Below are 105,673 nucleotides of genomic sequence, written 5' to 3' on the forward strand. Positions count from 1 at the left end.
TTAACCCGGCCACATGTGATCTGAGAATCCTCACTAACCATGCTCCACTCGAAGCATGTCAGGAGCTCAGAGACATCCTGCAAGTTTATATTTATGTGCAGGGGAGCTAAAATGTAACTAAACACAAATACCTGGAATTAGTTAATAGTTTTAAAAAAAAATGCACACGAGCTAAAATGTGAAGTTTACTGCAGCATACTGCAACATTTGTATGATTTCAGGAAGCCAAAGGCACATGTGGCAAGATTTACCAAGTTTGAATAACACACACAGCTCTCCCACTTCAGTACGATTCTCACAGTCATATCCTGGGATACCAGATAGCCTCTGCACAAGGACAGATGTGAGAAAGAGTCCCTACATCCACAGAGAGAAACCATCAGAGGCACTCTTTAGTGTGTGGTTTTACAGATCAGGCAAGTGGTGACTGTGGCTTCAGAAAGGGAAAAAAAAGCCTTAATTAGCCTTCACTCCCAGCAGATTGCCAACCTAAGAATAGGGGATAGATTAACAACGAGAACTGAACACTTTTAATCAACTCTCAAAGCCTCTTTTTCCTTGTACCCACCCCCACCTTAATGTCAACAATCTACAAACACATAATTACAAAGAGTAGAGGAAATGGATGTTTCATAGGTGATGAGGTTTTATACATTTTAAAATACAAAGGTGTGAAGTGACAATTCACAGTCTCAGAATAAACTGCTGGAAAATGGGCATTAATCAAATGGGGAGTATTTGAAGGAGCAAATGGAAGTAGATGGAAAAAACAGAAAAGAAGTGCACTTTTATTGAAATGCATGAAGTTCTGGTTTGAACAATGATTTAAAAAAGAACAATGTAAACACATATTTTAAGGCACAAAACCCTTGGGACATTTATATGAAACCATACTCTACAAATCATTACCAGAATCAACAGAAACAGTACTTTGCATTTTTTATTTTCCCCAGATTTGGGAAACATTTGTCCAGAATCTGTGACACAGGTATGCTAACAGGCTTTAAGCACCGCTGGTTTTCATACAACAAGGTGTGGGAAAAGAAGGAACTGCTCAACCCATTCCTCAAGGTAAAGATGAAGGTCACACACAACACATTCATCCAAAAACAGATTTCAAGAAAGATGCAATAGCAATATGTTTACAGCTTTCGTGTAAAAACTATTTAGGACCTATTTCAGATTTTCTAGGCATTTTCAGAACTCATAATGCTATAGCATGCTTCTAAAAAGTACAGTACATCTGAACATGTTTGGACCTGTGCCTTGTATTTTCATCTTTACATATAATCTTCCATTTAAATCAGTAAAACATGAAGTGAATGAATGAATTTTTTGTGTTTATTAATTTAAATAAGACTTCTGGCCTGTGCTCTGTGTTGCTATAGGAACCATAAAGCTCAATAGAAAGTCTGCATAAAAAACAACTGACATGGACATCTTGACACCAATCATTGTCCTGTTTTAAGGCCTGTAATTCACCATTATGGCTACTAGAGTTTGTTATTTTTTGGAGCCAAAAACGACAATATTTGGGTGAAAGACTAAAGTGTTAAGTTGACATTCAAATCCATAGATTATGGATATCGATAAATTAATAAACTACTAGATTTTACTCACCAAAAGTGAAATACACTTCTCTGCCACAGACCAGGCTGTGAAATTTGTCAGATAAATGCATTCAAATACTCAAAACAGCACCAACACCACAAATATGGTCAGAATCTAGTTTAGTGGCTCCATTTAGCTAAACAATTTTAGCCGAGGCCTGCAGTTTTTGTCACTTGGCTGGCTTTTTTTTTCTGCCCTTGAGACCCATGCTTTGTTTTGCCTCCTGAACAAAAGGGTTTAGCCTCCAACAGGAAAATATGTAGAAAGTGTACGGATAAAACTAAAGTGCACAGAAAAGTTTTTGGTCACAACTTGTCTTTATCATTTGGCAACTGGCCACAACTGTACAGTAAGGTATTCAGAGAACAGTGGAATGGGTCATGTTGTGGCAGTATGTACAGTAACACTGGTTAGAGTTCAGAAAGACCGGAGCAGACACAGAGGCTCCGGAGGCAGATCAAACATATCTGGGATTCTGTTTGTTCAGATCTCCAAAAACAATATGGAAACAGTATGACCGAAAGAAAGTACAAATACACAGTCAATGTTTCAATTTTGAAATACTCGCCTTAATCTTTTCCATGTCCTACATGCATGTATCATTATTAGCAACATTTCTGCTATCTTTCTATCTGCATATCATCTTAGAGCACAAGACTTAAGTTTATCTGAAGAATAAGATCTCGTTTTTAGCCAGTGCTTCCTTAATTGGCTCTAACTCTCCGTTTCCCCGTGGACATTCTCCATATGGACTTTGAGGTAGTCGTTCCTGGTGAACTTCTTGTGGCACAGCTGGCACTCTGCCATCGGTCGGTTGGGGTTGTGCGTCAGCTTGTGCCTGCTGAGCATCTTCTTCAAGCTGAATGAAAGGTCGCAGACCTACAGAAAACAACAAATAGAGGATTATAGGAGTCATAATTACACTATTTAAACACACTTTATTTAAATCTGGCAATATCTGCTCACTGTAGAGCCTCGGTGCAACAAAAATGGGACACGCACTTGGCAACAGAAACGTCTCTTTTCTCCACACTGGTAGCAGGGGGAGGGGGGATGCACGCAACTTAACATCCATCTTAAATGAGGCATTTTACACTGTACAAATGACTTCAGGGCCCTCTATCAATCAGGATAATCCGCCAATGGCTGGCGTTCAGCTGCAGTTTAACATACAGCTTGGAGAATCGCAGCATGTGTCCTCCTCGCTCCATCTGCGAAGAACGTCAGCGCTATGAATTACATTCAGAAAATCTCACAGACAGCTTACATCTGTGGGTGAACGGCAAATATAGAAGCTATGAATGAAAACAGCAGAACCATCACATGATACCATTCCAATAGTTTATCAGGTGGACTTCCACATTTTCATTGATGCGCTATCACGTTGTCGTTTATGTTGCTCCGGCAATCTATAAATCTGCTGCTGTGTCAGGAAAAATATTTTCAATTTCGCAAAGTGAAAGAAGGACAGCAGCTGATGAGAGCGCGAGAGAGAGAGGGGCCTCCACTTCTCATGGTATCCCAGATGTTGCTTGATGCTTCGACAACATTTTAATGCTGGTTTGACAGACGCTGCATTCAGAACCCCTCCAGCTCGTCTGGAAAATGTTCCTGGGACTGTGTGATCTCTTTGTCTGACTCAAAATCCACCCCAAAATAAAATCCACATGTTATTTCTATTATTTCTAATAGTTTATATGTTGAATTATTTCTTCCAAAGCTGGGAAAAAGGATCCAGATGAACGCTTGATGTTGCCGAGAGACACGTTCCAGTGATGCTTCACCGGAGATGAATGGGATACTGATTGTGTGTCCTCAAACGACAACTGTAGATGATTCTCAGTGAATATGGGCGCATATGCTGTTTTAGAATTCAACGATGTTGTGGATAGAGGATTAGTGGCGTGTTAAAGCTCAAATGATAATTTAGGAATCCAGACTGGTGCTTTAAGCTTTGTTTGAATAAGACATGCTTGGAATCTACAGTTACGAGCTTAAAGTACTCTGCGTGACTTCAGCGTCCACATCAAAAGTCAACAAAAACGGGATAACAGAAGTTGCATCAGTTTGAAATCTTCTGAGCTTTTGCCTTGAAGACTTTCAGCACAGGGAAAATCCATGCGAGTCGTATTATTATCATAGTTTTGGTTTTGTAGCAGTTTTAGTCAGTGTCTCTTTTTAGTTAGATCACTCACCTTATTTCTTAGTGTTGAGCTTTTTCCTGTATTTCCTGTGATTGTGTTGTTTTATTTTCTTTATACATAGCATAAGTTTGCTCAATATTTGCTTCAACTTGAGCCCAGTGGTAGCATTTTTAGGGTCTACTGTAACAGGCCATGTTTTTGTTGAACTTTAGGCTAAAATAAATTTGCATAAGAAATAAACATTCATATTTCACAAGACTAGAATGATTTAAATATGCATTATCAACTCCACATGGCAAACTAGTGTAAGCAACATGAAAACATGCCATGGTTTATCTTTATTATATAATACAGGTTACTAATTCTTACTGTTTCTCATTTCATATCCCTGTAGCCATTTTTGGCAGGTGGGGGTCAGACAGGCCTCTGCCGCTGACCACCACCAAATTCACCCAGGATACAGCCAGCTTAAATGACTTAGTGGACAAATATCCAACCAAAATTCTGCCAGAAGTTTGTTAATGGCTAACAAAACTGTCTTGCTAAAGGGCATTTAACCAAATATTAGGGGGGATGTATGTATATATTGCAGTCTGTATCTATACTTTTGACCCTGTGTGGATTAATTAAAATCCCCAATAAATTCAAATTTGTTTTTTAGTAATTAAAAATATATGCTGTATAATCATTCCACCCTGGAGAAAGCACAGTTCAAAGAAGTCATTAAAAGCCCCAAATTAACATGACATTCAGGCTCGTGATGAGTGTATGGAAACTTCAGACCACAACTGTGGATGGATGGATGAATGATTTGCTGACGCTTGCTGAAGCAGTGACGCAACCCTTTTGTTTCTCTGCCGTGGCTGTCACATGATCCTACTGATATGTCTCTGTCACCTAATCCTCTTACTCTTTTATGTATGTTTATATTTATGTACCAAGTTGTTGCACTTTTTAATACATCAATGTCATATTGATGGCTCCATTGTGAAGGTAATGTGAAGGTAATGAAAGCAAAGAAAATAGGGAGTTAAGGGAGTTGTCACATGGGAAAATGGACCTGCTTGATGAGTCGGTGAAGATTTGTGTCATGATTTCGCTTACAGAGTTACATTCCTAATTTTGAAAAAAGGCATTTTCAGCTCCCGTTTGTTGTGTACTGACGAATAAACAAGAAACAGTAACTGCTTTTCATACTGAAATCCCTTGAAAACCTCACAATTATTAGGCAAGTTTTAAATAACATCTCTTTTTCTGTGATTTCAAAGAGACTTATGTATATTTATTCACGATAGACATGAGAGATAATGATGTTCTTGGAAAGTGTTAGTCACACTAAACCAAAAAAATATGTGTAGCATCTGTGTGTACAGATTGGACTGTTATGACTAGCAGAAGCGGCTTACATGAATGAGTGTCTCTGTGACCAGGTCAAATCAACAGAAAAAGCTCCAACAAAATAACTTTCTTTTCAAAGTCTGTAAACCGTTGCTTGGGAATAAAAAAGCAATCGCAATGTTAATAATGTTTAAAGGTGTCCTGCAACCCAGACCCCTGTATTGTTTAGCCAGCACCATAGTTCGGCGAGTTCAACTTCCAGGACAGTTGTGGCTTTATAAATGAAAAACAGAAAACACAAAATTGGACAAAAACAAAAGCAGGGAGAAAATCTTTCCAAACACTAAAAACAAATTCTGTCGCGTGTTCTCTCCTCAATCTCTGAGAATAATTATTACTCCTGCAGCATTATAAGCAGAGAGTAATTTCTCCCTCTGATCCTCTAAATGTGTTTATGTGAATCAGCCCACTGGGCCCCTCTAAAGAAGAAAGATCGCTATCTGCCTCTAAGTGAGCCCCAACTCTTCCACACATCTGGCCCTATGCCAGCAAAACAAGAAAGAACAGACAGTGGTTGATGGTACGGAGGACCAAAACCGCCAAAATTTTTTTAAAAAGACCAATAAATTGTTTAAAATGTAATTAAATTAAGAATTAGATATGACGTAAATTGATATTTCTGCTTTAACTTGTTTTTTGGGAAAATAAATGTTGTAATAACTCCCCCATTTATTTTCTTTTTGAGTAAATTTCCTTTCCATTTCTGTTGTGATGCTCGCATCAGGCAACCAACAGACACAAAGTTGAAATAAATGATGAATAATTAGTTGAATTTATTTTTCTTTTAATTCTTTAGGCACATTTATAGCTATAATTAATTTACTGAGTCAATTTATTGGGTCAATTTGTATATTTTAGGCAGTTGCAGTGTTCCACAGAGCTGCGCACTCACATCACATTGAAAAGGCTTCTCTCCTGTGTGAGTCCTCATGTGCTCGTCCAGTCCTCGTTTCTGACTGAAGGCCTTGTTGCACTCGCTGCATTTATACGGCTTCTCCTGCAGTGAAAAACACACAAAGGCACAAATTTAAAGAGGGCACTTTGTCTGTCAGTGTACAGCAGAAAAATACATTAAACAATAATTCACCAGCTTTGGTCACATATGGACAAAATCTGGAGGGAAAAGTGTAATGACAGACATATGTACAAACGGGCATGCACAGCACAGTGGAAAACACAATAAGATGTGGAAACACATACATTCACCTTCACGCACTGATGTTTTCTCACTTCACACCACAGCGGTCTCCCTGTGCGTTTATGAAGATATGAAATGAAAGATTGTACAGTGCCTGCAGTAGAGAGGAAATGAGCACCATAGAGGCCATCAAAAACACATGGATTCCTCAAAAGAGAAAGGAAAACAAAGGAGAGAAAATCTCTTTGAACGCGTATCAGTGCACTGGCACTCTGGGGCTGTAGAATATCACTCCTGCGTCTCCACACCTCATCGGTTTACCGAAGAACATTTCCTCTACGCCTTTCGGAGGCCTGTCTCACTGTCAGTCAAAGCTGCTATATCACAGTGGGTGTGTTCACAAAAATCTCCCAAGTATGCCTGTGTGTGTATGTACAGTCGAACGGTAGGCGTGTGCTCCCCACTTCGAGGGGAAACGGCGGTGACACCTAAAAGACTTGAAGAGAAGTAAGACGCATGTAGATAGCGAGGAGCTGTTTCCCAGTGTCACTCTTTGGAAAGCTGTTTTTGACGAGTCTGGCTGATAGCAGCGACTCTACCCATTTAAAGCTTAGTTGTCATGGGAACAGGGTGAATGCAGGAAGTTAGGGTCCTGGGAAAGGCACTATCATGTGGGCGGGGCAAGGAGCGCCCAATGACACAGGACACAAAAGGAGGTAAAGATCAGGTCCACTGCATGAGCGGCTTTAAGTATGCAACAGTTTGTGTGAATGTGACTGAATAAAAGGGACGATAAAGCTGGGTCTGTGTGTGTGTGTGTGTGTGTGTGTGTGTGTGGGCGAGAGACCGCCGTCTCAAGGAAACAAACTCTGTCTTGATCAGTGTGATGCAAATTTCCACTTAAACCTGCAGCCATAACAAGTTCACTTCTTTTTCCATCAGGGGAGGAGGGTTCTTCTATGAAAGACTGAAAAGGTCAGTGTTCAAAGGTCCCGAAACACATGGATGGACTTAGGTGATGTGGTGTACCCAGAATGCATCACTACGACCCCGGTAACATTGAACATCTGTACCTGGTGGCCTTCACTGTTCAGCAGCTGTTCCCCCTTTGACATCTGACCTGGCCATTCTTCTGGATCTGACCACTCTCCAAAAATGTGCACATCTATACATGCAAGGATGGAGTCTCGTTTAATTACTCCGACAGAGCACATCTTCTCGCATGACATTTGAAAAGCTGGTATTTGTAAAGCAGCATTCCAACGGCACGTTGTTGTACTCTATTAGGCTTCAGGCTCTAACCAGATATCAACAAACAGCCCATTGTAGGTTTGAATGGTTTTCAGACATGCTAGCAGCACGGCTCCAGGCTGTGTCAGTCTGCCAGTCTGTCTGCTTGGTTGTTTTTTTCCTCTCCTTTGATCGAGAACGGAATATCTTAACAAATACTGGATGGAGTGCCGTGTTCTTTTGTGCAAACATGCGCTGTCCTTTTTTGTCTAGAACCACAACAAGATTGCATTATTGTGGTTCACAGTGAAATGCCAAAAACAAGAAATCTCACCCAGGTCTTTATGATATTATGGCTTTAATCAATATTAGTCGGTCCAAAAAATTTGCAAAGGTGCAGTGTCAGCTTTGAGTTAATGTGCAAAAACTGACTTGATTAAGATGTTGCCCAGAAAACAAGGAGAAACTGAATGTATTCAACATCGTTCATTTTGTGGTTTAACTTAAAATTGTTTCAATTATAAAGGTGGTGACATTATCAAAATGACAAGCATAGCTCTAGCTTTTTCTTGATCTCTACTAGAGTAGCTTTGCATGATTAATTATTAAAGTTATTCTTTATTTATCTTTTGAATGGAAGATGAATCCGAAAGATAAATAATTCAGAACCAGGACACGCTGGAGAAATTATATCTCTTAGCTGGCTTGAGAGTGCCTGAGTGTAGCTCCTGGATGAGCTGGAGGAGATGTCCAAGGAGAGATAGGTTGAGACCGGCACTGTTAGTGGATGGATGAATGCGTGTATGAATGAATGACTAATTGAGCTTGATGCACCCACTCAGGTCACCCGCTATCTTAAACAAACAGTTTTAACTCAACTCCATTTAATTTTATACATTTTTAATTCTATCTATTTTTTTAATGTACTGTATTTTTCAGACCATAAGGCACACTGGATTATAAAGCAATTAAATGAAACAAAACAGTCAGATAAGTCAAACTTTACTCAACTCATTCTTCTCGCTTCCTCCATTTCCGTACCATTGATTCATTAATGTTGAATTCTCTCGCAGCTGCTCTATTCCCATGTTCTTGCAGTATATTAATGACTAACCTCGTATTGTGTATGGATGATCTCAGTTGTTGTCCTGACTGAAGTTTGGTCCGTTTACAGCATACTCCGCGAGGCTCCTGACTACGGTAGCTGTAATGCTCCGACAACCCATCAAGTGGTGCGGCTTCATAGCTTACCAAAGTCGTACCAAAACATTTTTTGACAGATTTTTGAGTGTTGTGTACCACATAAAATCGGCAACCAGAATTCATACATAAGGCTCACCGGATTATAAAGCGCACTGTCGATTTTTGAGAAAATGAAAGGATTTTAAGTGCGCCTTACAGTGCGGAAAATACGGTATAGAACGCCTAATCACAACAGCAGGTACTTCGAGGCACTTTATATTATAAGATAATAATATGAGATTATATTATAACAATAATGTTAGTTGCATTATTATTTACTATGTATTTATTATTAAGTAATAATAAATTAATTAGAGCTATCCTTTTTCCTTTAACATCATACAGAGCCAGAAAAAGCCGTCTAAAACCGAGAGCTTGTCTCACATTAATTAACTGTACATTTACAGACCTCACTTTTTGAAACTTGGCCATGTTTAGTATGAGCATCCACACTGGCACAATACATATTAACAGAAACTAAAGAAAGGCATAATAGATCACCTCTGAGACTCACGCATGAATCAGGTAAAGCTTTTGCCTTTTGGGAAAAAGTGAAAGGGGCTAATTTCATGAGTAAACCTTAGTGTGACACATTAGTCTTATTAAACTTACATATAAAGCATTAGCATTTAGAAAATAGGAAACTGGGGAATTGGAAATTCTATTCCATATGGCTGAAAGATGACTGGCTAGTGTTTCTGTAACCACAGAACAAACAGCCATATCAGTTTTCATTGAAGATCAAAATTGTTTTAAAAATCCTTTAACTTCCAAAATATCGTCATCAGACGTGTTCCATTTTGGTTTGCAGATGATGTGGTTTGCGGTATAAACACAAATCACACAATCTCCAGTCACATCCATCTCACATCATCTGTACATTAACAGTGAGCTGCAGCTCTTTCAGCCAAATGACATTAATTTTTCTCAACAGTGACTTCATCTGCCTCTGCTGTGTGTAACTGTTCAGCCCATTTCTCCGAGCGCTGTGAGCGAAGGCAGATCTGGGACGCTGGGAACAAAACATCAGTCAGTTTAATCAGCTGCACGCTACAAAATCATACCTGCATGTTCTTACGGAGTCACAGCAACCTGGGCAGGTTACCTTCATTATCGGCACAGTGTAACAGAACGATGTGCTCTGGACAGCATTAAAGAAGAACAAATCTTTGAAATTAACTATGCTGACAGGCTTCGATTGTCACAGTCAGAGTTGTATAAACTGATGATGGAAGTCTATGATGAAACGCATATTAGGTCTCATTCGTCAAAAGTGACACTAACGCACACATCCAGATGGTTACAAAGAGCGCATGGAAAGTGTCGCTTTGGCAGAGAACTTTAGTGGGTTGAGAAATGACGCAGGAAAATGAGCCGTGTCCCAGCACAGGAAATGACCTCATGACATTTAGAGGGAAGCCTACCTTTTCTTTTCTCCATCCCAAACATGGCCTCATTTTGCAATTACATGTTCACACCATAAAACAAATGCTTGTTATGAATTTTCTACATCCTCAAACAGCTGTGTCTGTTTATAATGAAGTAAAAAAAAAATCTCTGAATGTGTTCAAAGCAAAGTGCAAGCATTATTTTTCCAATTCTCTCCCCTGTCTTCACTACACCACTGCTGCCTTTTTATCCATAGGCCTTACTGGACAAATTATGAAACTGGTGGTTATTGCCTTATAATTAAATTTACTGGGAAAGTCACATATGTTAGACACGGAGTTCTCACACTATCTTGCATTAGGCAAGGTGTGTGAGAGTTAATTCATTCTTCACACAAACGCTGCACTTTACACAGTGGTACACAAAAGAAAAACCCAAAGTGTGCGCTCAAGGTAACCGTGGAACAGAGCCGGCATCCCATTCACTCTTTCTGTGTCTGCACCTATTCACTGTCTTATCATCCTTTATCTAATCCGTCTGAATTATGCATGGCAGGTCAAATGTCTATTAAGCAGACATCACATATGCTGATCTATTTACTTTTTGAGGTCAAAAAGAATAGTACCAGCCACCTGGTTGGCTTGTTAATAATATCAGTGAACCTAAAAAAACCTCACAGACAGACAAGCAAAGACAGTCTCTAGACTCATTATGTCTTCTGGAGAATGGCGAACCACTGACAGAGGTGTAATTATGCGTTAACTGGCAGCAGACAATGGCCTGACAAAGGCTACGTTCACACTGCAGGCGAAAGCGCATCAAATCCGATTTTTTTGATCCTATGCGACTCATATCCGATCATGGTGTGACAGTGTGAACGGCACAAATCCGATATTTTCAAATCCGATCTGGGTCACTTTCGTATGCGGTACTGAATCCGATACATATCCGATGTTTTAGAAAGCGACCGCTGTTTGAATGGTCATGTCGCATTAAATCAGTCTTTTACGTCACTGACACAAGACAGACGCTAATTATCAGCGCCGGAGAAGACATCGCGAACGCTTCCTGGCCATCCCGTGTAGATGTTAGTGAAACTGTTGGGAAGACAACGTGAACATTTTATTTGTACTGTATAATCTGCAGATTCTGACAGAAATCTGCAACTATCCTTTGAAGCACCGCTCCTCTCTAAAACAGCAATAAGGATAATTATTAGGTTATTTACATTATTATGTAAATAACAAAATAACTTAAAGCAAAAATTGGGAAACGTAAAGTCCAAAGTCTTTATATTAAGGGCCATCAGTTAAATAATACTGTTTGCTCTGGGTCTAAACAGAGCGCGTTGTGAGTGACGTCTTCTTTTGCGCATGCGGGCCGCTTTGAGCGTTCACACTAGAGAGCGTTTGCTGTCGCATTTTATTTGTAGTGTGAACAAGCAGACAAAAAAAATCGGATTTGATCAAAAAATCGGAATTGAGCATTAAGACCTGCAGTGTGAACGTAGCCAAAATCTAGCAAAGAAAGAATGTTAAGGTGTCTGATGGCCGGACGTGGAGCCACACAACTCTGAAGTTGGGCAAAAGATTTGCTCTGGGATGTAGCACTAAAATATACAGCAAGTGCTAACTAGGCCAACCAAGTGCAGCTTTTTCATGGAAATTTTTCTCTGGCCAACTTTGAGACAAACGACCACTGTTTCAAAACTACAGTGGAACCCCGACTTACAAAATTAATTCGTTCCCGAGGGTCTTTTGTAAGTCGAAGCACCCATCGCTCCTTTTGAGTGAACGATAGGCTATAGGCTAATTGCTAACTGCAACAACAATACTTCGTTCAAGTGGAACAGCGAAGCGCAAGTACGAAAGCCAAGGGGTTGTCACATGATTCGGAAGGCATTCTGGGCATTCTGGGCTCAGCCAATCAGAGCCAGCGGATTTCGTTACGTGGGCATTTTGCCGTAACACGGGCAGAAATATTGCTGTTAAGTGCCTTCGTAACTTGAATTTTTCATTAAATGGGGTATTCGTAAGTCGGGGTTCCACTGTATCACTAAATATAGACGGTATAAAAGGTAGGCATAGAGATGGTGGCTTCTCAGAATTAACATTCGGTTGCTGCCATGTTGGTTTTATTTTGTTTTGGACTTAAGTTACCTTATAGGCTAGAATGCTAATTTATCATTTACCGCTAGCTAACTTGGTTAGCAAGCTGCATTCATCAACTATGCAGGTACAACTCACACGCACACATATCAACTACTTGATAACAGGCTGATAAAACTGCACAATCTAGGGTGACCAGATCCTACAAACTAAAATGTTCGTCAAACACTGTTTGTGTGGGACAAAGTTGGACACGTCAACAAGGCTGAAAGAGTCTGAAATGTTCATATCTAACCTAAAAAACCCAATAAATTGTCCATTTTACCAGACAGTCCAAATATATTATTGCTGCTTTTCTGTTTAATAACACTTTTGGGTTTCAGTTTGAAAGTATCCATAGACTGATGCACCTTTTTTGAGCCATATCTAAGAATTTTATCCAATTATGACACACATATGCCGAGTCTCCTCACACAGTGCTTTCCCTTGTGTAAAACTGAAAAATAACTTGTTGTTTCCATGATATTCAACAAAATCTGCACAGCTTTTTTGGTTATTTGGACATTTCCTTGGTGGCATTAGACAGACTAACTTTCTGACTATAATAAAAGTACTGGCAGTCTGTAGTACCCCTCAGCCTCCTAGTAGATGCACCTATAGTATAAACTTCCAAATTCAAGGTCACTTCCTTCTCGAGATGCTGCATTCACAAGATTTTGAGGAAACTTTGTATCTGACCTTAAAGTTGAGTTCATTGAGATTCAAACATGTCTAACATTTTTAGCTGATACACCTAAGGTATCAATTTAAAACTTCTATGTTGTTTTTTGCCCAACAGGGTGACAGCTGAGGGGTAAAAAGCTTTCCCTTTATAGGTAAAAGCCAGACTTTAGAAAAGTGCATGTGCTGTAGAATGTCCCACATTTGAGAAAATTGGGGGGGGGGATTGTCTCAAAATGTGGGATGGGACACTAGGAATAAAGATGCTGTGTGATCCCATATAAAGAAGGACATCTTTTGTTTGTGCCAGCCATAAATTAGTCATAAAAATACTACAAAAGGCAAAACAATACACGCAAACAAGGTAAAGGTCTGGAAACCGCTCTTTGGGCTTCGCCATAATTCATCCACAACAGTCAGCTTTTGTCTGTGACAGCCAAGAGTATAACAGCTTCATTTCGTGTACATTGGTTAGTATTAACGAACAATACAAAACTAGGAAAGACAGGAAAGAAAAATTCAGTAAGAAATGGAAAAACTTACACGAGTGTGTGTGCGGATGTGCATCTTCAGGCCATCGTTCTTGCTAAATGCTTTGTCACAGTAAGGACACTGATATGGGCGCTCACCTAGGAAAGGAACACCATAATACATCATATATGTATATGAATTTGATATGGCATCACAGAGGAGTAAACAGTTTTTGAAACTCGTACGTATATCAGTAAGGCATCACTTGTAAAGAACCTCACAAAGAAAATATGAAAGAACACGTATGCTGCTCACTTTAAGGCTAGCGCTAGCAGCACAGAGGTCGGGAGATACAGGTACCATCAGTGCAAGAACTAGTGCAGTTAGTTCTTGCACATGCAAATAAATGGCATGAAAATAACTACTTTGTGTACAGCCTTTAATTGGGACCATCAAACATGTGACTAATCTGGCCCAGTGGATGGCTTTGGAAACTGTGAAAACTACAGTGGAGTCATCAGATATCGACAGGTTCATTTGCCTAACTTGTGATTGATTTTAGCTGACAGGAGTAGAGTAGCACCAGGTGTTGTCTTCTCATGCTGTAGCCCATGTGCATCTAGGTTAAATATGCTGTTTATTTGAAGCTCTTCTGCATACCTTGATTGTAACATGTGGTTATTTCAGTTGCTGTTGCCTGGCTATTAGCTAAAAGCAGTCTAACCATTCTTCCTCTGACCTCTGACATCAAGAAGGCATTTTCACCCAGAGATTTAGTCTTTTTTAGACTATTCTCTGTAAACCCTAAAGATGATTTACAGTAAAATTTGTAGTAGATCAGCAGATTCTGAAATACTCAGACACCAAACAGCCATGTCATGTTTAACCTCCTAAGACCCCAACTCTTACATGGCATGCATTTTTAAATTCCCTTTGCTATTTGGGCTGTTTGGGACCTGATGAATGTAAAAACAAAGAATTTCCAGATTTTTTTTTTTACCTGATTTTTGTCTCTGAGAAAAATGAGATCCACATAAGAGGACATTCATTTGAAATTTCAATAGAACAGTGGCAGTAAAATGTCCTCGTAAGTGGATATCAGGCCGTTGTAGAGCAAAATTTAGTATTTTGTAAAGTAGTAAATCTACTTTACAGCCAGCCTCAACGGCTCCTGCAGTGATCGAGGTGATCGATGCCAGGTCCTAGGAGGTTAAAATCATTTAAATCACTTTTTCCCATTCTGACTATTTCTCGACGCTGGGTTTGATGTCTAAAACTACCCCTGCTTATTCATATATTCTGCTGCCTTTGTCCTATTCAGTAAACTGTGTTTTTGTCCTGCCCCAATACAAATTTGACCTGGTTACTGGTGAAGAACTTCTCATTCATTGTGATGCACACTGTCTTTCCACTGCAGAGCTAAAGCTTGTGTTGGCTCGCTATCTTAGCTTCAACTGGCCAACCATTTAGGAGCACATCACAGGCAATGTGGCTTCTCTTGGTTGGATCAAAAACATTCAAGCCAACCTCCTGCAGATCCTATCTGAGCACACACCGCTGATGACAAAGAGAAAGTGACAAGCTGTCAGTCAAACGGTTCACTGACACATGGATCTGTTTACCTTGCACTGATCGACGGGCCAGATAAGAGTCACAGAATGGATTTCTAATCTATAGAAGGGATATGAGGTAACCTATAGGACTGTGCTGAAATTAAAGATTCTGACAGGATAATACAGTACAAAAACTAACAAAAAATGCAGGTTCCATTATTGCCTAATTTAATTCATACTCTGCAAACTAAACATTAAATTCACCCCTATGTCTAGAAAACAGATACATCAGGAAATCACAGTGATCAGGATTTTTTTTCTCCATGTGAAACTTGGCTGAATTCATATATATATATATATATATATATACACATATATTTCTGCCCGCAAGTGCTCACAGTACTATTTAATGAAATGCTATCAAAAACAGATACCTAAAGCTACACATTTGTTGTTCATTTCTTCACTACAAGCATCTAATTTCTTATCAGCTTCACAGTAATCTCTCTTTAGTGAATAATTGTTGAACAGGCAAGCAAGGAATTTTATTGATGGGGGAGATGTTTTACCCCTTTAAGTAATAAGGTTAATTAGCCGTGTTTCCGTGGGATTCAAAATGCAGAGATGCTTATTAAATCAGAAAATCCATCTCGGGAATAGACGAGTAATATTATCCTACCGCTATAAACAGGACTGTGTTGGGGTGATTTTGTGCTTCTGTTTCTAGCATTAGGTCCATCTCTGTTTCAACAATGAAAGCTTGGGCAAGGTATTGCAATTTTTTTATATTATTTTCTAAAGACTAAGTTACAAAAACAGAAGGTCGAGGGCTTTATTCTTAACACATCCTACAAAGCCTGCATCTTTCAACATTAAAGCTATAGCAGCTGTCATGTGCAAAACATACAAATTGGGCTCTAAACACACCATAACCCCACCCACCCATCCGCAAGAGAGCTTTAAAGAGGCATGAGGAAGAGCGCTCTAGTAATACAACGTGTAACCTCAGGTTGGTGTGCAAAGGATTTACGTGACATATGTGAACTGATTACACGTACTGAAACATGTGCACGAGGGCAGCTCAGCATTCTGTCCCAAAATCCCCTTCTGAGCAATTTCAGCCTCTAGGAGGCCTTTTGTTGACAAACAGGAAAATCTGAATCCCAGATGTGTTTTCAGACAAACCCTATGTCTTATGTAGCATGTGTGGTATCAGGTTAAGGCCCAGCACTAGCCTTGGGGAGTCCTGGGGAAGGCATTAGTGTGCTAATAGCACCAGAGCACAGAGTGCTAGTGTACTCTGCAGCTTGGATCACATCCCTCCCAGGAGCTGGCTATTGTCAGCAAATATACAGCACAGACAACCACACCCTGCTAACACTGAGCGTTGCTACAAGTGCATACCAATTCACCTACTTAACCTATACACTGTTTGGTTCTGAACATGTGTGTTTCATCAAGAAACTACAAACAGATTAATTGATGGTATCCAATATTTTAAAAAGAGGTCAGTAATAAATATGGTCTCTTCAAACACCCTACTCAAAATCAGTTCTGTTCAACAGTCAAGGCTTTTCCAGGGTTTCAGTCTGATTGGACTAAAACAAGAACCCCTCAATCTCTTAGCGGAACAGGAAATAAACAAATGCTACTTGGAAACCAAAGCAGTAACTTTGGAACATTGGTCTCTATTATTCAGCGTCTGTTCTGCCGAGTGTTACTGTAACTAGAAACCCTCCACTTATTCTCCAGATTGAGCCAGATTGTTTGGGGATTATGAGGGGTGGCTGCAGCACTGAGCCAGGGCTTTATGTGTGTGGAGATGGTAACTGATTTAGCATGTGCTGAAACAGTACACCATCTCTTTGACCCTGGGTGTCTCCCCCAGCCCCCTGCTGTGGCCCTCACACTCCTTGTCTGCTAATCGATCCGTTTGGCACCCCTCGTGCGTTGTATATGTGTGCGCATACGGCCGTGTATCTGGTTAGCAGATGGTCGGCTTTGTCGTTTTGCCTGCCGCACGGCGTTCGTGTTATGGAGAATGCTTTGTAGCTTCGGGGCTCCAGTCTGAAAGACATTAGCGCTGTCCATCAGAAATTAATTCCTGGCTTCCTCCAGTTTGGGGGAGACAGTGGCCCTCCGCTGTCCTTCTCTCCGCTCTGTGCCACATGCCGACAGGGGCCAGGGAGGTAACGTGATATCAGTGTGTTAAAGATGATAAGAGATTGCCTTTGATGAGCCATAGGAACGTCCAACAACTTTTACACTTGACCTTTCCATTATAGCAAAGTTTTCACCACTTCCTCAAACAATTCGCTCAAAGTACCATACCAAGGTACCTCTATCGAGACGAGTCCGTGCCCGAGCCTCGCCACAGATGGTGCAGATCTGATCCAGACGTACCTCAAAACCAAGCCCTCAATCCAAATTAACCATCTCAACACCCATGCAACAGTGACGTACTATTCATCATCGAGACAAACAATAATTCACTACATGGTGATTTGGCTTTACAAGATTGTAACCATGACCACAGTCAAGACAAACAAAGTCATCTGTACGTAAATAGGTTCAGTGATTCCAGAGTTCTGCCAGATGTCAGTTCAGGGGCAGCTGTTCTGGCGTGAGACCGCTACAAGCTGAAACGTGTAGCTTTAAAAAGATCAAAATATGGGCTGCATATAATTACTATAAAAAATGATACCATGATCAAGACAATTAGTAACCTCCAAGCTGTGCCAGCAGTATGGATAGTATAAGTTAAAACATTATAGTACTACTATGTGTATTGCTTCTAATATAATTTGTGGTCTCGCTGAGAAACTTATTTGTACAAAGAACAGAGCCTTTCTTATCTTGTGCCAGGGGGAAATCTCTATTACAGCAACCCAGTGTTTAAAAAAAGCACATTGAATATTAGTTTTCTGGCACGGCCATCTGTGTAATTATACAAATGTTACAAAACTCAGGTGGCAATGATTTACCAACGTTATACAGAGCACACAACTGCAGCGCACGCCTCTGAGTAAATGCTAGCATTTACTGGCCCTTGCTCTACATCTGTGGAAACCATATACAGAGAGCTCTATTTACATTATCTACTGTATACAACCTGTTAATATTAGAATGCAGGGTTTGGCACTAATGATTATCTGGTGGCCTGCATGGCTGAGATCTCAGGCTTTTCAAATTGTCGGCGTGGCAGGGTTCATCAAGCTGTTAAACATGATGACATTAACAGGTTATTTGTATGTAAATGTGCTTAATGAAAAGAGTAATCTCCATAAGCAGATACACGCCTGTGAATACAAAGTATCTATTTGTAGCCTGTAGTGTGAGTTCTACTGACCAATCACGATTAAGTTGCATGGAGACGCACAATATGTGCGGTGAGCAAAAGAGGGACTGTGATTGTCAAAATGTAACCTCACACTGATTGGTTATTATCTGGCAATGATTTAAATATAACAATACAGCAACATTTATAACAACAGGTCAAACAGGAAGCTTTGACCACTGATATCAAAAACCTAAAAGTTGTCCCCAGAGACTAAGTTAGCAGACTAGATTACTGGCTCCCAGATTGTGGAAATAGATGTAAGTCATACAGTAGAAAAGCTACAGTAAGCTGAAAAAATGTAATGGTTATTGATGTTTTGCCACTTAAGCCTTAATTAATATCTATTATCAGCATGAGGGGCTAAAGTCAAGCTTCTGTTTAGCGAATCATTTTCATATTTTTAATGTGGATTATTAAAACATACACAAATGCATATAACCAGACGATGCGCACACAAAGCCTGGCAGTGATTTAATCTATTTAGATCTAATTTATCCAACCAGATGACACAAATTAAAGCTAAAACTACAAAGATGAAGACAGCTATGGTGGTTTGATGCTTTTCTTAGTTCTGTGAACCGAGCTACACCACAACCAGAAAATATTTTTTTTTAAGAAAAGGAGCTCTAAGAAAGATCCCTCTCTTACAAATAACTTGACTATTTGTTTTCTTTAAGCCGTACAAGATGATGCTTAAATTAGAAATCTGATTAGAGTAATCTTCTCTCCAATGTCTCTCTGTGTGCTTAACCTTGTTCTGTTCCAGTACTTGATTAATCTAAGGGTATTTAGGGCTAATGTGTTCCTTTTAACCCAATCGTGCTAGGTGACACATAGTGGTGTTGATGCATCCCATCTCATTTAAACAGGACTTATTGTGCTCACTTATAGCTCCAACAACAAGAGTAGTTTTACATGATTTTCAGTTCAAATTAATCCTTATTTATCTTCTGCTGTTCCCTGGCGTGCTGCAGCCACCCTTTAAATCCTTGTTTGTGGTCACCACATTAGTTGTTGCATGTGAAAACTATAATGTCTGTAACTAAGATAAAGATCTCTGCATCAGCAGTGGTATAGGAAAAGAGAAAGATGAAACAGGAAGCAAGATGATTCCATGTTTGCTCCAAGTTTTTTTTCCTCCTCACATTCTCAGGATGTTTCCAACTATGTAATCTGGGAATCTCTAGGCACCTACACTGATAGATAATTGAAACTGCGATAAATAACAAACTGGCTGCAGCATTTGTAAGGGTGACAACAGCGTTTTTGGTCAAGGAAAACTGAGCTTTTTGAAAAAGTGGATACATTTGAAAGCTGTTTTCGTGTTGCAGTGTGGATTGTGAAAAACGGAGGCTTTCAAAAACGATGACGCATTTTAGTCATATGATACAGTCATGTGACCAATTCAACTAAGATGGCGGACGGCATTGTACGGCAGTTGTTTTGTTTTTTCCCATTTTTCTCAGCCCTATTAAAGATTAATATCAGTTGTACATGCTCCTCATAGCTTTTCTTCAAAGAAGACGGAATGTTAATTTCGGTGTATTTGGTACGTTTGCCAGTCTATATTCTCACTCACTTTTGCAACTTTGTACTCTTGTGTTACTCGCAGCAACAACTCCACCTCATTGTCAGTCCATTTAAAAAACTTCGTGCTTTTCCTCGACATTTTGCCGTGACATTTCAAAGAGCCGGAAAGTAAATAAACGCCAGACCGAAATGAGGCAGGTCGAATCATCTTACGTTTCACGCATCCGCGGGGAAAGTAAGTGTTTTCAGTCGTTTCAGTGTGGATGGAAAAACTCTTCGGAAACGACTGAAAACGATAGTGTGGACGTGGTGCATTTTTAGACGAAAACACCTTTTTCAAATTTATCCAGATTAGTTTAGGCGTAGCCTAGGTCATCTTTCTTTGGATGGGCTACCTCTATCGCATGGCTTCTGCAAGCAGAACATCATTCCTCACTCTTAATTGGGAATGGAAACTTCTGAAATCTTGTACATATTCAAGCCAAAATCTTACGCAGAACCTTGAGCACAGGGGCGCTGTTTAAAATGTACCCCAAAAATCCCACTAATTGACATCAAATAGAGCAAAACGGCAAGCATTTAGAGCACCTGAAGGCTCGTGTTTTAGCTCACAGGGGATCCTTTGCACATAAGCTGACATCACTATTTAAAACTGGCCATTTTTACTGAGCACACACTATGTATGACAGAAAATGTGGAAAAGTCAGGTCAGCTTTAAAGCTCATGTTTTGTTGTCTTCTTTCTTCTTGTTAAATTTAATTAAAAATGTGCTTGTAATTAGTTGGTTATGTGGGTGATTATGAACTTAATTTTACAACACAATTTCCTTTATGGTCAAAAAGGAATGGTACACTGGAGACCAGTGCACGTGTCAAAAGTCTGACTGTCTGACGGAGTGTCATTTTTAAAGGGTTAAAAATGACACTCCAATTAGTTGTTACGCAGCTCATGGGCTTACACTGCTCGTTGCCAACTTGAAATGTCCTATGATGTCAGTATAACAGCAAGTCACTGGGCTCTGTCAACATTTTCCCTTGGCACAAATAATTTTCATGACCCCACTATGGTTATTCACCACTTCATGGCACACGTGGTGGGAAAATCTGCTCTCACTGAGCTGTGATGTGGATTAGAACATATTCGCTCCATCACAGGGCCAAACAGAATAATTTAGAAAATGATAGAAACATCCATCATGACTACAGACTTCTACAGCGTCCTCATCCAGCTTTTTGACAGCTCGCATTTTATGGGTGATCTCATAAAGGGTGCTCTGTGAGAAGATGCCTGTCTTTGTGGCACTAAAACTAATTTGCCCAACATGATGTTCTAACAAAATTAAACTAAAACTAAATCCAAGTCACATATGCGCTACATCTCTTCCAAAACATTTTTATGCTCTCAGGTTGATTTTCTTTCAATTTTCCCTTTAATCCATTTCACACTTTTTCTATCCTCGTTATTCGCCTGTTTCTCTCATAATGCTCCGTAGTGTTTGATGGTAAAGTGATACGGGACGGAAACCTCCAAGGAATCCTTACAAAGTCCTCTGTGTTTAGCAGGTAAATAATCAATGCTGTCTTGTTCCTGTGAAGCAGGAAAGACAAACAAGATCAAGCTTTCCCGCCTTCCATCCAGGGGAGCTGCCGATTTACAGGCATCTAACTCAGCTAGTGGCCTTCTTAGGAGATCACCCATGGAACAGAAAGCGGTTGTGGAGATCTGTACTTACACTAACAGGCTCATTTTATCTACATATTCACAGATGAGCTACATGAGCTGTGTGAAATCACTCTTCACTGTGTGAGAACAAGATGATTCTTGTTAGGGTTGTCGCTCAGGGAACGACTCACGCTGTTCACCAGAGCTTATTTTTTTCCCTTTTGCCCAAAAACACAACAAATAACAACAACAACAACAAAAAACCCAACCTATAGAATGAGGGGACAGATTTACAGCTAGTCGGGGTCAAGGGTCATCCGGCTAGATGCTTTCTTGGAGTGGTCTTTTCTCTCTTTCCTCCTTTCTTTCTTTTAGGTGTCCCCTAGGCTCCCACCCCTCCCCCAGCATTCCTCTCTTTTGTTTATTCTATATAAATACGATCAGACTGGGCTGCAGACCACACTGGTATACATTCACCCTTTCTGTTGGTTTGTCCTTCGCACATACACATGTACGCAAACACACAAACACAGCGCACGCACACACAGATACAAAGGGGGCTGTTGACAAAGCGTGGTACGCTTGTCTGTGGATGGCAATTCAAACATACATCAGGTGGACAGAAAGTCTAACAGGCTTCCACAAATATTCCTGAAATTATTTTTAATTTGAGGAGCTAACGCTACAAGGAAGATGAAGCTTTAATGGGTTTAAACATTGATTACATTAGGTAGGCTTCATAAAAAACTGCATTTACTGAGTTTAAGAGGCTTACTACAGGTAAGGCTCAAATAGACAGACAACAATAAGAGGACACGGCTGAGAAAAAATAGCAGGGGATGAAGTTTAAGTTGGAGTGAGGAAAAGAAGATTTCCAGAGACAGACAGAAAGAAGAAGAGGGAGTGAAGCCAAGAAGTGTGTGTGTGGCCGTGCCAGGTCTCTGCACCAGTCTGTTGGTAAGGAAACGCACAGGAATGTGTAGCTTTCCAGTTTAAGGCAGTTTAATGAACATGCAGGGCTTTATATTTGTGGTGGTGCAAAGGATAGCGCAACCAGCGCTCCAACGCGTTGCCATTTTCTAACGTTAAAATGCACTCCGTCTCACTGCTTAGATGTAACATGTGCAGAGCGAAGGTGGGAGGACAGGAGCGTTTGGATCTACAGGATCTACGGATACTACGAAGAACAAACGAGGAACGGGTCTGTTTGTGAGACAACATCTATCTCGTGTGGGTGCATTCGATATAAAGCCACAGCAAGCAGATTATAAGACATGTCATTTGTTAATTGTGCACAAAAATAACTACAAGTAGTGGTTTTATGAGAATGTATGTGCTAGACTAATTCTTGGCTGTGAACATGGATAACATAAACAAAACATGTTCAGTTGGTGAACTTTGCAGGTGCTTATTGTTGGATTTTGTTACCATGAGACGGTGCCAGGCTGTTTGTCCTTAACTCCAGGGTTTATGTATGCTCAGCTTAGCTACCCAGCTGTTGGTTGTAGCTTCACATTTAACTACAAACACGAGAGTGGTTTTGATCTTCTCATCTAACTTTGCGCTCAGAAAGTAAAACCATAAAATATGTGCATGATGTAATGCTTTTTTGCTATTTTCTGCTTTTTTTAATTACTTCACATACGAGTGACCTAGAAGATGGATTCATTTGCAGAAATCCTGACACCAAGTCATGCATGTGAAGATAATAAACAGCTACAGTGTGAACTCTGTTTTCACAATCTGACTTTAAAGCACATTTATATGATCTCCCAGGACATGCAACTCTATGGAGCAAGTTCTGCAAGGTTACATTTCCCACCTTCTTCCCAAATGGTATCACGTATGCCCAGTAATCAAAACTCTATGGACTCTCCTGCTTGCATTTGCTCCCTACCAGACTGCCTTTGTACTTCACAGGAATTTGCTTGTGGTTTCCTTCCTCTCTTGATTTTTATTCTAGTTTTTTCCTTGTGTATTTTTCCCACACAGTTCCCTGTTTCATCTCATTCTGCATGTGTATGACTTTCACCTGATTTCTGGATTTAACCTTTTGCCTGCTCTTCGCTTGGATTCCTTGCTATGCTAGCTGTCAACCTGCGTATGACTTCAGCCTGTTGATTAAGCATTTGAGTTCTGAACAAGCACACACTTGCCTCTGATGTCCTGCTTTAAGGCGCTCGCCTCTTCTTCCAACCAATTCAGGAATAACGTTGGTAACAAATTTCCAACCAAACACTTTAAATCAACTAATATATTATATTAAAAACTAACCTTTTTAATATAATCATAAATAAAGTAAATGAAACAAAGTTCAGTGAAATGAAAGCACTGCAAATTAATCAGTTTGTACTAATCTGAACTGATATGTTACTCTGCAACTTCCAATGCAGGTGCAGCAGCTGTAAAGTCGATTTAACAAAGCACTGAACCACGGAGGGCCGCTGACCTGTATGGCTGCGGATGTGGACCCTTAGCGTGCCGTTGCTGGCGAACTTTTGCCCGCAGTATGGGCAGATCTTCTCCTTCTCCCCCGTGTGTGTCTGGCAGAGAAATGATAAAAGAGACATATGGTGGATGTTAAGGAAAAAATTTAGAAAATTCACATTTTAACATCTTTGCTACATTACAAAGTAAAATGTGATCAATGGTAATAACTGGATTTCAAAGCCAGAACATGTGTCCATAACCCAAGTTATCAAAAAAGATAATTAAGGGGCTTTTTTTCATACTCGGGTCTTAGAATACATCTGTTCAACCAAACATTCTCAGATTTTAGTGCTTTTTTCATTTTGTAAAAGCAACTCCAGAACTATATGACTGTGTCCAGAATAAACAAGTTCTCATAATGCAAGTAAATTGAGATGCTCATGTTCACATGACAGTTGATTCTGCAAGCTTGCTGGATCAAAGAATTCAGACGATACACATTTGCCAGGGTCCAAAACCCAAGAGACCTTTTCTTCTCCCTCTTCTTCCTCTCCCTTCACCTCCCAGCTGTCCACCGTGGTGAGTTCCATGGACCCATAAGGGCCGCACATGCAAACAGAGAAGAAGAACATGTGGCAAGAGTGCACTAGCTCCTCTACCTTTCCCCACCCTACCCCCCTCACTCCGCTCCTTGCTGAAAAGTACACTCTAAATTCTTCCTGCTGGCCTGTTGTAAATTCCCGAGAATAATCGTGAGTATGAAAGGCTCAAACTCAGAGCGACAGTTTCAACAGCAGTACAACAATGCAGGAACACCTCCTCTCTGCCCCCATCCTTTCCTCCGTCACCCCACTGTGTCCCTCTGACACCTCTGGTGTTTCGTTACAAAGGCTCCATCAACACACACACACACACACACACACACACACACACACACACACTCAGTCTCGCACAAACACGCACAAACAAATCCATTTATATGAACACATGCATCCCAGATGGAGCAATGTTGCATTATTTAATACAAACAGAGAAAATACAATTCATATTCTACCTTTATAAACAGACAGCCCGCAGTGACGTCTGCGATTTCACATGGGAACATCACGTCTCAGATCACACAAACGTGCAATTGGCTGGGGATTTCTTTTATGACAATGATTTTTATGTCTGTATCTATTCAGAGTAACCCGGCAATTTTCATTCATCTGTACATTCCTCCAGCATGCCACTAAAAGAGATAAGACTTGCAAAACACACATTGTGTGCACATACATGCTTTCACGCACACACACAAGCGCACACACCCCCTATGTAGAACCTAAATTCAGGCTCACTGAGGATAAAGTATTTACTGTAATACAAGAGAGCTCAGTGAATCCGCTGTCCTGTTCTGCCAGATATGTACATTACTGTTCATTTACATAAGCTACCATTACACACACACACACACACAGTAGTGCTTGAGTCACCCTTCATTTCTTTATATTCTGCTTCAGAAAATGGTGAACTAGGGGCAGCAATGTATTGAAACATATAAAAACATCAAAGGAAATAAGGCAAAAATTCTAATGAGCTTCAAAGTCAATCTTTCTGTGACCACTTTCATTTTTTAACGCAGCCCAAACTCTCTTAGGCAAGCCTTTAAGTAGTCATCAGGAATAGTTTTCCAGGTTTCCCGGAGGACATTCAAAGCTTTTCTTTAGATTTTGGGTGGTTTTTATTCCATTTTCTGTCACTGCTTCAGTAATGGGGAGGCCAGTCCATGACTTATAATGTTCCATTGTGTGTTCCAAGGTATGTTTTTACTGCACTGGCACTTTGTTTGGGATCGTTGTCACACTGATAAATGAAGCTGTTGCCAAACAGATGCTTTCCTCATGGATAAAAATCTGATTTTGGCAAGATTCCCAAACCACTGGCTTAAAAGCAGCCCCAAAACTATTTCTCTATTTCTTAAGAACCTAAACATACCGTTTATCTGCTGCAAATAGCTTTTTAGGCCTGCCGCTTCCACTCGGTAAGTTTCCTTGGATTTTTAAGCAAAGCCTGGAGAACTATGGCTCAAGACCACTTTAAAATAGGATAAGAAAGTCTTACTGCTTGGAAGTACAATATCAAGAAAGAAGAGGTTGCTCGAGACATTTGCACTGTACAATATAAAATGAAATTCATGCCATCCATTCAGTTTTGCTTGAACAAGCAAAGAAGAAAAGAAAGCAAAAACTGTTTGTTTCAGCAAATCAGTGTCACTTTCAACCTTGAAATATTTAATTTTTCCTCCTTCTTGTAACATAAAATCTTGGTTCAGGTGAGATGACAGCATTTGTCAAACGAAATGTTTCCATAACGATTGCGCCGACTAAATAAACTCACACTGATTAACCCTCGAGGGTCAAGCACTCAACTCATACTTTCCCTTGTTTCCTGTGGTTTTTGGCTACATGTGTTAAAGAAACCAAACACACACATTTCTTGTGCTTATTTAACTATTTCTGATACTAAGTAGAACTACAGCAATGCTGAATTCACTGAATTTAAAAAAAACTACTCACTGAATCTAGTGAGTAGGGATGCACTGATTTAGAAATTAACAGAAACTTTCAACATGGGCAGCACGGTGGCATGGTGGTTCACAGCAAGAAGATCCTGAGTTCTGTGTGGAGTTTACATGTTCTCCCCCTGTCATCCGGCTTCCTCCCAAAGACATGCACTTATTGGGCGTCCTGTCCAGGGTTTACCTTGCCTCTTGAAATAAGTGGTTATATTCTTCCTCATCTTTGAATATTTAGCACAACTAATGTGTCACAACAGATAAACACTGTAAAAACAGGACTTTATTTGGCATTATAACCTGATATATCAGTTTATATCTAATAGAAAGAATTGAAGCAACTACCAAATGACAACAGAGTTCAGGGTGTGGTGTTTGCTGTTTATGGCAAATTCTGGCCCTGCTGTCCAAATATTGCATCAGAAATTGAGACTCATAATATGTGCGGGCTGTAGCCTCAGTTTCCTGTTCTTCACCTGAACGATAGACAACAGGTGTGGTCTCCTGCTGCTGTGGCCCATCTCCTTTAAGGTCTGACATGTTGTGCGTTCATAGCCTGTCATCTGCACACCTTAATTGTAACCAGTGGTTATTTAAGTTATAGTTCCTTTGCAGTCAGCTTTAAGATGACAGGGAAGCCAATCGCCTCTGATATCAACAAGGCATTTTCACTCAGAAAACTGCCTCTCGTGGGATATTTTCACATCTACATGCCTAAATGCATCGAGTTGCTGCCACGCTGATTAGATGTTTGTGTTAACGAGCAGCTGAGCATGGGTACCTAATGACGCGGACAATGAGTGAAACTGATTCATTCACTTGATGAACTAAATCAAATTATTCCAGTTCAATGGCTGCTTCTGTTTCTGTTCTAAAAGACGTCAGATGGTGGCCAGCTTACAAAAACATAACCGGCAACTAGTTTTAATAAACAAGCGATTATTTTTGTGTGTGTGTGTTTTTAAGTTTAACAGTTTCTTTTTTTTCAAAAACTCCAACTGAACGACAGTAATTGAAAAATATCTGTTCTAATCAACCTGCAGCTGCAGCCCTGCATAAACGCCTCATGACCTTGGTAGTTAAAAAAGGGAAGTAAGCTCTTACTGTGATCATAAGAAGTCTGACTCACGCGTTTCCTGAGGTTAAGAAAGATTCGTATCCTTCACCATATATTTTAGATTCTCGTCATATGTTCCGAATTGTGAGCGGCGCTCCAGTTAGAGCGTGGGTGTGATAATTATTTGTGAAGCCAGGTTTGCAGAGACAAACAGTTGCATAGTATCAAAGTGCATATTAAAAACAACTTCAACAATAACGCGGCCAAAAGTGGGGTTGCTCCACACGTGTAAACACAGTCGGCAAGTTGTCATCTCCTCGACAACCTGACTTTGATCAACGCCAGATTTCTCAGCAGCCTCCAGACACCCCCGAGCACTGAGACAGTTCAACATGCCTGTCTTCAGCCCTACTGTTCTGAGACAACCTCCAAGACATTTTCTTTTGCCGTGTGCCAAGAAACTGCTTGGTTTCAATCTTGATCCATAACTGCACCGGACGTTGTCAGATTTAGGGCTCGCAATCTGCAGCGAGATCCGTTCGGGGCTCTGAAAGCCTGCGGAGCTAATGGACTAACTGCCATTTCTAATCAACATATGAACTGATTTCCAAGCCTGCTTAGGCAACAACGGTCAAGATGGATGTTTCCAGCAGATTCAATAGTCTGAAATATTAGTATAGTTAGAGAAATCAGTGTCAAGAGGCAAGGAGCAGGACAGAATGTGAAACAATGGAAATATTTTGTTAGAATAGATGTTCACCATGCCATTGATTTTATTACAATTTAGTTTGATAGCAGAGTGATGATGATGGAAAATCAGCTTTAAGCTGCAATTTAGCAAAGTTCTTCCATTACTTCAACTTTTATCTCAAAATGGCATATAATCTTAGTAACTGTCTAAATATTACTTTGCAAAGTTTCACAACTTATTTTCTAACTGTTATGTCTGTGCGCATTTCAAATAAATGCAACTACAATTGTGTTTGAACTCAATTTCAGGACAAAGCCCCAGCAGACGTGCAATCACCGCGTATGATTGAGGTCGTCTGGCTCCAGCTCTTTTCACCCACCTTCTTGTGGCTCTTGAGGACAGAAGGAGTGACAAAAGCCTTCTCGCACAGGTCGCACTTGTACTTCTTGTGGCCGTCGTGCACCACCTGGATGTGGACGTTGAGCGTGTCCTTCCTCTTGAAGGTGGCGTCACACTGGTCACACTTGAATGTTCTCTCACCTGCAGCAAGGAAAAGATGAACATTTGCAAGAGCCATTTCAACTCAGCTATTGTTAAACGTCTGAACACAGAGTCATCACGCACAACAAGAGGGGACCCAATTTCACCAGGGCTATTGTGTGGGCAGATAACTACAAAGAAAACCCAGACAACCATCTTTTAAAAAGCTCTGGTTGCCTTTTATTGTGTATGTGTAGCTGAACACACGCCAAAGTAAACAATAAAATAAAATACTCTGCCATATGTTTGGCCTGTACGTCAAAAAGTTAAAAAACATGCCCTATTTTATTAATCATTTCCCTGAACAGGCCTAAAACTCCAGACAGACAGCTTTTAGACAGTTATGTCAGCTGCTGGGATAGCGAAGCCTGATGTTTTCCTTCACGCCTCGGCTCTCTGCCTCCACACAACAGCTTCTATTGTTCAAGAAAAGATGTTTCAATTATATGGAGATCATTCAATTTCCACAGAGTAGTTTAGATGGAGGGAGCAAGTGGTTACAAGCTTGCATTCATTCTCCTATTACCAAGGCAGATGATGGTCAGCTCAGTGAAAAGGAACACCAGCGAAAGCTGAGGCTCGCTTTGTTTTTTAATTTAGATGGAAACACTCTCGTGATGGTAATTAACGTCAACGGCACACTCGCAAAGTGATTCCATGAAAACACAGAGCAAGGCTTCAGTCTGATAATAAGGTACTCACGCTCCTACATAAGCATGCACAAACTTTAATTTAGATGCAAACACACACACGCAGGGGTTATGCCAAAGGTCTACAAATGGGGTCTAAACACATAAATGTGCCCTACCCAAAGCAAGAACTACATACTGATTTGTTACGTTGTTACAAATACACTGCAACTTTAAAGTCGTGTACAGAAAAGGGCTAAAGAATGTGGGATTTAAGAATTATGATGACATAATATGAAAGAACCAAAGGTTTAAATAGAGCGAAGCCTGTGAGCCAGTTCAGGCAGGTAGCTTCAACTGCACTGCTTCACACACACTCTCATGTCAGGCACGTCATATGCCAGACACACCCTCTCAATTTGATGGTCCACATATGCTGCAAAATGTATAAGTATACATTTATAAATATGCTGCTGCTTTCTCTTCTAACCCCTCCACCACCCCAACATCTACCTATAATCTCTGGAATTGCATTTTTAAGATCTAATAAATAATTTCATATCTATAAAACAACTGAAAAATACTGAAACACATTTTGTTATTCTATCACAATAATAACCCCAAAATATGGCCTTTTTTGTTTCTTTTGGCACATTTACACAATAGTTCTGCAGTTTTGAGCAAAATGTGAGAAATGGGTGGTTTTTACACTTGGTTTTAAAGCGCGCGTGTACATGTCTTTTGTTATGTTAAATTTTACATCCTCAGCTAGAAAAGCAGGAAAATATACCATCAATGCAGGACTTACAAAGTCAAGTCCAAAAATGGGCAAACTCCCCGAAACATTTTCTCCTCTTTGCTCAAAAATCTGCCACTTCACTGGTGAACACAGAGACCTCGAGGAAAGACTTTTGACCTTCTTATGGAAGCGATACTGATAGTAACACATATTAGATTCAGGTGTAAACACTTGAGTGTCTTGGTTCTCTGTCTGTGATCCAACTGACCAAGAAGCACTTAAAAAAAAGTCTTTGAAAATTACTCATTGGCCAATTACTGGATAGCTTTACTGGTACATTATTTCTGTTTTCTCGCCTAGAGCACAATGAAATCACACATCCAATCCTCAAGCCCTATATCCCATTGATACATAATAAAAGTCCTGATATTATATTGCTTCTTGCCGCCTGAGACAGCAGCAGGAAATGCCTTGAGCTTTACAATCCTTTTGTTATCTGGCACAGTTTGAGGACGACTAATGCATCCTGCCAAGACTCATCTGCAGCTCAACTGTCCAGGGAGAAAGTTTCTGTCAAAGCAAAGCATTCAGGGGGGACCAGACAATCAGACAACTGATGTCTTAACAGGGAGACTTTTGATGGGGTTACAGCGTCTGGAAATATCCACAGTGGTAGGGATGAGACGGCAATAAAAACAGTAAAAATACAGGACTATAGCCTGTAAAACTTAGTAGGCTGGTTTTAACGGGGCAATTTTATTTTAAAATGTTGTGAAAGAATGTGGCGAACTCGTCACTTTAAGATCAAAGATGTCTATGTTTTGTAAGGAGATATCTACTTACAGCTTCTGAGGCATTATAAGGAGAACACATGGAGCTCGAAGAATCCTGAACAGAAACCTGTGGGAGTAACTGTAAATATGGTGGTTCCACTGCAGCTGATCACAATTAGCCAGGAAATGTATGAGCTGGTCATATTGCTGTACTCGTGTATGTGCACAGGAGCAGTTTTCAGCAGTTTCAACTGGATAGTAGCAGATTTATCTACTACTATCATCCCAGATAGGAGGTTTCTATGTCAACAGTGTTTGAGGAGTCTGATGGACACATAAATGGTTATACTTACTATTGTGGATGAGAAGATGACGCTGTAAAGAGAAGGGGGTGCGGAACAGCGCTTTGCATTCCTCACACTGGAAAGGCCTTTCCTCAGAGTGCGTCTGCAAAGAGAATCGAGCAGCATGTTTATAAAGTGTAACACAAGCCGCCTCCCGCCTCGACGTGGACGTCGGGGAGGCTTCGTAAATTGATGCAGGAGGATTTTGCTTAAGGCTCCGTAGCCAATTAAGTTTGTTGACTTGATGAAGACAAGCAGCTTGAGGGGCTTTAGATTCAAAGTGCTTCTGTTTTTGCGACACCCGTCTGTCCCCCCCCCCACATATCTGTCTGAGTGACAGCTCAATCCCAAAAGTAAACACAGGGAACCTCAAGGGTGGAAATGCCCAGAGACCCCACAGATAACAGCAACCAACGAGACCCTGATTGATCACAGCTTCACTAATAATTCTAGCTTTGAAGTGACACTGACTTTTAAGGAGTATCTCCTCTTTGAAAGCACCAATCGTCTGGATACAGTGGTATAGTTAACATAATTTACTTAATTATAGAACATAAAAATCTAAAGTGGATCTTCACATCTTATACACTTGCTCACCTTCTTGTGATTCTTGTAGACATTGCGGTGTGCAAACTCCTTCCCACACAGCTTACATTTGTACGGTTTGTCCTCGCTGTGGATGATCTTATGAGCCGTCACCTGGTCCAAACGCTTGAATGACCGACTGCAGATCTCACAGGTGTACGGTCGCTTCTCTGATCAGTGACAGATTAACAGAGATTATCTCCGAGAAGCAGAGAGAACGCATGAAGCAAAAAGGTCAGCTCATCGTTGCAGCGTCATCGTCTTACCCGAGTGTGTTATCATGTGGCGTTTCAGTTGATTCGTAGAGATGAACTTTTTGTCACAAGCGTGGCATTCAAATATTTCATGTATCTACGGTACAAGAGCAAAAAACAGAGCGAGAGCATTTGAAGTTTTGTTCTTGCTGACCACTGAAAAAATTCAGGGGAAATGAGCTGCGAAAGTTCAAGGATCTCAGTGTGCGATGGTCAACTGAAACTAAATCTTGTCCGCTTTCATTAGACTGATGTCTACAGACGGAAAAGCAATTAAAGTGATGAAAACTTTCAATGCCTTTTCTGCTTCACAGCACAGTTCCAGTAATTGCATATTCAATAGCTCCCCGGCGTACAGCTACAATAGCATATGCTAATGTAACGCAGCTCCTCTTGTCAGCTGCTTCTGCAAAACCTTGTTCAGCTAAATGATGATAAAGGCAGTTTTTAAGCTGCTTTGGAGCCAAATTATCAGTATGGAAAGTTTGATTTCTCTTCTGTAAGAATAATACTAAATGCCCATTGGCTTTGATTGAAGCTATAAGAACATGTCAGATTTTTGTCAGAAATGTGACATATTTAAAATAACACTTTTAATGGGACTCAAATCTGCATTATACTCGATTCTTACTGTAAAAAAAAATAGGTAATTTATATAAACCCCATGTGGTTGTGGCCTAAATTTATAGAAACATCTTTACTTTACTTTCAGACAACAGTGTGCGATTAGAAAACACTTTTACTATAATAGAAGATGTAAAACTGGTACACAGACAGATCCGGAGGCCACACAGGAATATCACACACTCCTATTTTAAAACCCCTTGGAGATCTGAAACTGGAGAATACCGATGCATAGACAGGTGAAGTAGGTTAAATGATTCTCTGCAGAACTGTGTCACTTCCAGGTGACTTTACAACAGTTGCACGGTTTGGAAGAAGCTTGCTGATGAATGAGTGGACAGGGATGGAACAATGTCAGCTGATTAATCTGGATGATAGATGTTGACAGCAGAAAATTACATTTCACAATCACCAACTGGGATAATTAATGAATGACTTCTAATAAGACAAATTATTTGAGACAACTTGCAAACTAATTTATTAACCAACATCACTGAAAAGTGCTGTACAAAATAGGTTCTCAAGACTAAAATGAAGGGATAATTAGCACAAAAAACAGTAGACTAAGATATTATAGTTTTTCCTTAACACCTTTGACTTACTATTATATATAAAATGCGTACAACTGGATAGAGAGCAGTTTGCCTAGTCATACAACATGACCCTTACACAAAAAAAGCACATGGTCTTCAACTGAAAATATTAAAGCAGCTTGATATTGCTGACAGCAGCAGGCTTATTTTATGCCTCAGACTTTTCTCTGCAAATCAAGATCTGGCTTGACCGGCTTGTAAAGAATGAAAAAAAAAGGCATCTTTTTCTTCAATTGAATATGACTGAGCTCAGCAAAGATGCTTAAACAGGCTCAACTTGTGCTGGCGTATAAGACCATCTGGTAAGAGATTGTTTTGAGCAGTTGAGATTGTTTTGTTTTGAGTTTTCTTGCAGTCCGAGGCTGGTTCACATTATGCTAATGCAGAAGGGACACAAACTAGAACAGTCATAGATTCCCATGTTAACATGGCCAGCATGAGTATAACCTTTTTGGTCTCAACTGATAGTTTCCCCAAATTGATATTTGCATATATGCATTTTAATCTGCTATGATACATCGCAGCAGATCTCACTATCATCTTGTAAACAAAGGGGTGATGTAACAAATGACCCCTGGCACTCGTTTCCACCTGCTGCACCTCGGCTGGACACTCTTCTCCCTCGTGCGCTGACCATTGCTGTGGATGGTTGACCCCAGGTATTTGACTCATCCACATTCACTATGTCTGCTCCTTGCAACTTCACCATTCAAACTGTCTCTCTCTCATTCACACACATTTATTCTGTCTCACTTCTACTGACTTTCCTTCTTCTTTTCTCCAGTGCATACCACCACCTCAATTCAATTCAATTCAATTTTTTTCAGTTTTATTTTTATAGTGCTAAATCACAACAACAGTCACCTCAAGGCACTTCATATTGTAAGGTAGACATACAGAGAAAAATCCAACAATCATGCAACCCCCTATGAGCAAGAACTTTGGCGATAGTGGGAAGGAAAAACTCCCTTTTAACAGGAAGAAACCTCCAGCAGAACCAGGCTCAGGGAGGGGCGGGGCCATCTGCCGCAGGCTCTCTTCCACATGGTCCATACTCTCACTACAGATCACTATGTCGTCAGCAAACATCACAAACTATGTGATCCTGAACGCGTTTGTCTAATTATACTAAGTACCAGGGATCACTTTAATAACCAGACATGCTAGCATTAGCTAATAATTTAACACATCACCATCTGGTTAAAATATGTTCACAAAAAACAAGAACAGCATAGAAGAACCCAAAGTGCCAAAATCAAAGTTTCAAAACAGAGCTTCACAGCTAATGGGTAATGTCACAGTGGCTGTGTCCATTTTTTATATACAGTCTATAGTTTGACGATAAAAATGTTTAAAAATGTAGCAAAACAGGCTGGAATAAAAAATAAAATGATAATATCTAATGTCTTTACAAATATTGTGCACCATGTTTTACATGCCTTAAAGCCCATCTGGCAAATCAAGACATTCAGCCACATCTGCTCTTACTGCAGCATTTACACATAAATAGAAGAGAATATAAGCGAAAGCCAAATAGCTGTAGTGTGACCACGCATTTACTTTTTTTACATAAATACCATTCTCTAGTGTTTATCTTGGCATTGTCATAGCAAACGTTAACCCCTCAATCATGTCAGCTACATTATTAATAACTAGTTAATGCAATTAATTTAATAGAATGTAATTGCAAAGAAAATACATCTTTGGATGACCCATTAGCCTACTCAACAGAGGAATGTAGCTTGGAAAAACTTGCCTAATCGCACGTGTTAGACATAGAAAAATCATGTACTGAAAAAGGGTTTATATACACAGCAATAAAATTAATTTTAGCTGTATAAAAATGTTTTAAAGAACTATTTAAACAGCTAAATTCAAATCTGTAATCCATCAGTGAGAAAGGGGACCCTGTTAAAACCTTGTGCTCGGCAAGCAGAGCCTCGTCAATTTCAACAGACCTGTGGGATGAGCTAGTGAAAAAGAAACCGCCGTCCTCTCTCTGCTCTGTCATCCCAAATAAGTTTAAACCTGATCGTAAAGAGGGAATAAATGAACCCTAAAGCATGTGAAGCAGACGCAAGATTAAGAGGTTAGACTGGGTTACAGAAACAGTGGAGATTGACGGATACCACTGTAGAGCGAGAAACGGCACCAAAGAGACATCGCTGTAAAAATGGATCATGCAAAACTGCGTAAGCTGAGCAAATCCTCTCAGATCCAATGCAAAGTATCCGCCTGGGATAAACTGAGCTGTACAGAAGATGTTAGAGAAGCTCACCTTCCTGTGTTCTTGTAAATTCAGGGAAGAGGAGCATTTTCTGTTGCATATGGTGCATGTGAGTTTCCGTCGTGCACTCCCTACAAAGAAACAAACAAAGTGCATTACAAAACTCCACGTACAGAGCTGTTAGCAATGAACAACAATTTTGGTACACTAACACATCATTACGTGGTTAAAGAAAAACACCAAATGTTTTATTTGTCATTGAACTCCCTTACTCATAGCCCCAGTGATCCCACCATTTTGGGACCAGTGACACCCTCCCTTTATCCCCGTCTGAATTACATGACCCACATCTGTTGCGTCTGATCCACTTCCCCCTTCGCCCACACATTCACACACACACACACACACACCACTTAGTTCTGACTGCACTGGGAAAAAACATAAAGGCGCAGATCTCAGCTCCATCAGCCTCTCAGATTAATGTCTTAATCTCGGGTTGATATGTAAGGCTGCACAGATTCCCACTGCCCTACATCCCATCATAAATAGCTATGGAAGTCCAATTATCTGAAAGAGTGAGCTGCCCCAGCACACACAGGTCAGCAATTATGGAACACAAGTAATTAGAGATGTGTCTTAACATCGCAGAGATTTTAACTGATCGAGGTCATGCACTCTAACTGCAGTTCCTTGAGTGCTGAGGCTGCTAATGGACGATTATCTTTATTACATGAAAGTGCTACGCATGTGTACAACAGAGAGAACGAGGCAGTGAACATCACAGAGAAACACTGCGAAACAGAGAGAGACAGAGGTGCCAACCTGTGTGAACATTTCCTTTATGCTTCTTCAGAGCGTCTTTGCTCTTAAATCTTTTGCCGCAGCTCTCGGCTTTACATATAAACCTGGCATCTCCTTTACAGGCTTCCTTATGTTGTTCAAAACTGCACACACAAGAGGTATCGAAGACGAAAGGAGAAGAGGAAGAGTTATGAGTTACAGAGTAACAGTGGTGCAACTGCATGCTTTACACTGTCCTGTACTATGGTTTGGATGATGCATGTTACCTGGACTCTGAGCCGAATGTGTAATGGCACAGGGAGCACTGATGGGCTTTGGAGTCAGCTGATGGGTCTAGTGACTCAGAACAATGCAAAACACTGGGGGAGGATTGAAAATAAAAACAAGTCCAGGATGACTACCACAAATAATCAAGAGCAGAAAAACATCAGCGTAACATTATTAAAAGATTTTCCACTGAAAAAAGTCAAATTATTTTCTTCTTTTAAGTAAATTTAAAAAAAAACTGAATTTAAACATTTTTTGAAACAGACTCTTCATTCAAATACTGCAAAATAAAGCTAAAGCTAGCACCCATTTAGCTTAAATTAGCATTAAGAGTTAAAAGAAGGGAGAGCAGTTAGCATATCTATGTCGAAAGGTAAAACTAGAATGAATGCCTCCACTAACCACTCACGTTCAAGCCTCTAGGTCTCTATGCCTGCCCAGACTAATGTTAAATATTTTGACTTGTAATAGCCAGGCACCAAAGACTGTTGCTAATTCAGTTTTGGGCCAAAGATGAAATATGACATTAATTTTACCTGATTATGGCTTTAAATATTGGCCAGTGTTTTGTGCAATGTGATCAAATGTATTTACTTGATGTTATTGTATGTTTGTGTTAGATTGTGTCAAATCATAGCATATAAACTGTTGCTTTATGCTATATTAATGTTTTTGAGGGGTCAAAGTGATACACGTACTTCATCATTGACTCCAAACTTTTATCTATCTAACACATAATCTAATCAGTTCCCTGAATTGATTTAACATCTCTTCAAACTTCAGACTTCTCAGAGATCAGAGAAACATTGAGCATGAAATAAAACTACACTAGAAGTAATGAAAGAGTAAACCCACTGGCGCTGCAGAGCCTGTTTGATGGGAAACTTTTTGCCACAGTTCCTGCATTTGAACTCCTTCTCCTCTGTGCTGGGCCTCTGGTGCAGACTCTGGAGGTGGGCAGCCAGGATCTCTTCACTCGGAAAACTGCTCTCACACAGCAAGCAGGGGTGGTCCTCCTTCTTTATTACTAGTTCTATTAAGGTTAATGAACACAGTACGACAGGTAGGGCAAGTTTTTTTTTTTTTTATGTGTGTGCTATAAACTGATCACCTGTAAATGTGTATACATAAGAAGGCAAACTAAAACATTCCACTGTACCCATTTCTACAAGGTGCTTGGCCTCTTTACTGTTCTCATCTTCATCTTTAATATCCTCTTCCTCTTCTTCTTCCTCCTCTTCCATATCACTGTCCAGGTAGCCTATCAGGAGCTCCGTGTCTGTCTCTATGTCATCCACAGCCAGGTAGAAGATGTTCTCCCCGTCCTAAAAAAAACACAAACACAGCCTGAACATTGGCTGAACGTGACTCGATATATTTAACAATGTAAAAATAAAAAATTAAGCCTGGCTGCCCCTGGGGGGGTCCGGGACGGGCGTGGAGGCTTGGGGGTCTGGGGGTGCTCCGCCCCCTGGTCTGGGGTGCTGGCCGGGCCTTGGGGGCTTGGGTCCTGGCTGTTGTGTCACCGGAGCAGTGGGCGGGTGGGTGCAGGGGGGCTCAGCCCCAGTGCAGGGGACCTCTGGTGCATCGGCCCAACTAGGGGGCTCTCTAACTGGTGGGGAGGTTGTTATATCTTTGCAGGTGGTCTCCTCACTACAGGAGCTCACTCTGCAGGTGGGGGGAGAGATATAGGAGAGGTGGAGAATGAACTCAACCTGGGTGTCTATTGTCTCGTGTAGTTTGGGAGATGATTGGATGATGGGGTGGGTGCAGTTTTCTCTGGGGTGGAGTCAGGTGGGCTGCCCCGGACTCTGTGGGGCTGGGCGGTGCTGCTGCTGCGGGCCCCGGTCCGGATGGGCCTGGGCCCCCTTGCCCTGGTGGGTTCCAGAGTGTGGGGGTGCCTACTGGGGTCAGCGGGGGAGCTTCATACCCTGGTGGACGGGGCTATGGCTCCCCACACTCCCTAGCAGATCGTTACATGGAGAAACCTTTGGAATACAAGCATGCTGATCCACACAGGTGTGCACACAGGTGTACAGACGGGTGTTCACAGACGCGGACTACACCTTTCTTGGCTGCTGCCTCAAAGCACATTGTGCGCTGTCTATCTTGCGTGCTGCATGATATCGTTTAATATTTAGTATCTACTGTTATCTACTGCTAGCTAGTTTATTGTGATGGTGCTGTTTTTTTTTTTATTATGTTGCTCTTTTTTTGGTTTGCTTTCTCTTCTGTTTTTTTTTTCTCCATACAGGTGATCCAGGTGTTTTGTTTGGTTTTTTTCTTTCTTTCTTCCCCCCCTTTCTCACCGTCTCTTCTCCCCTTTGGTTTTCTTTCTCTCCCTCTCTTTCTTTCATTCTTTCTCCCCGTCCTATCCCCCAGTCATGTCTGTCCCGTTTGTAGCAACCGAAAATAAAATAAATTCATAATTATAATAAACGGTCAATCAAATGGACCAATATGGCAAGGCCATGATGATCCACTTGGTAAAATAAATCCGCTTGGCATCTTTCTTGGCCTTAAGACAACAATTCTGATGGCTAAAGATCCAAACGGGACACAAAAAAAATTAAAAATTAAAAATTAAAAATTAAAAATTAAAAAATTAAAAATTAAAGTCAGTTGCTAACAGTTTTAACCTTCTGCGGTAAGGCTAGCTGAACTTATTACACCCTGACAGCAGTCTGTTAATGCTTGATTGAGGCCATAGGTCAAACGGTGAAACTCTTAAAAATATTGTCATTCACTTCCCTGCCTTAAAGGTCATGTTAATAAAATCAAACTGTCAACTGGTTTTTAACTATGGGACCCTAAATATACATAAATAACGATTAAGAGGATGAAAGCTACACAATAAATGTCACCGTTGATGAAACACAGAGATTTAACTCACATGTGTGACCTTTAAAAGACCGATCACTCCGTGTATTCAACTATTAATGGCAGCAACTTGGCCCTCAGACCTCAAATGTTCATCTTCTCTTCCTTGGACTTTCATTTTTCTCCCAAGATGAGCGGATAACCTCTTTTTATCTTAACTTTCCCATATCCACTGTACTGTATTCACAAGACTGTGAAAATCGACATTGTGCGTTTGGAAAATTCTGCATATTTTCCGATTCTCATTTCCCACATAACTGTAGTTAACACATTATTTGTCAATATAATAACTTTATAAAAGCTGGTCTTGGAAATAAATTAAGAAAAGGAATTTTGCAGCTGCAAAATATTCCCTCAACAAAATCCAGAAAAATGTATAAATCCTAAGGACACCAAGGATAAAAACAGAGAAAAGAAACAAATACACTTCTCTCTTTCTCCAACTTAATGTCCTTTTTACGTTAATAACAGCCTTTAACAGTTTAAACATCTGGCAACAAAGAGACTTCGAGCCAAAGTAATTTGTTTTGCAATATAAATGAACTCTGAATTTTTTTGGCAGAAATTTCCCTTTTTGCCTTAAACCTTTAATCATTAGAAAAACAATCAATTTTCAAGCAGTATTCCATTTCAGTTCAGCTTGTAGGTCTCCAGACTTTTTTCTTACCCGTGCTTTTTCTACTAACGTTGCTCTTTTGCAACTGCTTTATCTCGCATGCACATCTGTGATTTTTCACACAACAAAAACAATAAATAGCTGCTGAAAAAAGCCTGTCATTTCGATCTTGTTTTCAAGGTTTTTTCCAGAAGAAAATAAGATTTCCGTATTTTCTGAGATCAAATTTGAAATAATTTACATAATTTCTAACTTCGGGTTTGGAGGTTTGACAGATGTCTGTAATATTTATCATTTTCTTTCTTTCAGGAAGGTCTGAGGGATTCATTGTCTGCAGAGTGGAAATGTACCTGAATGGCTGCCAAGTTCTTCTGCTCCTGTGAAGGCGCCTGATGGACAAACCGCAGCCAGTTGGCATAGCGGGGATTGCTCGCATCCAGAATATACAGAACATCTCCTTTACTGCCACGGACCTAGAGGGGGGAAAAAAAGAAACAGCAACGACATGAGCTGTCAGATGAGAACAACTGATGCTTTTTCTTCTTCTTCTGCTCTCATTGCCTTCTTTGAAGGTTCGTCTTCTGTACATCAAAGCGTGCTGGCCTTACATATGAACACCAGTGTGGCAGCTACAGATAACTACATCACAGCGTTTCTACACAAGACGAGATAAGACTCACTTTCAGTCAGGCATTATGGTTCATTTGTCTGCAGCGTAATTAAATGTTTCCTTTATCACAGAAAAAACAAGAATGTACTCAGACAGACCCACAAGCAGCTGCATCGTGTGATAAAGGACTGATCTGGGGCTTTTTTGCATTGAATTGTCATACAGGTTTTTATAAGAATATTTACTGTGTTTAGTTGTATTAATGCTACACAAAAACATGTTTCTTAAAGTTGTTATGTGTCTGTTTTCTCCGCTGCAGCTGTTTATGGTTAAACTGGTCTTAATACAGTTGACTAGCTGCTTCCACCAGAGCGGTTATTTGATTGGTTCAGTTTGTCTCCTTTTTTATACAGTACTGTGCAAAAAGTCTTGAGTCACCTTTCTGTAAATTTAGCTTCCAGTGATCCAGACTTTCTTGTAATTCTTTAAAGTGGTCTTGAGAAATAGTTCTCCAGACTTTCTGAACTTTTTATCTGAACATTGGCTGCTTTTTCACTCGTTTTCAGTCCAGTCCTTGTATGTGACCATTTTTAAAGGAATGTTTTGGTTTAGTTTGGTTTGGTCAGCATTAAAACACTGACTCATTCAAGCATAAACAGGCACCTAGCTTACAACATAACTAAAAGAAGCAAAGAACCAAGTTTAAATTACATCTTTAGGCGCTTTAGTTGAATCTATGCGGGAAAAGCCAAATATAACACAGTTTGAAAGACATAAAACTGTTTTTATGGACCAAATAATAGCTCTCAAAGAACTATTAGCTGAAAACTTGGCATGGGTTGCAGTGTTTCCTTAAAAAATATGTGGAAATAGGACAAGTGGAGAATAAAAGAAGACATGTTAGGCATCAGACAAGCAATATCTGAAAGTAATGTCTTTAAGAAATAGAAAAAAATCCAGCAAAGACCTGACAAAGGACCTGAGAGGTGCCTCTGGCCCTTCAGTTGATCCATCTACTGTTCACTGAAGCATCACCAGAAATGGTCACAGTGGAACCGTGGCTGTCAGGAAGCCATTCTTAGTAAAGGGAACCAGGGAGAAAAAACTGAGGTATGCCAAGTTACACAAGACCTGCATCCAAACCTGTAATTTTTGGTTCAAATCATCATCAGTATTTATGGAGGTCAGTAGAGAGGAACAACACTGAGCGTCTGCATCCATCTGTAAAACGGGATGGAGGCTGTCATGGTTTGGAGCTGCATTTCACCCAGTGGCATTGGGAATCTTGTCAAAATTGGATTTTGACACCATCAGTACCATCTGTTAAGTGTGATTGGCAACAGCTTGATTTTTTCACAATGATCCCAAACACACTTTCAATACAGTAAAAGCATACCTGGATTAAAAAGATGTGCAACACTATCAGTCATGAATCAGAGAGTGCTGACTGTGATGATGAATGAGGGCAGTCATAACAAATATTGACTTACAAAATGTATATATGCAATATATACTGTTATTTATACTGTATTTCCTTGTATGTTTGCACATGTTTCAATAAACTGTTACACCCATTTCCAAATTTCCTAGCAAAAGATAAGGAAATGAGGGCTGGCTATAGATGTTTGCACAGTACTGCAAGATTACTCATCCAGTTAGAAATGGATTTGAATGAAATTTTCACCAAAGACTGGTCTTGGCCCAATGTGGTTAACACTTGGAGTTGATCCCAATCCAGTGAAAGATTTTTTGGAATGATGCTTTGACATTGTGAGACTGCAGGATTGGGTACTATTTATTGTCAGGGGTGGTGACATTTTTTTGACAAATGTATCTCTTTGGACTTTGAACAGAAATTTAAATGAAACCATGTGACAAGACCAACACTGACTTCTTACAGACATTTTAAACATGACAACAAGACACCACAACACCCTGATTATTATGGTTAGAAATCACAGGCCAAAATGCAGAGAAATACCAGATTAATCTTGAACAGGGTATTGGATTGCGGTATCTGTTAAATTCTTATTAAACATAAGATTTTATTCTGAAATATAGCTTGTAGCTATAGCTGTCGTGTTATGCAGCATCACAGAAATAACACTGTTGTAGTGCTTCTTTTTAAGTAAAAAGAAGCATTAATTGGAAAGATTCGGGTACGTTACAGCATTTTACATGTTTGGTTTTTGCTTTCAGAGGTGCAGTCGTGGGAACTCTGGAGTTAAAACTACTTGGTCTGAAGGATGTCTGTCAAACTGGCTGAAGATTCAGCATTTCCATTCCCTGAGGTTTTAAATTTTTAAAAAAGAAGCGCATTCACCTCCCACATCAGCCTGGTGTCCGAGCTTTCATCCAACTCACTGGGCAGCTTTTTCTCACCAGCAAAGGGGCCAAACTTTTCTCCCTTTAACACAAACAGAGGGATCACTTGTCAAACACGATGCCTTTAAAGAAAACAGTGGCAGCCAAAAATGAATGACATTAAACCATAATAATACACCCCAGAGGACATGATTTCTGCACTGATGAGTGTTGGGTGGATGGTGGGCCCGCCTACTGTTTAATGTGACATGTACATGTGTCCCTCAGTACTGGACATTTTTCCTTTTGACTTCCCAGGGGGCGTGGTCAAATTGTGCGGCTCTTCTTGTTGTATTCATGTTCACACTCTGCAACTTTTACCACACATTTAAATGACCAAACATCCCCAGTAGAGACACTTCAACCCACTCATCCTCCGCAACATTTCCACCTCCTTTTCTGCATATATGGCAACAAAGGGTGGGGGGACATGAATGTGAATGTATAAGTTAATTGGCGTGAACAGTTAAAATCTTTACGTTGGATTTAACATGGATGTCTATCCGCGGAACGAGCCTTCTTTGCAGGCAGGAATACGTGAAGTGAACCCGGAGAAACAGCCGGAGTTACTGTAGCTACGTGGCACTTCACGTCACAGACGCCTTGGCTTCTGGCTGAGATTTTGACAGCGACTATCAGTGGGAAAAGGCGAACAGAAAAAAGTATCTACACCTCTAGGAGTCTCTTAAAAAGCAACACGAAACTTTTCCCGCGTGTAAACCTGGTTACAAAGTTGCCCGAGTCAGAAACTACAAACCTTTTTGACTCGCCTCGCCGTGTATAGACCGATTCCATCCTGGACCTTTGACGACTTCAGGGAAAATCTGTCTGGCACATACATGCCCAACATTGTCATCGCTCGGAAATGTTTCCTTCGGTGACAATTAGTTGGCTATCAGATATGTCAGCGGAAGTGAAAAGGCATTGTCAGTATGAATTTAGAGCAGATAGTTTCTTCGTGAAGGGGTCCAGGTTGAACTTCTGTTGCTCCTGCTGCAGGAAAGCGAAGCAGCGCCCTGATTGGTCCAAAGTTTGTAACCAGAAGCTACCTTTTCTGTCGAGCAACACGCTGCTGCCTGTTTCATTCAGCCTGCACTCCCAGCTTACCCAGTCTGACGATGGTTGTGCAGGAGTATCAGAGGAGCTACAGAAATGAAAGTAATGACATTATTTAATAAAGACAGCTCACTTAATGAAAGGCTTCATTAAGAGCTCATGGATTAGTTTAATGAATCTTTTAGCTTTAGGAATAGATAAAAGTTTCCATACTTTTATCTAATGTTCTGCAAATTTTTAACTCTAAGTGGACATCTTATGCTCATTTCCACATTTATATGTTTATTCTTATACATTACAACAGTAGTTTTTCATGATTCCCAGGTTAAAGTAATCGGTGGTTATCTGACACCAATACTTGGTGCAGTCCCTCAGATCGTACAAGCTGTTTTACCTTTGAGCCAACTTTGTTGATTGGCTATTACTAGCAAGAAAAAGGTTTGAAAAGCTGGTGGGTAGGACTCATGCGCCTAAATAATTTGAGTGATATCTACTCTCTTTGAGATCATCAGAGCTAAGACCAGAACAACCGCTGAAAGAGCAGACTGAAGCTTGAGCTTTGTGCTCTCAGGGATTACTTATACATACACTGACCTCATTATTTGAATCTTTGGCCATGACTAAATATGAGGTTGCAGCACTATCACTGTATTATATGGCAAGAATAAGGTAAAAAAAACAGATGTTACTGTTTGGTGGGAAATAATTCCCACCCCCCAAAAAAAAGAAGTAATATAAAACAGAAGTACTTCAGAGTCATTTTGTGTAGTTGAGTAAATGTACTTAGTTGTATTTTAGCGCTGAGTATTCTCTATATACAAATGCTGGATCTTAGTAACAATGTAACTACCATAAAGGGTAACTAGATGGATATGTTATTGAGCATCTGTTTGCCCATTTAAGTAAGACTGAAATGAATTCATACATACCATCCAATGAGAAACTATATTACACTAATGCAGTTGTTGTGTAGACTGTAGGAGCTTCATGTGCCAGTTTGATCATCACTAAAACTACTTACCGTTAGCTCGCAGAGATTAGTTATTACATAGAAAAATGTTGCAATACACTTCAATCCTGCACTTCACATAGCACAGAAATACAGCCCCCCTCAATTACTCCATTCTCCATTAACCCCAGAAACCTCACAATATTGTGATGTTCTGTGTGTTTTGGCTTGAACATATCTGTTCTGTAATTCAGAAACCACACTGTACCAACAAGCAGAAGACCAGAGGCCTGACAGACCCTTTCAGTCTAAAACAGTCCTAACAGCAGGCCAGAAACCACAGTTTACCAACAAACTGAGGCTGCTGGGACAGATTTCTAGATGTCTGTTATAGACTCAACCACAACCATGTGAACCAAACATTTATTTCAAAGTAGACAGTGTCCTGCAAGTGAGGATGATGGTTTTCCATTGTTGGTAAATGATGTCCAACATTTCATAATCTCAACGTCTTTGAACCTTTGTTTTATAATAATGAAATAAAACAAAATAATGGTACATATGTGTTTGGCCTGTTTAATTCACATCTTTCTGTTATATATAAATTAAAAATCAAACAGATTATATTTCTTTTGATATGTTTTTCATTCACCGGCCCGTTTTTAAATGCTCATTAATGCAAATATCTTATTAGCCAATTACGTGGCAGCAGTTGTGTGCATTTATGAATGTAGACATAGTCAAAACAACCCACTTAAGTTTAAACTGAGCATCAGAATTAAGAAGACGGGTTATTTAAGTGACGTTGAACGTCCTGTGGTTGAATGCACAACATGTCGAACCTTGAAGCAGATGTGGCTACAGCAGCAAAGACAAAGAAACTGAGGCTACAGTTCACATGGGCTCAGTAAAATTGGACAATAGAAAGAGGAAAAACATTGCCTTGTCTGCTGAGTGCCAATATCTGCTGTGACCTTCAGATGTTAGGGCCAGAATTTCATGTGAACCACATGAAAGCATGGATCCATCCTCCTTTGTATCAACAGTTTAGGCTGGCGGTGGTGTAATGGTGTGGGGAATCTTTTCTTGGCAAACTTTGGTTCCCTTAGTGTCAACTGAGCATCTACAGCTACAGCCCGTCTGTGTATTGTTGATGACCATGTCCGTCCGTTTATGACCACAGTGTACCAACTCCAGCAGCTCAAATCACCTAAAAATGGTTTCTTGTGCTTGACAATAAATTCAGTGTACTCAAATGGCTTCTAGTCACCAGATTTCAATCCAAAAACGGTACCTCTGTGATGTGGTGGAACGAGAGAGTCCTATTATGGATGTGCAACGCACAAATCTGCAGCAACTGTGTGATACTGTCACGTCAATTTGGATCAAAATGAATGTTTGCTGTAGTTCCAGGGAACAACCATATACTATCAGTGTGTACCTAATAAAGTGGCCGGTGAGTCATTATTCCTCAAAGGGAACATTGGATTATTATCTTATTGGTTCTGTTTTCCAGTAAAAGCAGCATTACTGTCCTATTAAAGTGCTGGTTTAACTATGTAATTGTAAAAATGCTCATTTAAAATGGACTGCAAGTCAAAACTTTACTTCTCAAAAAAGAAAACAACGTTGAATAGCATCATTATTAATTGAGGAGGCTGAGAAAATGGACTTCAGACTGGATCAGTGTAAAGCGAATACATGACATTTGAAATTAAAGCTCTTTAAAGTGATGCCAGATGACTTTTCTTTTGTTCTTTATCTGACAAACAGTTCAAGCAGCCAACACTGGATGTGGTTTCACAACAACCATAACTCTTGAATATGGTGCTGTGGAAACGCTGAAAGTAACAGACCTCACATTATCTCCATTATGTTCTTTTTTTTTTTATCTCCCCTCACCTTGATTTGTTGACTTTCGCCCTGCAGAGAGAGATTAGTATCATCTCTAATCACCGACTGTTTGTGTACATTCTTTTTCTGAACACCTCTTCAGCAAACGTTTCACCCTTTTAATCAGCAGCATGTCAGTGCTCTGTTGGTTTTGTTTACTGTGTTTATAGCCCGTGTTTATGCCACTTGCTTCCTGTTATGTTGTGGCTCTATGCCCAACTGCTCCATGATTGGTCCATATGACAAGCGTTGGTAGACGGCTACGAAGAAGACTGAATCATGATGTACGCGTTTACATCAGAGTCAATGAGCTGGTGCGCTTGAATGTCTCGACTGCTGTTTTTACAGGATTTGCGCTTCAAAACGGGGATAAACATGTCCTTCAATAGGGATTTTTTTCCTCCCAGGTCACTTTTGTATTCGAAATGTTTTCATCAGTGGCTTGGAGTCATATTCCCAGTGTATTCCGGAGAGTTAAGCCATAGGAGAGGGTTACACTTGGGTGACAAGCCTGATCACTGCACTGAGAGGGTCTTTGTGCGTGCCTGCCCCACCCATGTGCTTCTTGGTACATTTCTGCTCCCCCTCCAACCCCGACCTCTCTGTCAGTGCCTTGGCCTGTCAGGGCAGGACGATCAAATGTCATGACCCCTTTTTCCCTCTGTGCCCTCTGAGGACCCTCAAACCCATTAACTTTCACTCGGCTTTCACTAAGATCCCTTGGTTATCCCCAACACCTGCATTGAAGACACAAAGAGGCTTGCAGAGGAGTCTTCCCTGAAAGCAGGGACACCATTACGTTATTTTAGGATCAGTGAGAGTCTGTGGTGGTCTGTACAGATAATTCAATATTTTTGGTGCTAGCGTATCTTGAGCTAAGTTTAGGCATACTGGAATCATCCAAAAATCCCATGGTCTAAGCAAGAATCTCAAAACATTTACTACTAAATGTGAGAAAATTGAATTTTTTCATGTTAGATTTTAAGTTGTCCTCGTTTAATAAAATAGTCATGGAGTTGCACAGGGTTCAGTGCCTAGATGTCATGCAGATGACATGAAGTTGTAGTCATCTATGAAGCAAAATGACATAAATCAGCTAGATTAAGTGCAGATAGTTCTTCAAGGCATAAACCTGCAATGCTCTACTTCAAACTTGTCATCTGTACTACTTTTTGGTATATTTGTGACTTGCTAAATAAGTCGTCTAAAAAAAACTGGCCAGGCTCTATCCGTAAATGTGCTCCATCAGCGTTTTTAAGCACAAAAACGAAGGACAGCATTGTATTGCTAGCCTACTACTACTACACTGAGAAGGCCAATTTCACACATGCACTACACCTCTAAATCTTTCTAGACTTTACCTAGAAGTGCTGCATGGGTAAATACAAAAGTCTAATCCACTCTTGGACTCATTTGAGAAGAGTTCAGGTAAGTGTTCAGTGGATGCACAATGTGCTTGAGGCTGTTATCTTTCGAAGCTTCTGCACTCTGTTTAACAATCAACCCTTCCCTAAACCAAAAACAGTATTTCAGTGAGAACACATCCTGTTAGAGCCAATCTATAGAGAAATATTTTGTGTGATACCGGAAGTGTTAACGTTATTTGGCTCTTTTGTAAGTGTTCGCTAACTGACAGTCTTGACGCCCTCCAATGAGGGGGCTGGAAATGTTAGAGCCAATCTACAGAGAAATATTTTTGATACTGTTTCAGTTATTATGTTACATGTATGATTTTGTATAATATGTGGTTAGAGAATATATGCACAGCGCATGTGTGGTAGCAGGTTAGAATGAGCCAGGACGGTAATGGAAATGTGCGCTGTAGCAGCAAATAGTTTATTGACCGTGATATCGTTTGTTTGTATGAACAAGTTAGAAATAAATCTGGACAGCTCACATTAAGAAGTGAAAGAATTATTTTTTCAAAGCTTGGGACAGAAATTCGCCACTACACATCCAGTCCAGATCTATTGTTGTATGCTTAATATAAGAAATATTAACAATATCCTGACCTGATTGAAGACAAACACCACCTTTAGTTCATATGGGAAAATTGCTCAGGACTGCACAGACATGCTAGCAGCTCAGTAAGGCATCACAGCAGAGCTTCAAGTTAAACAGTAGCACGCACACAAGAAATCTCTCTGCTGAAGTAGGCTGCAGATGTGTAGAAACTGTGGGTTACCGAGATCAGCTGATCTGCTGGGATTATGGCTGAGCTTCACTCAGTTATAGCTGGGGTTTTTTTTTTTTTTTCTAACAAAAAATGATTTTTGTGAAAAGGCCTAGTTTAATCCAAACAATGGTCAGGTCCTAATCTTAACCAGTTCATTTCAACTAAAAGCTGAAACAAAAGATGAAAAATAAATAAATAATCCAACTAAATTACAAAAAAGTCAAACAAAAAGTGTCTTCCAAGTGAAATAGATCAATTCATCCACCACAGCCTGTTCCTCAGGATGACTTTGTTCCGTCATTCTGCCAGACCTAACTTAACACCAGACTTCCTCGTCTACATTTCCTCTGCCTGTTTCTTTAAATTTGCAGAGTTGTGCCATTACAGCAACAGGACAGGTCAGTTATGAAAATGCTGGAGGAAAATCACCAACACACGATAAATGATGGACCAACCCGTTTAACCAACATGCCTTGCAAGATTAAAGCTATGAGAAAACAATGCAAAACGGGGGGGACTTTAAAAAAAAAATACTGCCAAAAGAGAGGGTTAGGGTCGCCATAGGACCTTCCCTTTGAGCGTGAATGTACCCAGCCCTGGAACTGAGCCACTCATTGCTGTGCTGCTGGTTGAGACTCTGAAGGCCAAAAACTACAGAAACCACATTTAGGGCACAGTGAAGGAAAGCACTGCATTGAAATAAATACTCTCAGCATTCCTTTTTTTCTAAGTAAATATTTTCACTGGGGAAAAAGCCTCAGTTTGGCAAACATACAAATGGTTCCACACAAGATTTTCCAAATGGATGGGTGCATTTTTCTGAAATCTCTCAAACCTGATACTGTAGATTTAGGGGCCAGACCACCTTTTGTTTCATGTTTCACAAACCCCTGCAGTTCCTTACCACAGCTCCCTATTTCAAGGCTGTCGTTGAATAGCCAGCAAACCATTTCCTGAAGCTCCGAGGTCACTGGATAAATGATGTTTTCATTTGACAACCCCAGGTCGCCGCTAAAGGAGGGTCTTTGGAGGGAGCCTTTTGAAATTACAGTACTGATGAAGCGTGAGAAATTACAGGCACTTAGAAGTGATTTCATGAGCACAAGAGAGCTTAGGGACCACCCCCATGCAGGCAAGAGGGACCGATGGCAGTGAGTACACAAACACACATGGCCTTGCATGTGCACAGTGTTAATATATAAACACATCCGCACACACACATGCCCCCCCCACACACACATATCTCCCTCAAGTGCAGATGAATCAGCACCATAACAGTTTCCTCATCCTCAAATGCGTATCATGTGTTGAGGATTGTTTTTCTGTGTACGATAATAAAATTGACCTTACAGTTAAGTACATGGTGGAGTTAAATGAAAGTCATATTCAGGAGCCAGTCATTGTGTTTTTTCACTGCTTGAGTTATCCTAATGGAGATCGGCTGAGACGAGTAATGCCCGAGGGCCACTGGTCCCTCTCCACCCTTCCTGGGAATGGGCTCTCGGTCAGGATGGGTTTGGAAGGAAGCCTCCGATTTTTTTGCCTGGCCCTCTGCTAAATCAGAGCTATGTAGAGCTGGTTTGGACCTGAGCCTCGGTAATGATCTATCCCTGGAACTGCTGAAGTGGAATCATTTTCATCATGGTCTATGCCTCTTTAGTCCCTAGAAGGGTTTCCCTCTGTGTGCATGTGTCAAATTTTCAAGCATTATAATTTCATTTCTCACTGTTTACTTTGGTGATTTGCAGCATATTGCACCAGTGTGAAACTGAATCATTTAATTTAACCACCCACAAGTATAGTACCAACCCAATAGATAGCAGAAGCCCTTCATTCACTTTGCTATTGAGTTTACACAAAACAGTGTTTCCCTACTTTTCTCTACAACAGAAGCTGGAGTCAAAGCCCCCCCAGCGTGCCCGTCTGGTTGCTGTCTGTCTCTGTTTGGATTCTGTTCGAGCCTCGACTCTCTTTTCACGATCTCTGTCCAAAAGTGTCACTCAGCTCTAAGTTGAGCAGCAAGTGCATTCATGCACACTTACACAAAACGCTCGCACAAATGCCAACTCCTGAAACCTCCCTGAAGAGAGGGTGATGGAAATTCTGCAACAAATTAACAGCTATAGGACTACAAAGCACATCTGTGACATTACATTGGCTTGCTCAGTTTAACAGTACAAACGTTTATTTTCTTAGGCCTCTGCATCTGCTGAAATGTTACACTACTTTAACAGCAGTTGAAATTCTTTTAAAATAATCTTTTTGCATTTCTTGTTGAGAATGAGGTTAAATTATTCATTAGAGTGGCGATAAATAATCGCTGACTCAGTTGTTAAATTAATCTTCAAAAAGATCTGATTGGTCAGATCTGTTTATTTTCATGCAAAAAATCTGAAAAATAAATGCTGCAAATTCATCCAACAAAATTACACAGTCGGTGTGAATGGCTGCGTTAAGATTAGGTGAGTTCAAAAGATATTTCTAACGTGCAAAATTTTCACATGAATTTTATGCGTCTTGTGTGTAAAGTCCTTAACTATGGTCACCGGTGAGCTTTAAAACTCTAGGAGGCAGTTTTATTTATCATGCTGCTAGCAACTGCTAGCTAGTTAGACTGGCAGTTAAATAATCATTTTGGGTAAAGGTATTTTTACAATTTTTAGTTTTGATTAAGAAACAATTTTAGCTTAAAAATCATTTTGATGGTACACTGCCCTGTAAAAGTGAGAAGGGCTTCTTAGATCTAAGTTGGGTGAACACATAAAGCCCTTTTCCACTAGTACCTGGTCAATTTGACGTGACTCGACTTGGTTTATGTTGTTTTCCATTACAATCAAGTTCCACCTAATGTGCAAGGCAATTGGCCGATATTTCTGTGACATCATTTGTATGCAACATGAACACCACAACAATGGAGGAAGTCAAGTCGATGGTGTACCTGCTGCTCTGCAAATGGCTTTTGACAGACTCAGAGACCACAGTGTTGCCATTTCTCTCAATGCCAGGTTTCAAAAATGGCGTTTTTGATTTCTGCGAAAGAGACGTTCATTAGACTCACTGAGTGATACCACTGCCACAAACTATGGGTCTTTAGCTAGCTATAAGAAGAACCTAGCTCTGTATTCTCTGTAACTATGATAAAACAGACGAAAGAAGACCTAGACTCCAGTCACAGAGGCATAAAGACTGGTTGGCGACTCCACCTGGTAATGTACAAAATCCTCCGTGTGAATGCTTTGGTTGCTAGCATATTGCCAAGCTCGCTCACAGTATTTAGAGAAGATATTGGCATGCCTGCACACACTCGCTAACCACCAAGCATGAGTTAAACTTGAAAAGAATTTTGCTTTCAAAGTAAAAGTTTGAAGCTGAAAACAAGTCATTTTAAAAAGCCCAACTTTCAAACTGTGCAACCTCAGATCAAGTTGGGATATTTTAGGTGTAGTACCATACACCTCTTTGCAACAAGCAGGACGACTGCAGGAGGTTTGCTTGCGACTAGCAAACAACCTCCTACAGTTACCCACTTATCATCTGAGGAACACTAATTTTTGCATTTTCCCAGTGAAAAGTGTTTCCCTTTGTGACTGGTGCTTTAATTTCCAGAGGCTCGGCCGCTAGCTAGATGTCTTAATAAAAAGTAAGGGACAACCGTTGGGGTGAAGGAACCAAAAATTGCAGTTTCTTTAACTGTCACTTTAGGCTGGCTCCAAAAACAAGTTCTTCTCCATAGACTCCATAGACTCTTCTATATGGATAGCTTCCCCCTTCAAAGCAGCAGTATGGTGGATGACTTTTGTTATTTCTCATCTATCTGGATACTGAATGTATCCAAATGGATTATGCGCAGGCCACTGTAGCTGATTTCTGTCTGCTAGGCCTCACCTCCACAAATCAGTTATTCGGGTTGGACCTCTCCACTGAATTCATGCTGTTGGTGCTACAGGTTATGAATGCAGATTATTGGCTGGTGCCTTTGAATTCCACCCTCTCGTCCAAATATGGTGGCTAAAACAATATGGTGATGGATGGATGATGGACGATGGCTCTGGCGACATCCATCTTTTTTTATGTCATCACTGTTTTCAAAGGATAATATTTATGAAATATTTCAAATTAAAATAGGTCAGCTTTGACTTGAACACAGTAGGAGGGTTCATTTTTCCTCCATACAGGATTTCTTTTTTGTGCCACATAAAGCGCCTAAGCCACCAGAAAATTACCAGCAATATAATATTCCAGTGCTATGATGGACTGGTGGCCTGTCCAGGGTGTACCCCGCCTTTTATCCCATGACAGCTGGGATAGGCTTCAGCCCCCCGTGATCCTGAATTGGGTAAGTGGAAGAAAATGGATGGAAAATGGACGGCTGGATTATTTTTTAAATTAAGCTCTTTGTTTAAAATGTTTGATAAGAGACATCAAAAGCCTTTGAGCTCAAACATCTGGCTCTATGGGCGCAACTAATATTTTATGACATTTCCAGCCACAGTTTAATTGAGGTGTTATGTACAGATTATTTGTTTTATTCCATACACTGATCACTTCACATAAGCCCCAGAATCAGAGCCAGCTCTTCCGTGCACTGCTGTCATTACTACACCACTTATCCAGGCCCTACATGTCTGTCTCCACTCCTCGTCCTACTCATGTACACACATATATACAAAACTCATACATCAAAGCGCTGCACTCGATTCCACGCAAAAGATAAACACGGGAAGCCCTGCAGATGGTTAGCTCTAGGATAGAGGTTTCTCTGTATGTTCATGTTTGCATGAGTGTTTGTGAGGAGATCTCCTGAAAGATGTTAGAAAAATAGAAGTGTCTGTATATTTCTTTCCATCTTAAACCTCTTGGGTGGACCAAAGACGAGGACTTTTTTTTTTTTAGCACACAGCAGATATTATTCACACATGTAGGATAACATTTGAGCAGAGCTGGCCAGCTTTATTAGTGGCAGTTTACAGGGATATCTATGACAGTCCCATAGCTCTCTGGAAGCTCCTTTACATTATTTCAGGGTAATGGCAGGTTAATGGAAGCCAGGTGGAGCCTCACTCCACCAGGAGCACTTGATTGACAGTGAACTGTGTCGATGAATTGGAGTGCAGCTACCCACAATCAGGGTCGGGATGGAAACATGGCAATTCTCAAACAACAGCTGCTTTTCTTGGCCTCAACAGAGGCGCCATTTCCACTCATCTAAGACTACTCAGTACATGTAGATATGGTCATGCATGTGCGTCTGGCTTTTCTCTTTGCTTGTTTGTGATTAAATGTGTCTATTGACTAAATACTATTGCACCAAGTCCCTCGAATTTGAAGCCTGGATTTTGAGCGTAAGCACTTAAAAAAATAAGTGGAAATGAACAGCAACATTGCTTCATAGAGGGTGGCCTGTTCAGTGTCACTATGTTTATAGTGTAGTTAAAACCATTTGGAAAGTGCGAAGTCCAGAGTAGGATTCTGATTATTGTATTTATGTTTATTTTGCTTTAGAGCAAGGCATTTTCCCCCACTTAAATATAATCAAGATTACGTTCACAGAGTTACTTGGTTTGACTATTAGCGATAAGTGGCTAATGATAGCTAATTTTTGATAGCTATTAACGATTGTAATTAGTTTGTTAGTTTGTTGACGTCACCACTTTTGGGTTTATATTCTTTGATATTTTTAATCTTGACAAAATCAGTGCTGCAGTAGCAGAGCTACAGTCAATCTGAATCATTCATTTCAGTTCCATAAACTTGTTGTAGTAAGAAACTGTCCGATTAAACTGACACAAAAAGGCTATCCTGTTTGTTTCTTTCTGGCATATTTGGTTTAAATCATGTTTATTTTCAGATTGATTTGACTATAAATGCAAAACAGAGCGACAGAAAGTCAGGTGGCAAAATCTGACTCAAAATTAGCAGAGGTTTTTTTTTTATTTATGATTCACCGAAAAAATTCTTGTGTTCATGTTGATGTCTTAGGAAAAATGTTTAGTAGCAGACCAAGAGTTAGACTGCAGGCTATTTGTGGGTGTCATTGGACATTAGAAGGTTAAATTTGTCATGATATGCATAAACCTTGCATTGACATTATTTGAAGTAGATCTTTGGGAGATTACTTGATGCTAAAGGGAAAACCTTTTGCTGTATTTCTATGGAAGGGTGGAATTTGGCCATTAGGGCAGCTTTCGGTTACACCATAGATATTCTGTTCTCATTAAAAAAGAACATAAGATGAAACACCAGATATGTCATATCTATTATATGTCATATGTATGGTAATGTGAGCAGAACTGCTGCAGTACAAATTTGGATTTTTAAATCACCCATCCGATGCTCAACCTATTACAGCTTTTTTTTTGTTTTTTACATCATTTTATACATAAATTTATCACTTCCCTTTCATGGTTGGTTCATCTTCCATCAGCAAAGCAAGCTGCATGCTCTCCATTTTCTTAAATTTACAGTGGCACTAGTGTACAGAACAACAACACTGTGTGACGATTTTTAATTTATACTCTTTTTATAAAATTACAGATTACACGGGGACCACGTGATACAGATGGTTCATACTCCCACCGGTAAAAAAAATCAGATCAGGCTTCTTGCAGATCATCAAGACAATAACTTGTTCTCCAGAAAAAATCAAGAAATACACTTGAAACTAAATCTATTAGGATATACGCTCATTTCCTCATTTAGCCACTTGTGATGATATCAAGAGGTGTTTTTTTTTCATTCTTTTTAAGCTTATTTACAGCATATATCTTATCTGTTGTTGTTCTTTTGCTGTCGCAAATCTTTTAGAGGGTCGTGTTTTGATGTCAAAATCCCTCTTAGTATTAGGTCGTGCTTATGCAGCCCTGATTTAGATGTCTGAGTCTATAATCACAATATGCTGTTCAGCTCTTTCTCTGAGAGCCATGATTGGGATGTTAACTGCTTGGCAAAAGAACATGACACCCAGGGTGACACGGGGATTACATGTTCTATATTTAGTCTTTATGTACATGAATATTGGCAGGACAGCTCTGTACATGTGACACACACACACACACACACATACACACGCACACACATACACAGCGATACAGTGATAATAACACAGATCTCCAGCACAGAACACATTTACAAGATGGGCTCTAGAGCAAACACTGGCTGAGATACACACGGGAATGTCTGAGCTACGACAACTTCCTCATAAAACTGGAATTTTCTTGTAACAGTTACTATTGTCATCAATAAAACAGACAATTAAAAAGAGAGATGAAAAGTATAAAATAATTTAAATTCCTCCTAAAATGCGTCATGAATATGCGGTGACAGATCTATACAAAGCGGGCAGCTACTGTATCTCCTTGACACACTGAAACCGAAGGATGCAACAAATATGACAGACAAAAGCGAAAGTCATGCAGCAACAAAGGAACAGAGAAGATGAAAAAAGGGGATCTTCTTTGAAGTTCTGCCCTCCCAGTGGCAGCATGATGTCAAGATGACAAGCCTGGTAACAAAGCACCTCACGCTATGGGCCACCCAGACGTGCCACAATGAAATGTAAACATAAATATACAGGTTGAAATCTCTCTCTACAAACAGTTCAGTCCCTGCCACGGGCCCATCAGCTGTGTGAGTAGTCAGTCTGTATACACTCCTTAGTAGAATATCACTTAGAGTTAAATAAACTTATTTAATATATATATTTATAATAGATTTATTCTTTGCAGAGTCTTTTAGCAGTATTTCCTTGTTTTCACCAGTTTGTTCTGGTATTTTACTGAGTGGCCACTGTGTCCCACCACGTAAACGTCCAGCAGGTAGGTCTTTCCTGGCTCCAGACCTGTGATGGTTTCTGTGGTCACAGCTTTCTGCAGGTTCGGGCTGTGGAAGTACTTGCACAGGACCTTTTCTGACTTCCTGCGGGTCTCTGGTCCAGCACATTGATTTTGTTCCCGGCGCCGCTGCTCCTCGCCGTAATTGTCAGCCACTTCCTTGCGGTAAATGCAGTATTTGTTGCGGTCCTGCGTGCCCAGCCAGGCCACAGTGACGGAGGAGCAGGTGCGCAGCTTGTCAAAGGCCTTGATGCGTGTATCCTCTGGAAGTGAAGGGAAAGGCTGTTTGCTGCTGGGTCGGGTGCTGGCAAGCACCTTCAAAGTGGAGGCTCCTTTTCTGCTGCCACGGAAACGGATCAGGTATTTGGCTTTTGGCTTTCCCCGTAGCTGGAACTGCCGTATCCCCTCCACGTTCTGGGAGAGCAGCAGCTTGCCATCTCGCCTCACCTGCACCTGCACAGCATCCAGACATGTGTGTACAAAAAGAGTGACCCTCTGGTGGGAAGACACGGGAGCGAAGCGCAGGAACTTGCTGCCCTTCCTTTTGATGAAAACCTCTGATACTTTGCCGTCCTTCAGCTCAACTGTCTTCTGACGAGCCTCCTCTTTAGTGCGGGCAAAGGTTCCCACATATGCTGTGCTGGTGTTGGTAGCAGCATTTACTGCAAATACATCAAAGTAGTACTGTGTGTCTGGTTTTAGGTCTGACACCGTGAATATGTTTTTATTGCCAATGCACACCTTCTGGATGTCTGATACCCTGGGCTTGGCTGCGTATGCCCGTGAGATCTTGTTACTTGTGAGGCCCCGGTCTTTGCCGAAACCATTGTCAAAGCCAAAGTGCACAAAGTCGAACGGGCTAAAGTCTCTGCCGGGCTTCGGAGCCAGCATGAATGCATCGTCAGTGCTGATTTTAGCCTCGGCAGCACACATGCTTTTGAAATTGTGCTCCTTGTTGATCACTACGCAGTACTGCACAGGCTGGCCCATCAGCAAGCCGGTAGGTGTCGGTTTCCAGGCCAGTGTGACGGTGGTACGGCCAAGTGCAGTGACATCCACGCGGGGGTCGTAGGGCAGCTCTGGGTAGGGCTGGTCAGACTCCGGAGTCGTGGTTGCGTACACCTTGAAGTTGCTGTCTTTCTCAGTGGACAGCAGTTCAAGCTGGTAGAGACCAGAAGGCGTGCTTGTGGCCACATAGGACTCCACATCATTGCCCTTGTAGGTGAAGAGCTCCGTCCCTTCATCTACTGTCACCTGCTGTTTCTGTTGGTCCAGAGGTTCAGGCTCTCCTGGAAGATAAAACCCAAACACACACAACATGAGCTGTTTGCTTTAGTCACCAAATTAGACAACCCTTGCAATATTTTCTTTTCTTCTTTGGCTTTGATGAAAGAAAATTTCCACCCAAACTGAAAACTGTTTAACGCTGCAAGATCATGACTAAGCCTCATGGATCATTATCCCACACCCATGGAAGCCATGTTTTCACTCCAAACATCCCCAAAGATCTCAAGCCAGCATTCACTCAGCCTTTCTAGGGAAGTTTTGCTACAAAGAGGCGCCTTGTAGCTTCTATGTGAGAGGGACAGTCTAAGCTCTTACTCCAGCTTGAGCAAGAAACCATAATATTATGTTTGTCAACCAGAGAGAGTGTGCTCAGCGGTGTACTAAAAATTAAGCTCAAAGATCAACTCCCAATAGAGATTTCTCGCAGGAAAAGGCTGCAAAGACAGGAAAGATTTCACTAGCTGCTCTGTTTCTGCACCAGTTTTCGTGAAGTCACTGCCACTGCATGAGTCCAAATTTGTCATTATTCTTCCAGCTCAGGATGAATTATCTTCTCTTGAAGCACGGTCAGTGTCCACAACAGTGTAACTACCCATTTGATCTGACAGGAACAAAGACACACATGCAGGTGCTCATGTCTGGACATTCAAATATATGCTCACATCACACATCAGTGCTCTAAACCACTGCTTTAGTCATCTGGCAAGATCTCCTCTGCTGAAAGGACACCTTCCAGATGGGAAAAGGTTTTAATGTGAAGCAGAAAAACAGAAAGAATGAAGGGAAAAAGGAAGACAAACAGACTGAGTGTAGCGGGATTTATCTTAAGAAGACCGAGGCGACCTAAGTAAAGGGATGTAATGTCTTTGATTCTTTAGGGTGACTAGAAAACCACTGAAATTATAGACATCAAACTGGGCCGAGTCAGACCTCATAAGTGGTCAGACTAGACACTACATCTGTGACTTAATTAAAACCCACGAAAACACAAAGCCTAACATCACTGCGTAGGTTAATTGTGTGTGGGGATAGTCATATTTCCAGATAACGTGTAATTAACCTCTTCCACTGCTGCCTTATGTCAGTTATACCTGATCCTCCTCCGCTGGCGTCTTCTGGCAGCTCCTGCAGAGTGAGTTTCCACTCCAGAGGAGCATCACAAGGTGTCACGGTCACAGACAGGGGTGTGTTGTCTTCTTCCACCACAAAGTAGTACCTGTGAAAATAATAGGCCAGATATAAGCACCAGTGTTCATCATAGTTTGACATTATCCTAAATAATATGTGGAGTAAATGTGTGAGCAGACTATAATAGGTGAAGCACGTGGTGGCATATAGTGTTTTGCCTTGAGTGGAGAAAGACTTTCTCATCTATTATTTAGTTTTTGCATCAACATAATAGATCCTATTACAGGGTAACATCTGATGTTTCCTATCTATTTACAGTAAGTAGACATCACCAGGTTTAATGTTTCCTTCAATGATTGAAGCAGTCACCAGCACGAGGTTTAACTGGCTCATTTTTTTAACCACCACCCTGATATTGTTTGTCTCACAGAGCTCTTACCTTTTGGGTGTGTCTCTGAAAAGATAGCCACTGATCTCAGCTCCGTCCGGTATGACTGAGGAGTCGTGGAATAGCGACTTGTCTCTGATCTGCATCTGAAAAAGACCTTCATCTCTCGTAGGCAGTTTCTGGGCAACAGATCCCAGCCCCAACAGTACTAGCAGCACCACCACGCTCCAACCTTTACACTGCCTCATCCTGAAAGACACAGAAAATTGACTTCAGTTTCATTCAGTGTTTTGTGATTTTTCGCAGATGCTCCTGATCGTCTGAGCAAAGAATTCACTCTTCTTCTTCTATGGTTTTTAAATGAGGATGTGAAAACCACATGACACAAAGATGTCTTTAAGTAGCACTTTATTAGCCTTTTCTTGAGTATAATAAGTTAATCATTGCTTTGCCTGACTCCTTACAAATAAGAAACCTTTTCAACTCAAGGTGAGTCTGTGAATGACCTTATACCACAAGACAAATTCAATGTTAGCAAAAAGCTGATATGCTACAGGTGAATTTGCCCATTAGTTTAAATTTCCTTCATCTTCACATAACGTTTACTTTCATCATCCATGTTTCAGTCTATATGCCTACATATAGACACACCTATACATATATAACCACAACACGGACAACCTTGTCAGTTGCATTGACTCACAGGTGTCCCGAAACAGACAGCTGGAGCCAATCATTGTCTGTTAGTCCTGTCTCTGCCATTTGATATCAATAGACCGGATCTCTTCACTGTGTATGTGGTGGTGGTGCCTTTTGGAGCATTTTATCTAATATTATGGCTTGCTGTGTGAGTCAGATGATTAAAAATTCATGCTTCAGCTTTGGTGAGTAAAAAAGGCGAGTAAAATTGCTTGCTCGGTAACCAAGCTTGCTAATGTTAGCATTCCACCCTTTTCTCCATATAAAGAAACTTCTGGCACAAAAAAACACACCGATACAGTGGCGAGATCAAAATGCTACAGCTGACACTTCAAAATACAGAGTCCATAACCAATGTGTGATGTCATAGTGGCTATGTCCCTCGATTATTGAGTTAATATTAGCATACAGACTTGGATTGGCACAAGAAATTCCATATGTGTCACAGTAAAGACAAAAAACCTGCACAAACTATTTTTTTAGCTGGGTTATTTTTATTCTTTTCTTTCTTTAATAAGCTAAACTAATCAACCGTTCTTCCTAAAATTTCTAATTATTAGTTTACAGAAAAATAAAAAAAACTTTGATAAAAGAAAAAGTTTAAACATTTTTATTTCACATTTATTCGATCTGAAGGTACCCTGGCCCACCGCTAACACTGGCAGCATTAAAGTACCATGCACAAGCTACAGAGGAGAACATACAAACTCGAAACCACCTGCTGTGAGGCAACAGTGCTAACTACTGAGCCACTGTGTTCCTCATTGAGCTGAGCTGGCTGCTTTCATTGTTTCCAGTCTCATTATGCTAAGCTATGCTACTTGACTACAGAAAAGGCTGAAACTTGATGTTTAGCTTACGCGCATAAAATTAATATCAATCTCTCTTCTCAGCAAGAAACTGTATACCACACTGAGTACCTCGTGCGTTAATGCACACTGTCAGTAAATATTAAAGGCTCATATTAGCTAAAGTATGTCTAAGATTTCTGTTTTTCTAATGGAATTTCTGAATAACCTTGTTTTATCTCTCCTTTTATTTTGACATTGGTTCAAAACTGCTGATATTAATGAGTGTGAGCTGTGACATGCATACAGTGTTTTAGTGAGCTTCTGCTTTTGTCCGCAATGTAATATATTTTATGCTAAAATGTGCTTCTTATCCATGTTTTCCTTCTAGTTTCAGCCTTAATTAACATTTAACTTAAAATCCTGATCACCATCTGGGAACGAATCAGAGACGAAGAGCCCCTGAATGAGTACCCAAGGCCACAGAGAGGAAGGGGGATTAGATTTAAACAGGAATGTGTGAAGGAAAAGATATTGCTTGGCACTCCAGGGACCCACGCCGTTTCATAAAACGCTTAATATAAAAATCCCCAAATCCATGTAGTTTAAGTTTTATTGACGCTAATATAAAAATGTTTGGAGATGCAATCCACAGTTGGAGCTGCAGCCGATGTGGCTGAGAGGCTCTCACGTATCCCCTGTCTATTGATTTCTGCCCATTGATTGCAGCTGATGGGAATGCCAAATCCCCGGTGATTTAATCAGTGTAATGATGGCAGATTAGCCAGATACTTTACTGCCATTTACTGCAAGTGAGATGGTGTCCTTTTAATGACCCCTCTCCCTTTCTCTGCTCGCCCTCCTTTGTCTGTCTCCTTCCCTTGATCACAGTTTTTTTTTTTTCATCAAATAATCTCTTTCACACTTGTACACACACATCCCCTCCTCTCGGTTCGTCTTTATGCTTTCTCCTCCTTCACCGCCTCCCTCAGCAGAGGCAGATAAGTAAAACCAGAGGACTCGGGCATGGACGAATATCCACACTACACACAGGGCTTCATTTCTACATTATAGTCCTTTAAAAACACAAGCAGGGAAAAAAGCCCATGACAGCTCCTGTCAGTGTCTCTGCTGTTGTCTGAGCTCAGCCTCCCGTCACACCGCCAGACTTCAGAGAGCAAAAGGAAAGCCGCCTAAGTGGTACTTTGAGGTTTGACTCACACAGAGACTTGAGATCCTTATCGCCTCAGCTTGTCTCATTCCACTTCAGAAACATGTCAGTTGGAACAAAGACATGTCTAATAATACTTAAGACAGCGCTGAGGTAGTACGCGCAGAGTCTCTCAGTAGCATGCACAGCATTTCTCAGAGCTGCCTTTCTTTCAAAGATCCCAAAACACTCCACAGACACAACGAGGGCCTCGTCCCCTCACCCGGCTTTGTCCGCCGCAGTCACACACTGAGGTTTTTAATCACCGCTGCCTTAAACATTTGATGCGTGCCTTCCCCGTGCTCTTCACATGTGACACCACATACTGTATATTGCAGGGAGATGACATCTAAATATCAGAGTAGTTGTGTTGGGTCACTGTGGTTGCATGGAGCAGCGCAGAGTCAACATGGTCACACAGCCGGCGCTGGATGTGCTTTTACATGCAGGCCTGCACCATTCTCATGCCACAGAGTTCCCTTACGAAAATAACACATTAAAAAAAAGCTGCATCTGGAACAAATAAAGTCTAATGTTTAATTAGAATGGGGAAGAATGTATGATCCCAATTTAGGGAATGGATAATTTTAAGGCAAAGTAACCCACAGTCGTGTCAACTTTGTTTTGCTTTTGCCTTTCATCTCTTTATTTATATATTTATAGGTTTTTGTTTCACTTTCATTGGTATTTGCCAAGTATTTTCTGTGGAAAACATTGTGTATTTTCTAATTGGCAAGCTGTGGAATTTAGAGAACTGTGTAACTGGATTAAAGGACAAATGCAGGAGTTTACAATGGGTGAAAATAGTCCCAATTTTCTTTCCCATGGCTGTCTTTGACACATCTAGAGTATCAGTCTTAAACAAATAAAACAAGAAAGGACCCCCACCTCCTTTCCCTTCCTGTGTAATCTGTAGACTTGCATCCTATCAATTGAGTTTCTACTTTAACAACTTTGACCCAGCTCTAATTTGGGGTCATTACAAGCAAATCATGTGCACAGCCAAAACAAAAATGTTCACACTTTGTATTTAAATCTCCCAGATGGATGCAATCTTTTCAGCGACATCAATCCGTAGCAGAATCAAAATCGTTTACGATCCACTGAAGATTAAAGTGAGAAAAATATCAATTACATGCAACCATTTGGCCACAACTTTCATCCACCTGATCGACTCTGTGTGCACGTGTGAGAGGAGCGTATTTTCAGCAAGAACATGGTGATTATAAGCACGTGATTTTCACGTATGGGGCTTTTTCTGATCACAAGGCAGGCTATATCCATGCAACCCCCAGCCTTGTCCTGCGTGCGTGCACGTATATGCTCACGTGTGTGTGCGCAAAACACCCCCCACCACCACCTACACTCTCTCACTTCACTTTGTTTCTCTCCTTCCCTCCAGCTCCATGTCAAGATGGATAAGCCTCCTGCCTGCTGCCACATGGAGCTCATTAACAGAACGGGAGGGAATAAAAGACAGTTTAATTTCAACACAAATAAAGAGACATTTCGGATTCCACCCAACAAGACGCCTGGCATGAGCTCGCAGGACCTGAAGCCTCTGTGTGTTTTCTTAAAGGAAGTCTAGATTTATGGCGGGTCCTCGGTAGCGAGCTCCATCATGGCTGTCACTTCAGGGCCAATGTGGGGATTAGAGTAAGTAAAGTATATGCAGGAGCCAAAGAGGGAACCACACAGGACCTGGACCTGTTCTATAGGCAGGCCAAACCAAATCAGGTCTGGTGCTCTTGGACAGCTAAACAGCTTATTAATAAATTGGTAGAGACTGTGGTAAACGCTCTGATCCAACAGTGGAGATTTTAATCTGGTGTGTGTGTGTGTCCATACGTGCACACATATGCGGGTCCAAACCATTGCATTCCTCTGCTCCACTCTGTGTGTAAGTCTAAATCATCACTCAGGACCTGACTCCTCGCCATCCACAACATCGCTCGCAGTTTGAGTTTCTGAGCTATCCACATCATCAGAACCACTAAGGCTGGCACAATAGCATCATGGAAACCAGAGCCCAGTTTCCTTTCCTTCTTACCCTCCCCTTTCCTCTTCGCTCCTTTATATTTCATCTCTGATCCCTGCCTTTAGCTCTGCATCCTGGAAATTCTCTATGAGGGGGTCGCGGGGGCGCTTTCTGTGTAAAAACAACTCAAATAGAATTGAGGGTGGGGGAGTGGCGGTGTCTCTGACTGATGTGCTGGCATTGTGGCTGCAAGGGTGATTAAAGATTACAAGAGAAAATGCCCCCCCATGGGAAAGTCATCCACCCACTGCCCATCATCCGGTGCACGCATGCACGGGCCTGGCCCCGTCGTGGGAAATGAGTCAATCATGATCCGGTATGTTGTGCTTGGTTGAGGAGGCAGAGAAGGGGAGCACAGAAAGCCTGTTCAGCAGCTAGTGCGAGCAGGCTCTGCCTCTTCTTGTGTCCATCTGAGGGAGCATAATGAGGAGCTTTGCAATGAGCGTGCCCGGGCGGGGGGAGAAGAGGAGAAGCGCATGGTGTGTGGATATGATGAATAATTTAACAAGGAAATAAAAACTTTGCGCCCTTAATCTTCCACCACTGACTCTGGATATGTGACAAAAGGCAGCGGAGAGGCGACTGTATATACACCACTGAAGCCTGTCACTTCTCTGGACGCAAAACGGCTATAGCAACACTGGCGGAATTCTTTCAGCCAGAGAGTTTTCATATGCAAATCATGGTTTAGTTACGGTATGCGACGCAGACCTTCCCATTTTAAGACTTTTTTGTTCATGATTCATTCTCCTGAGAAAGTAGAAGGGAGGCAGTGTGGCTTCACCCTGCTGCTAAATACAGTTATTCAAATCCCCACTCCGGGTATGTCTCTCATTAAACACCGACTGAGAGCCTCTCACATGGACCGAATGAGGAAAACAACTCCCAACACGAGCTAAATTATCATTAATCTGCCTGGAATAATTCTAATTGAAACAATGCAGACGGTGCCAAGTCAAATAAATCCAATTTTTCACTTATATTAAAAAGCAGCTCTTCATTACGCGCTTCACTAAAGCCTGTCTGGGCTCTTACAGGTGCGTAAAAGGAACCCAGTAGTGACACGGTGAAACTAACATCTATCAAAACTGTAGTCCTTATATAAAACTTTTACATTTTACAACTAAAAGCGAACAGAGTGAAAACACCACAATTGGTGCACAGGTAGCTAGAAATACAGCATGTGTAGAAAAATCGCCTGTGTTGGGTGCTGTGTCACCCCTGGGAGCATGGGAACTGTCGCGAGGCACAAAACAAGAGGATTTTCGTAAAGTTCATCAGCTCATCTGCCCCGTGTGATATAAAGCCCAAAACAAAATAAACTAGAATTAAAAAAGCATGCGAGTTGTGGCTTGAATGAAATGCGTTTGAAACTTTTAACTTCCTGGAGTTGTAAACCGCAAACCGTTTCAAAGGCACCAGCTACTTTACTCAGAGAGTCCGACTCTGAATTCATACGGAGCTTGCATGCATATTACAAAATAAATAAATAAATAAATAAATAAATAAATAAAGCTACAGAAAAGTTTAAGAAAATAAAGAAGTTTTTTCTGATATAATTGCTCGAAGAATCGGACAAACCGCTACACTGCAGAGAAATCAAGCAAAAAATAAATGCATAATCTTTACAAGAGACAGTCTTACCTCTCGCAATATGAATCGACGACGTTATCTGCAGAATGGTGTCTGTTTTTCTTTAAAAGAAAAAAACTCTTACAAAAGTGCTTTAAAACTAAATCGATTGATGTAAAAATAAAAAAAAATAAAAACACGCGCTGTCCTCTGCAGTGTCCAGTATCCCCTCCTTTAGTTTTCACTTCTATTGTTGGTGTCTATCAATCGGATTAGACGACTCTGGTGCGTGCTTGCAGTTTTCTTGTGGATTGAACTGGTCTCTGGTGGGCAGGAGTGTGTGTGAGAGTGTGCGCGAGTGTGTATGAGTGGGTATCCCGAGTGCTGGCAGTGCGTCCCTCCCCTGCCGCGCCGCTGCTATTGAAACCTCCACTGGATTGGAGGCAAAACTAGTGCGAACTTCTTCTTCTTCCCTGCGCTCCAAGACAGAGAACCAGCCCACTCTTTCAGCAGCAAGCCACAAAAAATATCCCAGCAAGGACCAGACTGAGTATTACTCCCAGGTGTGACCGGCCCTCATACTGAAAGCATATAAGGAGAGGGAAACAAATCCACAAGCCAAAAATCTTAGATGAACAGAAGCAGTGTGTTGCTGAAAACAGCTAGATGCCACCTGAGCGTAACTCTAACTACTCGTGGTTTTTAGAGACCGGGGTTCCCCCCACATACTTTTATTTGCAAGCTGTTTACTGTGATGCTCTCTTTAAATTATTAGTTTAGGCAGTAGCGCCCTGTTGAAGTCACGCAGCCCTCGGGGCTACAGTGTGCAGGCAAGTTTCATCATGGGCCCTGATACCTGGGAGGGCGTGAAAAACATGATCAGAGCACACAGCTTTAACGGCGTCACAAAAAACAAAACAAAATAAAGACATAACATTTTCTATGTGGAATGTGACAGTGAACCTGCACCAACACAGGGTTTAACTGTGGAAATTCCCAGGGAGGTATTACTGGAGTTGTTGTCTCTTCCTGGGTTGAAGCCCTGGGAAGCAAATATTTATCCAAGATAAGAGCTCTTGACTGTCTCGGAAATGAATTGTCCGAAATTTATGACTTGATGGGTGTCCGTGTCTGATGACAAGACAATAGATCTAAAGGAAGCTGTCGTTTCCTGAGCTTCCTCCACAGGACCGTCTTTAAAGTGGTGTATCTGCACATCTTCACACATGAGCGGCTGCAGGTTTCGCGCTGCTTCCTGCTGGTTCAACAGTAGCACCTTCATCTACAGGTTGGACCAGACCTCCCATCAATGCTTCCTGCTAGTTGTCGAAAACAAAGGTTTATGTTTTCATGGAAAACAAGTTTTGTGAAGATTTAACCAGTGCATGTAGCTGCACTAAGAGGCATAATCTTTACAGAGAGCAAGTAAATTGTGAATGAAAAAAGAGACACCGACAAACATAAAGATATCATTTTCATAATGTTTTCTATGATTTGACAAAATTAGGAAAACAATCCTAGATTTAACGAGCATGCATACTGGTACAAATTTGCTGTGTCGCAAACTCCTGGCAGCAAAAAGAAGGACAGTTTTGGTACAACAGCGTCATCTAGTGCTTACCAGAATAAGGTCACACAGGACACAAACGTTTGTAAGGACATGAACACAAGTGACAGCACAGCACAGAAAAGTTTCAGTTTAGTTGTCATGACGATTATTTTACATAGCAGATTTAAAAACACAGATGCTGACAACAGTGGCACACAATAAGCGATTGAAACAAAAAAAAGCATTTAAACTATTACATTTAAACAACACACACAAGTGGAAATCATTTCTTTAAAAAACACTATATACAGAGTGAGAGAAGATAAGATCATAAAAGTGCATTTTTCTGTGATGCAGAAACTGACACCACAAATGTAACCCACACAGGTGTGTGATGCCTGGGTTTATGATCAGTGTTGCTGTGACTTCCACATCCTTGAGATGAAAATAGATGCCAAATTCAAACTGTTATTAACCCCACCACAAAGCAGTGAAAACGAATCCACTCTGGGGACACGTATATTCACAATAACCCAGAATCACACACACACACACACACACATGCAGTGACCCGGCTACATGCCAGAATCTTGAAAACATATCCACACCAGGGACAGTTTAGTACAGATGGAGGGAGGGGGTGGAAAACGCTCCTGTAATCTTAATCCCTCTGCACTCTTCAACTACAGAGACTGAATCAGTCAAATTTTATTAGATTTACTAAACATTTGCACACAAGACACATTTTTGACCTTTCACCCTTTTCAGGAAGTCAACGGAGCCACTCGTGCTCTTTTGTAGCGACGCCCTGTTTCACACGTGCACGTCTCATACAGTAGATGCACATATGCTCACTGGGCGGGTTCACTCAAACATTGGTGGAGTTAACCACCTTCCTTAGAAGACATCTCAACAGACAACCTATTTTTGTGAACTAGGATTATTTAGTAAAATTGAAACTGTTAACTTGCAAAATCTCAACTCAGTGCATTTTAACTTGATCTGATTTCTTCTAAGATGAGATTGTACAGCCAAGCAGGCTAACATGGTGAAGTTAAGGAAGTAGAGCATTTGCTATGTTCACCAACTTTTACTTATGGCAATATTACATGTCATCATCTTTGTTTCTTTCTTTGATTTATGTATTTTTCTCTTTATTACCTCGCTTCCTGCAGGTATTTATGGTACTTAGTGTTTACTGTTTGCTTTCTTTTTATCTCTGTGTATCACCCCACTCGTCCCAGCCCGGTGAGGCAGACTATTGTTTTCAGTGAGTCTATAAAAGCATCTTTTACAGCAATAAATTCAAGTCGTTTTTTTCTGTATGACTATGTGCTTTATTCTGTAAAGATCCTAGATTATTAGAGAGAAAACTCCAACAATTTGGTGACAGTGGGAAGAAAGAACTCCCTTTAAACAGGAACAGACCTCCAACAGAACCAGATTATTAGGCTCAGTGCAGACGTTTGTACATTCTACATTTTGTTGAGACACAAATCAACAGATGTGGATGTATCCTTCCACCAGAACTTTTTTAAAAAGTGTAACAGAAAAATAGGATTGACCGCTCATTCATGCAGTCAGCAGCTGTCTCTGTGCATGTACTTGAAATCTGCTCAAATGACACATCACAGTTGGTGTACTTATAATGTAGTGTAAAAAAAATTAGTGAGATGGTGATCTTTGCGTATATCCTTTGATGAGGAATTTTACATTTCAGACTCTAGCAAACCCCTGCCAATTCCTGTGTAGAGAAGCAGTATGACTAGTGGGTCAGCAAAGACTTACCCTCTGGGAGTTCATGAATGCCTGTGCAAAATTTCAAAGTAATAAATCCTGTAGTTGTTGAGAATTTTCAAAACCATAGTGGTGAAAGTGTGAGCCAAAGAAAAACATTTAAAGCTTATTGTTGGAATTGTCCATAGAAACTGGAATAACATTTATGTTAGACACATTCTTGGTAAAACTGTATTTTTTTAATGGTGGTAAGTGAGAATAATGGCCTTTATAATTTGTGTGAACCAGGCTTTTATCTATGTAAGCTTAACCCGGTGAACTTCAGCAAGGATTAGTGGTTTATTATCAGCGTGAAACTTTGTGGGGCTGACATGTTTGCTTTTGGATATCAAGTCACACACTCAAGCAAACTTGTTTTCCATCCTGATTGTTTTCTCGTAGCATCAAAACGTCAGCAACTGGTGTTCTTTTACATTTCCAGCCACTGCCTTAGACTGAGGTTTTCTAATGGAAACTGATGTCTTGGGTTTATGATGTAAGAGAAAATGTGAAGTATTTTGTGGCTTAGGTCAGTCTAAACAACAGATGCATGTTGAGGGTCTTTATATACTGGACCCATCCTCAGTGTTTGCTTTGGGGATTACTCTGTCACTGATTGCTGCCTCATCTGACTGATCTCCTTACACTTCCCCAATGACTTAGGTAATCCATTAATGCAGGGAGGTTAGAAAGTAAAATCTTACTGGACTGAAATGCATTTATATGATGCTGAGCAGAGTCTTGATGGTGCAATCTGCACCACTCACCTCAAATCCATTTAAAGTTGTCTGGGAGGCTTTCTGTCACAGCTACAAAAAGGTGACAAGGTCTGCCTTTTAGCAGTCTGCTTACTTAAAACGGAGTTCATCATTAACTCAGCGGAGCTGAGAGCCTTCTCCAGATAAACCACTCTGTAAACATCTCCCCCCATCATTTTTTCCCTCTTGTGTCTTGTTAAGGGGTGCAGGGAGGACAAACACTGACCTAGCTAAAGATGGTACACATCTTCTCATTTTTTTTCTAATAGATACAGTGGTCAAAGTATGCAGTTTTGCACACTGAGTGATACCGAAGGCATCATCAGAGCAAGATAGAGTGGGAGGAGAGGCAGAAGGTTACAGTTCAAGGGAAAGAATGAGGGAGGGAAGGATGCAACGGGAAGTTGGGCCGTGCAAGTTTTACCACATCGTGTACCCACCTGGCCTTTAACAGATACCTTTATCATCTCGTACCAAATGAACCTATGAGTGGAGATAAGACAGACCTAAACAGGGATTTTATTACATTTTTATGTTAAAGAGCTCCATTAAATTTGCAAAGACCAATACGGATAAACCTACAAACATTTAGGTTTTATGAGCAGTTCCAAAATTAGTCTATAGGCCATCTTTTAACTCCCTCATTCACTCATCTTCTCTTTTTCAAAAGCTCTTTTGGCTTTTGTGGGAACAAAAAAAAAAAGAAGACTAAAAGCCACAACTGGAAGCAGATGAAAGGCAACAAGAGTAAAGAGCGAATGTCGTGTCAGCATCTAACGTCTTCTCATTATCCAATAAGAGAGAAGCAGTTGTCAGTGTCCAACTTCATCCTGTTATCCAGAGAGAAAGATGGATGGTAGTGGTGCCTGAAATACTCAAGGGACCTGGAGAAATAAACAAAGTGCAAACTTTTAGTCTCACGATCACTCACGCACCGAGGGAGATTCTAACAGGAGTCTATCCTGGGCCTTTTTAGTGAAACTCTAGAGCATAGCTGCTCCAGGCATGGTATTCCCATTGTAAACACAGTCATGAGGAGGCAGAGACAAGTGGAGGAGGATCTGCTCTCCCCAATCTGTTTTCTGTCTACAAGCGAAAGGAGGACAAACTAGAAACATTACATCATGTGTAACATATTACACAACCGGTGTTCACACTTTTGTCCTCTAAACAGAAACTTCAAGTGATTATCTTTAAGATGTCAGAGACCATTTAAGGTTATTCTATCCTCTGCCATAGTCTTTACATGTATTTACATTAGCCTCCTATATAAAGTAGTTGTTATTGTTAATCGTTGTCGCCATTACAGCCCTGCATTCAAATTGCCTACATATACAGTAGCTTATTTAGGCTACACTGTAAACTGATACACAAAGTAGCCGCTCAAACAACACTGGCTGCAGCATTGCACCAGAACTTGTGGTTATCCTTAGAGTGCATATGAAAGATATCTGCAGCTTTCATTTGTAAGAAGTGACATCATTGCATGTGCCATGAATCTGACTTATAACAAAAAGAGTTTAAAAAAGAAGATTGAATTGAAGTGTACTGGAAAAGGGCCCTTGACTTTCCTGCTCTATGACACCGGTGGGCAACATTTTTGGGGGGGAGGTCCATACTGACTTTGGTAAAGAAGTGATGGTCCGCATTCAAAACATGGTCAGTTTACATTGACACAACTCAAATAGCATTTAAATTAGCCTACATCTCACCAGTTGATATTTACAACTGCACAATTCATGAGATTATTACAGTACCATTCATTATTCTTTACACAGTCAAACTTTAATGCTCAGGATGGATTTCATGCTAAAGAAGCCCCGTGATTTTGTACTGTTAGTGTCTTAGAAATGTGTCCAAGGAGGAGTAAATGCAGAGCGCTTCAGAATATAACAGCTGCACCCATAAGCATGCACATTTCATACTATGCATGACAGTGTAACATATGACCCTGACACATGTTTATCCATGTCAGACATTCAGGAATATGTTTACACTTTGGCAGATGTTGCATAGGAATGTCATGGTTTAAAAAAAAAAAAGAGTAAAATAGGACAGTCTGAATTTGTTTAATCTTCACAATAACAAGACCATTTGGTAAGTAATAAAGTCAAATATTAAAATCATTCACAGATATCTGGCATATTTAATTCCTTGCATCCTTCTTCAAGAATGATTTGAGTGGGTTTTTCAAATGAAACCATCAAAAGTATCATAAAAATGCTACTAGTTATGAATATTTTCATTTTTGATCATTTGCTTTAGCAGTAAAAAGGGTTTAAGAAAATCTTTTTACATTTTAAATTTGCAGATTTACAAAGGCTCTATGTGTGCTGAGCACATATCTACTAGTTAGTGCTAATTAACAGACTAATGAAATGATAGAGTTTCACTTACTGAAACTGAAGCATAAGCAGGAAGCCAGATTATTTCCCAGATAATTCCAGAAATTGTCCAAAATGGTTCAAAAGGCACCAACAGCAGAGGTGAGGCCCCCACTACATCACAGCTCCCTGTATCAACAGGGATATCAGCCAAAGCCTAATTTTAAACATTGCTGGTATTAAAAAAAAAATCAATCACTTTAAAGTTATTATAAAGCGAAAACTATCAATAGAGACCAAAACTATTTAATGTACAGGCCAGAAACACACTTATTTAAACTGTAAAATTGGGTATTTTAACATGCAAGTCTTACTTTTTGAGCCAGCCTCAAGTGGTCACTAGTGGAACTGCAGTTTTTGGCAGTTCACGTTGGCATTATTGTCAGCCTTGGAAATTGCTGCTTGGCACAGAAAAGACCCATATATTTGCATCCAGATTTGCATCCAAACAAATTCCTGAACAGATTTTATTAAGGCAAATTAAGAAGTAGCAGTTTCTTGCTATTCTTTTCGAAACTGTAATGACTGAAAACAATCACCTCCATTTTCATAGAGTACAAAATAACATTGTCTAATATGCATCATATTCATTCAGCTGGTGTTTTTGTTTTTCCTAGATCTTTTTATAGTAACATCTCATATCATACCACTAATTTCTAAATCTAAATTATGGCACATTTACATGCATCCGTTCACTAACTAATCAAGCTATCGATCATAAAAGTCATAATATGTAATATAATGTCTAGTAAATTGTATTTGCATAATAATGCATTTATCACATAATGTGACACAAAAGGTTATATACTGAAGTAAAAGTACTTTTACTTTTGCTTATATGTAGAGTAACCAGAACTAGTGTCATAAAATACTTACCAGTACTAGCTCAATGATCTCTTTAAACCCATGCACATATTAATCAGGCAATGCACTGGATTTACATACAAACGCATCTGCAAAAATGAGAAACTGAGAAATTCCTCGCAAGTTTTGCTTTTCAACTTAATCTGGTAAACAAACAGATTATCCTTTTATGGCATTGCTGTGCTAATCCGGTGTTTCTCTTTGTGCCAGAGTTTCAAAGGCACTGGATTTACATATCATCATTTATGGTGCAGCTAAAACTAGAAACCTGCATCGCATTTTCAAGTGGATAAATTAGCAGAAAAACAAAGGTATTATAATTCAGTGCTGAGTCATTAACTTGCACTTTACAAGGCATCATAATGCTAAACTGGATGATAACGATGATTCAAAAGTCGATTAAGCACGAGTGTCACACAGATTTAAAGTTTCTATCATGCAGGGAATGAATGTTGCAATCACCACAGAGACCTGACAAAGCCCAGCGAGGTGCTCAGGCTTTATTAGATTTGTTCTGTGGTTGTCAAGGGGGACTTTCTACAAAAATACTGAACATTCTGACTATTGAGGAAGATTTTCAGTCGGTCCCTTAGGAGAAGTTGCAGGGAAAGAGCATAAAATCCTCTCAGAGAACATTCCTCCAACAATATCACAGCCTGCTGGAGCAAGCCAACTTTATAGCTCTGATATGAATTACTAGAGATGAACGAATTTACCCAGCAGACACACACACACACACACACACACACACACACACACACACACACACACACACACACACACACACACGCTTACAGCCGTGGAGAAAAATTCAGATCACTGGTCTGAAAAACATATAGACGAAATGCATTATAAAAAGATGTCTCATTGACTTTAATGTGGGCACATTAAGAGCTGAAGTGGGATTTGAGGAATTTAGTCCGTGCTCTGTACTGTCACGTCTGTTAAGGCAATTTGTTGAACAAGATCTGAGCTATCTGAAGGGAAACACTGCGCCCTGCTGGCCAGAGACACACACTGTATCTATTTTTGAAGTGTCACAATCATAATAAGCATTAGTTTTTCCCGTATAGTTTCTCAACAAATTACTTTGTCACAAAGTAATTCAGAAACTTTATTCCACAAACAACAACAGCAAAATCTACACCAATTAAGGGCCCATTGGATACAAGTTTGAGCAGTACTGACATAATGTCTCAAAAGATATCCAGTACATATGTGTAATATATAATATAGTCTCTGAATGTCCACATAATGTCATCTAAAACATATATGACCTTTATATATACAGTTAAATATGAGGGTAGATAATATTTTTCTTTTTCTATTTGATCCTTTAGAAATACAACGCCAAACAATACTCAGTTCTACATAAATTTACCTGGAACTATGTTGTAAAGCAACATATAAAGTACATCGACTTCATCAAACTTCACCTCATTCTATATATCTGCATCCACACTGCTGTAGCTTCCAATTTCAGTATCTATGTTCAATTATTAAATATTCTTCTTTTCTCATAGTTTAAACAGTCCTTTGAAAAGAACAGTACACCCCCTACTACTTTCACAGGAATGAAGAGTGTAAGTAGCAGGCAGGTGCTGCTAATCAGACGCACTTTATTAATTAATCATCAGCAAGTTTGAGTGTCTGCATGAAGGTGCAACTGTTTGCAGTTTTCAGGTCTAGTGGATTCAGGTTTATATTAACACAGTGCCACAATTTTCCCAGTACTGGACATCCCAGAAAAGTCAGGCCTCAGCTGGCATAATAAACGTTAAAGATAATGACGGGAGAATTAGACTGAGACTCAGTAGGAGCTGCCATGAGAAATCCTCTTCAGTCTAAACAGAATCTATCAGCATGGCTTAGTGTGTGATATACTTTTACATTCTCTTTTTCACATGATGCTAATAGTAGAATATCAAGTTAATCTGTTACAGATTAAAAATCAGTCTTCAAACTGATCTAGACTCTCAGTTAGAGAGACTTTTTATACACTTGGCTGTGTGCATAGTTGCTGAGGGGGGATATTCCTTATATGGTCACACAGCTCCTGCTGTGAACACAGAAGCCCCGCCCACATGCTGTTCCATCATTTTTTTGTTTGCTAGAGGCAGCCAATTTAAGAGTCTTTGTTGTGTGTAAAAAGAAATTGTAAAAGTTCCCCCAAAGCTCAGACAAATCTACGGGTTTCATCTAAAAACAGACTTTTTATGGCAAACTTGCCTTTCTTGTTTCCCTTGTTCCCCTGTGATGGAAACACTAAGAGAGATAAAAACAAACAAAACAACACTTATATAGGAATTACTTTAATTAAGGCTTTTTTATGGACAGGATTAATGAATACAGGCATTAAATATTCTATCAAGGTACTGGTGTTGGTGCTTGTCTATAAACACACTCAGTGTTTATCACAATTAATGACCCCAGCAATAGGTGTGACATTTTTTAAATCAAATCTTAACCTTTGTTTCGTTATGTGGATTTTCATACATCCACATTATAAGTTTAAAAAAAGAATGATTTTTGTGGCAGGTGACAGGTGATGAATAATATTAGCTCTGTTTGTGTCTCTGACAGTGACAGGCACACCTAAAAGAAACCCTTACCTGACAAGCATTTAATGACTGTGACACTAATCTAGTTTTGACTGACTTTATCAAGGCATCTTATACAAACCCCTCCATAAACCTGCTCGGGAAACCATCTGGCCCAGCTGCTTTTCCGCATTCACCTTCTCCAACCTTCTCTGCGCCTTCAATGGAGAAACTGTCAAGCTGAGAAGCTGACAAGTCAACAAAGCCAAAGAGAGAGGTGGGCCATTCAGGGAAAGGGGGTATTTACTATGTCAGATAAAGCCTGTTTCTTTTGTCCGACCTTTCATGGCTGTCACCTGGACTGTGCATATTCAAGCGAGAGGTTGTTTTGGAGTTCTTCAAAATATTAAATTTGAGGGTATTTGTGAAGAGAATTTTGTGTTTGCACATGTCCTGTCTCAAGAATATAAAACAAACCATAAGTGCTTGTATAGATTGTATTGATGAGCTTTGGCTCAAATATTCTGAAAATTTAAAAAACTTAAACCTTTATCCTTTCCTCTCTTTTTTTAAAAGGAGGCTTATCAAACTCAGTTCTAGTACAACAGTTTTTTTCTTAGACTCTGTAGTAACTTCATGTTATAAAATAATACTTATTTATCGCATGATGGTGCAGTCCCTCAATTCATCCTCTGCCTGAATAATAATAATAATAATAATAATAATAATAATAATAATAATACATTTATTTGTATTGCATGTTTTTAACCACACAGTTACAAAGTGCTACATTTGAATTGAATAAAGCAACACATTAAAAATAAACACACATTTTCCAGCACACGTACACACAATCCAACAAACAGTCTTACATTAATTACAACATCCATTTATTAGATGCTAACAATGGCCAAAAATAATGGGAGTGAGAATACAAGACAGCTGGCCAATAAAAAGGAGTTTATACCCCAGTGGTTCACAAGCCAAAAAAGTTCAGACGCTACCGTTTTTATTAATCGTTAAAAATAAAAATCCAGGATGAATTTGAGTTGCGATTGAGCTAAATAAAAGCTAAAAATATTTGCATTGTGTTTCGTTGTAGCCAGTTTTGATGTGCCTGTTATGTGATATGAGGTTAGTGATGATATGTGGTATGGTAAATGATCATTTGTGCACAGGCAAAGCCTATTTAAGGAAGGCAAGAACAAGCACAAACAAGTGGGGTTTTTTTTTTACCACAACAAGTTATACCAGTTTTCCTCTGACCCTGCAAACAGAAAGAGATAGATAGATAGATAGATAGATAGATAGATAGATAGATAGATAGATAGATAGATAGATAGATAGATAGATAGATAGATAGATAGATAGATAGTCTGGCAGGAGGTTCAGACTGCTGAGGTCCCAAACAAATAGACTCAAGGACAGCTTTTACAACAGGGCAATAGCCCTAATCAATGCAAATAGCTGACCTGACTGGATACCTACCTGGACTTTTTTGGGGTGGAGGTAACAACGGTAAAAACAGTAACATATGTATTATTATATTTATAACAAGGTGTAATAACAATTAATGTGCAATAATAACAGTGTGCAATACAAATACACTTATTCTTTTTTTTTTATTACTAAGTTAATATACTGTGTTGCTTGTGTTGCGTTGTGATGTGTCGTATCGTGTCGTGTTGTGTTATATGTAGTGCCGACATAGGACAGTTTTCCAATTTCATTGTACCATTGTACTATGACTGTGCAATGACAATAAAGAGTTATCTTATCTGATAGATAGATAGATAGATAGATAGATAGATAGATAGATAGATAGATAGATAGATAGATAGATAGGAATAACGGCATTACAAGTAACGGCGTTACTAACGGCGTTACTTTTTTCATAAACGAGCAATCTAACTAATTACTATTCCTATCGTTACAAAGCCGTTACAGTTACTAACAAGAAAATGCGGCCCGTTACTATTTTTTAACAAACAGACGGTTGAAGCTGTGTTCAGCTTACCGCATCTTATATCAGTTGCACGGAAGTAGCTGACTACTTAGGTAATCTGGACGCTACAGCTTTAAGCAGCTGCGCGCGCTCCCGCGGACGGTCACGATCAGTTTCTAGCACAACACCTGGAGCTCAGGGGGCAAAACAATCGCATGAGTGCTGCTGTTTGACTGAGGAAGAATAAAGTAGTCGTGGTAAGCCAATCACACGACCACTTAAAGACAAAGCAACAAGGTGATATATACCAGTTTTTAAACTGTGCTGATAGGCCACGTAAAAGTTTTTTCCTCAATAGTTTCGTCACGTTTGCTGTCTAAGGACAGCGCTAGCAAGCACTCTCTGCTTATGAGCAGAAAACAAAACAAAAGAGGGGAAGTTTTAGGACTGACTGAGAGAGAGAGCGAGAGAGAGAGAGAAAGACAGCAGAAAGAGAGAGAGAGCGAGTTCTGAGATGTGAGAGATTTGTTGGAGCGTGTAGTTAATGTGTTGTCTTGTGTAGTTAGTGTGTAGTGTTGTGGATAGTTTTGTGTTGTGTGTCAGAACAATGAGGCGACTGCTGTCTCCAGGTAGAAACAGGAGTGATACACCTGCTGTCAGGCCTGCAGGTATCAGGCTGTGATGTTCTCCTTTATAGTGGACAGAAATTATTTTTTTGGAGTGGCACAAATAATTTGTGTGGCATCTTATTGAACGCAGAACAGCTGATTGTTCTGTAAATAGTTTGAAATGGTTATTTAAAAAATCAAGGTAAAAGGTAAATGGATGCAAATAACTTTGTTGTTTGCAAAACTTGTGCATAGGATTTTAAAATTGACAATTTATATTTGCATTTAATGTTATGAAATATGATTCATTAAACATGTTTGTGGTTGAAATAGTAAAAAAAAATATAACTTTTTATACTCAGATTTTATGGTTTTTGTCTGATTTTAGATCAATTGTGTTAATACAGTATGTCAAAATGAAAACATAACTGTAAATTCAGACACGTGAGGTTGTGCTGAAAAGGATGATACCAAACAAGGCAAAGTAAATAGTTTTTAAAGGTAAAATGTAGAGGGAAAATCAAAAGTAGTTAAAAATGGCCAATTATACCCTGAACCCCAGAGGGTTAAACGTTTTTGTGTTTGTTTTTTTAAGTAACGCAATAGTTACTTTGCAAGTAATTAATTACTTTGAGATTATATTGTAAATCAGTTACTAACTCAGTTACTTTTTTGAAGAAGTAACTAGTAACTATAATTAATTACTTTTTCAAAGTAATTTGACCAACACTGATAGATAGAGAGAGAGAGAGAGAGAGAGCAGATGCTACTTATACCACTAAGTGGCAGTAATGTGCAAAGTTTCTCCTTCCTCACAACTACTGGGCAAAGTTATTCAATCACTTATCAGTGATCAGAATTATCCAGATTTCTGTGATAATGAATTTAACATCTCATTTCACTGTTTAGCCCAAACAAAACTATTTAAATGTTTAACTATTTTGATATATTTTTTACACTTAATAAAATCTGTGAAAATGTTAAATGTGTTGTTAATGAAAATAGTTTGTTGATGAAGCACAGCAGTTCCCCTATGATGGAATAACATCAACCCACATGAGAATTCTTCTGTGTGCACTTTAATTAATATTTATATAAATATATTAAGGTGGGTATAAGGTATGAGTGGGTTTATTGTGAGTTCGACAAATAAAATGTAGTCATGGAAATTTCTGATAAATCTGAAATTTATCATAATGATATAACAAAAACAACATTATTGCAGGGTTAGTCTATATACAATACAGGGTAAGCTTCCAGTAGAAAAGGTTCTGTACAGTAGTAAAACAAATCTGAAGAAGTGACGATTATTGCCATTTTAGCTGTGCAGTAAAGAGAACGTGGCGGGCCACAGTCATTGTGTTCATTTTCCAAGGTCGAATTAAAATTTTCCACATTCATCCAGCAGGAGAACCAGTTTAACGATACATAACTAACTACTTCCACATATTCCGTTTTTAATCTGGAATTTTTGTCCCAGAATTTTTAATGTGAGAGTGGAATTTATTTTTTCCAGTTTTTATTATTTTGCTCACTTATTTATTAATAATTAATTTGTTTCGTATTTGTTGTTTTTTATTGTTTTAATTTGCATTTCTAAACAAAATTATTGTTTATTTTACATAAGGTTTGATTTAGTTTCTTCTTTTTCTTTGTTTCCTATTACTGTTATTGGTAACAAACCTTTCATTTCCTTCACACTTGTCTCCAAAGTGTGACACACAGAAAAATTAATTTAGATCATTTTTCTTAGTAAAAGAACAAATTTATTTTAAAATGATAATGAATGTTATTTATCGGGACATGAGAAGATCAGATGTTAAAAACAGGAGCACTAAACCTAACATGCGCAGTGTTGTCTTTTATTTTCTTTCAGATGAAGTTTCAAAAAATAAAAATGATGATCTTGTTATTTCAGTGACAAATACTACACCTGCTTTCTCTCCCCAAGACATCTGTAGCCCTGAGGCACCTGGCACTGATGACCTTTGACCCCCAGCTGTAGCTCTGTTCTGGTGACATCTGAGATGCTGGTTTACAATCTATGGAACACACATGCAGATGTACACGCAGACTGACACACACCTAACTGCATTACCTGCAATAATGCATTACAATGACAAACAGGTGCTTTCAGAAAACACAAACTGTGCGCATGTGTGTGTGTGTGTGTGTGTGTGTGTGTGTGTGTGTGTGTGTGTGTGTGTGTGTGTGTGTGTGTGTGGTTAGGCGGGTGCCCTCATTGTTTCTCTTTCAAACATCATTAAAGGCATCCCCATATGTCTGAGACCCCTGTTGAGGCTTGACATTAGCGTCTGTGTCCATCCTATTCATGTATTTGTGTGCAAATAAACGGTGGATGGAAAACAGAAGGCTGGAGGATGTTATCTAGTCATGCTAATGTTTGCTGTTACAACAAAGCTCTGGCTTCTGTGCAACAAGCCAAGGAAATCTACCCTGACATTAAGATAACTGCATCTCTTTCTCTCTCTCTCACACACACACACACACACACACACACACACATAAGCTGAAGCAAAGAGAACAGACAGATGTGATGTGGACATGATCACTGGAGAGCACGCATGAGAATATTGGGAATAAGATTAGTGACAAGAGCCAGGAGAGTCTTAGACAAAGAAAACAGAATGGGGTTGATCAAATATGATAAAAGCTTTCATAATGTGAGGTTTTGAAGTTTGCTATATTGCTGCAAGGTCATATACAGCCTAATCTAGTGATAACACCCTGTCACACTTCTAATACGTTTAAAGCATGACAGATGTCCATGGTCTTTCTCCGGCCTTGGAGAAACGAGCCACCTAATCAGTGTGGCAAGCCTTCTGCAGTGGGTCATAAAATGCAAATATATGCCGTTCATAATACTGCCCTCATTCATCTCAGAGAATAGTACCAATCATAGATGGAGGACCGTTTTTGATTGATTCTGAAGAAACAGTGGCTACAAGGAGGTGTGACCAGTCTTGAGAAACCCCTGCTTGGATACAAGATAAGCTTATCAAGGCATCTGTTATCACGCTGTATGTCAGTTTGTTTGTGAGTTTGTGATCTAACATGGATGTAACATCGTTACCAACACTTCTAAATGGGTGTTTGTGTTTGTCGGTGTCCACGCATGTGTGTGTGACTAAGATAACTGTTTGCAGAAGCTTTATCAGTCAGCAAACACAAAGAGCTATTCGGTGCACAGAGAGTCACAACAAAGGGACAATTTAGCGCAACAAAGAAACCTCCATCCTGGAGGCCATGCCGGGTGCAAATTGGAACGAAAGCCCTCCCATGCGCTGGTATTATAAATTTAGGATAGGATGCTAAATTGGAAGCATAGGTACAACAAGACAGTGTGCTCAGTTTCTCTGGTAAACAAGACAAATGTCAAAATAAAGCATCAGTTTGCCATAATTGTATTTTTTCCCTGTTTACACACAGTGATATCCAGCTGTACATGTGCTTATAATACTTACTCATATTTAGAGATATCAGCTGACACATTGCTTGCAAAGGTCCTGAAGTGTGTAACACAACAACAGGTGAAAAGGTCCAGTTTGGTGACTAGAACTGGCTGAAGTGGTAGTTCGGATCGACGCAGCATCTGTTGCAAAGTGAATGCTTTACTGCTCTGTTGTGGCAATTTACTGGTCGATCCACGTTCCTGGCCTCACCTATGACCATGAGCTGTGAGTTGGGACCTAATGAATGATATTCCAATTAGAAGCAGATGAAAGAAGTCTCTTCCAAGGTGTATTAAGACTTTCCCCCAGAGAGAGGGTTTATTTTACTTGGGAACACAGTGCTATTCCCTAAGAAGTGATGGATGGATGGATATTTATGACAACCGCCTGTGCTAGTACGCCAATCAATACAAGTGATCTTACCCCTTTAAGCCTTAGATTAGCTCCAGAAACCAAAGATGCATTTTGTAACAGGCTGTAAACATATCATTTTCTGAATTAAAGTTGGGAATTTTAAAATAGTAGTCTGTGGAGAAGTGTAGCAGCTATATGAGGAACTGGAATTTGCTTCCAAGTTAGCTTCATTTTTCAGCCTTTTATTTTTCCATTTTAGAAGATCATTAAAATGTGCAAAAGGTTTTAAAGGATGAAAGAAGAGACTGATTCAGTTATATAGGAACATGTTATGGGACTATCATATAGGATTTTCTATAATCTGAGGCAGATTATCCAATGGATATTCTTGGCACAAACTCAGGGGCTCACACACAGTTGAGGGTCTTCCTCCTTTCATAATGAATAATTCTTTATTGTTATTAAAACAGTTTTTATTTTTATTTTATTTTTTTTATCATAAAGTAATTAAGTAATTGGTCTCTGTTAGTCTCTCCCAAACTCAGCTGGGTATCAAAATAAATGAACAGAATAGAGGCTGGGTTAGCAAATAAAAGAGGAAACAAAAAAGAGGACAGGGTGGGGACTCTGATCTGTCATTTTTATGGAAATTACCAACTGACAGTTGTTTTGTTCAACAAAATCAGAAAGAAAAGATTGCAGTTCAAATTAAAGTTGTTATGGAAATGTTCAGCAAGACAACAAGCATGTTAATTCAGAGGCTCACAATTATGGTGGTTTACTCTATTATGAAAAAGCTTGGGAAGCTGATTTACTATTTAATACAGCTCTAAGTTCATGATATGGATATGCATGTAATGCAGTTCTTCTCAACAGATAACATTAAACTATCATTTTGGCCTCTGAAAGCACACTTGAAGGAAGTGGAAGGTTGACCAGTGTTTTTTTGAAATGCTTTTTTTGTTTGTGGATTTTTGTTGGTGGTGTTTATGGTGTGTCCTGCACCTCAGGGCCACTACGCCTTACACTTTAAAACCTCATCCCTTTCTACAGTCAGTGCACATATTGCCCTAAACCAAGCTACTGAGTATAATGCTAAGTTTTAGAAAGTTGTTCCAATGAAAACTGCCCGTGGCAAGGTCTTTCATTTAGCAAGATTAAAGAGGGACTGACTCTGGAAAGGTAAACAGTTGTTTACTTTTTTGCATTAAGTTAAATGCTGTAAGTAAGAGACACTATAATATGCTAATCTTTTTATATTTTGGTAATTAAACAAATATTAGATATCTTAAAAACTGCAACCCCCCCCCCCCCCCAAAAAAAAATCATCTTTTTTGTCATTCAGATTGATCTGAATTTAATATTAGCATTTATGTATTTACAGATCAGACATGAACACATTTTGAATCTCCAGGTACTCACTGAAAAAACAAAGGGTTGTTGGTGCTTCTGTCTAAGGAAACAGTTGCAGCCCTGAAAGAATAGTTGCGTGGCATGCAAAAGGCATACATCCTGTATGCTGGGATGGGATTATAAAACCTGAATCACACACACTCGTGACTCTCAGAATACAATGTCATCAGCGCTGATGAATGCATCCGTGAGATAGAATGAGCTGATCAGTGGCATCGGCCCAACCCTTCAAAACATACAGACTGAGAGAGAGTGAGAGCCCTGAGTCAAACAGGCTAATCAAGCACACAAAAGGAAATGCAGATTACCTGTTGCTATGACGACTGCAGCTGCAGTGTGACTGCCATCCTCTCTGACAGAGACCTAAATAGATCAAGCTTTATAAACATGGTGAAATTTGAGATTGCTTAGTGGGCCAGGTGCTTTCTCAAAACCTGCTTTGAATGAGCGTAGCTACTTTATTTTAGCCACATGATGCACCCTCATGATCCAATGACATATGCTTGCTTGTATCATTATACTTATACTTGTTGGCTCGATGTTTCAACATACTCAGACAGTTCGATCTGAAAGTGAATGCAAATATGGAGAACTGTGTACAGTATTTGGACAGATGTGTCAAATTTTGTGTGTGTTGGGCCAGGTGAGAGTCACAGAAAAGACCCCCACCCCCTTCCCTCCTCTCTCTAACACCAACCCTGCCTCCACCCCATCTACCAGGGTAACCCCCACCGTGTCACCACCCCCCCCCAACTCATCATCATCATCAGGCGCAAGCAGCTGGCAGCCTGCCCCATTTAACTCCCTGCTGCACTACTGGGCTTGGCTAATCACTGGTGCTCAGCTCCAACTGTGGCCACCACACCTGCCCCCTCACTGGTGGGATTGTCCCATCTGGGACCTCATCATAGGGAATTTTCGGGGGGGCTTCTTCTCTCTGCTGCTTTATGCCCAAAAGACATAGCTGCAGTGAGTAGGGGGAGGAAAAATAAGACATCAGTGATAGGGGTCAAGTGCTTTCAGTGATCACTTTCAGTCTTACTTTAAGTTCAGATTGACTGTAAAGACAGAGATTCACTCTCCAGTATACACACATACCAGTGACTGTAATAGTTAAATATATATAACGCTTTATTCAAAAATATTTATCAAGTTCTTGATAAAATTATGGAATTGGCAGCACCGTTTTCAAGCAATACGCTATGTGTCATGTGAGCTATCATCATTAGCAGGGACCAGATGGTAGGTCCATCATGCACATTGCTTTGCTACTCTGGTATTTGTCTACATCGTTAAAAATCGCCTTCAAACAGTGATGCCGCGATGATTTATTCAGTTTCACTCTTTAAAAAAAGTGAAATTCTTCATCCATATTTGTGCTAACATAGAAAATGCAGTGGAGTAACACACTGAAAGTGGGCTTTCTGTCGAAATAAGAACGGATTTTTTCTCCCATTTGTATACCTCCAATTCCCAACGGATGCTTGTTTTGTATTTTAAAATGAATTAAAGGCATCTACCACTCAGCTGCTGAGGGAAGAGACCATCTAAAACATTCTGTTGTTTCTGCCTTGTGTCCTAAAACACAGTCAGTTGGTGGCATACCCGGGATGCGCTCTCTCACTCGCTCCAAAAAGAAAAAGATTACCTAGTAGCCACATAGAGCTGCTGCTGGTGGCAAATCATATGTTGGGGTTACTTGTCAGCTTTGAGTTCAGTGCAGGCGAAGAAGATTCATCTCCCCTGACACGCGCTGACATAGAAAACTATATTTAGCTTGTCGGCGTACATGCGTAAAGTGACGCTGGCGCAGACGCACGCACGATGGTTGTGGACTGAATACTGATAGGCACGGGCGGATGAAAACTGTACAACGTGTACCCTGGAAATGCTTGAGCTTTTTTCAAAGCACTATTGAGGAGACATGCAGAATAGAGAGGCCAAAGTGGCGTTAACATCCAGTTCAATAAGAGTGCGTAATGTATCCTGGCTGGGCGTTTGAATTAGGCTTCTGAATGTCACTTTAGCTGAAATAAAATATTTCAAATTAACACCATGTATTGTGAAATATAAATACGAAAGGGTTACTGGCTCTTGAATATTTGACGATGAATATGAATATGCTAACAGACTAGTAGTTTGCAATGGTTGCAAGGGTCACTTCGCTACATGGCCATACAAATTAGTCACGCGGCAGTATTAGTCATAAAATTATTGGTCATAATTAGGGCCACAGTCAGCCTACAGTGGCCTTTTTTTAGGGTTTTAGGCCTACTGCACTTTATGAATAATGAAAAAGTGACGTAAACAATGCGGTCCTCTTTGCAGCTCGGGCTCGAGGCGGGCGCACAGGCGTGATGCGGTCGTGACGTCGATTGAGTCGGGGATCTTTAATCCTCTGCCGCAGCAGCACAGCCGGTAACCAGAGGAGGGGGCAGAACGGTCGGACAGGAATGGACCGTACAGGCTAGGCTAGTGTACAAGGCCTAAAAAGCTCGGTCTTTAGTCAGATGATAATATCACCGAGTGAAACAGAGATTAGGCATCGAGCGAGCTGACTATTTGCACAGGCCAGACCCCCTCCTCTCAGCGCTGTAGTCTGCAGCCTTTTCACACACACTCTTTGAATAGACCTCATTTAGGAACGCTGGTTAAATATATTCTCGTCGGCATTTCTTGCCTTATTTAAACGTCGAATTTAGTATTTTACATCGGCGGACGGATACTACGCCTCGTCCTACCGGTTTTCCTCCCTCTTTTCGCCTTTCAGCAGCGTCGCCTCGTCCCTGCTGTTTCTGTCAGTTGCTGCGCATCAGTAAAACATGCAGGATGAGCCTGTGGGGGTGACAACCACACAGTTACCCCCGTCAACCACGGAAACGGACCGCAGCAGCAGCCCGGTCAGCAAACCCGGAAAGCAGCCGAACCAAACCGACAGGCACAACGACGGCCAGCTGAGCTCGTTCACGCCGGATTATAACCACGTAGAGCAGAAGATAGCTTTCCCTGATCATTTCTGCCCGACGCAGTCTATCTGTGACCTTCAGCACAGCAGAAAAATACATCAGCAGTTAGGTCAGCACACTGAGTTCAGCCCCACAGAGCCGACCCCACCCCAGGGACGTTTCAGTCACCTGCCGCAGAGGCAGCCCTTCTCCAAGACCAAACTCAGCGCCGCTGACCCCCGCGGCTCTCCAGTGGAAGAGGCTGAAGCTGATGCCGCGTCGCCATTGCCCACTTCCGTAAATCTAAACAAGATCCAAATGGACTCCCCTATCGCCCACCATATAAATAACGGCAATGGCAGCAGCAGCAGCACCGGCAACATGTTGTCCGGAGGTCTCGGCGCCGCGTTCCCGAACCTCCCCACCCAGGAGTTGCAGAGCGCCAGTGCGGGTTCGTCTTCACCTTCCCTCCCTGGGTTCGGCACCCCTTGGTCCGTTCAGACCAGCTCCTCTCCCCCGCCCGCACCCAACTCCATCAACCCCATCCACGCGAACGCCATTAACCATATGCCCAACGCGGACTCTGACAACAGCTTCTACCCAGGTATCCCCTCCTCCATCAACCCGGCCTTCTTCCAGAGTTTTTCTCCGGTGTCAGCTAATCCGTGCGCCGGGATTAACGTGCAGGGCTTCAGCGGTCCTTTCTCACCCCAGATAAACGTCCCTCAGCAGCCGCAAAGTCGCAGGTCCCCCGTTAGTCCCCAGATGCATCCCCAGCAGGGCGCCTTCCTGCAGCAGAGGAACAACTACAACCAACATCAGGTGAGCTGCTGGGGAACAGGAATCACAAGAATTTGGCATGGCCGGGTCTCCTATTCCCATTAATGTCACTATCACAAGCAAATGTAGATATTAAGACTCTCCAAATCTGTAGCCAATCCATTAGGTCTATAGTTTTGTGAAAGCTGACTCTGGCACGTCCTTAGGTTGGGGATATTTTGTCACAATGTAGTTATAAAGCCTTTATAGATTAATGTGTGTATGTGAATTCATGTATAATCTTTACCTTGAAGAATAAACTATTTTTATCTTGATGCATAATGACAAATGCATAATGCATTATGCAAGGGCTCAAGTCTACTCTTTAGGCAAAGAGAGGGAGGGTTGAACAGGGTTACAAGGGAGCATCACTGAATCTAGCTGTTGTTCTCTCCTGGAAGCTGGCTGTGGGATGTGGTCACATGGCACAGGGCCATCCCTGCCTTGTGGTGCACTCAGTGGGAATACAAAGGTTTGCAGGGTTTGTTGTCGTAAATGGGTGCTTATATTTGGGTGAAATGAAAAACGTCCAGTATCTTGGTGGTGTGATGGTTGTCGGTTGCAATGCCCTGAGGAAATGCAGCAACAGCAGAAGCTCACATGAGCAGTCCAGTCATGCAGCAGTTGGGGGTTTGTAGCCTTCAGCTTCAGGTTTCTCCGTAATGCAATTTGCACATTGGGTGTGTGCATGGAAGTATGTATGTGACTGGGTGTGCCTGTAGTGCATGTGTGGTGTTCCTGTTTCACTAACCTTTAGCCCTTTGCTCTGAGTCCTATGTAAATATATTTTCATGAAACCAACACAGACAACCGCATAATGGTGATCCCCACCATTACGTGCAAGTTCAATTTTAAAGTGAAAAACATAAGAAAATGCTGCATCTTTTCTATTTTGTTAGTTACTAAATGCATATTTTGTGAATGTTTTTTTTGTATGTGAGGTTTGGTACATTCATTTCTAACAGGACTCTAAAACAGCCTCTTTTCATGTAAATGTCCTTCTAGAAGCAAGTCTTGGTACTCGGCAGCCATCTTGAAATGTCTCTGGGCGCTTATTGGATCTTTTTTGTTTGTTTGTTTGTTATTTGGAAGCTTCATCTAAACTAACTTTAATTTCAGTGGCAACCAGGACATGGATTTCCCAACAGTAGCTTTAAAAAGAGCGTTCTTTCAACTTTGCTCATAGATTTTTCCATTTCCCTTTCTCAGAGTGCTGAGTCTCTCTCTTATGATTCTGCTTAAAAGCACTTCTGTTATCCTTTTTTTTTTTTTTTTTTTTTGATTATTAACTCTGTTCCTCAAATACAGCACTATTAGAACATGGACGTTGCCAGTGAGTCCAAAGGTTTTCAGTTTACATTAAGCATTGAGTGCAGAAGAAACAGAAAGTTGTTTCTCCTCTGTGTATGATTCACATGTGAGATTAAGCACAATGCAATCCAATGCATGATGCTTAAGAGGGGACCCAAGGTCCAGGTGGAGAGAGACTGTGTGTAAGTTACAGAGGTGGTGTTGCAGCGCACGGGATACTTAGTATTAGTCTTAAAGCCCTAAATCTTCTTATCCAGCCACCCGTTACAGGAGCAGATCAAGCTGTGGCTGTGAAAGGAAAGAAAGGCAAGATAGGATGAAATGGATGTTGTAAATACAAAAAATATTTGTGTATTACAGACATGATAAAGCTCTCAGTTCTCTTTAACTCCATATTATCTTTATGTTTGCACAGCCCATGGTGAAACCATCTCCCTGGGGTAGTCACCAAGGCAATGGCTGGGGCTCCGGGGGGATGTCCTGGGGCCGGGACCACCGCAGAGGGAGCGGCATGGGTGTACCTGGCTCAGTCAGTCACGTCTCACCCCTGAAGAAGCCCTTCTCAAGCAATGTCATCGCTCCTCCCAAGTTCCCACGCTCTGGCGGATCACTGGGGCCTAAGTCCTGGATAGAGGAGAACATGTTTCGCACAGACAGCAACAGCAACACCTTGTTGCCCCTGCAGGTATGTTTTGTAGGTTTTGTAGGATCATTGGTTTGGTGTGTGTGGGGGGTAACAGAAGGGTTTTTGTTTGACAGCGTGAGAATCAGTGGGTTTAAAGGTGGGAAAGAGCTGGCGACAGAGGTTAAATCAATCACACGAATTAGATGTTAGACAAATTAAATGATGAAGGTCTCTGAAGGGATAGTTTCACTTAACTTTACTTGATGAGGTATAAACTAAAAGGGGATAATAATTCTTTCTATCAACAGGAGAAACATAAGCAAGAGTTTTTAGATCTGAGGATCTGGGCTGGGCTGCTTTATTTTCAGGAAGTTAACGCCTTTTGCCACTAAAACTGCTCCTTTGCCAAACTTTAAAAGGTCATATTCCAAGTTGTGGTCTACCTAATGAAAGTATCAGAAATACAGTTGTTTACTTGCATAAAATATTCAGGTTTTTGCTATTATTCAGAAAGACAAGTGTCTATACTATGGTCTTTATATGGCTAATGAAAAGTTACAATTTCACTGGTACTTGCAATGAAACTAATTAAAGTTAAGTTTTCTAGGTAACAAACTCACTCCTTCTTTTCTTTAAATACCTTCTTAAATAGACTTGTTGTGTAATACAAAAGGCCTCTCGAAGAGCAAATGATATTTAAAAGTAGATGTGTTTCTCCCAATGACCAAAAATGTGGGATTTTCTTTTGGGTAGGCATCTGTAGCCTGGCTTGGCAGAACTGACAGTAAACAAGAACGAGGTCGTGTGGAGCAAATGACATCAAAAGAGTAAATGCACATTCCAAATGTTCTCTATACACGTCTAAACAACATATTACCACATCCATTCCCATATCTTCATCAGAAAATTGACACTACAATATGCTGCCTATGTGTCTAATTTCTGAATATTGTCACGTTTCTAACATTAATGATATATTTTTTTGTGTACTTAAATGAACTGAGGGACTCTATGATCATCAGTGCATCTACTTTCCCCCTTTTAATGCTTCAGGGTCCAGATGGTCATCGTTTAGTCATATTTTAATCACATCGTTCTAATTTTCCTGCCAAAAACAAAATTCCCATTTGTTCACAAAATTGGATTAATCTTCGTCTCTTTCGTGTCGCTGATACAGTGTTTTTCCAGGCTCAGAATGGGCCTCTGTGGGATGACTAAGTACAGTGACTTACCTAATTTAACAAAATTTTCCTTTTTCTCACTATTTCTTAAACAAGAACGTCTGTTGTGTGTGTTAGTAAATGAAATCCCAATTCACAAAACTGATTTAAGAAGATTATTTTATTACAGTTACCTCCTGTGTAGGAAAAATGTTTTTACCAGAACTAAAAACATGAACTGATTTATAACCCCTGAAGACATTTATGTAGTGCCTTGTGCTCGGTTTATTTGTGTATAATTATCTTTAATTAATGCATTGAACCACACACAGAGTCATCCATTTAACTTTTACACGTTACACTCAGAATGTATCACTTTTGTACAACGCATAGCTTATAGCACATGCTTCAGAACCAAGGCTTGCAGCACAATTCAAGTGATGCCCCACAGACACTTGTGATCGTCATAGTAACACACCTCCCGTGCACACGCTGAATTAAACCTTGCCTGGAGTTTCAAGTTAGCAATCAAACTTACACAGAATGCAGAAAAAAGCAAAGTAGCCTGATGTGGAAGATTGTGAAGCCTAGATCTTTGCCAAGTGTAAAGAGACGTCTGCGTGTGCCGTGAGACTGGTTGCTATTTTCAAAGAACATAATTTGCATTGTGATTTGATGTTTCGATTCTCGTGCCTGCAAAGAAATGGAGTCATAGTCAGGAAAGCCTTCAGAAAATCTCCCCCTGGGATACAGGCACTTTGAACAGTGTTTTACTTGTTTTGAATTGATATTACTGAGTTCTTAGGAACATTTATGAGGCAGTATTGTTCCCTGAAACTCCATGTTTAATATCATTCTTTGTCATAGTTTATCATTTCCAGTGCGACTTGCATTGAAAGAGCTCGGTGTTGCTGTTGAATTCTTCTGTAAAATCATTCAGTTATAGGCTTCATGTAAGAGACATTTTAATGTTAAAAACTGCACAGCTTGGACACTCAAAGTGCATCAATTGATTAAAAGTTTAAATGTGCCTTTAAGGACCTCAACACACAATTAATATAAAATCAAATCCACAAAACCTTTCAGATTATGAGCGACTTTGCCTGAATCAATTCTAATATTAATGCGGGTATGGCCATGACTCATTCAGACCGATCTAATGATATCACCTTATTAATGGTGTCACCAAATGGTACGACTGTTGCTATGAGCTCAAATTATTAGTATTATCAGTGCCAAGAAGTGCAGCGCTTCCTATTCCAGGAAACAGACGCGACTGCATGGATTGTTAATTTCCATAAACAGTGTCACTACTGGAATTTTTCAGATTCCAAGTCTTTTCCTTCCTTCCTCTCTGTTTAATGTTTGGCAGTCAGTGACAGACTGTATCTCTGCTGTGTCATGTTTTTAACATAACACAGAGGTAAACTGGGGACAAAAGGAACAGCACCTCTGCCTTCAGTTAGCCTTTAGTGGGGCTAGTCACTTGTTGTTTCTCTAAGAAAGGCTGCAAGTTTCCTGCAATTAACTGATGTGATCACCCTAAAATACTATGACGCTAAAGAAAAAAGATCATCCAGCAACGTCAGGTTTCCCATTGCTCATTGTCACCCATTACATCAGTCTTCTTGTTAACACAGAACCCTCCAGAATCCTTGGCCTGTCATGAAAATTACTCAAACTAAATGATCAACAGTAAACAGGTTGCTGTTTAGCACTTCAAAGAAAAAAACACGTGCACTATTCACTGTATTGATGTGATGATAGAAATATCACCAAGATTTCTTCAAGCCTGGAATATTTACATGAAAAAATCTGTGAAGGAAAGGGATATTAAAAAAATTAAGCCAATTTAAATTAACTAGTGGTCCGCTGGCAAGCAAAAGGTCCTGGTTCAATTCCAGCTGGAGACACAAATCCCCTTTGGGGTTGTGTCCGCTAAGGCATCCAGCCTGAAATTTGGCCACCCATCCCTTTTGGCAAGGAAGCAGGCAAAAGTCGCTGTCCTTCGTCTCTAAAGTTGGCAGGTTTATGACACATAAAGACCAGTGTGAACCTGTTAATCATTCTCATAATGCAGCAGTGAAAGGGTCTGGTCAAAAAGTTCCAAAACTATTAAAAAGCAAAAAACACTCACTTTAAAGTTGGCCCCCTTCAGGATTGTCTCACTGTGAAGCTCTGCAGCGCTCAAGCACTCCTGCTTCATTTGGACCACTCCCCAGACTTGAAACAGAGCGCTAAAGTGAACCTCCATCTCAAACTAATCTGCGTTTTTACATCTACCTGAACGTTTTCACATGACAGTGCACTCTAGTACAATGCAGGGAAACCGTTTCTGGTTACACCAGCACAGTTGTCACTTATCATCAGCCGTCCTTGTGAAATTTGACTTCCTGTGATTTTGTCCCCTTACCTGAAATGAAGTTCAAGTTGAAGCTTGACCAACACAAATGCAAGAAGTTGCATGCTATTGCATTTTAATTTTAAATTTTTTGATAGCATTTTGTATTTTGCGCAGTTACCGTGTGATCATTTTCTGAATTACTGTTGCTTACACAGAAGCGACATGCTGCTATTAACTATCATAGAGTTGGGACATTAGCCTGTCATTGTGCTGTGTGTTATAAGGTGGACTTGGCACTCTGGCTAGAATAATAAGATGATCAACTTCACTGTTCTGCTGACAAACTCCCAACCTCCATCTCAGCTCTATTGTGAAATGCCGCTCCTGGTTTTAGTTTCCATTTTCTCTCTTTGTCTGCATCTTGGAAGCAGTCCAGAGAGCTTGGGGAATCCGTTGTGTAGGCTGCCTGTAAACTTACCTTCAGACTCCTGAAGTGAATAAATACGGAAAAAATGTTAATCCGAGCGTGAGGCGCATGTTAAGCCAAATACCCTGTGCTTCAAAGGTTTTATTATTCATAAGCCAAATCCCGAAGGTGTGTGAGAAACGTGAGGATTTATTCGTGCACCGTGACGTTTGTTTGTTTTGTCAAACTCTGGATGATTAAAAAAAAGAAATGTCACCTGTATTTTTTCAGGATCGCACCAGGATGTACGACAGTCTGAACATGCACTCCCTGGAGAGCTCTCTGATTGACATCATGCGAGCTGAGCAGGATCCGATGAAAGGTAAGCTGGCCTTTCCCTTTCAGTCTCAGTTCGTGGGGTCAGAGGGAGGCGATCGTGTTCGCGGAGGCAACCCGACATCGTGCAGGGAAGTGACAGGCCCATTGCTCCCAGAGCTGTGCTGTTTTTCCACACACCAGCTTATTTTCTCCCTGCTGAGAGCTTAATACTTGTGCCACCAGCTGCACATTTACATGACCTTCCAGCTCTGATCCTGTTCCTACTTAACCTGAACAGCACACTGATCTGACTCAGAGCTGGAGGTCAGGAAAAAGAGAAACCGTGGCGTTTTTCTTTACTAATATCAGAAAACATCCGTAACTGTCAAACATGTGTATTTTACATCTTAAAAATATATTAACGGATCTGTGTAACTGCTGAATTATTCCTCACTTCTTGGCAGGACCAAGCAGAGAATTTACCGTAGAGCGACACTTTCCTGGCCTCCTGTGCTCAGCTGCTGGACATCAGAGGAGCAGTGTCAAATAACAGCTCCTACTGACGGCTGCTCGTAGCTCTTTTACAGCCTGACAAGCCAAAGACACTCTCACTTTAAAATATTACAAAGAAGAAAAACTCATCACTGGTTAAAAGACAAACAGTTGAGGTTTGCAAACACGTATAAAATTTCCTGTGTGGATTTTCTCATTTGCAGTTGGCTAAGATTATTACTCAACCTGCGCCCTCCTTTCTTGGGCGAGTTTCTTGTTTTTCCTGCCGGAGCAGATGGAGAGGACACGGGCCAGTGTGCACAGCAAAGCGTGGGGGGCTGGGGGGTCTACTCTAATTTTAGATGTGATCACACTTTCACACGCTGCATATGACAGCTAAGAGAGGAGGTGAGATGGAAGGGGGGGTTGCAGGGGTCCGCTCTGCCATTTATAGCACTGACATGGTTAACACAACACAGCATTCTGGATAACGGCTCCAAATGTAGCTTCTCATAAGGCAACACATTTTTAATATATTTGTATCTTATTAGTGACTTAATTTATCTGACATTTCACAATGAATGCTGTGATCTAGAATTTGGTATTTGGTATTTTTGATTCATTAGTACGATTGAGAAACCACTGTAAAACTAAATATGATGGGAAATTGGGTTACTGTAACAAGTGTTTTTTTTCCTCAATCGTTTCCAAAGCAGAATGTAAAAAAAAAAGGGGGAGAAATTGTCTTGTTCAGCTCAGAACTTGCTAGGTCTTTGCATTAAAATGTATTTTTTTTTTTTTTTTTTAAATGGACATTGTTATCGCCTTAAATAAAACAAGTAATTCCACTGTAGTTTGGTCAGAAAGCTGAAACAGTACGTGGTCATTTATGGGGGAAAAAAACATTTGCTCCTGTATGTGCTCAACTTAGACATGTGAAAAGACGGTTGTTTTTTCTGTTTATGTGTGTGCGTGCATTTTTGTGTGGTTATTCCCATGTACATGCATTGGCTTTGCCCTGTCTTCTCCATCTGCTCTATGTCTCATTCCTATTTGTGTGTGTGTGTGTTTTCTGCGTGTGTGTGTCTGTTTCTCACATCAGGCCGTGTGGGATGCCCTAACCCCGGGGCTGACGGCCTACTCATGCTCAATGGTAATTATCTCCTAGCACCATCCTCCTGTGTCTGCAGCTCTCATGATGCTCCCACCATTACTCTTTAGCCTCATTAGACACACTCACTGTGGTGCAATAAGGCCACGCAGTGTCACCTCTGCTGCAGAGTATCTGACGGTACCCGTTAAATGGGTTCAGTTTTTTTAACCAGCTGTTCAACTGTTTTGTTGGCATTAAAGTGGCTATGTGGTATAACTGAAAATTTACTGTGCTCGTTTTGTGTAGTACTTGAATGACAAAGGTTGTTCCAGGTTGCCTCCAATTAAATTTTCTTGTGTTAATTAGAATAATTGTTGCCCTGAATAGTCCCTGTGTTTTTGTTTTTTAAGCTTCACATTTGGAGACACGTCCAGTTGTCAAAAAAATAAAACCGTGTTTTGTAACAGTATTAGCGAGACATAAATCGGGGTCAGACAACATTTGGGAGTAATTATGAGTGTTTTTAATAAGTTCTGGTTGTTGCCATTTCCTCCTGAGACTCAATAATCAGAAAATTTTTGTCCCCTTTTCAACGCCATCTATGCTGCTGTGTGTAATTAGATTTCTTGTCCCTGCCAGAGCATATTTAGGGCTTTGGCCTTTAAACAGTTTTCCTTTCGCATTTAAAACCTTTTTGTGCAAAATAACAACATTTGTGTAAATGTCATTTTTAGGCTTCTGGCCTTTCTGTGTATTGCTTTCATCAAGTATATGACAGATGCAGCCCCTCAGGCTTCCTTGCCACAGCATTTAGGAAGTTTGGAAAAAATAATAATTTTTGTTTTGGGTTTCAGGAGGATTTAAGTCCTTTTTTAAAAGTATCTCAGTTTAGCTCATTAGTCGGTGACTTGAATAAAAGCTGGTTGGGTTGGATCAGCAGATTAAAGTCTACAGTTACAAATGCCCTCTGAGAAATGTTTCATAGCTGAAACTTGCACTCTTGTACTTTTCTACATGCAGCCAGGAGCTATGGGAGGCGTCGAGGTAAATTCAGCTTTCTCTAGCGTGTCTCTTTACTTGTGGCTTTTTCCTTGTGGCATGTGTTATTGCTTAAATAGATACCAAACTGAGGCCTTAAGTCTGGACTTAGACTTCACTGTTTTCTGCTTTTAAATTTGGGAACACAGAATTTTGCTCATCAAATTTCTGATTGACTATTAAAAAAATATACAAAGAAAAATGTGTTGTTTCAGTATCCAGACATACATTAAGTTTAGGGTTTCATGTTTGGTGGTGTTTATAGCCTCTGCTCTATGGAAACCCAAAGTATAAATAAAATAGGTTAGCATGTAGCACTTTGTATAGATTTTTGACTGTGTGCTTAAAATAAGGTCTGTGTTTTACACAAACTTTAGATATTTTCACGTTTTGTTCCCCACTTTTGAATTTTGAAACTGTATCTCAAGTTTTGGTAGCAAACAAAGGAGGTTAGTGATAGTCAGGCTGAAGTCATGCTGCTAGGGTGCAGCTTATTTATACCTCAAAATATGTGTTTTTACTTCTGCCAAATGTATCCACACTTAAAAACAACTGTGAAAATGGATTGAATATGTGAAGATTATCTTGAAATCACTCGGCACCTATAACGAGGAGCCGCGCAAACCTTTAAAGAGAACCTTTATTTCCCCACAGAGCTTATTTTCTGCAGAAGTCCAAAACCCTGTAGAAACATCCCATTGGTTTCTAAAAATAATAAATTATTAAAATATACTAATCTTCTAAAATATTATTATATCATTCATGTTCATAATAACAGTGATTTTATTCCAAAACCCCGACACCACCTGTTTGTTTGAGAAGTTCTGTTATGGACCTCCGAGCTCAGTATTTTAACCATCTACATCTTGGTGTTTCTGAACCAGATGTGCTCGACTGTGAAATGGCAAGCTAACAGGGTAACGACTTGTCAATGATAAATTATTATCCTGAATAATCAATATGTAATTTACAATAAGGTCTTGATATTTTCTTCAGTATGATCTCAAACTAGCAGCTGAGCCCATAAATCCTGCAGGAAAGTGTTCTACTGAGACCACAAATAAAGGGAAGTGAGGGTTGTTGTTTTTTTTGTTTGTTTGTTTTTTGATTTTGCAACCACAAGTCGCCCCCTGGTGGCTCATAAAAAGAATCCACTTTTAAGCCACTTCTGTGATGGCTTCACTTTTTTGGCTTGTAAGCTGCGTCCGTCCTTATGCTCTGACAGAAGCAGCTGCTAGTTGAATCAGATTAATTTGATTGCTTTCCTTTGCTGGCTAAAGACTTTGGTCCAATAATTCACATTTTATCTAATATAATGCAAAGAATGTGATAAAGAAATCCCCTCATTTCATTTATATTTGCTATATAATGAATAACTTAATTCATTATTTATTCTTTTAAAATAACTTGTGTCGTCTGGTATATATTTGAACACTTTGGGACTCCATAGTGCTTAGCCATTATGTTAACAGCTTCGCTCCACTCGGCCTGCCTTTCCACACACGCTTTATCTGCCACGCTGCTCTGGGTGGAGCACACATGATTGCGTGTCCCAGTCTCGGATCTGTAAAAAAACAAATTGTACGTAATCCTCACTTTAAGCTGGTGCTTGGCCTCACATCCACTCAGCAATAAAGTGCAATAAAAGCAGAAACATTATTTTATAGAAAGCCTCTCATCTCAGTACGTCCCTGTCATAGCAGAGATGTAACATTGCCTCAAGGAGAGGAAATGTGACTGGGATTGGAAACATGTTCGTGAGGGTTTCTGCTTGTGAATGTTTAATAGCATGCTTGACATTTGCTGTAGCCTTGCCTGCCTTTTTTTGTCCACCAGGCCGCTCCTCTCTCTTCCCTATTGATGACAATCTCCTTGATGATGGCCATGGCAACCAGGGTGTCCCAGGAGTCCTTGGCTCTCCCAACTGTTACCCTCACCAAAACGGGGAACGCATCGAGCGCTTCTCTCGTAAGGTGTTTGTGGGAGGTTTGCCTCCTGACATAGACGAAGGTGAGTAAAGAAATTATTTCATGATTGTGTTGTACTGCCAGTCCTTTAAAAAAAAAATTTCTATGATTTATCTCCCTACTCACGTGTCACATGTCAAATTCCCTTAGATGAAATAACCTCAAGCTTCCGCCGCTTTGGTCACCTTGTGGTGGACTGGCCACACAAAGCAGAGAGTAAATCCTACTTTCCACCTAAAGGTATTAGCAAAAGCATCAAGCTCACCTATTTATGGCTGGTTACCAGTATTTACATTGAGCCTGCACGGTATTATGATATGATGCAAATAAGTGAATGTCATTTGAATAGTGACAAACCAAGGTGAGCACCTTTGTTATACCCTCTCTTGTTCTTATATGCATGTACACTGAAGCTTTTTATATACGTTTCCTAGGCTATGCATTCCTGCTGTTCCAGGAAGAGAGCTCGGTGCAGGCTCTGATTGAAGCCTGTATGGAGGAGGATGGGAAGCTTTACCTGTGTGTCTCCAGCCCCACCATCAAGGACAAACCTGTGAGTTTTTCAAAAATTGCTTTTAAATCTTTAAACACTTAAATAATAATAATTTAAAAGATGGGTGTAGCTTTTGTGTCTGAATAGTGATGCCAACATGGAAGTACCTTAAAATGACTTCATTGTGTCTAACAGCCAGAGCGAGGGACTGATTTGATTGCAGGCACATGTGGTTAAAGCAGCAGAAAATATAGCAATATCCATCTTTTAAATATACTCTGTGGCACAGCAGTACCAGCTCGCTGTGAAAAGAAGCTACATGGGCACAATTTTCCTATAGGGGGGAAAGGTGATCTAATCTTGTTAGACTTTGACACCAGGTGCAAATTCGTCCTTGGAACCTGAGCGACAGCGATTTTGTGATGGATGGATCTCAGCCTCTTGATCCCCGCAAGACCATCTTTGTGGGCGGCGTCCCTCGTCCTCTGAGAGCAAGTAAATATAGCCAACTTGTTTCTCTACGACTAGTATTGCATCTCAATAGAGATGAATTCAAGCTATGCGTGTAATGATAACTTGGACTAAAAATAAGCTTCTGATAGCTTCTCTTCTGTTCTCAAATCCACATCTTGTATCTGTTTTTTCACATATTTAAATTCATCTTTTTGTCCTCTGTTCATTTCTTTACTAGTCGAGTTGGCCATGATTATGGATCGCCTCTATGGTGGAGTGTGCTACGCAGGAATTGATACAGATCCAGAGCTCAAATACCCAAAGGGGGCAGGACGAGTGGCTTTCTCAAACCAACAGAGTTACATCGCTGCCATCAGCGCGAGATTCGTCCAGCTGCAGCATGCTGACATTGATAAGAGGGTATGACCACCCTCCTTTCATTAATATTTCCCCCGTCTTCGACTTTTTAGTGTATATCAGGGTTTCCGAATTTTTTTTGTAATTAAATGTAACACTTTTTGAAACCTCAAGAAAAGCAGCACACTATCAAAGGAATGTGGTCATTTGGTTTATAGAAACCTCTGTGCTCAGTGTAGTGGTCAGTGAAGCACTTTGTTTCACTGTTCAGTGTTGCTGGTATTTTGCATCTGTCAATGGCAAACATTTTTTTCTGCTACCGGCTCTTGTTTCTTCTCATTTATTGGATTGGATGATTAAAAACTAAAGAAATAAAACATGTTGGCAATTTAAAAATGTGCTAATTTAACAAACAGAGGCCCCTGTAGCATGTGGAAACACCAACCCATTCTACAATCAGCAATCATTCACTCAAATAAATGAAACCAATCGAACTTCAGTAGATTAAGGTGTTTGGCATTGGCAGAGAAGATTTAGCAAGTTTTTCATGGGTACAACCCACATTCTCAACGCTGCTGCCCCACCCTCAAATGTATGTTACTTAGAAATGTAGCGCCGTTTAGGAGAAATAAACAGGTTTTCCCACTTGTTACAATGTAGACATAATCAGCCAAACTTCTCTAGCTTTAATGTTGCACATTTGTGGGTTGTGACATTGTATGCAAGAACATAAGATAACATACTAATTCCATAAAGGAACAAAAGATGGTAGGAATCTACAGTATGATACATATTTCACTAAATATTTTATTTATAAGCAGAATCTCAAAATTTTACTAACGATCACAAATAAAAGGCTTCAAGATATTTTATTACCGTAAATTAAACTTTTCAGACTTTAGGAATCAGTAGGATTCATGGTATATGACACAGTTGTCATGGTGATGTGTAATTTATGCCATTCGCGCGTGCAAGTGTGTGTGTATTTGCATCTTTTTGTGTGTTATCAGCATCCCTACAGAGAAGAAGGGGCTTGTTGTTATGATAAGCAAACGCTTGTTAGGGCTGGTTAAATGAGATTTTCTCTCTGCCTGTGCTTCGTTAAGCTTGTTTCCTTCGTTACAGCTGACATTATGTCTCGTTAATGTGCAGGTGGAGGTGAAGCCCTACGTCCTGGATGATCAGCTCTGTGATGAGTGCCAGGGTGCTCGTTGTGGAGGGAAATTTGCTCCTTTTTTCTGTGCTAACGTCACCTGTCTTCAGTACTACTGCGAGTTCTGCTGGGCTAACATCCACTCCCGTGCCGGACGGGAGTTTCACAAGCCTCTGGTTAAAGAAGGCGCCGACCGCCCTCGCCAGATTCACTTCCGCTGGAATTAGAGATTGCGACCCCCAATTTCATGGTAACACAGTTAGGGGAAAGGGAAATTAAACACTGGCTAACAGGAAAAAGAGCATCGCTCAGCCTCTCCTGCTTCCTAAGCTATCAGTATAATCAAGTACATAACACTATACAGTATATACTATATATCTATATATCTTTTGTAGCAGCCAAACACCACAAGCCTCAGTTTTTCACCAAAACCCCCCGCACATCTCAGGCTCTGACAACTCTACAACTCTTTTGTGGTACTTTCATCTTTTCTAAGAGGAGATTTAAAAAACAAAAAAAGAGATTGATTTTTGTAGCTTTTTTTATTATCATTATTTTTGTATGTGAGATTTAACGTAGATACGGGAATGTTTTTGCATGGGGGCAGCTTGTCTGTCTGTCTGCTGCTAGCCACCCCACGGTGCGTTCAGTGCACACTTGTTTCTGGGAAAACCTCGATTCTATAATGTTGACGCCTGCCCCGGGTCATTAACCAAAGGTAGAAAAAAATATAGGAAGCTTAAAATTGACACATTTTCTGCCACAAAGCAAACCGTTGTTTTGTTTTTTTTAACTTTGCCATGGGCTCTTTCTTCTTGTTAGAGAGTTTATTGAAATGTAAAAAAAAAAAAGAAGACACTAGGGTTATTTTTGCGCTCATACTGACCCGTAGAGTGATACCTCAAAATACAAAATCTGCTTTTCTGCAACTGTATTCAACATTTATACTGACCGAGCTATTTCAGAAGCTTTGCTGCTATATATACATATATATGAATAGATGTGTAGGTATTATATTTAATGCCATTTATAAACCTGAATCATGTAAAACGAAATGCAGTATGCACTCGAACACTTCTGGCCCCCATTGCCATAGAAAGATTTAAGAGTGCATATAATGACAATAGGCTTAGCTACACAAATAGCATGCTGGATATATGTCAGGAAAAAACAAACCACTGAAATAATAAATGCAGACAAGACGTAACAATTCTATAATGAGTAGCATGATCATCAAGTACAAATGCCTAAGAGGGAAAAAAAAATCAGACTAAGATAAATGAGTTAAAAAAACATATTTAAACTTGCATGCTTTGATGTTTCTCTGTTGTTTGATCTGTTTACATACTAACAATACAAAAAGTGATATTGGTTCTACTGTAGACTTAGTGGATGCCATCACGTTGTCACGTGGTGGCTTGTATAGCAAAAAAAAAACAACAAAAAAATGCCATTGAGAAGCAGAGTGGTGTTCAGTGGTTTGTGTTTGTGTGTCGTCCATGTGCTGTGTGACTGTTGTTAGTGTAGACTGAGGCTCTAGTTTAGCTATCAACAGATTTCGTAGAGAAGAATGACTCCACCTTCACTCTTCCTGTCCATATCTTTGTGTGGTTCCAAAGGCTAATCTGGTGTAGCTTCACCGGCAGACCAGACGCAAATGAAAGACTTTGTCAGTTTGGCGTGCTCCGTGTTATTGAGCATTGTTCAAACACACTAAACTGCTTATTTTGTAATGTAACAGTCAGGCTTCCATGCTGTGTGGCTGCAGCTCCATAAATCCAAGGAAACACTGGCGCAGTTACCAGAAGATGAAGCATCTCCACATCTCCTCACCACACTTGTCCACGATGAAGACAGTGACGCGTGGTCTTCGCTAAAGATGATCTTTTTCTTTTTATTGTTTGTTTAATTTCCTCCTCGACCCTTGAAAAACTCTTTAGGGACAATCTTTTTTGTGAGGACGGTCGCCCAGCCGTCTGTTTGGTACTGTACAAGTGTGTCGCTCTCGTGTTGTCGTGGTTTTAGTGTCTCATGCCCCTGTGTGTGTGCTCCTCGGTATCAGTGTTCAGGCGTCAACTGTGTACTGTTACAAAACCTTAATGGAACTGAGACTAGTTGAGTTGTGTAATTGAAATTGTTTGTGTGAACAATTTACTCATCACTGGCCCTTCAATATGTTGTTGTTTTTTGTTTTTTTTTTTAATATATAATATACATTATGCACTACTTTTCTGTATCCCTGCTCGTTTTCCGTCTCCTTCACCCCTTGTGTTTAGAAGCGAATTATGAAAGTTTTCGCCTATTTATAGGTAGAATTTATCATATTTTTTCCCCATAATGACTTATTTAAGGTGTAGCGTGGAGCAGTGGTCTTAAGTTAGCTATGTTTTGTGTGAGTAGAGCAAAAAGCAAATGTTTTCTAATATATTCTAAAATGGTCCGGGTGTTACGAGGAGCGGGAGTCGGAAAGGCGTCGCGGCCTGCAACCTGATGGGAGGTGAAAGCTAAAGACCGGGCTCCCGCTCTGGCCCCTCTTCCTCCTCGTGGCTTTGGTTCTCATGGCGTCTGATAATGTTTGAATATCGTCACCTGTAACACTTGACTCGTGCTGTTTTTGTGAGCTTCTATTTTCTATGTTAAACACTGTTACTTGGTTCTGTATGTGTCCTTGCTTTTGTAAAAATCATATTTATTTCACTATTTTTGTAGACGAAAAAATGAGTTGATTTTGATTGTATTTTTCTATTTAAATAGGACTGATATTTCGATTTATTTACCCCTAATTATGTCCAAAAGTTTTGGTTGACAAAGAATCACATCATTAGTAACATCAAAGTTTTTGATATACAGCTGATTCTTATTTTGATACACATGACACGTTTGATTTAATGGAAGGAAACATGAAGGTTTTATTATATTCTGGGAAGACACTTGAGATTCTCCCCTGTTGCATCGAGGCCCCAGCTGCCTGTCCTCGTAGATGCTCTGAAACTTGAATATAACACATTTTGAAAGGCTGACTAACCTCGAATCTGTGTTGTGATGTGCAATACTGTTTCTAATGTTTGTATAAAAGTAAGAACTACAGTGTAAACCTTTTTAATGCAGATTTATTTTTTTCATTGCATATTTTGCAAATTTCTGATCCACAGTGTCATTTTTTACTGTCAGAAAAAGATACCCCGTTTTTTCATTGCAAGTATTTTTAAATCCAGATATCTTTGTACTGATGTAAATGATTGTAGTTATTTTGGATAGTGTTTTGCTAACAAAAGGAGAGACTTTTTCATGCATATTTCTATTTCTTTTCATCTTGTTTTTTCCCACATTTTCTTTTATTTGATAGTAGCAGGTTCTTGGAATAATTTTTCATATTTAAATGTCATTGGTATTATTTTGTATTTTTATGTGAAAAACACTATATATAATTTAAAGATGCTAATTGCTAAAATATTATTTTGAGTTTAATTATTTTTAAAGCTAAATATTTGTAATTTTATTGTTAAAGTGACTAATTTCTAAATCAGAGTTTGTGTGTATAGCTTCACAAAAGTCGTTTATGAGATGTTTGGATTGTAATTATTACTGAATGGTTCTTTGATATGCAAAATGAATATCATGTTTATTTTTATTTTTGTTTTTGTATTTAAATGGGGTGTTGATTACAATCTCTTTTTCTTTCTTTCACTTCCTGAATAAAGACCCATTCTGTTTGGACATGAGTTTGCTGGATATCTGGCTCTTGCAGACACTTTTTATACTTTAACTCGTTCAAACACATAATGACATGTAGTATCCAGTGTGTTATTGCAAGTGAAAAGACTATAGTTAGAGATTAAAGGTTAAAAAGCAATCATATCCAATAACTATTAGCTATTTTAGCTTGTCGTGCTAGCAGATTAGCATTTGCTAATTAGCGAAAACACTGACTATACTGAAGTTGGAATTTATCACCAAAGTGTCGCCTCTTTGTTAACTTCAGGTTGAAAGTCGTATTTTTAGCATTTTAGTGTTTTGGGGGTTTTGGGGGGGGGGGAGTTGGCTGAGAGGGTGGAATGCTAAGTCATTATTGAATGTTTAGCTTTGCTAGCATGGTATATCTATTGACAATGAGGCCTGCTAATTCATATTAATAAATATTTCACTCACTAAATCTGGAGCAAAGACATCTTAGAAAGGGTCTAAGTACAGTTACAGACAAAGCAAATGAACAGTTATATCTTCTGTTCATCAAAGGAGATGAAGGTACAACACATAGTATGGAATATCACACCCCTGCATGTTCTGGCTGAACATATTCATGCCTTTAAGGCAGATGACTTGCAATAACGTATGTGGCCCTGCCTACACATATACCCCCGTCATCAGTCATTCCTCAGTTTGATAGCTGCTCATCACCGTGCCAAACTCCTTCAGGGAACCAAAGTTATAGGCACAACTGTTGGTCTCCTTTCAGTCGATTAATGTGGTGCAACACATATAGCATGGGACACATGGAATCAGACCAGCACCACATGGTAGAACCAGCAGAAAGGACAGAATAAACCACTGAATGGGCTGTAACATCCCAACAATAAAACCAAACAAGTGTGTGGTGATGATAAGCTAGCTGCAGTACAAATAGCACACTCACAGGGAACCCTTTAAAAAGCGCCCATGAAGTTGCCATTCCACTGGTGGAATGTGTTCCTACTCCCTGAGGCAAAGAGAGACATTTGGTGCCCTACACTAGGGAGATAGCTTCCATTAACAAGTGGGAGAGCCTTTGTTTAGACAGAGCTCTACTTCTAGCTGGATAGCAAAACAGAGAGCGACTGGTCACATAAGCACACATCCTGAGCGCAGTCAATATAGGTATGTAGCACAAACACACCAGAACCAGAGAATGCCACCTCAGAAGCTCAAATT

At 40.3% G+C, this 105,673-nt stretch overlaps 3 protein-coding genes across 7 annotated transcripts; 1 reads left to right on the forward strand and 2 right to left on the reverse strand.

Moving 5' to 3' along the window:
* Positions 1-926: 926 nt before the first annotated feature.
* prdm5 (PR domain containing 5) lies at positions 927-44,173 on the reverse strand. 2 transcript variants are annotated; one of them, XM_040040283.1, is made up of 16 exons: positions 43,872-44,172; positions 43,074-43,157; positions 40,491-40,613; positions 37,804-37,969; positions 37,500-37,677; positions 36,644-36,736; positions 36,399-36,520; positions 35,628-35,707; positions 32,145-32,229; positions 31,891-32,048; positions 31,303-31,396; positions 28,648-28,808; positions 23,986-24,079; positions 13,524-13,609; positions 6,046-6,150; positions 927-2,490 (listed from the first exon to the last, which is right to left on the reverse strand). In XM_040040283.1, the coding sequence occupies exons 1-16, from the start codon at positions 43,968-43,970 to the stop codon at positions 2,326-2,328; spliced, it is 1,893 nt and encodes a 630-aa protein (XP_039896217.1). In that variant the 5' UTR covers positions 43,971-44,172; the 3' UTR covers positions 927-2,325. The 2 variants fall into 2 exon arrangements, 1 of the variants encoding a protein (XP_039896217.1); XR_005697056.1 differs by lacking the exon at positions 13,524-13,609 and having other exon boundaries at positions 2,376-2,490; positions 43,872-44,173.
* An 11,749-nt stretch (positions 44,174-55,922) lies between these two features.
* Positions 55,923-66,784, reverse strand: ndnf (neuron-derived neurotrophic factor). The gene is made up of 4 exons (XM_040040387.1): positions 66,200-66,784; positions 59,872-60,069; positions 59,396-59,520; positions 55,923-58,306 (listed from the first exon to the last, which is right to left on the reverse strand). Exons 2-4 carry the CDS (start codon positions 60,066-60,068, stop codon positions 56,919-56,921), a joined length of 1,710 nt encoding a protein of 569 aa, XP_039896321.1. The 5' UTR covers position 60,069; positions 66,200-66,784; the 3' UTR covers positions 55,923-56,918.
* Positions 66,785-85,671: 18,887 nt separating this feature from the next.
* On the forward strand, positions 85,672-103,932 carry cpeb2 (cytoplasmic polyadenylation element binding protein 2). 4 transcript variants are annotated; one of them, XM_040040133.1, is made up of 11 exons: positions 85,672-87,558; positions 89,282-89,551; positions 93,693-93,783; positions 95,314-95,364; positions 96,325-96,348; positions 98,179-98,352; positions 98,460-98,549; positions 98,744-98,862; positions 99,183-99,297; positions 99,494-99,675; positions 100,765-103,932. In XM_040040133.1, exons 1-11 carry the CDS (start codon positions 86,614-86,616, stop codon positions 100,990-100,992), a joined length of 2,289 nt encoding a protein of 762 aa, XP_039896067.1. In that variant the 5' UTR covers positions 85,672-86,613; the 3' UTR covers positions 100,993-103,932. The 4 variants fall into 4 exon arrangements, with proteins under 4 accessions (XP_039896067.1, XP_039896068.1, XP_039896069.1 ...); XM_040040134.1 differs by lacking the exon at positions 96,325-96,348 and having other exon boundaries at positions 85,673-87,558; XM_040040135.1 differs by lacking the exon at positions 95,314-95,364 and having other exon boundaries at positions 85,673-87,558.
* Positions 103,933-105,673: the final 1,741 nt, after the last annotated feature.

The sequence above is a fragment of the Simochromis diagramma genome, unplaced genomic scaffold (assembly GCF_900408965.1).
Source record: "Simochromis diagramma unplaced genomic scaffold, fSimDia1.1 OVJJ01000026.1, whole genome shotgun sequence".
In the NCBI taxonomy this organism is placed as follows: domain Eukaryota; kingdom Metazoa; phylum Chordata; class Actinopteri; order Cichliformes; family Cichlidae; genus Simochromis; species Simochromis diagramma.

Excerpts from the sequence above, each read along its gene's own strand:
- ndnf (XM_040040387.1), bottom strand. The coding sequence starts at position 60,068 with ATGAGGCAGTGTAAAGGTTGGAGCGTGGTGGTGCTGCTAGTACTGTTG. Across the intron at positions 59,521-59,871 it reads TTCAGAGACACACCCAAAAG|GTACTACTTTGTGGTGGAAG; the intron begins GTAAGAGCTCTG and ends TTATTTTCACAG. Across the intron at positions 58,307-59,395 it reads CGCCAGCGGAGGAGGATCAG|GAGAGCCTGAACCTCTGGAC; the intron begins GTATAACTGACA and ends TTTATCTTCCAG.
- prdm5 (XM_040040283.1), bottom strand. The coding sequence starts at position 43,970 with ATGACAATGTTGGGCATGTATGTGCCAGACAGATTTTCCCTGAAGTCG. Across the intron at positions 36,737-37,499 it reads AAACAGGCTCTGCAGCGCCA|TGTTTTGCATTGTTCTGAGT; the intron begins GTGGGTTTACTC and ends ATCCTCCCCCAG. Across the intron at positions 24,080-28,647 it reads TCCTCAAGAGCCACAAGAAG|ACACACACGGGGGAGAAGGA; the intron begins GTGGGTGAAAAG and ends TTTCTCTGCCAG.
- cpeb2 (XM_040040133.1), top strand. The coding sequence starts at position 86,614 with ATGCAGGATGAGCCTGTGGGGGTGACAACCACACAGTTACCCCCGTCA. Across the intron at positions 99,298-99,493 it reads CCCTCGTCCTCTGAGAGCAA|TCGAGTTGGCCATGATTATG; the intron begins GTAAATATAGCC and ends TTTCTTTACTAG. Across the intron at positions 99,676-100,764 it reads ATGCTGACATTGATAAGAGG|GTGGAGGTGAAGCCCTACGT; the intron begins GTATGACCACCC and ends GTTAATGTGCAG.